Below are 144,179 nucleotides of genomic sequence, written 5' to 3'. Positions count from 1 at the left end.
GTTCCCTCTCCCTCCCATGCCCCCTGACCCTCCTCTTATCCCACACCCCCACTCCACAGGGAGAGTGATGGCTTCCAGGAGGGATTATCAAAATCTGTCAAGCCATTTGGAGGAGGGACTAGGCCCTTCCTCCTGCCTCTAGGCTTAGGGAATATCCCTTCATGGAGAATATGCTCCAAAAGTCCTTTCACGCACCAGGGATACATCCTGGTTCCACTGTCAGAGGTCCCTTAAGACTGCTCAGGCCTTCTATCTGAGACCCACATTCAGGGGGTCTGAGTCGGTCCAATGCTGGTTTCCCAGCTATTGGTCTGGGAGTCCATGAGCTCCCCTTTATTCATGTCAGCTGTCTCTGTGGGTTTCTGTAGCCTGGTCTTGACCCCTTTTTTTATAACTCCTTCCTCTCTGCAACTGGATTCCAAGAGTTCAGCTCAGTGCTTAGCTATGGCTGTCTGCTTCCATCAGCTACTAGATGAGGGCTCTATGATGGCATATAAATTAGTTATCAATCTCATCATCAGGGAAGGAATCTGCTGCTCAGATTATTAGTTGGGGTCATCATTGTAGGTCTTTGGACATTTCTCTTTCCCAGTTTTCTCTTCAAACCTTTAATGGCTTCCTCTATTATGGCATCTCTTTTCTTGCTCTTGTCTATTCATTACCCAACTCAATCTTCCTGGTCCCACATATTCTCCTATCCTCCCGTTCTCTTTCTCCTAACTCCCTCTCCACTCACTGCCCCCTCACTCTCAACATGCTCAGAAGATCTTGTTCCTTTCCTCTTCTGGGCTGGGGGATATGGCCCTCTGATTAAACCATGTGTACCTATAATTCCCATATAGCTATGGTGAGATTAGGAGGTAGAAACAAAGAAAGGCCTAAAAATTTTGGGTCAGCCACACTGGCATATGAAATGGCAAACACCATGAGACTTTATCTACAAGAAGATCGAAGGAAGGCAAGAACAAAACCATATGTTGTCTTCCAACTTTTACATGCACACTGTGATGTGAGTGCACTCACATTCATATGCATACATGTACAGGCTAAAGATGATATTTGTTGTAGTATTTTAGCATCTTACTCTCAGAAAAGTATGGTGATTAATATTTACTGGATAAAGTTCAATGCACTTTTGTATAAACAAGTGAATGAGTGTAAAACACATAATATATATTCTCAGGCTAGACTAATGAATCAAATATGGGAAAATTTCATATCTCATATGTACAATGGTTATATATCTTCTAAGGGAGCCAGTTATTCATGTCAGCAACCATTCAAGTAGAAACTCATAAATATTACTCAGGGATTCTGCAGAGAAAATCCTGGTATTAAGAGTAAGGGTACAATTTGGTTTTCCTTAATTATTATTTCAGCATATGAAATTAGATAGTTCCTTGAGTCCTTCTGCTAAATGTTAACTATCCTGTGACAATCAGGGCATTGTTGCCATGGAACTGGTTCCAGTGTCGTTGTCCTATCTCTTGGTGGCTTAGCCAAGTTAACTTCTCTGAGCCACAGCTCCATAGATTGAAGTTAGTGATAACTTTAAAGTACTGCTTTAAGTAGCCATTAACTGAGCACAACTACTAGAGTCCTCCTCGATCTACACTCCCCAAACTCTTGCTCTCATCTGTAAGTTTTGCAGTGTGCAGAAGTGATGGCATGCAGTGTAAGAAGGAGACCGCTGCTGAATCTCAAGACATGACCTCATGACCTCACAAGCTGCCTATGGCCCTTATCACTCTCATGACTTTAGACAAATCGCACAATGTTCAGTTTCTGGTGCTTCAATTTAAACAGAAAGGCCCTCAATTAAGAGTTTATTTGATTTTCCTGTATCTTAAACATTCTTGTTGTTTCGCCTTTATTTTGTAAATCCCTAAATACTCAGAGAAATGTTACCTGGAAAAACCTTCACAAGCCTGTCTGGTTTTCTGACTATTGTGTGCAGGGTGCTAGCATGTGGCTTGGTTGCAGGAGAATGTTCCTGTGTATTTTGAGCTTTGTGAAATGCAATAAGGCAAATGTAATTCATTTGCCATAATCAACCCATCTCATCAGCTATCCTTTTCAAGGCAGATCCCTTCCATAATAACTTCATTTCTTCCTAGAATTAGACCAAAAGTGAATACACTATAGCTATTAGGGTGATATTGCAATTTTTCAAAAGGGAATGATCCTAACATGAGCCTGGTTTCTTCCCTGCTGCTACACAGTAGGATCCTCTGCTTCCTTCTTTGAACTTTCCCTCCTAAGCCCTGAAAAACTCATTCTTTGCTAACCACAAGCTTCTCCCAACCATAGGGGAGGACAGCTTATTTTAACCTCCTGCCTGGACACTCTACAGTACATTGGCACATCTTCCTAAAATTCGATTAGTTCTTTGCATAAAAAGCCAGATACTTATCGTTGTATCTCTCGTCCCCACACCACTCCACCCCTGAATAATTTTCAATCCCAGTGATGTGAATGATGCTGTTCAGCATTAAAAAGGAGTGAGCTGCCAAATGGAGGTGAAGAGTAAGGGGTGGATAAAAAAGACTCCTTTGCCTCGAACTGGGAAATTAAATGACTTTCTCAGTTTGGGTTATAAAAGGAAGAAAAAATTTCACTCAACTGTGAAGGCAAAAGACTTGATTGATGGAGCTGTTATCCTTGGTTAGCTTTATAATGACTTCATTTGGGTGAGTTGATTTTAAGAAAAATTGATTCCAGAAATTTGCCTCTGCCACCATGCCCTCAGTGAAATCCAACCCTGCACATTCTACAGCACTGTCATCATTAACAACCAATGTTCAGCTTCTGATGAGTTTGTCCTCCAACTGCAGATGTGGTGGTAGATGCTGGCTGTGCTAACTTTGAAATGTTCATCCAGAATTCTCAATAAGAAATATATGCTCTTACCACCTACCATAACTCCAGAAACTTACAAGTTTGCTGCTCTGAGACAGAGTTCCTTATAGAAAATAATGTCCTTGACTCAAAGGGTCTCCTAGGACCAGTCCCATTGAGTCCTGGAACCAAAAGGATGGCAAATAATTGTGAGCTAGGTAAAATCAAAGAAAGATAGGAGCAATTTGGACTTCACCATCCAAGATGGTGTCTAAAGAAAAATACTAGTTTCAGAATCTAACATCAACTAGACCCCATTTGGGGGCATTTATAAGCATTTCATGCTTTTCAGCATCAAGTATGTCTATCAAAGAAGTTGCCATTAAGTTATTTTATATCACAAGGGATCTGAAGCTCAAAAAGTTGACATAAATTTTTCAAAGTGGCAAAGATATTTCAGATTTGAAACCTGAACTGAACTAGAAGTTTCTGCCCTTTTTATAGTATTTCCCTTGGAGATCAGAGTACTGTATCTGCCGTTCAGTCACCTGCCCTTTCTAAGTCTCTTCTCTAGCAATGAGGAATATCTCAAGAGGTGCACCAAAGAAAGAAAATTCCATGCCTATCTGGCATGAGAGAAATTGTCAACAATGACCTCTAAGAACAAAGGAAACATGGTTAAATCTGTTCTTCAGTCAGGATTGAAGAACTGCTTAGAATCATTCTGCTCCCATATTGGTGGTCTTGACTACTCATAGCTTCCAGGATAGATTTCAAGATTCTTGACTTAGCCCTCTGGAGCTGTCATCACTTTCCTTATTGTTTCCACTCTGCCTTCCTCTCTTAGTGACTTAGTCTTTAATATACCATCTAGTCAATCAGTAATTTCTATAACACAGTTTCTGAAGTACTTCAGACTTGCTTACCTTATCATTCCTGTTCTTCAGTCAACTCAGACTTTCTTTTAAAAGCCTACTTCAAAGTCTACTCTTCTGTAACGCATACCCTTGCTCAAGTTTAATTTAGAGAGTGCTGTTCTGTGTGCCCAAGGGGACCTGAGGTCCTCTCCCAGCATTACTATAATGGCTCACAGAGTTTCCCCTCACAGGTTTAGTGCTCACTAAGGACAGGGCCACATTAGATTTATTTCTATTCTCCACATCATCACACTAAACAAAGTAAAAGTAATCAGTGCATGATTTTGATTAGTAAATGATTTAAACAATGGCTACAAAAACAAAAAATAAATGATTTTTGTTTTTGAGAAGGCACAGAGTGGTTTTTCTATGTGTATAAATAACATTCTTTGCTTCTTGTTTCCATATCTTCTTATTGTCTTAAAGTTGATAGGATCATATCTAATGTCATTTTGTGATTATCTCTGCTGTATTAAAGTTTAGTATTAATGGCTTCAATTTTCACTAACAGAAGCCATGACAAACAACCCTAAGACCTTTTTATACTCTCACTTTTTATAGTTATCCATACTTTCAGTTTACCATGGAATGTACTGTTGGTGCCCTTAAAGATGGCTGCACTCCATCTTGGCACAAGGACAGAGAGTTCAAAACTGTCCTCAGCAAGTTATACGACCTAAAGATCAAAGGTGTGGCTACAGTAGGATGTTTGGCTGTCTTATTCTAAATAAAAACAGACCTGAATCTGAGGAGTGGCTATTCCTAACTCTCAAGGCTAGGAAACAAGAAGTTGAAGCTAAGATGTGATTACTGAACCCTTAGAATAAGTGGGGAAGAAAAGTCTGTTCTATAGCTAGCCTTTTTTATTTATTTATTTATTTTTTTTTTTTTTTTTTTTTTTTTTTTTTTTTGCATCCACACACCCCGACTCAGGTAATGACTTGGGCTGCTTTCCTGGTTCTAATTGCAGCCCCACAAAGATAGCTTCAGACAATGTACCCTTTAGGAAGTTTTATCTCATCCCCTTTAAAAATGTAAGTTCCTTAACCAAGTATAAATTCTGTTTTGCTTTAAAATACAGGGATATTAGGACTAAATTTCTTGTAAACCATAGCAATTATATAGAACCTGTTTGCTTATTTTTATTCTTTGTTTTATATCCTACTTCAAGTCAAACAATATTTACTACTGAAAATTTATGGCATAGACCAAAACACTCTACAGACTCAGTATATATCAATTTACAAATAAAAGTCCACCCCTGCGGAACATACCCAGTTTGGAGGTTGTCCTAGTTTGGTTTCTATTGCAGTGATAAACACCGTAACCAATGAATATATGGGGAGGAAAAAGTTTGTTTCATATTTAAAGGATCATAATTCATTATCACAGGAAATCAAGTAAGAAACTCAAGGCAAGAATCTAGAGGTGGGAACAGAAGCAGAGGGTATAGAAGAATGCTATGTATTGACTTGATCCATAGCTTACTCAACTATGTGCTTTTAATACAACCTATGGCCACCTTTCCAGGAACAGCACCACCCATCGTGGACTGGAGCCTCCAACATCAATCATTTAATCATGACAAATGCCCCAAAGTCTTGACCTGACAAGTATTATGGAAGAAATTCCTCAAAAAGGAGAGGGTCCTTCTCCCCAGGTGACTCAATTAGTTATTGAGTTGACAAAACCTAGCCAGAAAAGATTAACTTTAATTTTGCACAGAATAGAAATCACTTTCAAATAAGTACAGTACATACAAAGTGGATACTTATATTCATTAACTTGCCTTCTTCTTTGATAATGTATTCAACATAAGTACTTCTTTCATCTAAATATAAATGCTGACTTTCTCAGATTTGAAACCTATAAGACAAACATAAAATGCTTGTAGAATTAGAATCAACTCACTTCTGATGTTCTTAAATAATGGTACCATAAAGCTTATAGGCAGCTTCAGTAATCCCTAATCAACGTTTTCTAACACATTAGCAGTTGGTGTCTAGAGTCTGACATTTGCTGTAAATGAGTGCCTGACAGTTTTTGTTGTGAGTTTCAGCTGCTTTTGCCTAGCAGTTTGCTCCCTGTTGCCTTGGGGTAGGGAACTTTACTTTTCACTATTACAGGAATCTGTCTGGATTTAGCACTCCACCATGAATGAAAGTGGAAGAGAGGAAATATATTCACCAGTGGGCTGAAGTAGAGTAGTTCCTGGAAGACTTTGGTTACAGTCCAGTTTGCATTCTCATTCTATGCTACAAAGTGAAGTGAGCAAGCAAGCAAACAAGGAAGGAAGCAAGCAAGTAAGCAAGCAAGCATGCAGAACTTTCCAGATAAGTTAGTTTTCGGACTTTTATTTTACTTTTCAAAAGCATATGCTACAGTTGACAGGTGTAAGATTTTGTGGTCAAGTTGCTAAAGGCAACATCCACCTTGGGGTTAGGGCTTTTCAACTACTTTGGCCTTGTCCAGGCCATTCTGTTCCAGGTAGCAAGGTGAAGTCATTTTTGACAACAAGCAGCTCAAGCTGCACTTTCATTAAATAAATCAATATCTAATAATCGGTCTTTTCTAACTTTTTCTACTTCACAGAGCCACCCTTCATAGTGTCAATGCCAGTTTTCCAAAACTCTTCAAAGCTTCCCCTCAGGGTTCAAAGATGACCACCCTAAAGACTCCTTCATGATTGTTCCTATTTTTGTGATTGTGCAATACTTCCTCTCAGATATACCCATCAGTGTTCAAAAGCATATGGAATCTTCTCTTTTCCTCAGGACATTACCAAGACCACTAAGGCATGTGCTGTCTCCTTTATGGACTAATGATATACAGTCTGTGGCATGCATAACTAATACATAATGTATATTCAACTACATATTCCACACATGGGAACATGTCATTTATTTTCTATGCTTTCAAAGGGTTAGTGAAAACCTTGAGAATTATGGCTAAGAAAATGAGGCTGCTTGCATCTTTCCTCTATCCTACCATTAGGGATGCATTTTTCTCTTCTGGATCCTCTGCTTCTGGATCCCCTGCTTATTTGATATATCTGTTTGTCACAGTATCTGGCCAATGAGAACTGTACTAAAATTACCCTCACTGTGGAGAATAGCAAAACTTGTTGATTGAATCTGAGTTCACTGACTGTATTTCTGTTTAACTATCTCACTATTATTGTATATAAACCATACACATCGATACTGTATACTTTAGTCATATCTTACAGAGTAAGAACTTAATGAAATATTCCTGAGCTTACAAAACAGTCAGAAAGTGACAAGATGATAAGGATAGAAACAAGATTGTGGGCCTGCGACAGCTTATTCCAGATTCTATGGGGAAAAAATAAATCATCTATTGAGTTGAGTTAACACTGTCTTTTTTACATTTTGATGGAAAATTGTGGTTTTGTAACTATAGAAAAACAGAGATGGCATTTTTTTCATTTCACCGCTAAGATACCTGGTCTACTTTAGGTTGTTAAATATATTATATTCTCAATATTTTAATTTCTTTTCCTTTCAAGTAATTGGATTTTTATAATTTAGTTATTTTTCAATTTAATGTACATTCCAACCAGTTTTCCCTCCCATCCCTCCTTTTGCCCCCCTACCTTCTTCCCAGTCCATTCCTTCTCACAGGTAAAAGCTCCCATGAGGAGTCAACAAAGTCTGGCACAACAAGTTAAGGCAGGACCAAACCCCTCTCCTATGCATTAAGGCTGAACATGGCATCCTGTCATAAGGACTGGGCCCACATACAGAGGTCCCATGGAAGCTCCACAGCTGTTAGTCTGAAGTTTATGAGTTCCCATGAGCTTGGTTCAGCTGTCTTTGTAGATTTCTCCATAATGATCTTGACCTCTATTGCTCATATATTCCCTCCTCCCTCTCTTAAACTGGATTCTAGGAGCTCAGCCTGGTACTTGGTTGTCGATCTCTGCATCAATTACTGGATGAAGGCTCTATGATGATGGTTGGGGTATTCAGAAACAGAGGAAGGCCTGTTTGGGCATCCTCTCCACTATTGCTAGGAGTCTTAGCTGGTGCTATCCTTTGGATTCTTGGGAATTACCCTAGCACCAGGTTGGGAAAATGAACTCCAAATTATTCATACAAATTGTAACGTCAATAAGCCATAAAAAAAATCAGATAAAATATGCCATTCCTGAATCAGGTATGGGAGTACACATCTGTAATCCCAGCCCTTGAGCAGATAAACTATAGAGGCTCATCACACACAGAAGCAAGAGAGAACAGAACAAAAACCAAAACATTTAGAATCCCATGGATGTAAAAGTAACTTCTGAATTAACTAAGATTCGTATGCCTTGTATACATTTATTACACACTAATTTTCAGTCCTACTCTGTCAAATAATATGACCTACAAAGACTATGAAGAATCATCAAAGTTCTAACTTAAGTGTACAGACATAAATGTGTAACATTCAATAAATATTACATACAGTCTTCTCTTTTCTAAGTCTTATAAGTCTCTATATTTTTCTTATAAAAAGCTTTGAAAACAATTATTTATCCAACTAGTCACCAAGCATTAACCCAGTGCCATGTAGTGAATTTCATAGACGAATCCAACATGGCCTCTATGTTGAGATGGGAATATCAAAAAGCAAATGCTACATATCCATCCCACCAACCCAGATGGCTCTAGGAAGAAGAGGATTGTTTAGATGGCTCAAGCAAGCTTTTTACTAAAGGAGACCAAAAAAAAAAAAAAAAAAAAAAAAAAAAAAAACAGGCATTTAAAGATGGGTGAAAGTTAACAAAAGTTATGTGAATTTGATTGCACAGGGTAGCATTTGCAATGGCAAAACCCAAAAGCTATCAGTACACTCACAGCAGAATTAGTCTGCTATAGTCAAACACCTGAGTCAAGCTAACTTCATAAAGGACCTTATTCAGATTACAGTTCTGGAAGATGAGACCCTCGTAGCGGACAATAAAATTGTAACCAGGAAGAAGTTACAACTTCTAACAGGAAGCCAGATTGACGCTTGGGGTTGGGGGACAGCATCTTGAAGTATTTATAATAATTTTTCAGAAACTGACTGCAGTCTCAAATATTCAACCAGAAAACCTGAAACCTCTGGAATAAAGTATCTTCAAAATGAGCATAAGAAGTTATGCTTCTCCTGAGTTACATAAGTTAATTTGACTTAAAGCCACAGGAAGCAAACTCCATATCCATTGCCTTCTCATGCATTTTCTTTCTTGAAGTCTTATGTATTATGCTGGCATGATTTCACAGGTTGGAAATGCAGCCATGATATCTGAATTACTGCATTCTGATTTTAAGACATTTCATTTTAGGATAGAATGTTGATTCTGAGAGAAGATATGTGCTAGTGAAAGTTTCTCCAGCCCAGACATTAACTGTTAAACAGGTTGCTAGATTCACAGAGTCTGTTAAATTTTGGTGGTAAAAAGGCAAAGACTGGAAATTAGAAACAAGAGTCCAGGACCTGTAATGGTGTAACTTCCTTCCAAGAATTAATAACAAGAAGGAACACTACACTAATTTCTTACTCAAAGTCAGTAATCACTATTATTGTCTCCATTATAGAAATTAAAACAACAATAACCAAGTCTTGGGCTAGTAGTTAATACAGATTCATAACTAGTCACAATGCTGAAAACAAGTGACTGGTGAGTCTTCAGCCTTAAAGAAAAAAAAAAAAACATATTATCCCCTCTAAAATTCCAAGGACATTGAAGAAGGTGGGTCTAAAAGAATAATTCATCTTAGTGACAGGAGGAGGGCTTCAAAACACAGGATTTGTTTGTTTGTTTGTTTGGCATGACATTGTTTAAGCACCTATGAACTCACAACATCTGCCATTATCTATTTACGGTCTACACAAGCCTGAGCCAGTAAATAATCATACCTAGATTGGAGAGGCGCTTATGAGGCCTTGCCCAACCCACAGGAGAGCTAGCAGAGGCAAGGGAATCACTCATGCTCTAGCACATAGTTTTTCACCCATGCCTGTGTAAGGTACTCGGGTTATATGAGCAGGTCTGAAGGAACAATGAGAGCAAAGTTAATGAAAGTGGGATGGAGACTTGCTGGGATGAAAGCAGGCAGAAATTGGGGTAGGAGAAAGATAAGAGAGAGTAGAGGGAAAAGAGTGGAAAGAATGGATTACATTCATGTATAAAGTTGTCAAAGAATGAATTTAAAGAATGAAAGACTGCCACAGAGCCATAAGCCTTCTATAAGTCATAATAATCTTACCTGGATATGACATTATAATGTATCATATGTGGTTCAGTTAATTTCTTCCCCACTTTGACCCATGTAAAAAGGTCAGGAATCATATTACTCTTAATTCTGTTTTAAACATAATCACATTTGGGGCACAGAGCCTTAAGTACTTTGTCCCATTTCTGAAACAAGAATGCCATACCTTGCAGTAAAAGGGAAAAAAACGTTATCTTGTGATATGGCAATAACATTTGGGCTGGCTCCACTGTGTAACTTTTCTGTCCTAGGTACCATGAGGATCTCCAGGTATTCACCAGCAGGTGGGATCCTTCACAGTACTTCACAGATCCTTCACAGGTGGGATACTTCAGCTTTACTGTGTCTGATACCTTGGCTAGGAGAGCTGGAAAACTGAGTTCATCTGGTATTTTGACTAGAGTATCTCCACACAGCCTTTCTAGAATGATGACCTAACCAGTGTTCTGTTAGGTCTAGACTGTTAGGTCTAGAATGACCTAACCAGTGTTCCTCGGAACAGTGTACAAATTGTGGAATATTTACAACCCAGAAAATTACATATTCTATTGGACATACCAACTCATGCAAGAGAAAGCACAATCTCCATCCTGAACCCTCCAGAAACTCATAAGTAATGTTCCAACAGTGATTTAAATACAGGACTTTGACCACAAATTCCATTCCCTTGATAGGTTCTCTGAGGAGCCACACACATTTGTAGGTATGCAGAGCATTAAGAATGGTGAGGAAAGAGACTGTTTGGAAATCATAGCAAACATAGCATCACACATCCAAGGGCAGACTACATATTGATGGCCAGTTGTCTGGAACAATCATGGAAAACTACTCTTCCATATTTGTAGGTAAACTCTCCCATTTTTCAGTTATTGGCAAATGTTTCAAATTTTAATATATAGTTTATTACCTCTAGATCTCTAGTCTATGTCACACAATTTGAACTGTTTCATTTTTATATATATAGAGAGAAAGTGGGGTAACTATTTGCCACTTTTAGAACAAGAAGTGTTATCAGTATAGTCAATTAGTTCAACTTTGGAGGTAGGCTAATTTTATTTATTTATATAGTTAGTTAGCTAGTTAGTTTTAGTTTTTTGAGATGAGACAAGGTTTCTCTGTGTAACAACTCTGGTTTCCCTGAAACTCACTTGGTAGACCAGGCTAACCTCAAACATACAGAGATCTGCCTGCCTCAGCCTCCCAAGTGCTAGGATCCCACTGCACAGCTTAGGCTCAGATTTTAATACTAATTTTTATCACTGCCTGCCACTAAGTCACTTGATACCTCTGAGTCTGTTTCCTCAACCATAGGCTAACAATCATCATAATAAGCAACCTTATAAGACAAGTGTTAAGGACAACAATGAACAGTGGACATAAGTCTGGCAAAATTGATGGAACCTAATATGTGTTAAGTTAGCTGTACTTGCTATTTTGGATCAGCCAGTTCCACCAAGTAGAATTTGTAACAGTAGCACACCTTAAACCAGATAAGGCCCTTCACTTTTGGCTCTCTGATATCATCTTTTCAGAGTCCCAGTTACCTCATCTGCACAATAGAAATGAAAAGTTTAGTTCCACCTTCTATGCTGGGAGAATCAACCAACTCTATGCATAGAAGAGCTTCAGAAATTTCTGCCACTATTTAAGCACAAGCTATCATGGGCTAGGCTACTGGGCATTCTGATTAACCATCAGACATTAAAACCTGAAAAAACAAATATCACATCTACATGGAGGCTAGGCTGTCAATCAGAAAACAGAGTGACTGGAAGTCAGGGACTCTTACAAAGCTCCCCATTTTAAGTTGTTGACTGGATAGCACAGCACATGTAAAGAGTCATGACCTGTGTCATGACTAAAGGACCAGCACAGTGGCTACTAACTTGGGTGAATCATTGCTTAGATGACCTTGGGACTCCCATACAATGTCTTTGAAGTTTGCTTAAATTAATCTTGAATAACAAATAATCCTATCTCTTCATTCAATAATTGCTGGGAAGAGCAAGCAACTAAGCAATTTTATGTAAATTATCAGACAACACTGGCACACCTATTTAATGACTATTTGTTGAATATGGTTCTGTGTAATGGTAAAGCCAATCAAATTACTGAAGATTCTTCTTCAAATTCAGGGATAGGGCAGAGGGGTAGCACAAAGCTTGCCTACTATTCCCAAAGCCCTGGCTTTGTTCCCCAGCACCACAAAAACAATCAGAAATGCTAGCATACAGAAAGTGAAGTCAGGAAGCTCAGAAGTTCAAGACATCAGCTATTTAGAAATCTTGAAATCAGTGTGGGATATATCACACCCTGTCTCAAAAAGGAAACCACACACAAAACCCACAGATACACACTTATTATACACATGTGTGTGCTCATGTGAGTGAGCACACACGCACACACACACACACACACACACACACACACACACTTCATAAAAAATATGGACCAACTGCGAAGATTGTAACGATGCTACTTTACTGCTGTGCATGTTTTACTATAGTTTTGCAAGAACTAGATATCAGAAAGATATATCTAGACTGTCTACTTATATCTGTGTGTGGGCAGGAGGAAAACTTCTTGTGATTCTACAAGACTCTCCACTTGCTTCAAAACAGAAAATTTTAAAAAGAAAAATTAAGAGAAACACTGAATGCTAACCAAGCAGAGAAAGATACCAAGTTCAACAAAAAAACTAGGTCAAAAACCAAGACAAAGAGGACAGTCACTAGTCAAGAAGGCAAAGATGCAAGAAACAACAATCTATGGGCATTCAATACAGTTAAATGAAGTCCACATGGAATAAGCCATTACCATTTATAGCCTAAATACTTTTTGCCTCTTTCCTACTCTATTGTGAACAAATATCATAGAGCTAAGCCAGACCCAGCACAAAGAGATAAGCAGGCATATAGGGACATGTAACAAGAATGAGATGGTACACTGTGGAATTAATGGGTGAGAAGACAGAATAGTGTCCAGAAAAAACATTGCCAAATGTGGATGGGTCATTGCCATGTGTGTGGTTTTATGTTCACCCAGGGGCTTTCTCTGAGGCAGGCTTGAATAGAATATTTAGCTTTCTTGCAGAATAGTGATCATTTTCTTATTTATTCAATCTACAGAAAGGTTAATTATGCTTATGACTGTGGTTGGAAAACAATTCCTAGAAAATGCTTTGGTAACAACAGGTTGGCAGTATATGGAAACCATCTGCTTTCCACAAATGTTAAGGTAAACTTTCAAACTTATGGGGTTAGCAGTTACAGATTGTAGAGTAGTTTAATGGAATGAAAATACATGCTGTGTTGATGTCAACTTTCTGAATCTTCTTGACATCCAGCCTAAAAGATGAACCATGTTATAAGAAGAGTGGTCTCTGGGCATATCAAAACTTTAAGTCATCTTTGCTTTCACATGTTAAGGTTAACCGAACAAGAACATCACACAAGGGAATACAGTATTTGTATTGAATGTCATCTAAGTAAATTAAGCTGCTCTGGTTTGCTCTTGCCTTGACCTACTAATGGGAACAGGATCATAGAGAGAGGATTTGTTTCTTATAAAATTATTCAGTTTATTCTACAAAGGAACATAAAACTCTGCTCCCCTGACCCCATGGCGTGAGCTGCTCTCAGGGACTGCAATTGCCTTGTACCAGCTGCTTCATCATAGACCTATCCTCTCCTCTTCCCTGGACTGCAGGATCCTTATCTCCTCACCTCCTCTCTGAAGGGCAGAGAGAAATGGAAATGGCTGAAGTTCTCCAGGCTTAGCAAGTGCTGCAAGGGAGGCTAATCAATCACTTAAGAGTGTTTCTCAAAGAGACAAATTCTGTGAAAATCACCCAGCTGAAACTGAGAGGGAGCATTTGACATAGAGAGAAAATCAGAATTATGAATGGCAATGAGGAGTAGGCACAAATCATATTTGCTAATGGAAGTGAAAAATGTAATTAGTCCCTTGTGTTTCCAGCTTGCATAGAAACACCTTATTATGCTTAGGCTCTGGGTGGCTTATAGCTATTACATATTGAGGAATGGCCACTAAGATACCTGTGTCACATCCAGCTCAGATCCAGGGACAGACCTGATTGGGGCACTGAGGAATGAAGAAAACATAGACAAATGGAGACACAGACAAAATGCCGGAGTCAGGTGAACTGGACCCTCTGATGGAGAAACCACAGCACCCCAGAAGCTCAGCATGTTACTGCATATGGATGAATGAGGAGACAGGCTTTAGGACACAGAGATAAACAAGGAAGTAGGAGAGCAGTGTTTGGGCTGTAAATATCTGGGGGGAAATCTACAGTGTACATTTTCTAAACACACTACCAACCTCCACACATGGACCATAAGGGAAGGCTTTGCCATTTCCATCTGGTCCTGAAGCTAGGGTGGTTGACATGAACAAGCCAATTTCAGCCAATTTCACGTTAATGCTCTTTGAGCTTCACACACACACACACACACACACACACACACACACACACACACACACACAAGTTAGTTTTAGGTAAACCTAGAGCTATATGTGATTAACCCTTTGTACACAGCATCCTCATCTTACCTGATCACTCTTGATGCTTCTAGTGAAGCCTGGACACATAGGTAAACAACTACACTGTCCACCTAAGTTTATATGGATAATGGTCATATAGAGATGGTTATAAATAAGGGCTCAAAGAGGAAATTTTGTTCAAGTCAGAATCAGATTTATTTTAATAGAGACTACAGAGCATGGTTCTATATACTTGACTTTATGCTGAGCATTTAAAAGCATTAAATATTAGAGATCCTATAATTGAAAACTCAACAGATAATTGTACTATGTTTCTCAGAAGATTTCTGTAAAGAAGAAACAGCTATTTATATAGGTGCCATTTACCTGTCATTCCTTCCTTGTTAATCAAGTCAACTTTTGTTTATCCATTCTCACCATGGCTACATGATCAGATTAAAGCTCTATATCCCAGTGTAAGAGATTATTCTTGACCAATATGTAAACCAAATATTTCCTCTGTCAGAATCTAGTGAATGGTGAATCTTTGGAGAAGAGGCCTCTGAAAATGAAGATTGTTCACTCTGTAAAGACAAGACTGAAGTACACTTCTCAGGCTTGTGTCAGACAAATTAAAAAAAATCCTTAGATCTACTCCATCCATACAAGCATCATAAGAACAAATTCATAATATCTCAGAAAAGTCAAACTAGTTCCATAATGGGTCAATAATACAAGTCTATGAATTAGTTTAAAAAAAGCTTTTCTTTGATGACAGAATTATTATGTATATGTCATTGCTTTATCTTTACAATGTAGAAGTAATTCTGTATGCTGTAACACAATAATCAAATAAATAATAATCCTAGAGGCAATATTCTATGTACAGAGGCAAACAGGACTATACAAAAGAGGAGCCTTGCTTCAAATTATTTCAGTCTTAGATTATGCCATAGCAACCAGTCTTCTACTTACCACATCAAATATGGGATAACCCACCCCAGGAAAGAGGACATCACTTAAAAATACCATAAATTATCATACATAGTACCTGACAAATTGTGGTTCACACCAGGTACATCAAAACTAAGAGACAGATGACAGTTTTTATAGTCATCAGACAAGAAACCTATGGAACTCTGATTACTATGCTTTAAACAAGCAAACAATAAAAAATGTAAGCTAAGAATATACCTTGTATCCTCACAGAAGGGGGAAGGGACAAGTCCCCAAGAGCACATGGGAAGTAAGGAGGGGGCCAGTGAATGGAGAGAAAACTAAGTGAAAGAGAAGGGAAGGAGAGGAAAGCACGTGCGACTAGGAAGATTGAGTCAAGGTAGGAATAGAAGGTAGGAGAGAGAGAGAGGGGGGGGGGGGAAAGGAGATAGGGAGTAAGGGAGAGAGAGAGAAAACATAAAAGAGGGAGCCATTATTGGTTTGAAGAGAAAACTGAACCTAAAGAAAGGTCTAGAGACCTAAAAGACTGACTTCAACTAACAATTTGAGCAACAGATGAAAGGCTACCATAAATGTCTTTCCCTGATAATGAGATCAACAACTAAAGTATCCACAATCATGGAACCCTCATCTAGTACCTGTTGGAAACAGAAGCAAACACCTATAACTAAACACTGAGTTGAACTAGAATCCAGATGCAGAGAGAGATGACAAGACCAGGTTGTAGAAACACATAGAGACAGCTGACCTGAACAAGAGGAGCTAACAGGCCCCCCAGACTGATAGCTGGGAATCCAGCATTGGACTGACTCAGACTCCCTAAATATGGGTCTCAGCTAGAAGGACTGAGCAGTCTAAGGGATATCAAACAGTGGAAACAGGATGTATTCCTGGTACACAAAAGGACCTTGCAGACACATCCCCCATGGAGGGATATTCCCTTAACCTAGAGAATGAAGTCCTAGTCCCTACTTCAAATGACTTGACAGATTTATATGACCCCACCTGGATGGCATTGCCCTACATGTGGAATTGGGGTGAGAGAATGTGAGGGGAAGAGAAGGTGGTCAGGGTGCATGTGAGGGAGAAGAGAAGGTGAAAGGGAGGGAGGGACAGAGGGAGGAAAAGAGGGAGGGAGGGAGGATGAGAGGGAGAGGGGACTGGGATCCGCATGTAAAATAAAAACAGATAATTAAAAAAAATGTAAGCTAAATGATAGGACATTTAAAAATTAAATAAAATCTCTACAACTCAAAATGTACTAATCTACATGGCATCATCTACTCGTTATCTCAACACTTTGATGTAGGAAATTGATGCAGGCGCCTTGCTGTCAGTTCAAGGCCAACCTTGCCTAAATCTCAGAGACTAAATAACAGTAATTTGATAGGGAATAATAACAAACTAGTTCAATAGAAAGTATTCAAACTAAAAAACAAAAGGCACTATTTGTGTTGCTGGTTCTGGTACACTGGATTCTTCTGACACCGTTATGAGTTTATGTTGCAGAATATTCCTTTATGCTATGCGAAGACCTGTCACTGTGGTTGGTTTAATAAATGGCTGAATGACTATTAGGTATGCAGAAAGAGGATAGGCAGGACTTCTGGGGACAGAGAGGATTAGGAGTGGAAAAAAGGCATAGTTGTCAGCTGGATATAGAGAAAGCAGAACATGAAGGAGGAGAGATAAAAGCCATGAGACACATAATAGCACATATAGACATTGGTTAATTTACGTTGTAAGGGGTAGTTAGAAACAAACCTAATTAAGCTGAGCTTTCATAATGAATAATAAGTCTCTATGTCATGATTTGGGGTCTGGCCATCCAAAAAGTTGACTACAAGGTTTTATTAATACATGCAAGAAACTTTTAATCTAGACTACTAAATATTCTATTTAAAATTATATATTTAGTATCCTATTGCTTTCTCCCAAATGTTTTGCTATTTATGCCAAAGAATATAACACATCCATATTATATTTCACAAAATCAAGTTTTATTTTGAAAGGAAATATTTGCTTAGTTTTGTCTATGTACCTTCTTCCATTGTCTTCAATTTTACTATACATTTTTTTCTCTTCTTTATAATGGGGGAAAGATTTATTTGGCTCAGTTCAAAGTGGCAGTGGTATGCTATGCACTGCTGTTCTTTGCATTTGACTTGCTCTGGATTTCTGTCTCCATTTGCAGCAAAAATAAGCTTCTCACACTTGTCTGTGGGTGTGTGGATCCATTTTTAGAATGGAGTTAGACATTTTGCTGTTTAGGAAAGCAGCAGTTGTAGTTCTCCTCTAGTGTGTGTGCACTCACCAGCCAAGGGTAGCTGGCTAAATTTGCAGTAAACAGGCATGGATACCCTCTTACTGAATAGGCATTAAGTCCAAGAGGCAAGAGTGATTGTAGGAGTCAGAAGCCCAGGACATCTGCATCAAAATCTGTATGATGGAAAAGCTGCACCTGTGAAACCTTAACATTACAATTGCTTAAATTAAACCTGCTTCTGAACTCTGGTTGCTTTGAAAGTCTAGTTTAATAAGTTTTGGGGCATAAAGAATGCATCATGGTAGTTCTCATGACATTGGTGTTTTGTTGACTTTATTCTTCTCATCTATAAACCAATTTCTTAAGGTCTAGTATCCTGGCTAACAATCCTCTAGACACAGAAGTCCCTCCTTTTTTTGGTTCATATATATCCCACTGAATCTAATGGTCAGGCTTTCATCCTGGAGCCACCCCAGAGACTTTTAACAGGACTAGAATGAGAGGTGTATTGCACCTGCTTGGGCCTGGCCACATTGTTCCCCATAGCCACATGAAGGTACCCAATCATAGCCCCATCAAAAAACTGTGTTTTCAGGTGAGGCAATTCTCAAGAAAAGAGGGTTTAGATAAAAGCATGATGGAGATCTGAAATTTGACCTTAGAGTTCAGTAAACTTAGTGTCCCTAAGGTTAAGATTCATGGATTTCTATAGTCACTTCACCAAGTCTAGCTGTGTTATTTGACCTAAATATCCCTATATTCCATGCTTACTTCTCTTCTTCTATTAAATAAGTTATCCATCTGCTATTATAATCAAGTGGATGAAAACTATGAAGATGCTTAGAAATAGTCTGTACATAGTAGTAATTATTAATTATATTAATCCACATATCTAAGCCTTGAGATCATAGGCACAAAGAGGTTGTGGCTATGCTTTGGTCACATTCTTGAACTCACCAATGACCAATGTGGAGACTGTAACAAGTAGAAGAGATTGGAGCCCCACCGACATCTGTTAAACTCTGGGAGCTATGCATATGACTTGTCAAGGATGACATTGGGTCCTCAGAGAGATAAAGGCTCACTTTTATTTGTGCTTAGGGACAATCGTATGATAGTCATAACATTTTGTGCTGCACAGTGCTTTTATTTTTCAAGGGTTTCCCATCAATTACATCATTTTACTTTTAAATGTCCTTATGAGTCAGAAAAGACATTATCACCATCAGTTGTTGTTCTTATTATTGATTTTTTAAAAAAAATATTCTGCTTGTTATGAGCAAATATAGTCATCCCCATTTTTAAACTGTTTCAGATATATTTTTCAGTGAATCCCTGTGCCTAGCTTTCTCTGACACGAATGACTTTATCCAAATTGAAAATGACAAACTTCCTTGACAAATGCGCACCAAGATGGCTTAGGCAGAAAGCCACTCAAGAGCAAGATAGCTGAAAAATACTTTTTTTCTTTTTTCTTTTTTGCATGCAAACAAATGAATTACAAAATCCTCATTTCCTAATTCTAAACTTTTGCAGCAGTTAAAGTCATAAGGACGAAGGGCTCTGTGAACTAGCTAACTCTACAAGTTAGCATCTGTTCACATGGATCCCAAACAGCTGCCAAATGAACACGCCTGTCAGTGTAAACAGAACCATTGGAGGCCGGGCCTCATGGAATCTTGAAATCTGTGCCACTGCTGCAGCTGTGTGTAAATAAGTTCTTGCCTCCTTTTCTCATTACACAGATTCTGTGAGGGTGAAAGGGGAGAATTTGGGTAGAGTTTGAAGTCCCAAATTCTACCATGCAACCCTACCACCATCTCAATTTAGAAAGTCACATTCCCTCTCTGAGCCCAATTAGCTCTGCAGAGTTCAGAGGCAAATGAACTCTACAGACAACACAGATGGGCATGAACTGTACCCAAGTACATGGTTAATTTTCTGTATTCTTATTGCATAGTCTGAACAGTTTATACTCAAAGATTTTAAAATAACGCCAATATACGAAAAGACCTTTTATATCACCTGGTGTGTAGCAAAGATGTCAGCAATTATTATGAAAGAAAAATAAGCAATTATGTGTTTATATAACCTAAAGATGAAGATACATGGATAATATGTATAACTATATACATGCATACATATGACTAAGAGGATATTTCTTAAAACAAAAGGCAATGTATAATATACAGTATGACTGAAACATTATAAACTGTGTTATTTAGTTTTCTTGACTAAATCTCCATGATTTAAAATGAGAGACACTCTGTAAAGGGAAGAGATAGGACCATTCTCTCATGTCACATAGGTTAATTAAGGGTCATGTATGTAAACACCCAGTAATATAGCATGCATGCATTGTCTCTTTCTGACCATAATGAAAAGCAAAGTTCTCCTCCATTGAGAAAGCTCCTAGACAAGGCATTTTGGAAAACACAAAGAGTCTCCATCTGTTATGAGTCAGGTATTCCCACAATGCCAGCCCCAAATAACACACAGAGACACTGATTTGATACAATGCTGTTAGCCTGTTACTATCATTTCTTATTAGCTAGCACTGTCTTAATTATTAACCCATTTCTATTCATCTAAGTATTTCCGCATGGTCTCATCTTACCGGAGAGAGGCCCCGGCATTTTCTCTCTCAGTCCTCCAGTTTGAATCTCTCCCTACTACTTCCTCTCTCCTCCTACTCTTCTAGTCCCGCCTATCTTGCTTTCCTATTGGCCAACAGTGCTTTATTCATTAACCAATAAGAGAAACATATTTACAGAATGACATCCCCCATCATCCATCCAACACAGACTCAATGAACTTTTGCCAGGATGTAAAGGGAGAGGACAGCATACAGACAGCAGATCTTTTGAAGGCAAAGGACAAGGGAACTGATTACAAGAGGTAAAATTCTCAACTGCTAATAAAACATAGCAGTCTCATGTATTGAATACTAACATAACTAAGCAGCCCACACGTTGACAGTAGAGCTTTCCCAACAGCTCCACCTTTTCTAAGATGATCACCCTACACAGGCACAAAATCAAAGCAGAAAAGGCCCAGCCATTCACATGCTTAAGAGACAACACTGCTGAATGAGTTCAAGTGAATCTATTCCACAGAATAACACTGTTTTTTGAGAAGTCTGACTTCACCATCTGGCAACCCATTGAATGGTGGTGTTTCTTGGCAGGTCACTAAATACACAGACCTCAATTTTGCCACTGGTTGGGGAAGTCATAATCAAGTCAATCTTGCTCTTCCTTCCTTCTTCCTTCATTTCTTTCTTTCTTTCTCTTCTCTCTCTCCCTCCCTCTCTCTCTCCCCCTCTCTCTGTTTCTTTCTATCTTCCTTCCTTCTCTTGTTAATTTTTAATTGGCATAAAGACATGGGTTTTGTATGCCATTTTCATGGGCATGCATTATATGCCTTGTTCAGATCTCCCCCATTCCCTCACCTTTCCCAGGTGGTCTCTTTTCTACTATCCTGTCAGTTTTTGAAATGTTGATTCTGCTTATGAGAGAAAACATGATGCCTCCCTTTCTGAGTCAGGATTTTTTCATTTAATATGAAGACCACCAGTCTGATCAATTTCCGTGCAAGTAAGGTGATTTCACTCATCTTTATGACTGAATAAAACTCCATTGTGTACACATACCATATTTTCCTACTCTTTTTTCAACCAAGAGTAAGCGGTTGACGCGAGCTTGCTTTGCTGACACTTTCTGCCATGTGCTTTTAAGTGTTTATCATCAAGGCTGATTTTATCATCAGGCAATAACTATTTATGAAAGAAAATCCCCTGCATAATGATACCCTGTGGAAACAGAAATTGGAGCTTACTTACAAAAATCAAGTAGCAAAGCGATTTAGCTCTCGGTTTACTCCAGCCTGGGCTGTGCTTTGCATGTGAAATGAGCTCAGCTTCGAATGCAGCAGATTCTCCTTGTTTGGGTCGTGTTTCTAATCGAGGCACATATATTTTCCCTCGATTGCAGGAAAACAAATTGGCAGTAGCATATTGCTTTGATATTTCAACCGTTTGCTAGATTCCCATTCCTCCAAACTACCTTAAATGGAAGCATGGAGCATGAGTAAGGCACACCAGAAAACTCAGTATTTATGAGCCTATTTGAGCCTTATAAAGATTTGATCAGAAAATATGCCAATTGATACACGATAATGTTTTACAACTGCAGTTGTCTTGCTCTATAAAATATATTATGATTCTGAAGGGATTGCTACTTTGTCTTCAGACATTTCTATTTTACTGCCACCAAGTGGTGGAGATTAGAATTGCCAATCCTGTTGCTAATGTTTCAAGCAGTGAAAAGGAGGGTGATTTTAGTTTTAATGGTAAGATGCAAATAAGCAATGTGGAAGGAAGCTCCCTTTCCTGCCAGGTTCACCCTATCAGCTTCACCCACACACCTCTCTCCCACATGCAAAAGTCGTAGACACATACTTGCAAATACACCTGGACAGGCACATGCAAAGACAAAGTCCCCCTTGAATATATTAGGTTGTGATATGAATGATCATCTATATTATCAAGTGGGCATTCTGTCTTCGAATAAATATTCATTTTCTCTGGCTTTCAGCTTGGGTAAAAGATATTTTGTGTGTGTGTTTGTCTGTCCTTTTTGTCTGTTTGTTTTTGTTTTCGGGACAGCCTCATAGCCTGGGTTAGCGCCACACTCTAGATCCTCCTATCTCAGTTTACCAGTCTGTAAAGGGGGCAAACTGAAACAGTAATAGACCTCTTTGTTCTATAACTCTTGTCCATCTACTCCTTAGATGGCACGTCCAATATTTTAACAACACCGAATAGTATGAGCAAAACTATATTCTCAAAATATTTACACATTAAATGTGTAGCCGGGAAAACTCGAAATATGGCTATGCAGATGAGATTTAAGGAATTAAGCTGATGTGAAGCCAGCAGGCAGATTCTGGTCCATCGTAACTAGTGTTCTTTAAGACGGAAATGTTTGAACTAAGATACACTAGGCCCATGAGCACACAATGAGGAGATGGCTATCTGTGAGACAGAGAAACCCAAAGAGAAATCAAATATACCCGTGCCTTGAACTGGAACTTCCAGCCTCCATAACTGTAACAAAAGTCTTTATTTAAGCCACATAGTTTGTAAGCCTTATTAATATAATATAAACAAATGTCACAAGATATTATAAAGTTTTTATTTCGAATTAAGCAACTGCTGCCTTATTGGAGAGATTGTGACATGAAATTGTCTGACTCTCCAATGTAAAGAGACAAAACCTGAAGGAAATTGAAAACTAAGAGGTTCACTTTGTGTCTATATTCATTCGTGAATAAGAATATTTGTATTTATATAAAATATATCACATATTCACAGCTAGATGTATACATACAGAAATATACAAGCATATCCATATACAGCATGTATACACAGCAGACTTAAGAGTGAAGCCAAGTCAAGTTTAAATTCAGGCTTCATCACACACAAGCAGCATAGCATAGGTAAGATACCCACTTTTCTAAGATCAAGTGACTTTATGATAAAATAGAAAATAACCAATTGTGATGGTACAGTGAAGCCATGCATAAAGAATTAAAGGGTAACTTTTTTTATTTTACCTTTTTTTTTTGTTGTTGTTGTTGTTGTTCTTAGTCTATACTTGTGGCTCAGACCAGGGGAAGAAAGGTTGCCTCATCTCTTATCCATTTCTACCCACTGTGTTGTAATAGCCCCTCATGGGGAAAAGAAGTTAATGCTAATCGGTATATGTGGTGTGATGATTAATATTTACTGTGCATTTGACAGTATCTACAAGCACAATGCAGATTAACTTATGAGCATGTACAAGAGGGAGTTTCTAGTTTGGGTTATTTGAGGTGAAATGGCCAACCTTAAATGTGGTCTAGAGATCTGAACTGAATAAAAAAATAAAAATAATGGAGACCAGCATTCATATATGATTGCTGATGAAATGTGACCATTTGCTTCACATCTCTGTGGCCATGCCATCAAGTCTGCCGTGGTGGAAACAATCCTCAAACTGAGAGCCCAAATAAAACCTTGTTTCCTTCCTTAAGTTGTTTCTGTCAGGCATTCTGTCACATCAACACAAAAAGTAGCATGTACATTTGACAAATATCAGGCCCTACCCAAATGAGAGGACAATCGCACAATCTTAAAACATCCTCTTTTTGTATTATATTCTGCAGGTGCTTGCAACTCTGAGACAAGAAGCTCTTGGCTCCACACATATTTCAAAGTCTTCTCTAAAGTCTTGACCTCTCCCCCAGGCAATATCTTAGTTTTAGGGAGATCAGAGGATGCCAGACCTATTTTTATCAAAATTCTGATCTTTCATATTTGTTGAACAGGAACCAGGACATCAGTGGCATTGCAGACCAAAGTCCCACCTCTCCAGAGAACACAGAAATAACCTTGGCCGAGACTTACTGTCCTAGGGAGGAGTTTGGATTGTTAAGTAGAGCTCCTGCCTGGAAGATGCCAAGGGCACTAAGCACTGAAGAAAAAGAAACCTAGTCACATGTGCTGAGCACACAAAGAGAAGAGGTCTGTTCTACAGAAGCTGCGTGGGTCTCCATAGAAGCAATGGCCCCCATCCAACACAGCAATGCCGAGAGCCTTTTGATCAGTAATTGAAGTACTACAACAAATGGTTCACACTTCTGGAAAGCTAGTTCCTAGTAGGTGGGGATTCTAAATGGCCTGCAGTGCTCTGGACAGTCCATCCCAATGAAGAATGCCAGAAGTGTCTCAACTGAAATAAAAGGCCTTATCCAGTCACCAGAGACAAACATGCATTTTTTTAAAAAAAAATTTCCTTCTCTACCCACATCTTTAGAGGGTTTTCATACTGGGATCTCAGTTAGAATTAATGTATCTGAGATTAAAGATATTTTCTGTAATAAATCCCAATACATCCCACTGGGTATTCCTCTCATGTTCACCAACACATCACTGCTAAACTTTTGTGGATTTCCTTTTCTTCCCTTGGGTACATCATGGAAAACCACATGAGAATGGTACTATCTTGCCAGTCTCAGATGAGGGGGATCCAGAGGAGGATATGGGTTACTTGCCATGGATGCTGTTGTCTAGGGAGCTCAAAATATTAACCCCTTAGGAGAAGACCACATACCTGCCTACTGGATGATCCTCACAGCATGGAAGCAACACTGGGTATCATGCCAGTGCAGAAGGACATGCCATCATGTCCCTGTTGTATAACAATCACCTTCTGTCTAAATAAGTATTGCATTACTATTTACTGTATTTCACAGTTCCCTGAATATTTTCTGTTATCATACCTTAGTAATGTGTAGACTGGAGTGCCTGAGATCTAGCTTTTAGATAAACACTTATTTTTATACTACTTCAGTCTTAGTCCTATTCACATAAAACTACTGTCCTTCTTCTTCAACAACTCTTCTCCATCTCTGCAGGGGGGGGGGGCATTGTAAGGAGTAGGTTTTTCCTCCCACCGCTGGTCTTGTCCCGCCACTGCGACAGCCCCAATTAAGAGGCCAAGACTCTGTATTTGATATAATGCTGTTGTCCAGGTACTAGTTTTTTATCGGCTAGCTCTGTCTTAATTATTAACCCACTTCTGTTAATCTAAGTATCTCCATGTGGTTTCATCTTACTGGGGAATGGGGCCAGCGTCTGGTCTTCCCAGTCTCTCCATGTTGACTCCTCCTTACTACTTCCTCTTTCCTCCTTGTCTCCTAGTCCCGCCTGTCTTGCTTTTCTATTGGCCAACAGTGCTTTGTTCATTAACCAGTATGGGAAGCATATTTATAAAATGACATCTCCCATAAGGGGACCCTCTCCTGAACCCATTTCTCAATCATTACATGCCTATTTAGTTCAGTAGATACATGTAAATCCCAGGTTACAATCATACTAGAATCCCTCACTCCACTTCTTGTGAACTGTACCAACTATATTTCCTTTACACATATTGACAACTGACAGGTAAATGGATGGCATATACAGACAGACAGTTGAGAAATAGAGGGAAGCAGCCAAGCATAGGTCATGGGAATTGTTCTGTAACATGGGACTCTATTTCAATTGGATTATGCATATCCCATCTTCTAAACTTGCACTTGATGGTTAAACTCTTTTACCTGTCTATTCTCTGTACATATATCTCTTTACAAACAACTCAGTTAATAACGATATGCCCTACCAACACTGGGCTAACAGCATACGCTGAGAAGAGTGTAATAGGCTTTTTCTCCCTGAACACAAATCAAACTAGATAGTTTCCACTCCAATATATTCCCATTATATCCCAAAACAACCATCCTAACTGATTTTTGGTAAATAAACAGTATGGTAAAACTGAGTCCTCCTATGAACTTTAAAAAAAGACTCCCTCCCATGTGCCATCTTTATACCTAAGAACAATTGGGCATACATTTTATAATCAGATGAATTATGGGAAGGATTGCACTATATAAAATGATAATCTGACACAATTTATCAGCCAAACTCCTCTTGAACCCCTAAAAAAGAGTTTCAAATAATAAGGATCATCCCTCATGTGGCCCACTGTCAGACTTGGCAGTGTGTTTCTGGCCTGTACTAAAATTGCATTCTTTTACATAAACTTTTCTTGCTACTTTTGCAAAAGTCTTTATGTCAAACCTTTGAATAAGAGGCCAACAACTTTGAAACTCAAGCCAAGCCCCTACCATCAATAACAGGGAGGGGACGGGATAGAAGGGAGGGGAAGGGAGAGAGGTAGAGAAAAGGGGTAAGCATGTGAGCAAGAAATTCAAATATATGTAAAATTCTTGGCATACATCAGAATCTCAATTTTAGTTAAAATGTTGACCAACAACACCATTGTTGTTAATGGTGTCTTAAAAATAGAGAAACTGAGACTCAAGGTCACAAGACAATGAGTGCATAGAATTAGATTCCTAGCTTATCCCTTCTGACTCCAAAGTCCAGGAATGTTTGATTAAGTCACGTAAACTCTACATTTTACCACACTGAACATGAAAGTATTTTGAGGTAGTATAGCAAAATATCATACATCTGGGGCATATGCATATGAATGTGTGTTCACATTGCACATGTGTGCTTTATTCTGTAAGCAACATATTCTCTCTCACCGTGTTGTGGCAGAGTTGAATAATCATGGTTAAGGCAGGAAGCACACAGGTGTCAATTGTGTGTCAACAAAACCCACATCATATACAGTGCACACCAGTTTACACCCCTCTATAGATAATAGCAGGATGATTACAAAAATAAGTATCTTTCTTTCAATATGTGCTGTTGGTAGACAAACAGTAAACAATGGTTCCTTTATTTGAAAGTGGTAAAGGCAACAGATGGGAAAATTCCTATTAGCAGCCTATTAGAAATCTTACATGTCTCTGTTCTGTTTGCAAATACAAACTTGTTCTGAACATAGCAAATTTAATGCAAGTGGAGTATGGTAGACCAGGGGGCTCATTGTTATATACTTTGCTCTTTCTACTCATGTGGAAATCTGCTTTCCAGCCTATCTCTTTTGCAGTTAGGATGGTCAGATTCACTCTTCTAAGCACTGGATGGCAAGTAGAAACTGCATGTGTTTCTTACAAAACAAACCATTTTCTTTAAGTTGGGTAGCTTTCAATACATTTTTCTCTTTCCACAGATATCAAGGAAATAATAAACTTGCACCAGGTACTTGAACCAACACATCAAGGAAAATTGTCCTAGAGATATGTCTACATATTGTATTCACATACTCCTTTTTCTATTATATTCAGGGTGTGTGTGTGTGTGTGTGTGTGTGTGTGTGTGTGTGTGTGTGTGTATTTCGGAGGACAGCTTCTACAAGTCAGTTCCCTCCTTCTTTCCTGTGGATCTTAGGGATTAAACTAAGGTTATTCAACTGAGTGGCAAGTGCCTTTATCTGCTGAGCCATCTTACAGGCCTGAATTTTATTTCTGTACACACTGAGATGTAGGCAATATATGTAGCATATATTATTTGTTTTTTTATGACTAGCACTATAGAAAGATGATTTCACTCACATATGAAATGTGCACGTCTCTCTACCCTAATTAAACCAAAAAAAAATTTCTAATCTGATATTCAAGATCATCAACATCCTTCCCAATTCTGTCTTCTGCCATTATCCAGATGAAAGTAGAGTATTCCTTGATCATATCACAATTTTTGGCTTTGTCATTCCCTCTGCTTTGTATATTTACTCTCCACTTCAGGTCTGAAAATTATTACCTTTTACTAGAAGCTCATATACTAACTCAATAAAATCTCACCTTGTATCATTATTTTGAAGTACCTTTATTGTGTTCCAAATTTTATTATTTATTTCTTTTAACTACTTCTTACCTTATATCCAATACAGTATTTATTTTTAGTCATGTTTTATTTCTCCTGTCCCAGAAAGAAGAACTATACTTTAATTCATCATTGTATCATCAATGACTCACTATAATGCCTTAATATTATATTCACTACATGTTTGATAGATAGTTCTCTAACAGTAAGTTTCACCATAAAAATCGATTGAGCCCACTTAGAAGTGCTATCAAGAAGCATTCCTTCTCCAGACCTCTTTCTGTTCCTCCTATAGAAGGTTATGCTTATTGATGGAATGTAGGTGTTAAAAAGTCCCGAATATACATGCAGGTTTTTTTTTTTCTTCCAACTCTATAGTAGTATCAGGAAATATGTTCAGCTTCCCCACTTTTCTTCAAGTGTTCATGAATGATATAGGACACTGAAACTCCGGGCAGTGAAAAGGCATCACTGGCAGCAGCAGGACTCTCACAGGGATACAAGGTACACCTTGTGTTGTTCTTTTGCTATAATTATTGCCTATGAAATTCAAACATGAGACTCAGTGTTCACGCAGAGTTTATTGATAGAGGGGAGAGAAGGGGGGGTAGCTGGTGACCAACCAAAAGCAGGAGAGAGAGAAGAAAGAGAGCAAGGAAGAGAGAGAGAGAGAAAGAAAGAGCAAGAGCAAGAGAGAGACAGAGAGAGAAAGAGAAAGGGAGGAGGGAGAGAAAGAGACAGCAAAAGAGAGAGAGAGAAAGAGAGAGAGAGGCATGCACGCTTTAAAAGGGAAACTTATGCATGTGTAACTGAGTCCCCTGGCAGCTTGAGCAACCAGGTAAATCATGATATAGATAAGACTTGGCCATGAGCATAGCACCCATCATCAGGGGGCAGGATCAGCAGACTGCTGGTTCCCAACACCTAGACCTATGGTATACTCGATCCATGTTTACTTGCTCTTCCCAGGGATGTCAAGGAGATATCAAACAAAGAAGAGTCAGTCTAGCTGCCATCTTGTATACAGTGCTTAATTTCTCCCTGTCACTATTTCCTTCAGTGGGAACAATACTCCCTGCTCTAATGATGACTAATGTGTTGGTGAGTATGCAAAACATTCATTGGTTTAGTGTCTTTACTTGGTAAATGTTATACAGCAACAAATGTTGTTCTAAAAAATAATTAAACAGTAACTGCTATTAGCCACTATTGTTAGGTTACATTATTTACCACAAACGCCCAAGGACATGGCAGGACATGGCAGAGCCACATTTGAATACAAAGCTCCCAGCCTCTAACTCGATGCTCTTACTTGTTCTGGTTGCGGCCACTTTGAGGCCTCCAGCAACACCAATCCCTTCTCCAGAGCCTCCATTTTAAAACTGTCACCTCTGTGAGTATGTTTCAACATATGAAGTGATAGACTGGTATGTTCATTGTAAAGCACTATTTCTGATTAAATATTTTAAAGCTTAAAAGCAAGTACCTTTCCCAACACTCCAGAGCAGCCTTCTGCTGTGTGATTACTCTTGGAATTTTTTATTACCTTTCCCCTGACTCTTTTATTACACTCTGTAGTTTATCAACACAATACTCTGGGGAGGAAGTATAAGCTATTCACTTCAACAAACATGATTCTGAGTCATGGCTGTATCACTTACTGTTGGCAAGACCTCGGACAAGTTATTCAACCTCCTGCCAGGTTAATCTAACTCAAACTTTTCAACTTTAGAAGCCCTGTTCTGAGCAACAGTTTTGTTTATGATTCTGCACTGTGTATCTTCTGCTAATACAAAGGTGAGTTTGTTTAGGTATTCTCAATCCTGTGCTGTCCCCACTAATTTTTGCTCTAGTGGAGGCAAACAAGGAGTTTTAGGTTTGAAGTCTCTTTAATGGAAATGATATAAACTCATGAACTGTTTGGTGATTTTCTTGCCTATTGTCTGAGAAATGAAAAAAAAAAAAAACCACCAATGAATATCAGACTCAAGAATAAAGACAGCTGGGGCTGGAGAGATGGCTCAGACATTAAAGGCTAGGCTCACAACCAAAAATATAAGAATAAGAACAACTGATTCACAGAGAAGAGCAGATCTCAATCAGAAAAGGGCAGTTCTCATCTAAGTCCCCGACTTGCATTCTATGAGAACTTTTATTTGGTTAGAGTTTGCCCTAGTGGGTTGTTTACTACTATAATGAGGCATCTTGGCTAATCCATTCTGAGAACAACTTCCTTGTTGTTGGAAGCCTACCAAAGAAGAATAATCAGACACGGTATACAGTATATAGGCCAAGTCTTTATTATTGTTGACTAGGACTACACTCAGGTATTTGGGATCCAAATATAGCCCCAAACATTAGGGTTTTTCTTTTAATGTAAAAACTATATTCTTGTGTCTCACTAGCCAACTGAAAGAGAGGTTTTGTGCAAGTAAACAGTTTAATAGAAGCTAAGATAAGTAGTTGTTGAAGTGGGGGGGGGGGGCAACAAGCAGACAGTTTAACAGAAACCGCACTAAATTAGCTGGGGAATCTTGACCTCACATTCCTATTATAGAGGTGGGTAATTTTCCCTGGAATTCTCCAACAAGAATATCAAATTCTAGTCAAACCTAAAATATCCTTAGCAAGAATACAAGATGGAGGAACTTCTACATGGACTTGTCCTGTCACAATAACAGGGAATAAAATATGTTCTTTGTATTACTAAAATTTAAATGAAGTACTACATTAAAAAATGCCTTGTCCAGTAACCCACACAATGGAAACCTTGAATAAATAAAGTTTCTATCTAAAGACTTTGATTCATGTTTTACAGTGTTTACTTGTCAACATCATGTTATACTACAAATAATCTATTACGATCACTTTTCATGCATCTAGTGTGCATGTGTGATCATATGCTATGTGCCAGTAGTCTTCATAGAATGAGTAGTATGAATAGAACATAGAATTTATCATCAATAAAAGCAATTGAATACTAGGGTAGAAAGGACTATGCAGAAGGGAATAGAGGGGACAAGGCGGTAAGGGGAGCCCTGTTGAGGGTTACCCTTCTTGGACACCCCTTGGGAGAGGGAGTGAGAAGACACAGCATGAACTACTCAGGCACTGGGAACCAGTGAGTAGCAGAGCATGCTGCAGAGGCAGACTAGTTTTTAAGGAAGTTAGGTCCTGGCTTTATACCCCCTCCCAAGGTCCTATTGGCTCATGCGAATGACTCTGCTGTGTTGTCCTTTCCTCATTGGTGTCTGTGAGTTCAAGCCTGGTTGACACATTGAGTTTTGAGCAAGTCAGAGCTAGACAGTGAGAACATGTCTCTAATAATACTAGTGATTTCTATTTTAAAATAGTTTGAAGAGAGATAGACTAAGTAGCTGGACATAGTTAAAGGGGTTTAAAAACTGGAAATTTGCGAATCTGCACAATGGATTGCTTGCTGGGGAGTCTGAGATGGGTAATAAACAGCAGAAGCAGAAGGAAATCAGAATGTAATCATGTACAAGGATGAAATTGCCAAAGAACAGGTTTAATAGAAATAACTTTTTTGCCAAGCATTGATGGCACACACCTCTAATCCCAGTACTTGGGAGGTAGAGGCAGGCAGATCTCTGTGAGTTCAAAGCCAGGCTGGTCTACAGAGTGAATTCCAAGACAGGCTCCAAAGCCACAGAGAAATTCTGTCTTGAAAAACAAAACAAAACTGAACAAAAACAAACAACAACAAAAAAAATCCAAAAACAAAAAACAAAGAAACAAACGAAAAAAAGAAATAACTTTTTTTTAAAAAAAGCAGTAAAGCAGTAATTACAACATTTGTTTATGCTGTGGAATATTTGTTTAATGGTGCAAAGATGTGTTGCATTCTTTTATGTCGTATTTGTTTAACTCTATGAAGCTGTGTGACTTTGCCTGTCTGAAACACCTGATTGGTCTAACAAAGAGTTGAACAGCCAATAGCAAGGCAGGAGAAAAGATAGGCAGGGCTGGCAGGCAGAGAGAATAATTAGATGGAGAGAAAGAGGGGCCAGGAAGCAAGAGACATCAAGGATCAATAAAAGGGGGAGCAAGAAGAACAAGGAGAGGCTGACACCGGGGGGGGGGCGTCGCTAGCCACCCAGCCAGCCACAGAGTAAGAGTGAAAGCAAGATACACAGAAGAATGAGAAAAGTAAAAGCACAGAGGCAAAAGGTAGATGAGATAATTTTTTTTAAAAAAGCCAAGCTAAGGCCACAAACATTTTAAGAAAGAATAAGTCTCCATGTGTGTATTTATTCTGGAGCTGGGTGGTAGGCCCCCCAAAGAACAAAGAGCCAAAATAATAAAGAGTAATAAAACAACCAACAATGAAGAGTAGTTTCATTAAAATGCTAGTTTACTTGAGAGTAGACCAATTGACAAGAGAAACTGTGGCTCAGCTTCAACAGAATAAAGACTAGGTGAACTAGTCTTACAAGTTAGGAGCTGAGCAATGAGGAAGTTGTTGCTATTTCCTAGGCAAACAGAGTCTGCAAAGGCATGCAGGAATCCCTAGAGCCATGTGACTGCATGTGCAAGTAGTTGACTAGAAAGAGAAGTAACAAACCTAAAAGCTTATGGGTCAAACAAAAAGTCTGTAATAAAAAAAAAAAAAAAACCATTAAGGAGGCAAGTGTAATGGCAGCAACCTTGTGCATGTACCAAATGTTTTCCTAAGCATCTTTTACAACATTTTTATCCACATATTTATGTATGTAATTAGTATTATTCAAGAAGAAATAAGTTCATGGAAAAGCAAGGTGGTTTGTGTGCAGTAGTACCAGTATCATGTGAAGCACAAATCAGGCTCCTGGACTTGTTAAAGGTTGATTTGTGTGTCCCTGAATCTGTCAATAGAAGTGCTAACCTAACTTTCAGTGTCCCCCACTGTGACATTGTATAGATATAGGATAGCAACAGAAGAAAATATAAAGCTACATAGAGATAAAAGCCTAAGTCATGATCACTTTTATCCTTGTAAAAGTGAGAAATGTGGACTCATAATTACACAAGAAAAAATGTATCATGAACAGCAAGTGTATCTACAAGTCAAGAAATAAATGCCTCAGTGGCCAGCAAACTGCCAGTGGCTAGAAAAGAGGCTCTTTACACTCTGATGGAACCAGGCCTGACAAACTGCTGGCCTCCAGCATTCAGAAAGGACATATTTCTTTTTACTGAATTTACTCATTTTGTGGTACTTTAGTACTGTATATCCAAAGTGTTTGCATCTAGTCTGTATGCTACAGCCTCTTTTCAAAGCATTGGGAGCACTTACAGGAGGGAAAGGGGAAAGGGTTAACTACTCTAGGATCTCTTCTGGAAGCAGCCTGGAGCTCCTTTGTCTGGTAAGCTGAAGTGTCCTGAAGGAAAGAGAAAGAGAGAGGGGGGAAGGGGGAGGGAGATGGAAGAAGAGAAGTAAGGAGAGAGAGAACCAGGAAGGAAGAGAAGGGAGGAAGGAAGCAGGGAAGGAAGGAAGAAGGGAATGAAACATCAAAATCTAACTTTTGTTTGTAATACACCTTAGTATTGATGTCTTCTCTGTGGGTCAGGGACTTCCAAAATGCCTCATTTTTATAGATCTATGATTAAGCTGTTCAAAGAGCAGTTTTTATTACTTCCTGTTTATATGCTCATTCTACTTTGACTTACAGGGACCACAGGAAGCACTAGACCCCATCCTTCTCTCTGCACCTCTGGAGGTAAATGGAAAGTCTTGACATTTGGAGATGAGGGTCCTTTGGTTCTTTTTATTACAGCAATTCATCTTTCTTTGGAGGAAAGAAGGAGAGCTGACACTGGATGAAGACATTTCTGTAGAATCTTTCTCTGGTGACTCATAATCTAAAGCTGCTGAATCCAGGGAAGTTGGTTTTAACCACGGTATTTAATCTTGTGGAGACATTTACTGCAGTGGCTCTTGTTTGCCTTGTTTAATATAAACCACAGGAGAGGTGTTTCTTGGTTGTGTCATTTCATAAAGCAGAGTGAGAGATGAAAATCCCCAGTCCTGCTTTGGAATTGCTGTATATTCTACAATGCTATAGGAGATCTCAGCCTCAAAATACCATCAACCTGAACAGTAACACTAACAATTGTAAGGATAGCAACTGACATCCAGAGAGGAACTGTGGGGGAAGACTGATGACTCCTGGAGTCAAGCATACCTGGACTTATACAGTTCTGACTTCCCAGCTACACTCTCACATGCAAGATGTCTTTGCTAAACTCAGCTTCCCCTTCTTTAAAATGAAAGAACTAATAGTCTTTATAAAGTCTTATGACTACTACCAAGGAGTGTTAGTGGTAAAGCTCTTAGCACTATTTCTAGCACATGATAAATATGCACTATGTTATTTGCATTATTACAAATAAATGCATAGTCTACTGTAAGCCTATTAATAGTTTAGGGATATTTCCAAGGCACTAGCTTGCAATCCTAAAACAGTCATTTTTTCTCCAATTATAGATATTTAATGGCATGCTCATGTTCATGTGTACAGAAGTGGCAAGGCAGAACTTCCCTTGGGTCTGAAAAAAATATATCAAATTTGTTCTGACAACAACCAAGTTGGTTAAAGGGCCCAGTTGATCCTGCAAATGTCATTAGTTGGAATTGTAAAACCTATAATTCAAAGGACTTACTGCTCCTTCAAGCTTCACACCAGAATTTACAGTGGCACTAAAAATGCTATCTTAGTTATAGTTGCTGTTGTTGTGAAGAGACATCATAACTATTGCAAGTCTTATAAAGGAAAACATGTAATTGGAGTGGCTTACATTTTCAGAGTTTAGTCCATTATCACCATGGCAAGAAGCATGGCAGTATACAGGCAGACTTGGTGCTGGAGAAGGAGCTAAGAGTTCTACTTGATCTGCAGACAACAAGAAGTGAACTGTGTCCCATACTTAATGTAGCTTGAGCATAGGAGACCTCAAAGCCCACCCCACAGTGACACTCTTCCTCCAACAGGGTCACACCTGATTCAACAAGGCCACAAATCCTAATAATATCACTCTCTATAGGCCAAGCATTCAGACACATGAGTCTATGGGAGCCCTACCTATTCAAATTATCACACCATCCAATTGATTAACTGTGCCACACATCTGAACTCTAAAGAGAACCTGAAAATTCAAGACAAGCAATAGCAACTTCAGGCATAACTATTAATGGCCTATCTCAAAATATCTTCAGCAAAAGGGAAATTATTCCCACCTGTTTCTGATATCCCTAAATTCCATTTCTTGCCCAGCTGCACCCAGACTCTGTTCTGGCCTCTACTTTTTACTTGTTCCATTTTCAGCTTGGCTTCCCTCTGTTGACAGCTTTCTGCCAGAAAATGTTAATACACACATGCACCAAAACTCTCCATCCTCACTGCCTGGTAGTTCCAACACAGGTGAGGTATTTGGGTTCTAAAATATATTGATCAATAATCTGAGCTGTTTTAGAAAGATGTGCTGCTGAAGGAACAATTTAAGTGACAGCCCTACAAAGACTATCTAGAATGGAAAAAAAAAAAAAAAAAGAAAGCATCCCAAAGAATGTTTTGGATGGAAAAGTTATTCATGAGGCTAGAAAGTTATATTGCAACTCAAGTTTCAGGAGGTGTTCTATTCACTAGAGGTTTGTTTAAACAGAAACTGCTGAATTTAAGCCTGGAGTGAGAACGGAATATGCAAACCATGGGCCTCTGGGGCTGATGAGATCCTTGAGACATGAATAGAGGAGATGATCTATTAGAGCTGGACCTTGAGAAGGCTGGGCAGTCTAAAATGTGAAAACATGGTTGCAGATGAGAGGGAGTTGCCCTTCTATGTATTCTCCATGTCGTGATTGTGCCTGTATTTCCTGACTTCCACAGAGTGAGGTCCAGAAGTAAGGCCATCCTTCTCTGCCTGCAACTGGCAGCAGAGGCTGCATTAAAACTGCAAACACAGCAGAACCGGGGACTGAAGGCAGGTCCTTGTTTGAGCTGATACAATGATACCATTTTGGAGTCAATTTAAAGTGTCATCACCCACATTTACAGACTTTGAACATGTAACAGAGAACCTAGAAATCTGGGTCGGATGGAAAAGTTATTCAAGAGGAGGGATATACTGAGTAAATCTAACTCCACTGGATGTGCTAGCCACTAGAGCATATGTTCTCAATCTGTGAGTCTCGACCCCCTTTAGAGGTCAATCAACCCTTTCATGAGGGTCATATATAAGATAGCCTGCATATCAAATATTTACATTATGACTCAAAATTGCAGTTATGAAGTAGCAATGAAATAATTTTGTGGTTGGGGGAAATCACCACAATGTGAGGAACTATGTTAAAGGGTCACAACATTAGAAAGCTTGAGAACCACTTCTCCAGAGGTTTGTTAAAACACAAAGTACTGGCTTTAAGCTGGAGTCGAGAGAACTACCTTGAGAACAAACTATGCAAATCTTGGGTCTCTAAACCTGAAGAGATGTTTGAGACATGAGCAGAGAGTCCCTGTGATAGCTGAGCTCCTACACTTGCCTCTGTGGAATCTTGGTAATTTCACAATACTTTAATTACTTGTCTTTTAAAATAAAAGTAAAGTGTTTAGTTGGCAGTTGTGAATCATGCAATGTTTATCTGGTCCTAATAAAGGGTCTTGCTTATAGATTATTATTAGAATTTCATTTCTTTATTTATTTTGTTAACAGATCTCACATAGTCCAGACTTCAATGAAACAGGTCGCCTAGAATGACATTGGACTTCTGGTCTTCCTATTCTCTGAGTTCTTGGCTTTACCAACCTTGTTTATGCATTGTTGGGGATCGAACCCAGGTCTTCATGCCAGCGATTTAACACAAATCCTCATGCAGTCTAGGCTAGCACTCTATCAATTGAGCTGCCACATCTCCAAGTGTTCTAATCCTATTTAATGTCACCAATAGTTTTGTTTTGTTCCTTGTTTGCATCATTGTACAGCAGGAAACAATCCTGAAGCAAAAAAGTTTACCCAAAGCCATGCCTCCTGAAGTGTAAGTTAGTCTAAAGATTCCAACTTTGTACACGATTCAGAAAGCAAAAGAAAAACTAAGTGAAAGGACAGGACAGCATCAATCCAGAGGTGAGCAAGATGGGGTTCCGAAAAAGCTCAGGAACCTTCAGTACAGACTTCAAAACAGCAGTGCAGTAGTGAGCCCCTGTCAGCAGCCACACCCTGGGACACCTGGTCCTTCCCCACCCCCATATCTGGCTGCCACCAGCAGGGAGGAGAAATCTGGTTCCTGCCCAGTAACAACCTCTGTGCGTCCTTAGCAACCAGGCTGTAAGGCCCCTGCGGAGAACCAGGCCCTGTGATAGGCTGGATTCTGGAGCTCCTTGTTCACATTCTGCCTTGCCTTTTAGACAGAAGCACTCGCACCTCTGAACTTCCTGGGTAGGAAGCACCACTTTGGCGGTAAGATTGCCTACCCCTCTGGTCCCTCCTGGGGATGGTCTCAAGACTAATGGCCCACTAGTGGGCAAATAGGTAACCTGATAGTTTCAAATCCCAGTTTTGGACTAGCTTCAAAGAGCCAGCAGTCGGCTGCATCGGGTCGGTCTTTTTTGGGCTTTAGTGCTGTTCACATTAACTGAACTGGAATCTTGAGAAAAAACAGAACAGAACACTGGAAAGACCTCTACCCGGGTTCTCCTTGTCCCTCCAATCTGAAAGACCTTGGAGAGATACCATTTGGTCCTCGATTTCCCAATCTGTAAATTAGAATAAATTCTAGAGGCCTCTTGAATTCTCTGAAAAGAAGTGGTCAGCCACATTCACCTAGCAACACTCCTGCTTAAACACCCTGGGCTAATCTCAAGCAGCTTTTCAATTGTAGAGTCTGGTAGCTGTGGGTACAGACAAGAGTTAATGAATCAATTTTTCAAAGAACAGTGGTTCTTCAAACACTTTGTCATCTGCAGTCACCAAAGTCTCTGAGCATAACAGGAGCAGCAAACGGCAAAAGGGAGGATCAGAACTGGTCTCTGATTCAAGTGTTCTATTAAAGCCCAGATTTTTACTCTAACCTTAGGACAATTCCATCCAAAGCAGAAAGATGTAGTTGTCTAAGAATTCAGTATGTGTGCTTTGCAGTGTGCTTCTGGAATTGACAGCTCTTGCTACATATACCTCCTCCTTCCATGATAAAGCAAGGATGGTCATGGTTATTAAGAGTACCACACATCCTGGCTGGGGAGATGGCTTGACCTTTCAAACTGAGTTAACTTCCTGGGAAACACAATGTAGAAGCAGAAAACTATTGCATCAGCTTCTTCAGTACTACACACACATACACACACACACACACACACACACACACACACACACACACACGATGACAGTAATTTTTAAAATGTAAAAGATACTTTTATTGGGAGTGCCAAGTGAGGTATCCAGGTGATGGCCTTTTATCCAATCTTCCTAGGCCCTGAATATCCTATGAATTAATGAGAAGAAAGCATATTCATTATGTAACACAAGCTTTTCATAGTATAGAGGTTGCTAACTCACCCCCAATAAGAACTGAGACCTCTCAAAAAAAAAGTATTTGGGGTAAATTACTTATGTCAGAACTAGATAAGGAATAGTTGCAATAGAGCAACTGGATTATTTGAAGAGGTTTGAAGAGTTATTTCTATTTTAACAAGGTTTGTCAGACCTGTTTTAGTCTTGACTTCTCAAAGGACAAGGATGTTACATCCTTCATGTAAGAATTTAATCTTCTACTCTTAGGAAAAAAATCATGGAATGGAATAATCTTTCTGTTACTCCTGATGTTTTCAAGTATCTTTTATCTCAATTGCTATAGTGGAGTAGTCTATATAATACCTTCACAGTAATAATGCCATTAGGTCCTGATATTACTGTTGATGTTGTTGGTGGGAAATCAAGAAGGACCTATTTATTTTCCAACCTTAGGATCTGACAAGATTTGGAGAGGTACCATGTCTTCAGCTTGGAAGAGCCCCCATAGATCAGAGCCAATGCCAGAGATCATAGTAAAAATCATTGGAAGTAAACACTTTCGATACTTCGTGGAAAAGCCAAAGATGTAAGTTTCCTCTCTGAAAAATGACTGTGTTTCTTGGATAATAATGAAATTGTTTTTTTTTTAACTGAGAAATTTTAAAACTGCCATCTGTGCAAAATTAAGTCATTAAGATGTAAAAGTAGAAATAAAACAGTGTTGATAACTCCATGAACAATTTTTCTGATATTTTCATCTTTATAATTCCCCAATTCTCTTTAATTACTTGGGTTGATTCTCCAAATAGATGGGAAATGTGAGCATTATGACACTTATAAATATTAATGGACTATTGCTGCTTCTCCTAGTCAAGTTTGTAATCTACTACATGCAGTAATTTGGTGTTGGGAGGGAGACAGGGAGGCAGGCTATTAGTCAATTTGTTGTGAATTACAGGAGTGGGATTAATAATAAATCACAACTTGTAAAGTTTTCATTTACTCTTCTTGCATGTTGTTCCCTCTCTAAGCGAACTTTTTAGAGCATCTTCCTTCCCCAGCATGTCTTCCTTCCCTTCTCTCAATGACAGCTCATTTGAGGAGGGTCATTTAGACATCACTGAAGTTATCTAGGTATATGACAGAGAAGAGCATGTCAACCTCTTTCTTCTAGAGTTTTAGAGCTTTGCAAAAGAAAGGAATGCCAATTAGAACTATTGCCTTTGGGCAAGACAGTAGTTAGTCACCTTTCCCTCCAAAGATGACTTCTTTGGTTCTTTGCTTTTATTGCACCACTGAACATAGCTACAGGAAGTAATACTTATTCACCTCAAAAGACGATCACCAAAAGCATACTTAAAAATGAACATCTGGAGTCCAACTCAAGGCAAACTAAGTCAGAATCTTTAAATGTAGATCCCAAGACCAATGTTAAGAAAATGGATTAGCAATATCAATTGCTTTTGCTTCTCCACTGCTAGCTTTGTCACACCAGAGCAATTCCTGCATGTATGCTGTCAGGAGTAATGACTGAGTGGACTAAGAAGTGAGCAGCTCAGACTGGGGTCCATGATTTTGAGATCTCTGTAGAACAGTGAGCATGTCAGCATGTGAGGCTATGATTTTGTGATATCTGCAGAGCAGAGAGATGAGAGTTTAATCCTAATCCTGTTCCTTCCCGGTCTGCTGACATAGCAAAAGTGTGCTTTGCTAGAATCATCTTCTGAGGTTCAAAAATAAGTAGTTGTAACAAAAAGCCGGCTTATTGCTAAGGGAAAGTAGACCAACTGCCATCAGGTCCCCTAAGTCCCCAAATCCCTTAACTCAAGAGTTACAGAACCTGAAATGTTGTGCCTTTGAGTTGAACCAATTAGTAAAAATCTGTTTAAGAAGCTTAACTAAAATAACAAAGGAGACATCAGCAAAGGAAAACCTGAATTAAAGAAAAACACAAAAGAATAACGGAAAGAAGCAGAAGTACATTTTTAGTTGATATTTCCTGTAGGACTTTATTGAAGATGAAGCATCAAGTCAAACTTGAGGATCAAGTTATTACTCTGTAAATGTGTCAGGAACCACAGAATTTCTTTTTTCGCAGTAGTGGTGCTAGAGATCCAACACCTCAGTAAGCAGTATCCAGAGGAGTTCCCTCTAGAAGTGCCATAAAAAGGCTTTTCGTGTGTCCTGTCACTGATGCTTATGATTTGGCATTCAGACACATACTATGTGTCTTTTCCAGATCTGTACCTGTAATCCCCATTTCATATGGATGCCAAACAACTGGGTTATGGGCCTACTATATTCACACACACACACACACACACACACACACACACACACATGATCTACACTAAACTGATTTTCAAATGAAACCACATTCTGAGGTATAAGATTTGGGACTAAACCATAGTAATCTTGGTGGCAACACAATTTGCCCCATATTAACCAGCCATCTGTGCCACAAATAAGACAATGGAGGGCAGCTGCTATAATTAAGATCGCAACAGACATCTCCACTCCTCTTTCTTAAATTCAAATTGTATCGATGTTATTACATTAAAAGATATCAACACCTACTTAATATAATTACCTTTCACAAAGAAGTTCAAACTATGAGCTTTGAAGAATGAAGCAGATTTTCTATGGTTTATATTAGCATCACTTCCCTTTGAGAGTCCAACCAACCCTACAGAACCAACGCTTTGCCTCCGACTTTCTAGCAAACTGTTTGAAGCCTTGCTTTTAGGGTGTTTTGCGTGGACCAGCAGCATCCATATCACTTGGGAACACGAGCAGAGCCCAAGCTCCCTCAGCAGAAGACTAAGTCAGAATTGCCCTTTAGATGAATTCCCAAGTGACTCCTACACATTCTGGTGTGAGAACCCCCATTCTCCACTGTGGCCAGGAGGGTCTTTCTAAAAGTTGAACCTGCTGCACCAGGTAGTGCCCACAACAACCCTGAGCATCTTATGGCATTGAAACATCCTGTATTTGTGTCTGTCCCATTTAACTATGAAGTCCTATGTACAAAACTGTATCCTCGGCAGAAAGTACAAAGTCCTGTACAGGATGAAAGCTGAGTAAGTGTATTAGAATAACACAGTTGCCAAGAAAGGTAAAGATTTGAAAGACAATGTTTAGCAGCTTTAAAAGATTTCGGGCCTGAGATCCCAAGCTTTCAGATAGCATGCAGATGTTACTCAGGGTTCCTGAATGCCAGTCTTTGATAACCCATTGAAAGGAAGATATGCCTTTATCTCATTTCCAAAAAAAGAGTAGGTAAGAATGGGGAATGAAATGGGAATGAAATTCAGAGGCTTGTGAACAACCCCTGGACAAATTACAGACAGTCAAATATGTATCATTATGAGAACAAAACCTAAAGTGATGATCTCCATGGATTAGTTCATGTTGACAAAAAGCAGATTCAATTACGCAGTCCATCCCCTTACTGATGAGACTGTGCAGCCCAAATGAAGGGGATGAAAAAACGTGGTTTTGTCAATTCAGATGAATCATCCTTTCACAATGGTCTGACACAAGGCATATTATTGAGGCAGGTGATATCCTTCTATTCATTTGTTGTTGCTAGCAGCACAATCCCACAAACCAGACAAATCTGAGCAAAACTAGTTTAATTGGGCCCATTATTCTGGAGGTCCAAGGTTGAGGATTGTGTCTAATGATGGCAGAGTTTTAAAGTGCTGCAGACATGCATGGCAGTAAAAAGAGTTTATTATGTTTATTTCATCTGTTTTCTCCCATTCTTTTCAAACCCCAGGATTCTGTCACAGGGTTCTGTTCTAGAATTCTATTTAGTTCAAATCACCTCATAAGGTTCCCATTGGGGAAGGGAGGATTGAAAGGAGTAAAAGGAGGGGAAACTGTGGTTCATATGTAAGACAAATGAACAAAATGTTATTTAAAAATTTAAACTTAAATTTAAATTAAAACAAAAACTAATAATAAAAATTAAAAAGAATAGTTTGGTCATATTTTTACTACCATAGTATCTCACAATAAGGTTAAATTCCAACATGAGTTTTAGAAGGCTCAGACCATATTAAAACTATAGTACACAGCAAAATAATTACTTTTAGGTGATGGAATGATTAATACTCCTACCTCCTAAAGGCCAGAGATATTTTGTATGTGACACTTTGTAACATACAATCAAGGAAAACCAGGTATTCATTGTAGTAAAGATACAAGTAACAGAATCCTGAGGGTCCTTGGCAGGAAAATATGCTAACAACCAAATCAGCATGGTGCTTACCAAGTCTGCTCTTGATAAGTGTGCACAGTCATGGTTTCACAGATTAAATACTTAGGTTTTAGTCAGTGTGTTGTGCTGAGCATGCACTAAGACACCCAGAGAGATGTAATCAGTGCTCAGTGGAGGACTGTGTGTGATTCTAGTTACAAGGAAGCCCATCACAGTAAGGATGAAGGCAGCAGGTAATGTTACAAATGGTCCTTAGGCAGAGCTGTAAGGAGTGAAATGTGGCTGGAGTAGAACATTAAGAGAATCTAGGCCTCACCCTCCCTGAGAATTAGACACTGGAGAGGATGGAGGTGGGGGTAGGGGGAGAAGACCAGAGGGTGCAGGAATTTGATTGTCCAGTAAAACAAGATTGTTTCAAATTTAAATGTAAAAAATTTATAAAAAAGAGAATGTAGGTATTAAATTGATGAATACAAGTGTATATTCTAAGAAACCTCTTTCAATAAACTGAGTTGACCTCTATAATTTCTTCCAACATCAAAGTCAGTGACAGGTCAATTTGCTCTGTAGACAGTGTTATCAGTAGGACAGTATTAGACTCCAGGAAAAATGTCTGTAAAATTTTAAAGTGAAGAAATGTAAACACGTGTAACAGTTTATCTCGGTATGATAGATTCATATTTCTCTGGTATTTTCTCGCAGGACTTTCTTAGCGTACATACTTGTCACATAATTGTCACTTTTAATCCTTGGAAATCATTCACAACAATAAATTTTGTATGATTTTTCTCAAAGTTGTGAAACTACCAACAGATTCAGAAGTCCATGTGCTACATGACATATCTTCACCATCCTTTCCACAGATCTGAATGAGCTGGTAATGAGAACTGAGCCTTGGGGTTCAGCAGAACACATGAAATATCAGTGACAAGAGACACATATGAAGCAGTGACCACTCAGATAAGGACAGTACAATCAGAAAGAGGAAAGGACTGTGCGGATGGATACAAAGAGTATTCGGAGAAGCATTCTATGAGCAGGGAACATTTGTCTCCGTCTCAGGGGAAACACAGCCAGGGTTATACATGAAAAGTATCCCACGTTAGCTGGCAATACGTGGGCTAGAGCTTTCTGCCAGCAGCCACAATCCGGTTAGATTCTGTTTTAGTGAAAAAAACATGTTCTTCTGTTTCTTTCTCTGTTTCAGCAAAAGAGGTTGCAACTTTCCACAGGTCAAAGTTCAGGTATCAGATAACTGGCCTTCTTAGCAACTTCAACAAACATAAAGCCACTAAGTTGACAGCATAGGGCACAACAATAGCAAAAAAAAAAAAAAAGGTTTGAGATCAGAGAGGCCAGCAGAATCGAATCAGAATTAGACTGGGGGCTAGGTAACCCGTGGTGTGAACTCTGTTTTATGTAGGATGAGAAACCACTGGAAAATTGAGAACAGTAGATAATGTATCATGTTTACACTCTCCAAAACATGGTTCTAGCTGAGTGGTAGATGAACTGAGAGTAAAAAAGGAGAGAGAAAACATGTAGGGCAGTGTAATGATAATCTGGGAGAGAGAAATTATAGCTTCTAAATAAACCCTGAATAAACTTCATAATGTAAAATACCGACAGCAGCGTATGATATATGGATTGGGTTGAAATATTATAGGACTGAGAATAAGACTTAATGGTAGAGGGTTATGTATCATGTGCCTGACTCAGGGTTCAATTTTCAATACTGGAAAAGAAGGAAACATTAAGAGAGGAAGGGCATATGCAGGAGGATAAGCATTATACTAAAATGTACAGATGAGGGCTGGACAGATGGCTCAGGGATTAAGAGCTCTTGCTGTTTCTGCAGAGGAGTCAGGTCCCTGTAGGGTAGTTCACAACTGTCTGTCACTCCAGGGGATCTGGCACCCTTTGCTGACCTGACCAACACGGGCACCAGGCACACAGGTGGTACACATATATGCATTCGATTCAACCACTCATACACATGAACTAAAAATAAATAAACCTTTAAAAACAACTGAACATCAGAGCAGATACTGTTATGTTCATCAAAAGTACCAAATGATTACTATGCTAAAATCATCCTTATGCCTTTTATACAGCCTTGAGATGCTCCTTTGTCACCTGAAGAGGTTGTATTAGTTCATTTTCTCCTTGTTGTGACAAAGCACACAACAAGAAGCAACTTAAGGAAAGAAGGATTGCTTTGGTCCTGTTGGAAGGCTTGCAGTAGGAGTGCGAGGCAGCTGGTCCCACGGTACCCACAGTCAGGTACACAGAGCAGTGAAGGTGCTGCTCAGCTTGCTTTCACCTTGCTCATCTCATAACTACAGTCCAGACAGTTATGGTGGGTCCCTCCTCACTTCACCTAATCCTGAAAGTCTCATAGGCATAGCCAGCAGCTGTCTCCTAGGTGACTCTAGATCCTGCCAAGTTGACAATATTAACTGTCACCAAGGATTTTGTTGATTCCCTGTGTTTGGATCTGTGTTTATTTGTGGTATTATGAGAAACCCAAAGATACATAAGATATGGATGTTGTTAATTCATGCACATAGTATAAGGTACAACTATAAATCTTTATTTTATGCCATCCTTAGAATACCAAGGAAATTTGTACCTACTGATCCCAGATGTTGAGACTATATAGTAAAAGTTGTCATTTCATAACTTAAAATTCTATTTTTCAAAGAAGGATGGGAGGGAGGAAGGGAGAGAGGGAGGGAGGAAGGAAGAGAGGAAACTTTAAATGCCAAACACTATCTGAGATGCCTGTGACCTCACCCTTCACAAAATAACCCTCTTAATACATAGGGTTCCTTCCACATCATAAGAAAAATATGAGAAGTCTAGCTTCAAACCTTGAAAACAGACCCAGATAGGCGATTCACAAAAGAAGAAAAGAAGACCCAATATTACCAGGAAAATTCAGTCTGCAATATATTACAAGAAATTTATATGGCAATGAGATATTATTTTAACAAATCAAATTTGAAACATTTTAAAAATGAAAATATTCAGTGTTGACAAGCCTTGGAGAAAGTATGCTCTCATCAAACTTTTAAATGTCTATATACCTCAGTATATTCAAAACCTGAGGTCATATTCCCTCTTAGTTAGGGTTCTTATTCATGTAATAAAACCATAAGCATCTTGGGAAGGGAAGAATTTATTTCATCATACAATTTCCAGGTCATACTCCATTACTGAGAGAAGTCAATGCATGAACTCAAACAGGTCAGGAACCTGAAGCCAAGAGATGATGCAGAGGCGATGGAGGGGAGCTCTTCATGAACTGCTCAGCCTACATTTTTATAGGCTTCAGGACCTCCAGTCCAGGAGTGGCACTGTCAGCAGTGAGCTATGCCCTCCTACATCAATCATCAATAAAAAAGCACTACAGGTTTGTCCACAGGTTGATACAGTGTGGGGGGTGGGATTTGCTAAATGGCAGTTCCCTCTTCCAGATGATTCCCAGCTTGAATCAAGCTAACCAGGACAGATTCCCCAGCACTAGAAAATGATAGTATATGTACATGTACTCCTTCTGCAGCAGCAGAAGATTGAAGGTGGAAGTTCCTGTCCTCCTGGCCCCACAGTCAAATTGCCCCAAATAAACACACAGACACTATATGAATTATAAAACTGTTTGGCCAATGGCTTGGGCTTCTCATGCCTTTTTTCTTTTTCTTTTTTTTTTTTGGGGGGGGGGGTCAAGCAACTAAGCAACTGTTCATCAACAGCTATACAAGTAGGAATTCAAGAAAAATCCTGAACCATCCTGTACATGTACTGGAACTGTCTTCACTGTTGCCACTTGTAAGGTGGGATCCACTAGTGAATCTTCTTTCTTGTGGTGGAATAAGGGACATATTGGTGCCACTCACATTAAATTTATGGTTTGCCCAGAAGACTTTATGAGCAGTGAGAGGTTTTGTAGTAGGAGGGTCGTCAGTCATGCAGTGTAGCCAATGATGCCATTCAGGAGGCACCATGCTTTCATCCACATCCCAGAATGTGTTTTTGCCATTCATTTCCATGGTATAGATGACCCATTGGTGATGGCCAAAAAATTGCTTGTTGTCCTCATAGTATTTGTTTCCATATTTGTCATCTCCCACCAGGGTACCAAGCCTTAAATCATTTGCCGTGAAGAAAATATGTAGGAAGTCCCGCAGGCTGCCATGGCTGGTGACCTGATACAGTCTGTGCCTCAGGAACTCCACCAGCTCCATTTGTATCTGCCTGGCTTAGGCTTCTTATTGCCTAGCTCTTTCTTAATTATTAACCCATTCTTATTAATCTATGTATTGCCATGAGGCTGTGGCTTACCTGTAATCCGGCATGTCTTTCCTTCAGCAATCTAGCAACCCTTCTTGGCCCTATATGTCTTCCTCTCTCCCCAGCATTCTCCTTGTCTCCTATCCATATCTATCGATCTTCTTGCCTTTACTGGACAATCAGTATTTTATTCATCAACCAATAAGAGAAACATATATTCAGTAGGACAGTATCCATCAGAAGATGGCAGAGGGTCAGATTTTAGTACTGGGTAGCCAAGGCCATATTTCAGGCTGCCTGATGGCCACTGTGGCCAAGCTGCTGAGCTAGACAGTGGTGGCTATGCTCTACAAAGGCATCAACGTTTCTGGAAATTTCTACAGAAACATGTTAAAATACATTGCCTCTCTCTGAAAGGAAATGAACACCAAGCCTTCCCCAACTCTTCCCTAGACCCTTACTACTTCTGAGGTTAGAGCTACTTTTTCCCCATCCTGTGAAAGACAAGCTGCCTCACAAGAAAGTGAGGCCAAGGTACTTTAAATGTTTCAGTGGGATTCTCCCCCCCCCCATGACAAGAAGATTGTGTGACTGAAGTCTACTAGAAGTTTACTTACCTGGAACATCAGCATGTGAGGTCAGATGGAAGTGTTGGGTAGTGACTACTACTCTGGAGGAGAAACTGAATGAAAAGGACAAGACTCACTATTGGAAGATGCTAATAAGGCTACAGAAGTAGGCAGAAAAGAATAGAGAAGAAAATCAGCTAGTTCACCAAGGTCCTCATGACCACTGGACCCCTGGAGTGACTATGCCTCAAAAACCAAACCAAAACAAACAAGAAGAAACAGAGCACCCATATGTACTCTGGCTTACGTGTTTTATGGTTCTGTTTTATAGAAATAGTCAGTGCTGAACACAATGATCCAATTCATAGTCTTCTATAAACTGTAAGGCTGAACTCTAGGAGGAAACAGACTTTTACATTCACTCTCCACAAGTAGAAAGCTTTGGTTATGATGGGACTAATGATAGAGATACAGAATTAGACTGATAAAACTGCAGATACTGAGTCAGCACCTGCAAGGTGAGTACCAACATTAAAGCTGAAAAGAACGCATGAGGGATGGCACTGAAATTACGTGGAACGTTCTACCATCCAGGCCACCATAATGAAGGGAGTAGTCCTTAGTATGGAGACATGGGAAGCCTGAGCCCACTTACAGGGAAAACCGTATCCACTGCTAAAGCTACCCAGCAAAAGCAGAAGATGTAACAACTGCTGACAGAGTCCATCTGGGCAGTTTTTTAGGCAAGAGAATAGCATGAATCTAAGCACTGATGGAATGTGTTTCACAGAACAGAGTATTAAATTAATGAAATTTTTGTGGCAAAATAAATCTTAACAGTTTATGACGGGTGAAACTCTTGTGTGTTAACACAATGAGAAACTATTAAACATTTAAAATATTATAGAACTTAAAGCATTGGTGTGTAAGTTTACCCACAGTATATTGTCTATTTGAAATAAGAATATTAGGTCCACACGTTGCAAAACACTAGCACTTTTCTTGAGTTGGTTGATCCGTTTTCCTATAATAGTTCTTCCTCTTTTGCTTTCTCTTTTAACACTGACTTATAAGTAATTCTTTCATGAGGTCACTTTAACTTCCTTAAATAGGTATAATTTGAACCTCCCCTATGGATCCATATTTCTTTTTATATAATTTTGATTTTTTTTCAATTGTCATGCTACTAAAAGTTTATGTTTAAATGTGTACTTCTTCTAATTAATAAGATCTTCAAGATAATACACTCTGAATACAATGACTAGATTTAATGCATGTCTACACCATCAGAATAAGGAGGTAACAACACACACCCAAATGCATTGCAACCTTGGTAGCCAGCTCCCACATCTGCACCCAGGGTAGCAAAAAAAAAAAAAAAAAAAAGCCTTCTTAGACCATTGGACCATCGACAAACTTAGAAAATATATCTTATACATCTTCTCTATACCAGTGGCCTTTTAGAGAGCCTTCTCCAAGGCCACCTCCAGGGTAAGCAAAACAAAAATCCACAAATGCAGCAAGAGCCAGGACTTTTCTATTTGAGGGATAAGTAAGGAACACATACTTTTTAATGGCAACTTAAGAAAAAAGGAACATATACAAGCTTTCCTGATGGTAACCGTCTCTTTAACTTCATCTTGTATAGTCTCTATTTCTTGACAATCTCTTTATACAGTTACATCTCTTCATATACAGTTCCATGTCTCTTTTCACATACACATCTTTCTCCTGCATAGCCGTGCATCTCTTTTCACACAGTTACATCTCCCCTCTCAGGTACATCTATCTTCTACACAGCCACACATCTCTATACACAATTTCCACACGGTTACATTCTCCACACAGCCATATACTTCATATACTTCTGCCCTACATACACATCTCTCTTCTATATGCATCTTCTATATCTCTCTACCCACTCAGCTACATCTCTACCCACTTTTCTTTCTCTCTGCACATTCAGTTTCATCTCCCTTGGTGTGTGCACTTGTGCATACACACACACACACACACACACACACTCACACATCTCTCAAATCTCTTCTACTCCTTCCTTCCTACAAATCTCACACATCTGTCTCCATCACACATGTCCTCTCCTACCTCTCTCCTGCTTCCTCTCACAGTCAAACCTCTGGACAAACAGGAAATACATCCTCAGGGTCACACAGTACTTCTTCTTTTTTTTTTTTACATTTTCCTTCTTTTTCTTTCTTTTTTTTTAATTTTATATAACCAAGTCCATTTAAATGAAAACAAACATTTATAGACAATATTTGGGAATCTGGGCGTCGTTCCTTCCAAACTACTTCCTGCTGGTAAGGGGCGCTGTCATGGGGGATTCTAAGAAGATGCAGAAATCCTGGCTGTAGTCTGTAAGGCTGCTTTGTCCAGCTGTTTTGAATGTAGAATCACCTGGTACTCTGTTTCAGGGGGTCTGGCTTGATCAAACCACATTAGTCTGGAAGGAATCCACAGCTTTTCATTTTCTGTGGTTACAAAAATAGAAATCACTTTCCCCAGTAACTTGTCCTTGAACTTAAATTTTACAGCACTTCTTTAATAAACAATAAGAAACAAAGCCAAACTGATCGCACACTTTCTCTCAGGCTATGGAGTTTCCCTTGACTGTCTAGTGAGTAAAGTACACACATGGGTGCTCAGGGTTCTTGGGAAGAAGGTGAAATTAAATTCAGAACTTAAACAATAAACAGTTAGTTGGTTGAAACTTGAAGTTGGGGAGTATACATAGAATGACCATTGCTAAAAATGTTATGTCTACTAAAGTTGCTTCATGTTCTGACCTCAAATTAAGAATAAACACCTGAGAAATTGACCTTGTGTATTCATCTCCAAAAGCAAGCATATTTTCATCTCCAGGGGCAACCAGTTGCTTTTTGTTTGCCCTAAAGTCTAAAATTAGTTGTCTTTGTGACTGAGAATACTATCACTTTCCTATGTAAATCTGACAAATGAAAAATAGTCTAGTATTATTACTATTCATCAAAATTACACAAGATAATCAGAAATCATCTTCCTGACTATCCACAGCTATATGTGTGCCCAGTAGACAGAATATATAAATGGGATACACACAAGTAGTGGGAATAATACCGATAGCATTTTTAGTGGCACATGAGAAAAAGTATAGACAGATACAGTCATTTACAGTCATAACCCCACAGTCTTTTCCAAGTGGGGCTATTTAATGAGTGGAGATATTGAGATATCATCATTTACAATAAAGAACAACAAATCACAATAAAGAACAATTGCTGATTGGGTTAGTAACTGATTTTATACCATCTGTGATCATGCTAATTTCAGAAATCTGCTATGTTCACCAAAATACTATGGTACAAATAAGTTAAAGAAAATAAGCTTTTATTATTTTCATTAATGCCAGAACTTAATGTTATAAAGAATTGAGCTACTTTAGGATGTAATAGCTCGATCTCTGAGAAAGCACAAACACAGGCTGAATGGCTTGGTCTATAATCTTGGTTAAAAGATTGACTATATACCACTCTAGTTAGCTTTCACTAAAATTTGAATTAGTATTTTAAGGACCAGAGATTAAACCCCTATTTGACTATAGATATTTGAAATTTGTAGGTGTGAAATTGAGACATGCAGGCTTTGCAGCCATATGTGTCTGGGTTAATGTCATAAGTCTCTACTAACTACAAAGGTAGTTTTGTGCATAATATTTACACATTATGATTTGGGCATGGGTACAGGAGTAAAAAATAATATGATTTTAACATCTTCCAGAAAATTAAATCATTGCTCATATTCTTGTAGCTTAAAAAAAGAAAAAATTAAAAACCTGACATATTTTCACAATAAAAATTTCAACATATTTTATCACAGAATTATTCTTCAGTTATTGAGTGGCATTAGGAAATATTTCAGGTGTATTCCTTTCCCAATTGCTATTTTACATTTAACATCTTTCTAAAAAAGAAGACCCTGATTGTGCTGGTATTTTATGACTTTAAATAAGAACATATTGCTAAAATTGTAATTAGATCACCAGTCCCTGAGGTGTCACTGTCCAGACTGTCTACTCCAGAGGATAGTTGGCACATGGTTGGAAATTGGAGGCATTGGTTGGCTGCCAAGTCTGGCAGACCTTTAGGATGCATCAGGTGACCTTTTGCTCAGCCCCTTGGGTCCTTTATTTGGGATTTTATGTTATCCAAATAAATGTTAGATCTGGTGAGGTGGAGTTACAGAGGATGTCCATCAGGTACCCTCTCTCCATCACCAGCTCAAAGTGATGCTGCCACTCACCTGTAGCGTTTCTCTCTAACCCCACTACTCTGACTTCTGCAGTGGGTATCCGTAAAAGATCTTGTTGCAGCAAGTTTCCAGTGTGAAAGAGGGAACAGTTGGACAGCACCCCCTCATTCACTGGTCACTTAGTAGCACTGTAATTGTTCCTCATTATTCTAGTCCAGGATGCCACTGAGCCCTTCACAGTACCTCTAAGGATGAGAAGCTGAGGTCAGAAGCACATGTGGCCAGACTAACTACTGGGCTTCTAAGATACTACTGTTGGTGTGTTTTACCCTTTCTTTTAAAATGGCAAACTTCTATTTTCAGTAAAGTAGGTAGTTATCACACTGCCTCAAAGTAAGAACTGTGAGTTTGTGAACAACAAAACAAGAAGTGTGTTTTGAAGAATTGTTTGTGCTAAGCAGAGACATATGTCATTTCTCAGCTGGAGAGTCTACCTCGTGTTAGTTTTTAAAGTGTTATCTTTGTATCTTTTTAAGACAGTTTTTAGTTGAAACAGACCTAACAGGTTATTTTTGGTTTCATATCTACTATGGTTGTTTTAAAAGACAGGCAGACACATTGCAAAATTTCTTGGGCATTTCTGTCCTGAGTCTGCCAAGAGAAGGATTTTATAGGTATGTAAAGCAAGGATGACACAGTTTCTTTGCCTTCATCTAGGGGTGTTATGTCTGCTCCACAGCCTTCAAAGTCTTCACTTTTTGCTTTGGTGTTTTGTTCCTTTATCTTCTGATCCCCACACAATCCAAGACATCCATGTTTTCTCTGTGACTCTACTGCCTACAGTATGTGAAGCTGTACATTCCAGTAGATAGTTTAAATTAGAGTCTACCATTAAACAGCCAGGTAGTCATTGAAAATCTCTGAACCTTGAAAGTGAGAAGAAAATTTGCCTTTTATGGAATTTATTTGAGGAAAAAATAAACTAAGATATGGGAAGACGTATAGGGTAAGCATCATGAAAGCAAACCATCAATAATATAATTATTTTACTAGTTGTCACAGGCCATAGTTATGACTCTCTCCTCTGAACACCAAATAATATTAATTATTTGTAATGCTCACTAGACATGTATTTGTCAGGTAGATATATTTGTAAGTTACATGCTAATTTCTCTGGGCATTTCAGAGACCTATATCTGCACTAACATAAAAGCACATATCCTTTGTCTACCACCCAGTGAATTTTAACAAACATCATATAGCCATGCAGCAAATGTCCTGTTCAAGAATGGGATGATACCAGTATCCCCAAAATTCCCAAACACTCCATCCTGTATTGCTTATTAATCCCCTCAGGTAACTGTTATTCTGACTTACAGAATCAAGTCTAGATCAGTTCTAAACTCTAAAACTCTAAACTTTATAGCTTATTATTTTAATGAACATTTAAGGACCTTGAATAAAGAAACCAATATCTGTTTTTTCTCACTACAAGAACAATTTGTCAAATATGGAGTTTACCAGTACAGCAAAGGCAATGTCCTTGATGAACCCCACTGCTTTCTCTACATCTCCATGAGGGATACTGAGGACTGCCAGAAGAGACCATCCACACTCATAAAATGATGTTACAAAAGTACATGTTCTCCATCTCACCTGGCTGGTTACATGTCCTCATTCCCAAACCAGCTACCAGGTCTCATTTCCGCTCTTCATACCATATAATTCAAATGCTTTCTCCTTAATTTAGACTTCCTATTACATACTTTAAAGTGAGATCTAATAAACTGCCTTGTTATCAGAGCTGTTATCAGTTATCATCCCATTGTCACGAAACATACAAATTTGAATGCACATGTTCCTGGTTGCATCTTTCCTGGTTTCTTTCCTGCACTGGGTCTTTATGACATACATCTTATTTTATCAGATTCACTGCATTTCTTCAGTGACATCTCCTTCACATTAGTGTTGCATGTGTGAATTTTGCCATCTTTAAATGCAACAGTAGGAAAGAGTTGTCTGAAAACTCAGATTATGTGCCTTTTGCCAACCTCAAGTATATAGGCTTCTTCACACTATTCTTTGCACATTCAGTCTGTGATTCCTCATTTCTGTCTTCCCATTACTCACTTCATTCTAGTGTCCACTTCAACTAGCTTATTGAACCACACACACACAAGCACACCTTGGTGAGATTCCTGACAGTGTCCATATGGCTAAACTAAAGCCACTTTGCAGAACACGCAGGCATTTGAACATGTCTGAACCTCTTTCTGGAAACACCCTCTCTCTTTTGCTGCTGCATCTATGCTCCTTGGTCCTCACTGACTCCCCAGGAATTTATTTCTACTCACCTTTTAGGAATCTTCTCCATTCTTTTACATAGATGCCAATCTGAGTTATTACTAAACTTTCTTGTTCATTTCATGCACCATTACAAAAAAAAAAAAAGATAAATGTAAACTATGCCCATATATTCAAAGGACTGACCATAGCTTAACTAGAATCAGATCAATAAATACTGGAGTATCTGTTTCATGTTCATATGTAAGTCATATTTTAAAGCAAATCTTCTTCATCATTAATAACAACTGTGGTTTATAGAATGCTTTTCTGACCCTAGACATAACTAGTATGAAATTAATTATTTCTGATGATGATAAGCAATATTTTCTCATGGAGAAAACAGAAAATAACATATATGAGAGAATGTCACTTCATAGAGATAAATAACAACCCAGGTTTCTTACCCAGAGATAGTGGGTAACTCTGGCAGACTTTTTAGACTTACTATGCTTTCATATTGTGTGCATACATTTTTCATAGTTGAAATGGTTATTTTCGTTTATTTTTATAATCGGACATTTGTGTCACTTTTCTTCTACCATCTGGGCCCTGGTTATCAGAGCTAAACCATATTGCCAGCTCTCAATTTATTTGTAAAGAAAATTTCTACATAAAAAGTGATTCCTTGTTATTTTATTCATAAATTCTTCCTTATTAAACAAGGCTTATTTTTGTTTATTAGTTATATTTAAGTCATTCCTATAATTTTTATTATTTTATTCTGATTAACACTAAAAAGAACAGAAGGACCATTGAGAGTAAAACAAGTCTCTGGGTAAAACACCTGAGGAGAAAGACACAGCAGGCAGGCCTGGGCTTGGCAATGCATTCTGACTTTCTTCCTTTTCTAGGTGCAAAGGCTAGAAGTATCATTTGATTTATAAGTTATGAATGTGATAATTGTTAGTGTTCAGTTTTGACTCTGTTTATGTCTTATAGTAAGTGTTCTGGAGTACATAGACAGATTATTCAGAAGTTGTATAGAGAAAGATAGTCTGAGAAGACAGATAGTAAGTAGCATGGGTTCTCTCTGGTGCATGGTGCTTAGACAGACAGCCATGTTTACCACTACATCCCACAGGGCTGTGACTGCTGTTCACGCTTCCAGACTAACACCTTCTGCTTCTCATGCCAACGTTGTGCATGATGAGTGTTCCTTATGACTGACAAGGTGCAAACTCTCTTCACAGAAAGCAGAATGAGAAGTTGAAGACAGAAGAACCTCAAACCACACTCCAGAAACCCAGGGTTGATTATGCAAGGCAGGTGAGCAGAGAGCTTACAGGACCCACCATCCCTTCTGATCAGCAAATCACTGCTAACCCAGCTGATGAGGAAGAAAGCAAGCACTCAAGCAGCAGCCAGAAACCACAGAATAATCAAAAGTTCCTAACAGGAGTACCCAAAAACAGAATCCTGGATGGCAGGGTGAGTAACAAGAAATAGCCAAGCTTTTCTCGGTAATTCATTTTGGAAAATATGCAGAAAAACAAATCCACACAAACATATACACTTAGAAATTAGTACATTTTTATATAATAGAAATTACAAATGATCTTTTTCAACTTAAAATAAATGTCAAGGGATATTATTGTCTACAATGAACTGACTTGGTCAACATAACTTGCTAATGGTAAACTCACTGATACTTGCTAATCAATTCAGTAAATAAGTGTCACTAGCCATGTGTCTCAATGTAGTTTCTATTACTGTGATAAATACCATGATCAAGAGCAGCTTAGGGAGGGGAAGAAGGTTTACTTTATCTTACAGTTTATAATCCATGTAAATGGAGGTTTGTCTCCTTCCAGCCAGTTCCCGAATAAAACACTCAGGGGCTTAATATTAATTATAATTGTTTGGTCAGTGGCTGGGGTGTATTACTGCTAACTCTCACAATTAAATTAACCCATTTTTACTAACTATGTATCACTACCTGGCCATGGCTCACTGGTAGTTCTTGCATCTTACCCCTTGAAAGACTACATGGTGTCTCCCTGATTCTGCTTTCTTTCTCTCTATATCTGCCTGGCTCTATACTGCCTGGCCATTGGCAAAATCAGCTTTATTTGTCCACCAGTAAAAGAAACACATATTCACAACTTAAAGAAGGACATCTCACATCAAATCCATCATGAAGAAAATCAGGGCTAGAACTAAAGGCAAGAATCTTGTGTCTGAAACTGAAGCAATGACTGATGATGAGTATGGCTTACTGGCCATCTCTGTCGCTTGCTTGCTCAGTCTACTTTATTATATAACCCAGGATCACCTGAACAAGCTAGTACTGCCTAAAAATAGGCAGGGGCATTCCTACATCAATCATCAACCGACCAAATGCATCACAGACTTGCCTACAGGCTGATCAGAAGAGAGAATCTTCTCAACTCAAGTTCCCTCTTCCCAAATGAATCTAACATTTGTAACATTGACAAGAATCTAACCAGCACACCATGTAAGGTTCCAGTCTGTTGGAAAAGGAAAGTCTGTCTGCTTTCACATTACCAGAAGGGATTATTAATTTTCAAAATCCCATGCAACCATGTCTAATTATAAAGAAAACTCCCAAACTGTTTTGATGGAAACACGTATCAGTGGACTCTGCTAGTAACTATCCAAACAATCCATAAAAGCTGTCTTGAGAAGGATAAACCTAAATGATTAGTAATTTGAAACTAGAAGCCAAGTATAGCACCAATTGAAAGCTGGATCCAAATCAAGACAAAACTAATGATTCATTGATAACAAAGTGCCATTTCCAAAAATTACTGAAATTTCAATTAAATGAATACATAGAGTGGGCGTTTTGCAATGCTGCCAAACATTAAGTGACAGCCAGATATTTTAGTAGAATACTGATTAAAGTCTACATAAAACTCAAACAGAAATATTTTTAGCTTATAATTTTAATAGGCCTTTAAAAACCACTGGGATGCAAACTAGACTTTATCCATATGAGGAAATGAATGCCTATGGCTTCTGGTCTTCTGTGCATAAAAACCAGACAAAAGACTGTATTTTGGAGTGCTTGACAGCCACCAGTGGCCTTCAGAATGCTATCTGAAGGTCCCAGCTGAGCACTGAAGTCTTTTTATGAAAGTAACTTGGCCTATAAGTTAGTGGTACAGCTGAGTCTGAAACCCAGACCTTCTGGCCTACATTTAACACATTCCGTTTCCTTTCTAATAATGAGTCCTTGAAGTTATATTCTACTTGGAGCAAAAAAAAAAAAAACTGAATTAAAAAAACTAAAACAATATTGTATAAACATCTAAAAGTCTATGAGTTTCTCTCTGATTTTGATTTTGGCATTGATTTGTTTCTTCTATTTTGTCACTCCCAAGAACGACTTTCGTTATGAACAACTTGGTTATGAATGATTTTATTATGAACAGGTGTTTTCAGATATATCTTATTATGTTGCGTTTTTGGTGTTGCATTACCTGATGCAGGTGCCATGTTGTTTCTGAGACTATGATAGAAGGCAATCTGAGACTCCAAAGTTGAAATGACTCACAAGTATGCAGGCAAGATGTATAACCCATTCCTGCCACTTCTGTTTTCTGATCCCCCTGCTCCTTTTCTTCCTCTTTCCTCCCCCTCCTTCTGCTCCTCCTCTATCCTTCTCCTCCTCCACCTCTTCTAGACAAGATCCAGGATGTCCCAAACTTTCTATGTAGCTGAGGACTACTGTCAACCTCTTGTCCTCCTGTCTTTCTCTTTTGAGTGTTCAGATTACAGGCACATACCTCCATGCCTGGTGTATGTAGTGCTGAGGATGGAACTCCGGCCATGTACATGCTAGATAAACACTACAGTAATTGAGCTTCTGCTTTACTTAAATTTTAATTTATTTCCCTAATCATAAAGTATTACACGGTTGCAAAACAACAAAATATAAACAATTAGAAAATAAACCTAAAATAGAAAACTAGGGACTTTCATTTTCTTCTACCCTGTATATGTTGATATAGAGTGAGAAACAATACGTGTGTATCCTTTGCTCTTCTGCTCAATTAGTTCTTCCATTAGCATGAAAAAAAAGTTTGTCCTATTCCATAACTTAAAGAGCTCTTTACTCACATTTAAAGCTAGCAGCCATGATTTGCCTTGTGTCAAGCACTAGTTTAAGCTCTTTGCATATATTAACTAATTTCTACCCAAAATCACCCAGTAATGCAAGAAACACTTAATCTTTAGTTCATGAAGAAAACTGACAGATGAGGTCAATTGCTTTGCCAGTATGAGGCTGAGAAGTGTCAATCTGATGATTCAAGCTCAGATTCTAGGCCCTGTTGTTACCAAATTGAGTCCACTCCTTTGCATGAATATAAACAAAGCCCTTGGAGTACATAAACTAATTTTAATCTCTATGTTCACTGCCTATGTTCAGCTCCTCATTGCTGATATAGAATAGGCATTTACCATAACTACCTGGAAGAAGTTTGCTATATCTGCAGTTCAGCTTATGGACTCTACTGATTTGGAGTCTTTGCTGATTCTGTAATACTGAACGGAAATGACAAATCATGGGTTTGTAAGAGGCTTAGTGTGGGACACCAGTTACCAAATACAGGAAGGCCTCCTGGGAGGTGTGGGGACTGACTAATTGGTTCTGTCTGCCAGGCAGGCATGTAATGCTGGCTTGCCAGATGGCAGCCACAGTTGCCTGGTACAGAAACCCTCATTACCACCTTGACTAAGTGGTAAATGGAATCCTGCTGTAGTTATAGAAGCTCACCAATCAAAACAACTTCTAGATCTTTATCACTCACACACAGATAAAAATAGGCCTGGGATGCAGCCCACAATCTGGATAGATTAATTTGCTTCAAAGGAGAAGGTACTGTAAAAAAGACTGATACCATGTGAAGGGAGGGCAAGCAAACATCAAATAACAGATGATGGTCAAACGATGTCCTTATATGAGAACATAACACATTATACACTTAAGAATAGCAAGATATCTAGAAATCAGCAGGGCAAGGCTTAGCCTCACACAGCAATGAGGCTCAGAGATATTGAAGGACTTGTCTAAGGTCTCCTAAGATAAGAATTGTGCTATTATATAACTAATCATTTTATTCTTCTAGATAAACCTGTAAAAATGTTACAAACACACAAGGCGTAGTTTCTCAGAAACATTAGTTCTCATTTCGCTGCTAAATTTTTTTCTTAAAGAATGTGTGACTAACATAAGACAGTAACATGATTTTAAAATATGAATTAGAGTGCTTATAGCATCTGGCAGCATGAAAATAAATGTGTGAGTGCTTTCATTTTAATAGCTATCACAGCCAATTTGTAACCTACTCCTCAAAGCCCTGTTGCATAGTTGGCATTCGACTATATGGTAGAACCCTATGATTTGGCCTTCATTGTAGAGATGAATAGACAGACATAGGGGGACTTCTAACATGTGTATTTGCAGGTCAATGCTCATTCCTCATGTTCAAAGTTCATATCCCTCTGACCTTATTCCAAATAGTCTCTGTTGCACCCCTCCAGTTGTACCAGGAAGAAACCTAGACAGGCTTTCCTCTGCTCATTCTATAACTCTGATGTCCAACCAGTCACCAAGTCCAGGGTATTTTTCCCATCCATGCTGTCTTTCTTTCGATTCTTCTGTTATTAATCTAGCTGTATTACTATAGAGATTTTAATGACCTTCATAACACTGGATTTTTTGTTTGTAAACTCCCCTCTTTGTCCTGGCCAACTATTACAAGAAATGTTGCCATGTAAGACCAAATATCTGAGTGGCTTATGACAATTACCATGTGCACTCACATCTACAGGTGTGAACTAAGTTCAGCCTTAATTAATCCCAGCTGGAATTGAATGGGCTGTCTCCAAATTGTAATTTGTTTCAGATATTATTTCTCTTATAGTTTGTCTTTATTGTGTTTTCATTATTGTGATATGCTTTTGTTATTATAGTATATAATGTGTATTATATAATATATATGTATTCTTTTATATTTATGTGTATATATATACATGCAAATAACATCAATTAATTTTTTAATGAATTCCCTGAAATTGAAAGAGTCAAGGAGAGATACATGTGAGAATTTGGAGGGAAGAAAGGGAAAGGGCAAATGATATATTATAACCTCAAAACAAAACATAAAAAAATAGTAAAAAGCTTTAAAGGATATATGTATGTATATATATATATATACATATATATATATATATATATGAGAGGAATGCTAATAAAATTGTGTGTGTGTGTGTGTGTGTGTGTGTGTGTGTGTGTGTGTGTGTGTGATAGCTTTTAGGAAGAACTTATAAAAACTATCAGCTTTAGCCTCTACTTCCAACATTTAAATTTTATTTGTAATCCTTATTGCCCTGTTATAAAATTCACCCATTTCTCTCTACTTTTGTTCCTTTCACTAAAATAAAATTCCACCCCATAAATAGAATTCTCTTATCCTTCCACGATTTTCTTATGCTATTCATTTTTAAAATTATTTCCTTTTGGGGCACTTCATATATGACCTACATCATTCTGACCCATCTCACTCTCCCTCAAATTTTATCCATGTCTCCTCCTCCTCCCAAGTTCATGATCTCTTCCATAATTAAACGCTCTCACCATAGTCTCAAAAACCAACATAGGAACAACCCTAATCAAGAAAAGTGCTACAAAAGAACTTTTAATAATCTTTAAATCTTTTAAGAAAGAGATTTAGGAAGATACTAAGAAATAAAAATATGTCCTATCTTTATGGGCTGCTAGAATTAATATTGTGAAAATGATCATTCTATCAAAATAAATTTATACTATCAATGCAATCTCAACTAATTTCCCCACAAAATTCTTCACAAAAATAGAAAGCATATCCTAAAATTCATCCAAAACTACAAAAGACCCAGGACAGCCAAATCAATTCTAAGTAAAAAGAGGAATTCTAGGGGTACCAGAAGTCAACATTTCAGGACATATTAAAAAGCTAAAGAATAGAAACAGCAGGGTATCGACATTTTAAAACAAAAAGGACAGACAAATGAACAAAATGGAAGACTCAAACATAAGTGCATGTAACCACAGCTAATTGATATTTGACACAAATGAAAAAGAGAGCATCTTCAATAAGTGGTACTGGAAAAATTCAACATCCATATATAGATGAATGAAATTATACATACATACACACACACACAAACACACACACACACACACACACACACACACACACACACACATATATATATATATATATATATATATATATATATATATATATACATAAGCTCCATTTAGCTTACAACATTTCTAATTACCCCCAAGAAAAATTAAGTGTGTGTGAAATTCTTGTACTTTATTTTTAAAAATTCTTACAGACAAATGTCACAAAACTAGGATTGACTGACATTATTGCAGACTCTTTTGTCATCCTAAAGCAGGATTTTGTGATTGCCCTTGGACAAAATACAGACTATAACAAGTCCTAAAGGGAAATCATGGCATCCCTCTGGTCTTCCCCTGTAGCTTTATCTTTTGCCTGTTAAATTAGATTCGAAAAGATCTCTCCTTCTTGCTAATACTCTTTATTAGCTAGTACTCCTTTAACATTTTATATATTCACTTTCCCTTTTCTGTCTTCTTCCCTTCCCCTCCCTACCCACTTGTTAGCCTATCAAATCTAACTTCTTTTTCAAGAGTAGACAAAGGTGGCATTGCCTGTTGACCTGGACTCCTAGATCCATGCTAGGTGGATCTACGAACTGTTCTAGTAGTGCTTTTTCAACACTATATTGTACTACTGTCACAGTTCCTTACTGTACACCTCACTCTTCGCAAGTTATAAAAGCAATGGCTGCTTCTACTCTGACTGCAAGTTATGAAAGCAATGGCTATATCTACTCTGATTGAAAGTTATGAAAGCAATGGCTGTTTCTACTCTGATCATTCTAGGGCCTATCACAGTGTCAGGAAGAGACTAAAGAAACCATATATATGTGTGTGTGTGTGTGTGTGTGTGTGTGTGTGTGTGTGTGTGTATAGAGAGAGATGTGATATATATACATATACACATACAGACACACATATGAATATGTGTGTGTGTGTTCTACAAACCTCTGCTTTATAGCTGTAAAAAGGAAGCTGATACCAACTACCCCATAAAGTTGATATAAGAGTAAAATTTACTTATATAAATGTTCATATGGTGCCTTGTTCAGAGCATATCACATTAACAAATAACTCTTCCTTATGTGATTATTCTGTACCTGATATTCTTGTCCACTCTGGAGAGCCTCTTGATTTTCCCTTAAAATAACTCATAATTACAAAGCACCTGTAGGTTTTTGTCATGTTGGTGGTTCTTTGCCACCAAAATCAGTTGACTGAAAACAGTAAGTTGCCACAGTCTCTTTGATAGTATGTCCTATTGCCTTGCAGGAAAACTATTAAAGTGTCTGCATGTTTACCAAGATTTAGTTGAAATAAAATATGGGCCCAGACTATAAGCTGATGAGTGCAAAAAGCTTCAAGTGAATAGTTGCTTTTTCTAAAAGAGAAGACATAATCTCTTTGTACATTGTGAAGATCTGTCTTTGACAAGGTACCTTCTAATTGATTCAATAAAGATATGAATGACAAATATCTAGGCAGGAAAAGAATGGGCAGGGTTTTTGAGGAGAGAGAAAGAAAATAAATCTAGGTGCTTGGATTATGACAGCAAGATGCAGCAATGTGGTAGAGGAGAGGTAACTAAGACATGTGGCAAAATATAGATTAATAAAAGCAGGTTAATTAAGTTATAGGAGCAAGTTTGGAAAAAGAATAAACTAAAGGCCAAGCTTTCATAATTAACATTAAGTCTTATGTCATTATTGGGGAGATGGTGGTCTAACAATGGAAAGCCCCACTGCATTTGAGAAAACTTGCTACATTTGGCACCTAATGTCTGGCATGTAAATCCACATAGGCACTGAAAAAGGTGAAAATAAAATTCTGAACATGGAGTCAGAAACATCCTCTTGGCAACCTGGAACTCTCAAGCAGGCACAGTCCTTGCATCTTACAGCAGTCTGACCCCTTTAACGCAACTGAATCATTGAGCAGCCTGCACGCTACTGGTACAGTAGACTAAGTAAAAACAGCATGGGCCCAGAAACTTTCCAGAGCTGGGAAAGATAGACAAGTTTCCAGGCCAGGGCTCATGGACATGGACTCAGCTTGCACCTACCAGTGCTGAGGTGGAGCCAATGACATGTGCTAAGTGGAATTGTATTTTGGATGGTGTGACAGTTTCAAGTTTGACTCCTGTGTTCCAAAAATCACTGCAGATATACACAAAACAAACAAACAAATAAAAAGAAAACAAAAGAGCCAGGTTCAGGCCAAGAAAACCTCTGAACAAATGAACAGATAAAATATGCTTACAAATGTGCTTAGGTGCTGAAGAAGAAAAACAGGAAAGGGTATAGGCAGTCATAAAAAAGAGTTTAAAAATAGTAAAATCGTTAAAGAGAGAGGATGGATAGATAGAAAGAGAGAGAGAGAAAAAGGAAGGAAGGAAGGAAAGAAGAAAACAAATAAGTCACATAAGGATGGGATGGGAAATAATACAGGGCACTTATATCCTGTATTTTGTTTTGTTAACTTTAACTATTTGAATGCTAAAGAGTAAAGGACAAATGCTGCTGAGAGACATGCGATTACAGAAAAAAAATTGCTATATTAAACCAAACAATATATCCCTGTGCTCATCACTGCAATGTGTGAACTAACCAGGACAATGCAGAAGAGCTCACTCTGGTGGTGAGGACAGGGGAGAACTGACAGATTGATCAACACTGCAACTACCCAGGCCCAGAACCAGAGTAATGTCTTGGCCAACCCCAACCTCCACCCCATCTTCGATCTGCTGGAACACTGTGAAGGAACTGGTCCCTGCTGATCCAAAGCTGCAGGGTTTCCATAACAGAAGGAAATAGCAGGATAACCAAGAAGAACTCCAGCAAGGGCCCAGAATTACTAATATATCAGAAACAGAGGCCTCAAACCAGACCGATGATTCTCTGCAATGAACACTTGCAAGTAAAGATATATGGATAAAAGTATTTACTGTGTTTCTCATTGTGTCACACTGCTACTTTCATGATGAGATTGAATATTTCCTTCTTTTTTTCTTTCTCTTAAATTGTATTATATTTTATTTGTGGTGGTTTACAGGGGCAGAGGGTGGATATGAAGGGATGGCAAAACGAATGAGCTAGAGATATATGATTTGAAAGACAGGAATAAAAAGAATGGGAAAAATTTTAAGTGTCTTAACTTCAGAATGGAAGTCAAGAAATGTCAAGTCAAGAAACCTCTCTTTGGAAGAGAGGTTTTGCATTTCCACAGGAAACAAAAAGCTATGGGCTTATTCAAAAATTAATAAAAATCAGATTTGGTTAGAAGAAACCTCCTCAAAATCTTGGCTACAGACATGAACAAAAGAAAGAGAAAAACTACAAGGCAGGTGACAAGAGTTGATTCCTTGACATAGAAACAACTCAAAGAATGGATGAGACATAAATCTTGTTGGTTACAGAGACCTTATGACTTATTATATTACATGTCATCCTTTCATATAGTATACATACACATTTATATTGCAGCTTGGTTATATAGTCAAAACAGACTTATAAAGTGATGGATGCCTTTTACCTACTCAAAGATAAAATAAAATAATTATCTTTAGCAGATTTGTGAACACCTCAATTCCGTACTTAGGTTAATATAGATATATATGTTACCTTTGAAAGTTTTTGTATTCTCAGAAATCACGGAACAGACACTAAGAAGACAGTAGCCCAGGTTGTGCAGCCTCTTAAAATGTCTCTAGTGCATGTTCCTCAAAATTCTACAACCAATGCAACTTCAAAGCTGCTAAGTGAGATTGTCCCGCCTTTCAAACCACACCAGCCAGGACTTCAGATAAACTCTACACATTCCCATCATACAGTGGCTAAAGAAAAAATAATAATAATACACCTAGATCTCCAAGGACTGGACCATTATTCCAATTTTCTCAGGGTCTCCTAAAGGTGCTGTCACTGCCAGACAACAGGAAGCAGCCTAGAGAACATGATGCCTGCACTCCTAATAGGTCATTTGGGGAATTACAAATGTTTGTCATTCTTCCTTGTCATGATCAGGAAAAAAAAAAAAAACTAAGCAAATGAGATTAAATTCAGTGGTATTATTCTGGAAAGAAAAAAAAAAGAGATAGGATATAGAAATGATAAGATAAAAGGGTAGATTATTGAATCTATTTTTAAACTAAAAAGCAACTACTAATTTCAAATATTTTATATTGGTATGAATTTCTGTATATTGATACAAATTTATGGTTATTTTTTCTAATATGATATATATATATACATATATACATTTATATATTTCTCCTCTTGTTTGAGGTATTGTATACCTATGCACTTCATTTAAAAATGCAATGTCAAGTTCTAATCCTTAAAGGCTATTATTACAAACTGTTTAGGATAATTAAGAAATATAGCCAGTAGTTACTCATCTATAACAATCAAACTTATATTTATGTTAGATAAGTTTTCAAGGTTGAACAAAGATGTATTTTAAATAAATAGTCTTCAAACTCTTCAGAGACTTACAGAATGTGGAACTTAAAATGTAATAATAACATAAGGATTTAATGACAGTGAGACACATCTGCTCCTGGAAGCACCAATTTACTTCAAAAAAGTATGATAGACATTTTAGAACCTTCAAATGTAGTTTTTTTTCCATTGAGACAAAGTTAGCCACTGGCCAAAGAAATTGCTATTGTTTTGACTATTGAAAGTATGCTATCCAAATTGGACAAGCAGAACACAAATGAACATTGTTGAAGGTCACTGTCCAAATTTGCCAAGACAAGGTAAAACAGTCCTTCAGAAATTCCTGCATAATAAAAAGGTATGTAAAATATTCTAGACCTATAGGTTGAAGATAGATGCCCCAATGTTGCAGAGGAACTTTGTGTGCCTACCCAGGCAGCCAAATGTCTCTATCATTTCTATAGTTTTGGAAGTCATTTGCTCTGAAGTTCCTGTTTACTCAGGTAATATTATTCTTCTTAGGTCTTTGATGGGGTTGAAGACTAAATAGTTGTACCATTTTTTTATTAATAAATTCAAAACAGAACTTAAAAATATGTAAAATGCATAAAGGTTGAGAGACATAAAGGCTTAAGTTGTTTATCTAACAAAATGTTTTGTTTTTATATTTATTATTTTTTCTTATTTTACATATTGATCCCAGCCTCTCCCTCTCTCCCTCCCAAATCTGTCAAGCCCCTCCCATCCCACCTCCCCCTGACTCCACAGGGAGGGTGATGCCTTCCAGGATGGATCATCAAAATCTATCAAGTCATTTGGAGGGACGATGCCCTCCCTCCTGCCTCTAGGCTAAAGGAGTATCCCTCCATGGGAAATGTGCTTCCCAAAGTCCTTTTGTGCACCAGGGATACATCCTAGTTCCACTGTTAGAGGTCCCTTAGACTGCCCAGGCCTTCTAACTGTGACCCATGTTCAGGGGGTCTGAGTTGGTCCAATGCGGGTTTCTCAGCTATCAGTCTGGTGGTCCTTTGTTCAGGTCAGCTGTCTCTGTGGGTTTCTATAGCCTGGTATTGACCCCTTTTCTTATCACTCCTCTCTGTCTGCAACTGGATTCCATGAGTTTGGCTCTGTGTTTAGCTGTGTGTGTCTGCTTCTGTTTCCATCAGCTACTAGATGTGAGCTCTATGATGGCATATAAGTTAGTTATCAATCTCATTATCAGGGAAGGACATTTAAGATAGCCTTTCCACTGTTGCTCAGATTGTTAATTGGGGCCAACATTATAGGTCTCTGGACATTTCTCTAGAGTCAGTTTTCTCTTCAAACCTACAATGCTCCCTCTATAATGGTATCTCTTTTTATTTGCTCTCGTCTATTCGCCCCCCAAATGAATCTTCCTAGTCCTACATGTTCTCCTCTCCTCCATTCTCTTTCTCCTAACTCCTTCTCCACTCACTGCCCCCCAAGAAACTTAGGTTCAAGAAACTAGCCACCAAAACACCAAATAACCCCATTAAAAAGTTGGATACAGAACTGAATAGATAATTCTCAATAGAGGAATCCTTAGCCATCAGAGAAATGCAAGTCAAAACAACTCTTGGATACCATCTTAATTCTGTCAGAATGGCTAAAATTATAAGCACCAATGACAGCTAATGCTGGAGGATGTGGAGAAAGGGGAACATTCCTCCACTTCTGGTGGGAACGCAAACATGTACAGCCATTTTTGAGATCAGTATGGCTGTTCTTTGGAAAATGAAAATCAGTCTACCACAGGACCTGGCAATTCCACTCTTAGGCATATACCCAAATCTATGCAACAAAGATATCTGTTCAACTACATTCATAGAAGCATTATTTGTAATAGCAAGAACCTGAAAGCCCCTCAACTGAAGAATGGATAAAGAAGATATGGCACATTTACACAATGGAATGCTACTCAGCAGAAAAAAAAATGGAATCTTGAAATTTGCAGGCAAATGGATAGAACTTGAATAAACCCACCCTAAGTGAGGTAACCCAGTCACAAAACAAGAGAGGTATGTACTCACTCATATATGGAATTTAGACATACAGCAAAGGATCACCAGCCTATAATTTATACCGCCAGAGAAACTAGGATACAAGGAGGAACCTAAGAGATTCTAACAAAATATTTTAAGGTCTAAAAAGATATTTTTAGGTTGGTAATACAACTTATAATAAGAAGTATTAAAACTTTGGATTCACCATGATAGGATAGATAGTAAAAAACTGTCTCCAAATTTGCCAAATACAGAGGAACTGGACATTGTGAATGTAATTCTCTCCAAACAATTGATCTTATTGCATATAGTTTTAATGTGTTAGAGTTAAGACCTTTGCTTTTTATTTACACCAAAAGAGGGAAATGTTATGGGATAATCTTTTTGTAAACTGTGAAGATGAAGAAGTCTCTCTGCCATTGCACCTTCTGACTGGTTTAATAAAGATCTGGATGTGCAAAACCTAGGAAGGAGAAGATAAGTAAGATTTCCATGGAGAGAGAGGATGAGGAGAAGGAATTTAGGTGCATGGATTATGCCAGCAAAACATGGAGCAAGTTTGACATACAGTACAGAGGAGAGGTAACCAATCCACATGGCAAGATATAGATCAGGTTTGTTAAGTTATAAAAGCTAATTTTAGAAAAGCCTAAGCTAAAGGCCAAGCTTTCATAATAATTATTATATCTTCATGTCCTTATTGGGGATCTGGCAGTTGCATAAAGGAAAGTCTGACTGCATTTGAGAAAGCTTAGTACACTGTCCCATTTAGGACATGTGAAAAAATACCCACTTTAATCAAAAGATTAAAGGGCATTGAAGGGAAAACACAAGGCCAAAATTGTGAAGTTTCTTGGCATCATCAAGGTGGGACGACACAAATAGGTTACTGGTTAAGTTGAAGAATTTCCCCCAAACTGGCACAAAAGGATTGCTGCTGAGCATCTGAAACCAGTACTAGCTAGTCAATAATTTAAAGTATGACAATTACAAAAAGGCAGCATCCAGTTAGATTATGGAATGTGTTTTGCAAGCAAGTCATTTTATGTTCCCATGATCTAGCTATCCCTAGGCAGATCAATATTCCCCAGTCAGTAAGGCCCTGTCAGCTAACTTGATAAACCATCATAAAATACAGAAAAAGTTTAAAGCATCAATAATTCACCATATTCTATTGCATGATAAGATGGTGCTTTAACCTTGACCTTAAACCCATTATTATGTTGTTATAAATTTAAAAATATTTTTGAAGGGTAACATTTTTAGTTTCTTTCATTCTTGGCAAAATTCATAATTGTCTTTACCACCCTTTATGAGCTTACTAATTAAAATATCCTACAAAGACTCCTATATCTGATGAGAACACATACTTTTTGGCTACAAACACATTATGTTCTATCTATTTTCTTGTGTGTGTTAACATTTTGTTCACATGTGTTAGTTGTCTATTGCTGAAAGTCTTCACTGGGAATTCAGTAACTGGGTGACTACATGGGCTGAAGATCATTGAGAACTGGAATTGCTGAAAGAATATGTTTAGTTTACTAATATTCTTCCTCTTTGTTTTCTTTTTTTCTTCCCCATTATGTTCTTTGCTTACATTTGTCTTTATTTCTTTAAGATTTCCCATGATGCAAATGTCTACTGTAGCTCTGTACCAACTGGAGACCAGTCTCTTTCCTATATACACTGTCTTCCCAGAAGAAAGTCTAGAGACTGGTCCTTGGAACATATAACAAAGGACAGCTCTGGACAACCTAAGGTGTGTATCCTGAATATTGGCCTGTTTTCTATAGCTGTGTGGGTGATGAACATTAGTCATTGACTGAGTATTTTCATGTGGAATACTAATTAGAAAGTCTGATGATGATCTGACAGATGTCATAATCTCCATACTCAGCAGTTTTGCAGGAATCTTCCCTGTGGACTTTACTGACAAACCTACAAACCTCAACTCCCTTCACTCCAAATTTCCCAGAAAGGCTTCTGCAGTCCCAGTTAACCAAATCTGATTCAGCATCCATCTTTGTTTCACAGCACTAAGCTTGTCAATCTGACAACTCTTTAAAATTTATTGCTCTAAAATTTTATTCAAGACAAAATGTTTTATGTTCATTGTGGAAGACAGTGAATGGTATTAAACAGCCTATGTATGTCCTCTCAGATGATTTGTTTCTTTCATTCCTAAGGAACAAATCCCAAGCCCCATAAACTAATGAAACTACCATCTTGTCTTATCCTATGCCAGCCCTGTAGATGCAATCAGTGACACCTGCCCCAGTAAATTCTGCTTCCTCCTCAAGCCTTTAACTGTCTTGTTCCAGAGCTCTCCTCAGACTTCTGTCCTTTGTTGTGTTAGGAAATTGTCCAAAGGCCAAGTATAATGACAAGAGAAGATTCTTTTCTACTCACTTTGGTCCGTAAAGAACTCAAGTCATATCCACTGAACTCCAGTCTGTGGGACAAACTTCTGAAAGAGATGAAGACTCTGGATCCTGTCTCTTCAGGGTTTCTCTTCCAGTTACAGCTGAGCAACCTCTTCCAAAGGCTTGAAATCCCTCTGCAGTTACCAACAGTCAAGCTCCTCTGCCAAAGATTTTCCAGAAGGGATTCTCCTGAAATGGTATGTCCATCATGTGATCTGAGGTGTGGGTTCCTTTTGTGTCTCTGCCTTTAAATCCAACAGGGTAATTAAGAAGTTAAGGAGTTAGTTTCATCTTTGACTATGGACTTTCCTGAAGATCCCTAAGCTTATTCATATACATGGCAGAAGTTTTCATCAGAAAACACCAGAATAGGAGATAAAGTTAGGGATATCAGCTCTGTTCAGTTTCTCTTTAAAGCTTTAAAGAGCTTTATTATCTCAAATATCACTGTTCTAAATATATGAACCTTGTACTGATTTAAGACAATGGGCTTCCTTGTGTCCAATGGTGAGCTGACTTGGTCTGCAAGCCTCAAGGTAAGAATAAAGGGCTTGACTAAGAGGTCTTATAGATTGTGACATTTTCTCAGAGGTCAGAAGTGAAATACAATTTAAAATATAATTTATCACTACCAATGTGAAAACTTGGGCCCAAGGAATTAATGCCAAACCTAGAGCTGATACATAAGTTTACCAATGATAAGACCATAGTGGCTTTTGATATAGCCTACATTTGGGCATTAAGCCCATACTCACTTGTGTCTGATTGCACTATGATTCAAATATAGACAAGTCACAGATCTACAGGAAATTATCTTGAAATGGAAGTGATAGCAGTGAGAAAACCATGAGTGAGTATCATTGACAGCAAGGTCTTAGATAAAGCAGACCTCACAAAGGGAGGCCAGGGTGCTTACCCAAATCCCAGCAGCTGCAACTCTGTGACATGTGACTGTTCTATTCAATGTTCTTGATGCCTCAATGACCTTGTCTAGGAAAACCAGCATAGAATTGACCAGACCCCCCAAATGTAGGTGTTAGTTAAGAGAATGGTCAATCTATGGGGCCTCTAGTAATGGATCAGTAATTATCCCTAGTATACAAATGGACTTTGGGAGCCCATTTCACAAAAAGGGATACTCTCTCAGCCTAGACACATGAGGGAGGGCATAGACCCTGCACCAAATGATGACAGACTTAAAAGACTCCCCATGGAAGGCCTCACCCTCCCTGGGGAGCAGAAAGGGGATGGGCTAGGGTTTGGTAGGGGTGATCAGGGAGGATGGAAGGGTGAGGGAACTGTGACATGTAAAACATGACAACTTGTTTCAATTTTTTTAAAAAAAAATTCTTGGGCATCATATGTGATTTAATGATATGACAAATGAAAAATACTGATATTGTATCTAGCTCTTAGGTGCTCAAATATTTTCTCTCCTATAATCTATTGTAATTGAAACTTTCCTATTCTTGTGAGAATTATTTAGCAGTATGTTGACAAACACATGGCATAAGCTACTTGAAACTACCTGATTCATATGAGATTCCCTAACTCTATGGCTGTTCCTCTGGTTTTCTGGAGGTTCTGATATCCAGAGCATCTGGATGGCCTTTGTCTTAGCAATGAAATACAGTGACCATTTTTCAATCCCTTACTACATTGGGGAGCAATCTTGGCTTTTTTCCCCTAGCTCAAGAAAATCTTGCCTCAAGAATATACGAATTCAAGTACACATCATATATAATAACCATTCCTGAGTAATGAGAGGTAAAAGAGGCTAAATACTATGTTATTCAGCAATAACAACCTGGAGTCCTCAGTGGTTTAAAGTAAAACAAGTGTCATGTTTTCCAACATGGTCTGATGCAATCTAGTCTGGCATCTGAAGTCACATGTGTAGCTAAAGATTGTAGATGGAAGCTTCTTTCCTGTCAGCAGCTCCCAAATAAACATATTATATTATATTAATTATAAATGGTCAGCCAATATCCCAGGCTTGTCATTAGCTAGCTCTAACACTTAAATTAAGCCATAGTTCTCGCCTATTCTTTACCATGCGGCTTGATACAGCATGCCCATCTTGCTTCTCTCTGCCTTCTTCTTCCTGTCATTCTTAGTTTGGCTTTCCTGCCTAACTTTATTCTGTTCAGCTATTAGTGAGTCAGTGTGACAAATCTTCACAGGGTACAAAGGATTATTCCACAGCAGAAGATGACCTTGAGTTTCTGATTCTCCTGCCTCCATCTTACAATAGTTATAATATAGGCATTTACCATATGCCTCGTTTTACTTGACATTGGGGATCAAATCCAGAAACTATGTGCCATCAGGCACTTTATCAATGGTGTTGCATTCTCAAATCCTGATAGTTGTTAGTTTTTAAATCCACATTACATTAATGGGCACTAATGTTGTTTGACCCATCCTGATGAAACAGCTGTGTAGGAATACTTTTGCTTGTGATACTGGATAGGCAAAAGGAAGACTTCCAAGGCCCTTATGCTAGAATCTTAATCCTTAACTCCAAAGTAATTCTTTTTATGTCTTTTCACAGTACCTTAGCAAGAACGTGCCACATGGCTTTCCCACGATTCTGTAAACTTCATCACCCCTGACACTTTGTTAATAAAGAAAATGTTTATGTGACCTCAGATATATAGATATATGAAATGGGTATACAAATAAATCATTTACTGATAATGAATCACAGAGAAAGTTTCAAAAATAATTCTTTGACATACACACATACATAGAATTTTAATATTTATAAAAGATGTTATAAATGAGATGTGCTCATTTATTTAATTATTTACTTCTAGATTTACTTATGTGTATGCATATTTTGCCTGAATGTATGTATGTAAGTCATACCTGTTGTCCATGGAGGTCAAAAATAAGCATCAGATGCCCAAGAACTGGAGTTCCAGATAGTTGTAAACCATCATGTGTATGCTCAGGACTAAATTCATTGGTATGGTACATATGTATCTTAGTAGGGTAGGATGATTTACTGCTTCCCTCCTGTGATGACTTACATGGCACCCTCTCAGAGTATGAGAGCGAGACTGCAGGAAGGAGGCTTTTCATTGGATCCAGCAAGTCCTATGTTTGAAGTGTGCAGTGTCTTCAGTAATAGGGACTTGCTTTCAACCCATGAGAAGCAACTGAGAACAACAGAAATAGGCTATACTGTTCAGGAAGTCACACAGACTACTCTGATCAACAAACTCAAACTGAGGGAGGTTTTACATGCTTCATTCTAGAATTTTTGCTTTGGATAGTCTATGGCTCCTGTGGGAAACACTGACAAAGTGGCATGACTTCTTTTAAGTTGTATATATACACATGTATTTATACATACTATAATTTTATGTAAATTTAAAATAATACCATTCTTTAGACTTTGTCAAGAATCCTTAGTCTTATTTGTAAAGAAGTAATTTTTGGGCTCAGGAGGCAAAGCACTTGCCATACAAGAAAGACATGAAAAATGGTTGTTTGGAGTTCTAGCATTCTACTGGTAATCCCAACCTATGGGAGAGGAGGACAAGATCCCTGGAGCAAGCCAATTAGCTTGACTAGTCAAATCAGCATGCTGTGGGTTCCAATGAGAGACTCTGCCTCAATATATAAGGCAATGCATAACCAAGGAAGACACCCAACAACAGCTTCTACCTTCCAAAATCATGTCCCCATACATATAAAAATGTGTACATACATGTACAACACCTGCATTCATAAACACAACAAAGATTTCAGTCTCAGCTGAATATTTGTTACTGTACAATATAGAACACCTTCAACATTTTTCAGATGTCGATTATCAAAATTGATCAATACTTTCATTTTTTAATTGTCAGTGCTAAGTATATCTCATCACACACACACAAAAAATCTGTAGTTCAAAATAGCAGAAGTCTGTTTAATGCTATTTCTGAAGCTGAAAATACTATCCTATTCCCAAGTCAAACTACACTGAATGCATGTTTATGAAACTCAAATTATGAACTCAAATAACAACTTTTTTAAACCAAACATTTGAATAAAATATATTCCAAAAATACACTAATTGGACAAAATATACTGAGGAATAATTGTATTCAAAATATCAAAAGTCTTCATTTTCTGTAATTTAGTTCACTGTATTTCTTTATGGGCAGAAAGCTCAAAAGTAAGAACATACAGTAAGAACCCTGCAACCTGAAATTACCAACACACAGTGGTTTATAGTCCAAGGAACACCAAGGCAAGGTGTTCAAGATAGGGTTCACTAGCATTGTATAATGTGATGCAAGTTCAGTGTAAGTACATAGGATGTGTGCTCGGACCAGGGCTACAGTGAAATAAACACTGTATGAGAATGGCCAACACTGTTTTATATGTTGGGTTTTAAATGAATATGGTTATTGCATGTTCAAAAAAAAACTTCAGTGTATTATAAGGTTGCTGTCAAGAATTTAAATAGTTGGGCTATACCCAACCACCATGTAACAATGAGGAGATACCATTTTGTTATTTGTCCAGATAAGATCATTTAGACCAAACCACTAATAATTATGGGCCTGGATTGCTTTAAATATGATTTTTAAAAACTATCAATTGTAAACATTTTCCTAGTATACTGGCTCTAACAGGCAACTTTCCCTTACATGTAAATTAAGTAAAGATTTTCTATTTAATTTTTAGGTGAATTATGGAGAACTACTTTGGTTTTTAAAAGGGGCACATTCAGATAAATTTCAGAAAAATGGAACTGCTGTATACAGTAATCCAAAGAAATCTCCAAGTCAAAGCCAACACGGAGAAAGGTATTATTTTCCTTTTCTTAGGTATATCTCAGGCTATATTGCTGCAGTGAATTAAAATACTGTTACTGGCTGGTTTTGAAAGTTCAGAGTTTAAGATGAAAGATGCTTAAGCTTTGGTTTTCAGATGTAACTTTTTTATTCTTACATGGGGAAAAATAGAAAAGTACCTTGTAACCTCTCCTATAACAACATTTTTTTTTCTCATGAAGGCTCCAGTCTCATGACCTAAGGCTCTAGATTTTGAATTTGTGAAACATTTTGTCCATTTACCTAGACTTTTACAATGTTCATGATAGTGGAGGCATATTCACTAGAATAACATACTCAGTTCACAAACACTTGGTTTGTTTGTATATTCTGTGTGTGTGTGTGTGTGTGTGTGTGTGTCTCTCTCTCTCTCTCTCTCTCTCTCTCTCTCTCTCTCTCTCTCTCTTTCTCTCTCCCTTTGTCCTCCTTTCCCCTCTCCCTCCTCATACCCTCTCCCTCTCTCTTCTCTCTCCCCCTCAGCATAGAAAGTAATTCGCATTAATTTCATGTATTTATTACTGACAAAATGGCTGTTTTTGTGTTTATGTTTGAAAAAGAAAAATCTCATTACAAAATAACAAAGAATCATGTATGGTCTAGAACTCATCTATAAAGTATGAGCCTGAACGTACGTGATTAGGGAAGCCCTATATTATCAGAATTATCAAAATCAGTAAAATTTCTGCCTAATCATAAGCAAAAGAAATGACAGAAGTGTATGTGAGAGATATATTAGACATGAAGTAGAATTAAGTGTGATATTCTCTGTGCTTCCCAAGAACAGGGAGGGAGTTCAGATGTCAGGAACATGGGTTTCATTGCCAAAAGCCTGGCTTCATTGTCTTTACCACAGATAATTTATTCACCTCTTCTGTGCTTACAGTGCCCACTGAAAACAGAGATGCAAATAAACTTCCTTTCATTGATTTTTTATTCTTAATAAGGTCAAACATCAGTAAACATGTCTTCCTTTTTCTGGATATCTTTTATCTTAGATTTAAAAGTGTGTATGTGTGTGCTTGCATGTGTGTGTGTGTGTGTGTGCATACGTATATGAGCATATTTATACTTGTGTGAATATAGGTTAGGAAACTAAAAGGCATAATGAAAGAGAACTAAAAAATAGAAGAAAAGAAAGAACAATGAAAGCAAGATTTGGAGCCCACTTTTGGAGAAGGAAAGGAATGAGTGAGAGGTATGCATAGGATAATGGGACATGAAGAAGAGGGTGATTGAGAGCAAAGTATAATGAGATGTGTTTGTGAAACTGTCCTATTGAAATGCTTGGTATTGTATTCTGACACAAAAAAATAATTTTATAAATAAGTAACAGAGGCAGGAGGATAACTCTGTTCCATGTAAGCCTTTCCTAACAGCAAGTTCAAGGCATGCTCAGGGATGAAGTGGCATTGTATTATAAAACACCCGAAAGTAAAATAAAATAAAATAAATGGGCAAGTACAAAGTTCTTTAGAACAGTGCCTTGTACATATTTTGATTGTTTGTTTGTTTGTTTCTCTTTTCCATTTTGAAATAGGACTACTTTATAGTCAGGTACTGTAGCACTGGGGACCCAGCCTAGACCCAGGCAGTAGAGTTGATTCTGTTCTAGAAACTCCCACAAGAGTTGTCACCAGGAAAATCAGGGTTTACCCTTTGGGTTCTTAGTCTCATTAATAAAATAATTTATGAAAGAACTCAGAAGAACTCTCAAAGACAATTTTATTAGAAATAAAACACAAGACAGGCAAGTTGTAAATCTTGGAAGCTGCCCCACCAGGCAAGGGAGATGAAGAGGAAGAGAGGGAGTCATGACACTGTGACATCTGAGCAAAGAGGTCAGACATATGGCAGACAGGCAGCTGCATGACTGTGGGAGTGGGGATTTAGAGAAAAAACAATGAACACCAAAGGGTTGTGGAAGTCATACTTAGAAAAGAAATAAAAAGAAGGAAGTCAAGTTAAATGCTTTCCCGAGTAACACACAGCAGTGGAAAGACTTAATGAAATTACATGGCTTTGTCTCAGCAAGTGACTGCACCAGGGGGTGGGGTGGAAAAGCACATTGTCTCACTTCTTTAGCTTATTGTGAACTTGATTTCTTTGGGGTGGTCCCTTGACCAGTACATTCCACATAGCACCTCCCCAGTCAGCAAGGACCAAAGCTCCATGAATCTAGAACCTTAGCAACTGGTGTGGAAAGAAGGGAGGGAGGAAAACTTGTAATTCAAATCAGAAACTCAGATATCTGACTGGAAGAATCTACACACCACTGAAAGGAACCATGTACATGTGGATATGATGTGTGGATGCCTCAGCTTCTGTCTGAGCAGGTGGCACTTCACTTCATGGGTGTAAATCAGTTTGAACTTCACAGTGTGGTTATAATGGATCAGGTGGAAGAAATGAATTTGTATATAAAGGGTTCATGAAACAAATCAACATAACATTTTAGTGCCCAGCTACTGCTACCATTCACCTATTATTTCAAGAAGAAATAACCAGACATGACTGTCTTGATAATTATATATTCACATTTCAGACTTTAAGTAAATATTATTCACAAACATTAGGTCTTCCAGACATAAAGAAGAAGGTTAGAAAGCATGCAATACATCTGCCCAGTAGAGGATTTCCTGTGTAAATTTCCCAATACAACATGGCAGCATCTGTTTGGCTTTGCTTGTGGCAATCAGCAGTTTGGAAAGCTATTTGCAATTAACAGAATAACAAACAGGAAGATTAAGTAGGTCAAGAACATCATTTACTATTTGTTTCTTTTTCCTCTCAAATGAGAAAAGAGAGCTAGAAGACACTTTAGGTGCCGAGATTTATGTGAGAACCCAGCTGGGTTGTGTCTCCTGAGAAGAAAACCTATAGTTCGTTTCTCTAAAAATGGGGTATGTCAATCTATTAAAATTGCACATGAAGCCCATTTTCAGGTTATTAAGATTTAGGTGAATCACAGGGAATAGCTGAACTGAGAAGCACAACATGAAAACACAGAGACTTTTAGCATGCCATCTTTTTCATAGTCTTTTATTTATCTCTCTGTGCAGCACACCACCTCAAGGTCCTGCCTTACTGTCTGAAGTGAACAAGAGCTTGCTGGATATTTTGAAGATGGCACTAAGAACATGCCAAGGCAAATTCAACATAGAAAACCTCAACCTAAGCCTTCGCAAAGAAGATCAGTCCTTCTCTGGCTGCCTTCCCCTGCCCAAGGTAACTAAAATTAGATTTCAGATTTGTCAAGGGTCAACAGAACTACTGCAGAACATTGAGTCTATATTAGCAACAGGCACAACTATAGTTTGTGTTCTCCCTGTGGATTAAATTACTCAAATGTTTTGTTAGTGCTTTGTGTGTGTGTGTGTATGTGTGTGTGTGTGTGTGTGTGTGTGTGTGTGTGTGGTTAAGAAGAGACAAACAAAATAGATGAGAGGGTTTTTTTCTTAATGTGCAGAATTGGTCCAGCAATTATTTACATTGTGCTACATCATTTAATGATAATAATAGAAAATATAATAATATCAATGGAAACAATTGCTTTTCAAGGCCAAATTCATTTCTCACATCCTCTCTCAGCTTCTACTGGGGCCAGCATGTGGCATCTCATGCCTTGGGAAGACCATATTTTAGGATTGATGTAATTTATTGTGGATAGAGCTCAGCATGCTGATTTGAGACAGTAATTACCAGTGCAGATGTGTTTCATGGAAGAGGACCCAGAGCCATATTAATTCATGAAGCTTCCCTAGCCAAATAAACTGATGTCTCAAAGCTACATTGGAAAGAGTTGGAATGATGATTGCTGCTATTACTATAACTGCATTGATAATAGCACAGCTTCACACTCCTTAATTTTACTAGGAGCTAATCACTGTGTTAAATTCTTAACTGACATCATTTCTCACATAATATCAACAAAGTTGCCTCTTTACACAACATCATGAAATATAGGTAGGTGTTGTTGCTGTCCTTTCATAAGTGAAATAAATTCTGAAGTTTGAAAAAGGCAATTGAATTAATTCCTGGCCACAAGTACCAAGGGGGCAGAGTCAAGATTCTAATCTTAGAAAATGCTGGAAATTTGTGAGCCAAGGGACTCAATCAATAGGCAATGTTCAGAGGTTTTTACTGATAACACTACACAAAAGATAGAAATTACAGCATTAGGGAAAGGTTGGAAAGTATATGGGTCTATCAGACACATCACCACATATCTTTCATTCTGGGTATGCAAGGGTTAAAACTGAGGGCTTCAGATTAGTTCCTGATGTTTACTAAGAAAAGCAAAGATACAATACAGTACAGGTGAGTTCTTATTCCCAAACAAAAACTACCTTTCTCTGGGACTCCGTTTATGCAGCTGGCATCCAATGCAAGGCTTATGCTAATATCTGTGTGTGCCTGTACCTGTGTACATGTGTACTGTATACACAAACATGTTTTAGTAGAAAAATAATGATGCAGGGCAGTCTGAACCTCATGACTTGCCTGTTTTGTGTTCATGAAAAGAATAAGAATAGACCAAGAAACAGCAGTTCTTTGTTAGATTGGAAACCATGTAATGCCACTGGCAAAGCCTAGTGTTCTCAGATGTTATGCATAGACTATTACACAAATAACTTGAAAATTAAAATACATTTGCTTAATCTCTTTTGGTCTCAGATTTTCATCTGGAAAACTTCAGTTCCAAGTAGCACCTAGTTTAACTATTATGAAGATTAAATGAGACTAAGTATTTGAAAGTATTTGTGTACAACCCGATATACAAGGTCCAAATAAATTTTATTACACACACACACACACACACACACACACACACACACACACGCACACACTAGTTTCCTGAGGTCTTTGTCCTGTAGCCAGATGATACAACATTAAACACTGGTTATCATAGACTCTTTAAGTGTTCTTGTCTACAGCTGGACTGAAATCTTAACTTTGTGGTTCAGATCCAAGGAAACAGGGTATATTTTCCTTAAAGCTAGTCTGTCTTTCATGAGCCATCTGGCATCTCTTAAGACATCTGGAACTTACTCAAAGAATAATACAGTTCTGGGAGGCATGTTAAATAGAGTTTCCTCAGAATGTGAAGCAAATTAAGGCCCAAGGGATATTTGATACAGGAAGCAACAGGGTGCAGCCACACCACAACTTCCTTGTTCCTGGATCCTCAGTTGAGAGCAGACTATAAAGACTAGAAGCATTGAAAATTTGAAACTATACATCTTAACTTTCTTAAAAGTGTAGAAAAGAGAACCATGAACCTTCTTAGGTAGTCCATGACAGCTATGCACTGCCTCTTACCAGAAAAACAAGCATTAACTAAGGATAAAGTGGGAATAAAAACACCAAAAACTCTCAATTCAAAGGGTTTGCAGACCACCTACAAAACTAAACATTGTCAAATATAATCTTCAGATCTTGTCACCCACATCAATTGAATTTTTGAGCCATCACAAGAAAATAGTATGGAAAAAATTTAATATCAGTCAACTTTATCTATGAACCCCTCATCTTGTCTTGCACATCTTTGCTACAATGATGACTTAATAAGACTGCAAAATTAATGTGGATCCTCTGTTTTTCTTTATTAACTGATCCACTGTCTTAGTTACTCTGCTTGTAGAAGTGATAAAAAAAAATACCCTAGCAAAATCAAGGAAAGACGGGCTGATTTTGGCTCACAGTTAGAGGGTACAGACCATAATGACAGGTAAGTTACAGCAACAAGAGCTTGAGGTAGCCAGTTATACTGCACCCATCATCATCCATGGTCAAGAAGTAGAGAATCATGTGAAAGCTTGTCCTCAGCTCACTTTCTTTTATAGATTCAAGGATCCCACTCAGACAATTGTGCTACTCACAATGATGAGGTCTTCCCACCTCATTTAATCTACTGAAGATAATCTCTCAGTTATCCTTTGAGAACCATCCCTCTGGATACTCTAGATCTCGTCATGTTGACAATTAGCTATCACATTCATCAGAACTGTACAAACTCCGAGCTTGAGCTTGTAGCCTCAGTTCAACACTTTAAAGAACTTCTAAAATTCCTCTTTGCATTTTTGCTAGGATGTTAGATTCCCCAGCCACTTTCTACAGTTTCTCAGTCATACTTTTCATATTTCATTCTTTCTGTATCTCTGGGCTAAAACAGTCCAAAAATTTCTACTATGTCTGCATTGTTCTCTACCTTCAATGCAACAGCCATATTTCTGACCAGTATTATTTAACTGACTTTCACTTTTGAATACATTAATCACTGTGTGTTCTAGGTACCAACCCCAATTATTTCAATTTCCTGGTTTACCAGGAAGTTAAGGAAAGACAAATGCCATCAAAATTCTGTGACAAAGGTAGGGATAGCCATTACTAGAACATAAAACTAGACACCAATGTAACTTATGTAAAAGTGGTCCCAAAAGCATCTGTAAATATGCTTGGTCAGCATGTACATTTGACACAGAACAGAATAAGGACTGAGAGAGAAAATGACCATTGAAAAGAATAATTTCAAGTCAACTATAGAATAAAAAGTATGATCCTGTGTATGAAGAATCTTTCCAAAGAGTTTATATTTTATTCTGTGAAACCATTGTAACCACCAAAGCATTTTAAATGTGCAAATAACATGATCACATTTGAGCTTTCAGAGGGACATTTTAATATAATTTGGAGAATTTTTCAAACAAGCAAACCTGAAAAGAGAGCCTTGTAGGAAGCTTCACAAGTACTACAGAAAGCAATGATGCTGCTTCAAGTGAGACACTAACAGGAAGCATAGAGACACTAGGATAGACAAAGAAGACAAAGAAGGCTTTAGTGTGTCATTGAATGTGGACCAAAATTAGCTCCAAATTCACCAACTTGTTGGATGACAATGCTATTTACCAAGATAAGAAACTAAACAAGAGTAATATGAAGGAGTTCATTAAGGGCTGATGGACTGAGTTTTGAACTTGTTTGTCTGGGTAGTAAGACTGAAATTGCATGACGATTTGAGAACCTTCAAGATGGATTGGACATCATGGGAGCAGTTTAGACCACCCCAGAACATAGAGGAAAACTGAGACAGCAAGCAGATTGAAGAAGGCACTCTATAAGAAGTGGTAGCCAAGAGAAGCCAATAAAAAAGATTAAATATGATCAAAGGAAATATGGGAGCATCAAGAAAGAAATGAAAGAGAGTTTGGAAGTACAGAGTATGGCCATTCAGTTCCATGCTGCAATAGACTAAATCTGTTAACTGGAAACCCATAGAGATTCCTTGTTACTGGTGATAATGGTTGAGTCAAGTAATAGTGTAAAACAAAATTCATGGGGAAAAAAAATCATGATGGAACCTGTGGCAACGTACCAACTTTCAAGAGACATTGTTAACATAATGTCTTTGTCAATGCTAAATATTATAGTTTATTGACTTACTTTAAAAAAAATTATTTACTACTAATTGAAACCATTTCCTCATTGAGAGAAGAAGAATAAACACTTCTTACTAAGGATGATCAGCATGAATATTTATTATTTGAAATATCTTAATGATAATCCTGAGTAACACTGTCTTAATTAATTTTTCTGGTACATATTTCCATTGCTTCTTATAACTGTCAGTTTTTGCATCCATCAATCAGTCTGTGTCTAGGTACTATGATGTACTCTTTTTAATCTGCTATTCATTTAAGCCTACAACAAAACTGGATATTTCCAGAATGATCTATTTTCAGAATAGACTTTCAATATAGGTGTCCAAAAACACATGAGTATGCTCTAATCACGAGGATAATCAGTTCTTACTTATTAAATAAAAATGACAAAACATGTGATCGGTTTCTATATCTCTTTGCTTTTTTGCTAACCCCTCCCCACACACATCCCACTAGCATTCATCTTTTACTTGGATCCTTTATTTTCCAAGACTGCTAAGCAACAATTGTAAGAAAATAAATAATTAAAGGACCATCTCACCCTGGAAAAGACACTATCTCACAAGGAAGCTCAGAAAGCAATAGGTTTGCTGTCCTGCCAGGAAAAGGCATAAAACTATAGCAAAATAGGCAACAACAAAATACCATTCAAAGTAGCACTGGATTTTTTTTCTTTTATTATTTATATCTTCTTGCGAGCATTCTCCTTGACTTCTTATGCTTTTGGTAAACTCTGTTTTGTTTGTTGTTTTTTAATGTTTCAAAATTATCTGTTTTTAATTTCTTCCACAATTCCCTCTGAGTCTAAGTTCTCTACCCCTAGAAAGTAGAGGGCAAGTTTGAAAACCTCAGAAAGACTAGTAAAGATGAGCATTTGGCCTCTGCTTGCTTGTTTGCCTACTATGTGCTGAGAATGTTCCCAAGACCTTGTCTGAACTAAGAAAATATTACAGAGTTAATCCCTTGACACTGTTTTAAAATGTAGATTCCATTATTGTTTGGCTGAGCTTATACTAACAGATTCGTAGACAATTGCTATCCAAAAGAAGATAGCACTCGATGTTGAGCTACCCAGGGAGGACACTTTGTGGTATAGGACAAAAATGGGAAGGTGGACAAGAACCTGTTACTGTTTCTTGTGGAATGAATGAGCAAATCAAGGTAGGCAAGCTCAAGATTAGCTAGTTTGAATAACTCCATTGAACCCTGGAAATTTGGAGGCTGTCCCTGGTTTCCTGGTCCCTTGTCCCAGGATGAAAAGTCCAAAGAGTGATGGAGTCCTGGGAGTATTTCTAAGGGCTTTTGTCTAATTAGATTGCTCACATTCAGCTGAGCTTTCTACTCTCTATGGTAATTAGCTAAGCTAAGAAGGGCAAGATTGTAATGGTTAGTGTTAATTGTAAATTTGATAGAATCTACAGTTTGGGAGATGGGCTTTTTGCCAGGTCCCCTAAGATTATCATGGTTCTGTTAATTGGTGAAGGAAGATCTTCCTTAACTGTAGGTGAGACCCCTCCCTGGACTGGGGATTCCAGACTACAGAAAATACAGGAGAGCAAGCTAAGCACTAGTGTGTGTTTCTCACTCTTTGCTCTGTGACGACGGATGCAATCTGACCAGCTGTCTTGCAGCCACCATGATGGACTAAAGCTTGACCTGTTGGTTTAAACCCCTTATCCATTAAATTGCTTTTGTCAGACTAATTTCTCAGAACAACTAGAAAAGAAACTAGGACAATGGCATTAACTATGAATGCAACAACTTGTCTTTATAAACTGAAGTACATGATACAAAATGTCTTACAATTTATCAACATGAAGAAAGACAGATCCTTTCTAGGCCTTAAGTACTCATGAGCTGACAAAAATGTAAGATCAATAATAGAAAACCTAGTTGCTTCTGAAAAATTGCACCTGTCTTTCAACTAAATAGAAGTTTGTTACCCATAAGCACTGAGCTGAAAAGGCTTGTGCTGAAGGATTCCTCGATGAGAGAATCTGCTCCTGAGCAATAGCTCCTTGTCAAAATCATATGGGCTATAATAGTGAGAAGAAACCCAAACATGTGTTCCATTTTACTAAAGTTTCAACTCCTTTCTAATTTCTAGGTCAGAGCTATATGTGGCAAGCATGGATTGTATCTAACCTTGACCCTGCTGGAAACATTGCTTAACCACCAAGATTTGGGTTATCAAGGTGAAATAAAGTAAGTTGAATTTTGAGGGTTGTGCCCCACCAAAACAAAAATGTGGTAAGGCCCGAACTCTCAATATGATGATTCTGGGACTGAGGTCTTGGAAGGTCATATTTAGATGTAGCTGGACCACCCTGATAGAAGTAGTATCTTTCCAAGAAAATAAGACGCAAAAACTTCCTTCTGCTCTCTACCATAGAAACACACAGTAAGAAGGTCAGGACTACCTCCAAGCCAAAACTATACCTTTTTGTCATTTCAGAATGATGAGAAAAAGATAATGTCTGATGTTAAACACATTGGCCACTATGCTGTGCTATTTGTGGAACTATGAAATCTCCTTATCCCTATTGTCTTCTAATAGGATGCCAAACACAGAGATTTGCTTTTAGAGAACAAGTTTCCTGTGGGAACCAATCAATTCCAATTGCTTGATAGCTAGGCTAAAGAATGTTTTATTGAGATCAAAGGGATTTGGCAAAATGGCCCAGTTGGTAAAGGCCTTTACTGCCAAGCCTGATGTCCTGATGTCCACCCCTCATAGAGGGAAAGACTCCAACATGGTAGAATGAAAGAGCCTGCTCTCAAAAGTTACCATCTGACTTCCACGCTTGCATGCACATATACACTAAGTAAATGTATTTTTTTAAATATTTAAGACAAAAAGTTCTCAGAAGTCATAGAAAAACAAATCAAGAAACCACTCCTTTCAGCCCATAGGTACTACCATGGCCTTTACTTGTCATTCCTCCTGAAACAGCTAAATAATAGGACAAAACAGATGTAATATATTTGCAGAGGTTGAAGATCAAGTATTGTCATCAAACAATGATTATTAAGAGAGAAAAGCAATGAGATTGGTTTAACTTGTTGCAAAGGAATGAGGAAAGCCAATAGGCTAGAATCTTCAAATAGTTTGAATAAGGTACAGTAGGAGGTTAGGAAGAGCAAGGAAGATATAGCATACCTTACTAAGAGTATAGGACATATGACCTCAAGAATGTCCTCTGGAGATGTTAAAGAGTTGTCTTCAAGGTTATTTTATAGGTACTGGCTTATGTATGAAATTAGGAAACTGCTCAACAGCACTGAAAAGGAAAACACAGAAAACCTCTTAGCTTAGGCCTCACACAGTTTGTGTGGGCTATACTAATTACAGTATTTGGAATTCTAACCCTCACTCCTTCCCCTTTACCTGCTTTCCTTTTGTTTTCTCTATGGGCCTCCCAATTTATTTTAAATTTTTCACATAAATGTATGTTCTACACTGAGCATAAAACTCCCTTAACCTTCAATAAGTGAAATAACATTGATTTAACATTCATTGCCATATTGTGCTAAATAGTAAACTACAGTACCATAACACAAGTAGATTCTTTATTCTATATCCCAAATGTCTAAAGCAGTAGATATTACGATGATGTATGCTATGTTCGTGAACTGAACTAGGAGACAAGTTATCTCAAAATAGTTCATTGTCAAACTGAACAGTGCCTTTTCCAACCATCTCCACAAAAATCAGGTTCATGGTACTAAATGTTCCAATAGCACCTAGTTACTTTATTTCCTAGCACTCTTTAAAGTCTTGGCTTTATGTGTGTGTTTTCTTAATTGATGTCTATAAAGTAATCACCCTGTAACAGGAAACAGCTGTTTTCCTCATGCTAAATGGTCACAGCATCTGACCTATAATGGGCTCAATGTAGGTACATAGTGCCTATGCAATGAGCTTGATGATTCATTGACTTAAAAATCATTTGCCAAGAACCAGCAGTATACCATTATTCTGGACACGGTGAGTACAGCTATGAGAAAAACAAAGCCCCTTCCTCATGAAGGTATATTCTAGTTGCAATGAGAAATCAATTTAAAGTATATGATATAGCCAAGTGGTGGTGGCACACATCTTTAATTCTAGCACTTGGGAGGCAGGTGCAGGCAGATCTCTATAAGTTCTGGTCTACAGAGTAAGTTCTAGGACAGCCAGGAATTCAGAGTAGCCCTTTATCAATAGATGGATGGATAGATAGATAGATAGATAGATAGATAGATAGATAGATAGATAGCACAAGGTCATAGGAGCAATAAGGAAACAAAGTAGGTGAAGGTTTTGCGAAGAGCAGTGAATTAAGTAAATGAGTTTGAGTCCAACCCTGTAGATGAATTTGCACATGTGCATTTCCTTAGAGATGTTTATACCACAAACAAAGCAGAAAAACAAGTTAAGTATGACTAGAAACCAAAAGGAGATTCTCAAAATGGCTCTAGTATAAAGGAAAAAAATCAAGCACCAAGATTCATATTATACATAGGACACAGTAAAGCCTCCACTGATATTTTTGATTAATGACTAATTCAGAACCAGTGTTGCAGGGATTGGGAATATAAGAGCATATACTTGCTTTTTTTTTTTGACCTTAGATATTCTAGGATTTCAAAACCATGAGAGTGAAAGAAAAATGTGATTATAAGAGATAAACCTATTTCATCTTTAAACAGTCATTGGCTAAAGAGTCTTCTGTGAATTAAACCTAGTCTATTATGAGCTTTGTATGCAAACCTACATCCTTAAGAGATTAAAGATGCAATTTAAACACACATTTTAGAAGCTGAATGCTCAAATCATTATCTTAGTACATATTGTCCATTAATCTGTGTTCAATTGGAAAGCCATTTGGAATGTGGCTGTCTGCTAATTAGCAGGATTCTAGTGCTGAGCTGCTTCCTGATTAAATGTCCTTTAGAATCAATAAAACATCAGGAGGGATTGTGGTGATGTGGGATTAGCCCCATCTAGCCAAATAAAATGAGTTGTGCTCCCTTTTTAAACTACCATGTTGCAAGAGCTGACAAGAGGGGCAATTTTGCTAACCCTGAAACAAAAAAATGTTGTTGCTGCTGTTGCTTCTTAAATAAAAATGTTAAGCTCTGATATTTCATTTTCATTTTCCCATTTTCCTCACAATTAGCAGACACATTGGTGAATGACTGCCAGGATAAGGCGATTGTAAGGAAGACTTGATTATGATTTCTAATCTCCTCTCTGGATCACCCTTACATAAAACGAGCTTAGGTTGTGTTGGATGGAAATTATATCCCTCTTCTTGGCCAGAAAGATGGAAGTCAGAATTCACATTTAATGTTTCTATGTGACTTTTTAATAAATGGTAATTAAGGAGGGCAGAGCAAGAACAGGAGGCAATCTAATACTCTAAAATTATATTGGCAAAATTAAATGCTTCAAACCAGTTTAGAATGCACGTGCATAAGCCAAATTGTGTTGGTGGAGAAGATAAATAATGAAGCTGCTATGGGGGCTTTCTAAATAGCGAGTAGAGCAATTGACATAGCCACAAGTAGGACTTACTATACACATCTGGACCATTATTGAAAACAGAGTTAGGTTGGAAAGGACATTTTGCTAATCCTGGGAACAAGCAGAGGATTTTATGAGATAAAGGAATCATGAGGTATCTTATTCTGAAATTGCTGGTTAAAGAGAAAAGGAAAAATGTTACACAAAGAACTATTAGAGATATGCTATTTTCTGTCCATTGGCTCAGTGTTAGACAGCAAACCCAGCTTACCATTGGACATTCTAATGATGATGACAATGCAAATAAAGTTGGTAAGTTTATATAGAACATTTGTAGAATTTAAACATTCCAAGCAAATATCAAGCATTCTATTAAATATTAACATTTCAAATTCCCACAGCCACTATTCTATTTTTCAAATGAGGAAATGGAGATATTGAGAGCTCAAACCCTATATGTCCCTGATAGATAAATTCATCAGGAAGACTGAGTTGATGCAGATTCCCCAGTTCTTGTCTTAGGCCATAAGGACCATACTGTAGCCACTTTCCTGCAAGTCCTACATTTATGAGAAGCTTGTGTGTGGCTGGATAAACAGGGTGCTGGAGTTCATCTTTGGCTTTGGTACTGGACACAGTTTGGAATGTGAAGAGTCAGTCTAGAAGAATTTCCCTTTCATGGCACCTAAACCTTGAATTTCCATCCCAGGATCTGTGGTTCTTTTTCATGGCAGCCTATTGTAATCTATGTGTGCTTCAATAACACAGCCTCATGAGCCACAGATACCATTTTCTCACATTCTGGAGACTGGAAATCCAGTTTTCTCACTGGAACCTCACATGATAGAAAGGATAAAGGGTCTGTTACAAGAAAATTAGTTTAGTTCCTGAGGATTTTGCTCCATGACCTAACCCTTTCAAAGGTTCTACCCACTAATATATCATGCATGAAGATTTCAATCAAGGGAGACATGAATACGTGAGGAAACTTTTGCACCTTGCTCACTAGATATCTCCTCTGACAGGCATATTTCGCCCCCTTCAATTAGAGTTAAGAATTCCAGGATTCTGAGGGGAATATTGAACATCTCAAATCTAGATATACCATTTCTACCTGGCAGTTTGGACAGAATTGGCTCCTCTGTTCCCTCCTGGCTAAGTGTAGTCAGATCCGCAGTAGTTAACCTGATGAGTAATGAGAAACAGAAGCAGCCCAGTAATACTGGAAGTATAAACCTTGCAAATCTAGCTTACCACTAGCTTACCACACCCTGGTGCTAAGATCAAAGTGAACAGATTGGGGGTTGAAGAAAAGGTGGACATCTTTTTGAATATATGACTCTTTCCGAGAAACATGCTTCCTAAAGCTAGCTCCATTGAGATTAAAAGGGTGTTCTATAAAATAGCCCATGTTTTGATTTTATTTATTTATTTATTTATTTATTTTTTGCAGTGTTGAGGGTTACTTTCTTTCTAAGTATCAAAGGCTATTATATAAAAAGGCATCTGCTTTGCAGCCCCTAAATAACTGGGAAAGAAATAAGACAAAACCCACTGAAGTTACTAAAATGTGTAGGCACTCCATTGATGTGTCAGAATCAAAAATGAATTGTCACCAGTGAAAATCTAGTGGAATGTGGGAGAATCAGCAAGCGTCCTGCCCAAGGCTTTCTAAGAAGCTCACCAGGCATTGCTGCCTTCCTCTTAGTTGAGAGACCACAGACAAGTCTTCCACCACTGAAAACATGAAGTGGTATTGCTGACAGTGCTATCCCCCCATCCTACCAGAGGACAGATGTGTGGATGGTTTCCCACATACCATGTATCTGTACCTATTCAGAGAGCACATTTCTGAAACAATAGAGTAAAGAGTTGGGCTGAGCAAGGTTGAAGGTGGAAAGCCTGAGTTTAGTGTTTGCATCTGGCAGTGCCATCCCTGAAAGTTATGTTGTGTCAATTAGCACAGAGACAGATGGTAGTTGTACGCACTAAGGAGAGTGTGGATTATGACATAGGATACCAGTATCTTGCACGCAGCAAGTATGGTGAGGGTATCCCATGTGCAACTTTGAAAGAAGAATCTGAGATGCCAAGAATCCACAGGAGTTGTCATCTGCCCCATGTCTCTGGGCCTACGGGAATAGTGAGCAGGACCATGAAAACTGGAAAAGTGTGTATGTTTGCTTACTCTATGTGTGGACAAACTCTCATTTGTCAGTGAATAAAAAAACATATACACCTATAAAGCCTGTTTTAAAAGAGTACTATTAACCTAAAATTTAAAACTCTAAAATAAGCACCATAGAATATGGGAAAGGAAGTATAATCCTATGGGCTCCAAGTTTCAATAACACTTTGAACATATTTCTGCTCTAAAAACTAAAAAATTTTGATAAATTTTTGTGGTTCTTTCAAAGATGCCAAAGCTATGTGTCCTGTTGATATGAATTAGAAAGTAATAAAGAGATAAGTATAGTGAGACAAACCAATGATAAAAGCGAAGTTTAAAAAGCACTGAAGGTGATTGGGTAAAATCACGAAAAATTTGGGAAGTATGGGTGATTTCAAGGAACCCTCAACTTTTCAAGGAAAATTGAAGTCACTGGGAATCAATAAAAATAAGTAAATAAACAAAAGGAACACAGGAGAAAAATCTAATGTGTTATTTCAAACTTAAGGGACTTCTTCAGAATCTTCCCAAAAGTAACTAGGTGAGAAAGATAGAGAATATTAGAGGTAAGACTAGAATAGAGACTCAACCTAAAGTGAGTTGGCATCAATGGAAATACAAAATACAGAAATAAAATAAAACCCAAAGTCCTCACTATAGTAACCCATTGTTTTCTTCATATAACAAAAGACTCTGAAGCTCTCTGCTGTATCTTTAAAATGTATTTTAAAATGTATTTAGCAGAAAGCATCGGAGACTTCATCAGCCTGGCCTCTAATGAGATCCTCTATGCCCGAGTCACAACCTGATAGATGGCATTATGGCAGAAATACATGCAAAAGGAGAGATTGTGTGGCAGGAATGAAAGCCATTGAGTTGGAAGAACATTGTTCTTTGCTATTTTGCAACAACTAATTGTAAGGCAACTTACCAGAATCCTTTGAGAACTACATTATTCTTTCTCAAGGGTAACATTCCTGGCACCTAATAACTTTCTTTTAAACTCTGCACGTTGTTCAGATTTTACCACCTCAATATTGTCATACGGCAAAACAAAGGTATTAGGTGACCCACACAAGCCATACCCAAAGGATAACACTGACTAAAGAAACTTTACAGAGCTTGTAAGAAAGAGCCCTGTGTATTCAAATTGAAAGAACGCTCTATGACCTAAGCTAAATTTAGAAAAAAATATACTCATGTGTTTGTGGATTACAATGACAATTTTTATTATAAAGACAAAAAAAAATTGTCAAAGTTATTTACTGAAAAATAAAATAAAGGGAAAAATTAGTTGTTAAGGTATAAAAATCAGACTAACCTCTGGTTTCTACAATACTAAATATTAGTAAGCACTGAAAAGATGCCCATAATTTCAAAGTGGAAAACATAGATGTGAAACCAAGTTGAATGACCTAACCCCTTGTGAATCTGAAGTCAATTGAAAAGGGTGTATTATTGACTGATTCTGTTAACCTGTGTCTCAGGGTAGTAGTTTACATGTCTTACATAATGCTTGTCTCCTTGAGAGGAAATGATGAAGAAAAGGTACCAAGAACATTCTCTGAAATCTATGTTAGGTTGAAAATACAGATGAATTTGGAACTTGTTGGTGTTTCAGAGTGTCATATCGCACATGCTGGTCTGTCAATTGCTATGTATCTGAAGAACACCTTGAACTCCTGATGATTTGTCCCTACCTCCCAAGTTTTGTCATCACAAGTACCCAACACTATGCTCCCTAGAAACTAAAGTCAGGATTCCATGCCTGCTAAGCAAACACTATACCCGCTTAGCTACACCCACAGCCTGGAATTGGAATGTGAAACCAAGTCTTCCTTGTTCTAGAATCAGGGTCACAGTCTTTGTCCCATAGCTGGACGGTGAAAACTTGGCACATACTTTTGTTTGCAGTTACTAGTACATTATTACAGTGGGGCCTATTCTTACATTTGCATTGAATGGATCTTTGAAGGTCTAAAAATGTAAGAGATATAGAAATGGGAAATATTTAGTAAATTAAACTTCAATGTATTGATCACACATGTCCTATATGAATTTTTGCTTGTTTGTTTGTTTGTGTTTCAAGACAGGATTTTTCTGTATTGCTTTGGAGCCTGTCCTGGAACTAGCTCTGCAGACCAGGCTGACCTCAAACTCACAGAGATCTGCCTGTCTCTGTCTCACGAGTGCTGAGATTAAATGTGTGTGCCACCAATCCCCAGCTTCTATATGATGTTTTATTTTAGACAATGCTCAAGTTGGATACTTAGGATTATTTGCCACATTTTCCTCCCTTTACTGTCAGGGTATAATAAAGGAAAAGTGTAAGGAGTACAGGTTTTTCCTCCCGCCGCTGTCTTGTCCCGCCGCCGCCACGCCAGCCCCAAATAACGCACAGAGACTCTGTATTTGATATTATGCTGTTGGCCAGGTGTTAGTTTCTTATCGGCTAGCTCTGTCTTAATTATTAACCCATTTCTATGTATTTCCACATGGTCTTACCAAGAGTGGAGGAATGGCGGTTCTGTTCTCTCCAGGCTCTCCATCCTGACTCTCCTTACTACTTCCTATTTCCTCCTTGTCTCGTAGTCCCTCCTATCTAGCTTTTCTATTGGCCAACAGTGCTTTATTCATTAAACCAGTATGAGAAACATATACATAATGGCATCTCCCATCATCTCCTCTTTTCTGTCTAAATAAAAGGGTTTCAACCTTAACATAGTAAAATATATCACATAACAGTTATCAAATAAGAATCACAGTTAACACTATTTAGTCCATTAACATTTAGCAAGATTTAAGAAAGTATTTCATCATCTATTTTATCTTTGTGAGTCTAAAGTCCTATATGTAACTTTAACTAAGGAAAACTATAACCATAACTATTTGTCTTCAAGTCCTTTAAAGACCATAGAAGGATAATATAAACTCTAGAAATGATAGAGACAACTCATTGTCTGGTCACCCGAAGTTTTTTTGTAATCTTCCATCTTTAGCCCATAGGCCATAGTGTGTCTAGCAGACTCTTTAGCAAAGCAGGAAACTTTAAATTGTCTTTTTGTATTGGCAGTTTATCAGTCACTTTTTTCTGTGTCCTGTAGACTGTCTGGCAGACTCTTTCATGAAGTAGGAACTCTATATCTAAAGAAAAGACTTTGGTGCAGGGAATTGGGTGCCCAAGATTTACAGTAAGAGGACATAGGCCACCAGTCTCAGACTGTAAATGGATAGAAGTTTTGTTGCTAGCTCACACATCAGAAGACCAACCGAGATGGAGAGGAAGTTGGCAAAACTGTGTCTTAGGTTTTCTCATATAATTTTATTCTCTTCAATTAGAAATGATGTGTTAACTATGAAACCAGTTTGTTTTGTTTATACATCATAAACCTTTTCCTATACACGGGTCACATGTCAGAATCATTCTTTGATCAGCATGTGTATTCTGACAGGAGATTTGAACATGTGGCCTCCAGAGGTACGTGAAGAAAGAGATAAGGCATGATGTGAAATAACGCAACCAGAAAGCCAGATGACTGTATCAGAGGCCTAGGATGGTAAAGAAAAGCTGGAGGAAAGGAAGCTCTCATGGTGTAATAATAATACAAGCATCAGGTATTAGCTATGATCTGGAAACAGATTGCAGTGGATTTATATTTTAATTTTCTTTATTGCTTCTAATTTTAGATACTGTTAGATATACCTAAAGTAATTTCTGTTTCCTGCACCCCTTTCAGCATTGTTGCCAAGCAGTAAAACTCAGCTTTGCTGTGCATGCTTCCAAGGTAATGGGAGCATTACAACTCATCACTTAGACCCTATCTCTTTTTCTTACACAGGTGGCAGAATTTTGTTAAGTGGCTCAGCAGGGCTTCTTCTGATTTGTTGGGTGATTTGCCTGTAGGTAAGTATTGTTCTTTCTTGTCCTTCAGCAAACCTAGTTGGGTTTTTATCTCATTCTTCCAAAAATTATTCAATGAAGAAAATATAAAACTATTCTTTTAGGTTAATTATATGATTGAAGGTGTAATTCTTCAAGCTCCATATTTAACTTTCTGTGGTAACCCTTTGGTATGAATCTAGCACATTTTACCAGAAAGTTGGTATTATTTGACTTAAATATCAGATGGAATTTCTTCAATCTAGCAATCCTTAATGTTAGCATCTATTTGACTTCTAAATTACCAAATATCATATATAAATATAGATATCAGATAGACATATATGTATATATGTGTGTATATGTATCTTTTTATATATGCAGCAACTTTTATAAATGTCCTAAAATTAGAAGCAAGGAAAAGATCCTTGAGGGATCATTTAACTAAACTCTAGTACAACTGGCTGATTAAGTTGTGCAGTTTTAAAACAACACAACTGGGCTGCTACACAATGCTTTCCATGACATTTTATTAAGTGAGATTTTAAAGATGAATATGGCAAAATATTTAGCAATTAGCAAGTTTAAATATGACAGGTGAAAATACATGCATTTATATTAATCTGTTGCTATGATTTCTCTACTTAAACATCCCCTGAGTACTGTGAATCACAGTGCAAGGCACCCAGTGTGTATGGTGGGGTGTGCTTCAGGATGAATATATCAGTCTATATCCAAGTAAGTGGGGGAAGCATGTAAATAGGTACAGGGCATTAGTAATGTAAGAATTAGAGGCTGAAAAAGTTGAAAAAAAGTATGAAGAAAGCATTTATGATCCTGACCTCTATAAAAAATTCTTACATTCTTGAGACTTAAAAGTAGAAAAGATTTAAAAAAGGAGTGAAGGGTTAAAACAGTAGAAAAGGTTTCAGTTATAGTTCTGAAGAGTGTAAATATTAAATATAAGTATCATAATACCTCTGTAGTCTCTAGGGAAGGGTCTCTGGTTTCCCCTTCCAGCTTCTAGTAGGCCTAAGCCTCCCTTAGCCTGTTACATATGACCCTGTTGTCTGGCCACATCTTCCTTTGCCTTCTTCTGTTTCTTCTGTGTCTCTATATCCAAAGACCTCTTCCTTGCTCTAATAAAGATCTAATTTTTATCAACCTGATTATATCTATAAATACCTTTTCCAGATAAGACAAATTCATAGGCACCAGTGCATAAGGGGTGAAGATATAAATGGGGAAGAGAGATACAATTAAATATTTTGCTTTGATGAAGTCCAGACTTTAGTGACTAAGAAATGTTTCCAAACCTTTGGGCTGGAGAAAGCATACTACAGGTTGGCATACTACATCAGACATCTAGAAGGCAGTATTACACACCTGTTCCAGGGTCTCTAAGGAAAAATCGTTGATCTAGAGAAAGCATTCCCTAGGACATACTGTGAAACTAGGTCTTAAGCGCCACATATTTTTGGAAGTGAATGTGCTTGTGTTAAACAGAATACCATGCTATAATGATGAGACCACAAAATGGGTGTCATATGCCCATGGGGTTTCAAATTACTCCTGTTGAGAATGATGGACAACATAATAGCTGAGCTCTTCCTCAGCACTAGATAGATGCTCGCAGCATTCTCACAGGTCACCACTCTGACCAGATTTCCTTAACTATTAAGGTCACAGTCCATTTGTGTTGGTGCACATCCAAACAGCCTCAGTTTCATTATGGCTTTTGTAGGCCCTGTCTCAAAATAGTCACATCCCCAAGCTATCTGGCATTAGAGTACCACTACACAAATGCTATAGAAACACAACCATCCTTTATTATATGGCACAGATGAAGCACTGATTTATAGCTGAGTAATACCTTAGATTCGAATATTTCTTAATGCACTCTGACTTATTTTATCATCTTTAAGATGGATATCTAGAAAGAGTGAGAATAAGAGAGTGCATGTGCCAGGGAGATAGTTTCTATTAGGTGTGTAAAGTGACTTAATCTGACAAACCAAAGAGATTATTAGCCACTGTAGAGCAGCCAGGTGGACAGGATAGTATTGCCATTGTTGCATTGTATTATGGACTCATGCTTACTGAACATTAATGTGATGGACCTTTTCTATTTCTAGATCATTGGATCTGTGATGAAGTTTGATGTCTAGCCTAGAACTGAAAAAGATGGTAGTTAAGATATTGTTAGAGGCTTAGATTGACTAAAACAAGCTTGGAGTTGGAACTGGATATCAACCCTACCTAACCATGGCCTGATGGTTTGGTAGTTGAGTGGTGCTACAAAGCAAAATGTAGTTTCTATCTCCAAAAGGGGGAAGAGAGGTAAGAATCTCCAGGCAATGAGTGAGGGCTTGAAGCTAAACAGATGAAAGTTAGCATCAACGCTAAGACTCAGCCAGGAGAAATTTTAACTCTTAGTGTTTCTCCTCCATTTGTCTTGTGTTACACGAACTCTCTCCTTGAAGCCATTGTTGAATACAATGAGCACTGCTGCCAAGGCTTTTGTCTTCTATGTAATTTTCCAAGTGCCTTTTCCCCCAGGTATTTACATGAATTGCACCTTTGCTTTTTGTCTACTAATTAGTTTACTTAATTGTGACTTCTTAGGAGGCCTTGGGTATATTCTCTAGTGACTCCCATGGTTCTTACCTGTGAATTTGGGTCTAGCCATGTTATGATTTGTATCAGGACTTGTGTGTCTGATTCCTGGAATGCACACTGCATGAGAAGAAACCTTGTCTTGTTCACTGTTGTTGAGTCCTTCCCAAGACAATGCCAGCTTCTGATAATCACTTGACTAGTGGGTCCACCATGAAAGATAAATGAGTCAGAAGCAGACTTAAAAAGACCTCTGGTGTTAGCAGACAACTTAAAATTACATTTCTTAGTTCATCTGTCAAACAGAGATAATTTACACCATGCAGAATTATTCTTTAGATTATGTGGGAAATGCCTGCCATTGATAAACATTTGATAAATGTTACTTTGCTCATTGCACAAGCTTCATTCATTAAAACCCATAAATCCAGAAGCTTTTACTTCAGTCAAATGCCCTCAATTTTGTTCCATTTTAGAATCACATAGAGAATACTTTGTAAAACTATTGTACAGTAGGCTTACAAATCCTGCTCCTGCTCACTCTTGGAAACTTGTAGAAGCCAGTGGTGTTTATCTCCTCCAGTGCAAACCTTCCACTGGCTGACTAGACAGATGGTTCTCATTTACCCTTCCTGCTGTGTTAGAGAGAAGAAGAAAAAGAGATCTCTAGTACAGGTAGTTCAAACAATATTTACATGTGCAAGTGATTACCTTTGTATATGCCATCAGATATGACAAAGGAAAAGGTAAACATAGAAGAAACCAAGTAGACTTTTCATATATTCTCAGAAAACCCGAAAAGGCTCAAACATCAAAAAAGAAAAGCTAGACAAAGTCTAGGTTCTAGGTTTTATTCTAAAAAGTGCCATGCATTAACTGGTGCCCAGGAAAATGCTTGGCATGTTGTCTGGTAAATCCTTTCCTGTGGGGCAATGAGGTTTACCTAAAGTTAAACATCTTCCCTTGTTGAGTATTTTACATACAGGATTTTAGCCTCACAGGAAATGCAAGTTCCTGGAATTTCACAAATGAAGGAAATGGTCCAAACTTCACAATTGGCAGAAGAAAAATACCAGGTTTAGTGTTTAGAACTGTCTTACTGTAAGTCAATATTCCTGCCTGTATGCCATACACAGGTGCTAGAGTCCCTTTATCTGTCCATCTCTGCTTCATACAGAGTAAGCTGGACATTTCCTCTTATAGTAAAGAGCAAATTCTTTGCTTTCACAAATGTGGTACAGTCAGTAGAGCTCAGTGTATGATTTCATGGGTTCCCATGGTCACTTAAATTCTCAACAGTTTAATTTAGATTTGCCTCAAAGGGACTACTATCACAATCTTCAATGAGCAACTCTAAAAAAAAAAATGTATGGCTTATAGTTGAGAGGCTCAGAGACTATTATCATCATGGTGGGACATGGCAGCATGCAGATAGGCAGACATGGTGCTTGAGAAGGAGCTAAGAGTTCTGTTTTTTTTTCTTTTTTATTTTTTCTTTCTTTGAAGTTTACATCTTGATCTGCAGGCAACAGGAAGTGAACTGAGATTCTGTGCATGGCCTGAGTATATATGAGACCTCAAAGCCCACTCCCACAGTGACACACTTCCTCCAACAAGGCTCTACCTACTCTAACAAAGCCACTCCTAATTGTGTCACTCCCTATAAGCTTATGGGGGGGGGCAATTACATTCAAACTACCACAGCATCAGGTGAAGTTTATTATATGGCACCTGGGTATGTTATGAGAGATAAAGAAATACAGAGACAAATCTGTTAGCATTCAGGCATCTATACTGGCCTGTCCTTGTGGTTATGACAGGATATGTATGCTCTCAGCTGTAGCCACTAAGAGCACCACCTGGGCACATTCATTACACTCCCTTTTAAAATGGCCCTGCCCAACTTCCCTCTTCCCCTCTCTGCTTCTCAGCCTGTCTCTCTGTCTCCCCTCTTCCCTCCCTCTTTCCCCATTCACTTTCCCTCAGTATAAAACCCCTCCATCAAAGCTCTGTCATGTGGCATCTTTCTCTCACAGGCCACTTTTTAAAAATTACAACAATATCCCTGTTTTCAGAGGTTTGGAAAAGGAATTGGAGAGCGGAACTACACATGCAGTGGCTTTGTTTTCCAAACTTCATGTAAAAGTGCATAGTCATTCAGCTATGAGCATGCACTGAGGACTATTCTCATGCTGGGTGCTGAAGCATCAAGAAAGTATGAAATTGCATTGTTGCATTGTCTTCTCACCAACAATTTGAAGAAGAGCTGGGGAGATGGTTCAGTTGGTAAAGTGCTTGTTGTATAAACATGAGCACCTAACACCTATGTAAAAAATAAATAAATGAATAAAAGTCGGGCCCAGCAGAGCATGGCATGGCTATATCAGGGCTGGGAGTGCAGAGATAAGAAGCACTCTAAAACTTGCAGTTAGTCTAGCTAATTGGTGAGCTCTAGATTCTGTGAGATACCCTGTCTCAAAAGCATAAGATGGAGAGTAACTCAGGAAGATGCCTCTGGCCACCACACTCACATTGACTCATGTTCATAGTGCAGCAAACATACACACACAAACAAGTAAAGCCATGTGTGCTATACATATGTTAACAAATGCATAAAAAAAGAAATAGAATGAGATAGTTCATAATGATCCCAAGAAGGGAATTAAGCCTGTTGTGGAAATTTAGGAAACATTCTTCACTACTTTTTAACCAATTATTGAACACTTATTATGTTCTAGGTAATTCCATTTAAGCCTAACTGTTACCCAGTTACCCAAGGTTTCCTCCCTCTCTCATAGAGGCACAGAGAAGTGGAGTAGATAGCTCAAGTGATGGATCTGATAAAGAATTTATCAGGATTTAAAGTCAAGGCTTCTAGCCTCAGAACTGATATTATTACCCACTGAATTATATTGCCTCCTTCCAAATTTGTTTATTTTTACTCATTTTCTATTAGAAATAATGAGACCCAACTGAGAACTTACGTATGTTTGTTAGTGACCTACTTAAATTTCAGTATGTGATAGTCACAGGGATTTCGAGTCTGTAAGTTCTGCCTTGGGTTGGGGAAGACTGAGCAGAAGACTGGTTGTTCTGCATCTAAAGCAAGTTGTCTTCATCCATGAAGGCATGTCTTCATTCATGAAGGCAGCAGCCTACAGCCTGGCAATGGGAGGTGCCCAAACATCTGATGGGAAAGGGTGTGCAGCATTTGTGTCCTAAGAAACAGAGTTGCAGAAAGAGGTTGTCTGCCTCACTAAGCTGCATAGGCCTTTCTGGTTCAGGGCCTTCCATGGGTTATACCCTGGCTGATCCACACCTCTGCCTCGAGGGCACTGTTGCCATGCCTTTGTGTTTGAGAAACTATTTAATAACACTCTCTCCCCTATTTTGAAATCCACAAGGTAGAAACCTGTCCTTTTATCCACCAAGTGTCCCCATTGCTTAACACAATGCAAAACACCCAGCACAGCCAGAGTACCCTTGACTCATGTGTATGTATGTACTAAATATGTATACCAAATTCAACCAAATTTTCTCTCTTTCTCTTTTCTTGTTTAGGAAAGAATGAAAAGGAAACCCCAGAGGACTTGGTTGAAATCCTTGAGAGACCCCAAAGCAAAACTAAACATGTGGTATGCAGCTGCGCATGTAGAGCTCCTGGGAGGGCCTAGAGGACCCTGACTCCATCCTCCCACCTCTTGCTCTGCTGGAAGCCTACCCTACTTTATGGGTCCTTTATTTCCACCCTATGCCTTGGTGTAAGAATGCCTTTAGCACCTGCTTCACATAGAAAAGGGAAGCAGATTAACTCCTAGAGTATGGTTGAACTCCCATTCTCATTAGTATGTGGAGGCCTCTGACCCTTGCTCAGTGATGGGCATGCCATGTGCCCAACACAATTTTTCTTGTAGCATGTGTACAGGTGAGCTCACAAAGCTTGTGACTACCAACTGTTATCAGACTAAAGGGTCATCAGGAGACCATTTTAACATCTGAACTCCAGCTTCCAGAACCTGAGGTCAAACTTTCCACCAAGGAATCACATTTTAAAACATAACAAGTTCTCTGATTTAAAAAGAAAAGCAACAAAGAAGAAAAAGAATATCTAGCAAATGGTTAAAAAAAAATCCATCTTAATATTCTCAGCATTTAGCCAGGAGAATTGCAGAACTGAAAAGCAGCATGAATTTTTCTATTGTTGTTGTTTTGAAAGGTCCAGATTAGAATACAATTCATGTTAAAATGATGTGAGGCCCCTTCATGCAATTCACACATGGAAATATTTTAGAAAACAGTATCCATTTTGGCAAGCATCTTGCCATGCAAAAAACAATCACAAATGCTTTTCTCCTTGAGTGTTAAGTCTGTTGTGAATACGATTATAAAAAATACATTTTGCTCTTTTATTTTGCCTCCTGTTGAAGGGTTCTTTTTTGCATTTCTGTAATAATTGACTCTTCTTGAATCCTTGTATAAGCAGTCTTTATTGCCCCCTTTTTAAAAAGGAGATGAAGCAGGGGATTAATAAAACAACTTTGTTATGATACCAGAAGAATAATTCACTCATTCATTCATTCATTCATTCATTCATTCATTCATGACCTTGAGGATATATCCATAGCTATCTCTATGGCAATAGATACTTATGCAAGTACTCAGTGATAAGTGCCTGAAAAGGCAAAGAGGTAACAAAGAATAAACTCCTGCCTATCCTGGGCTGTAAGGGAAGGCAGTACAAGAAGAAGGATATGAGAATTGTTTTGCAAGTTGTATAGGAGCCCTATCATTCTAGGCATAAGCTTCCAAAAGGGCTTCTGTAACTAATGAAATAAAATTATAAAGAGATAAAAACAAAAGGCACCTCCAGTTGTGAGACTTTATGTGCCTGGAGAAAACTATGCCCATGTACAACTGAAAGGGATAAGTGGAGAATTAAGCGAAAAGAACATTAATGTCCCTTGGGCCAAGCAAGGAATTTAGAACAGAAAAGTGATATAGGGTATGTTAGTTACTTGCTCCTTTACTGAGCCTAATTTGGATTCACAGAAGTCTCTACTCTCTACTTGCCCTGTCTTTAACAGTGAGGAAGTATCCAAAGAAATTAAATAAATAAAAGAGAACACTTTTGATAAAAACATCTGTGGTTTTTCTAAAGCTTCCACCATTTCTAAAGTTGCACAAAGCTCTAAAGAAAAGCATAAGAATCATTATTTTGTTTTTCTACATGAAAATATTCTTTGTCCCAAAATGAATTTTATCAAAATGGAATTATTTTATATTCATCCTGAAAATTTACCAGTTGCCTGTCAACTGTGTCAGTGCAATTTCACACAGTGATCTAGTATTTCAAACAAAAAATTCTTCACATTCCCTGGGAGCAACCTCATCCATTTCTGTTCGCCAACTCAGAGACAAGCTTGTTACCACCGCTGTTCTGCAGGATTCTGGGGTGTTCACCACTTACACATGACAAGTTCTACATTAGGGGAAAACTGCAAAGCTTCAGATAGTTAAAGGTTAAAAGACTACAGATGGTACAAATCAGAGGTATTGTTTTATGGTTGGTTATGAACATTTTATATTGCAATGAACAGAACCAACTCTACTAGCTTAAATAACTGGAGAAAAGGAAATTTTACTGTGTTAACTATGGACAGAAGTGTAATGTGAACTAAACCAAGGAGTCAAACATGGGCAAGTTTTCTTCTTCTCTTTACTGTGAGCTTCATGATCCTTGCCCCTCTCTCCTGGACAATAGGTACACTACCTGTTTTGTATTGGATGCCCAGCCTCAACACACTCATTAAAAAAAAAGTTTCTTCCTATAGCCATGTGGACTGGATAGGCAAGAAGCTAATCAGGCCACAGACATTTACCCCTTCTACACAAGGAAGCTGTCAGGATGGATGCCTTACTTGTCACCATAGGGACTCAATTGCCTATTTCATCATAAAAGCACTTTTTTTTTCTGTAATGAGCATGAGACTAGAATATTGAACTGAGCTAAGCATCAACTCTATGCCCTGCTTACAGTTTTGAGTCTTGTGCAAAGTCTGCCCTATCTTATAAGTTTTTCCTCATTTCTGAGCTTCTGTTTCCTTTGTTAAAGTCAGAAAGAAGCTTAGGCATTCTTTAACCTCAGCCCACAGGCCAAAGGCAACATTATTATTGTGGCAGTCACTCATTCACCACAAGCCACTAAGGAGACAGTAACTTTTTCCAGAAGCACATTCCATGGAGATTCCTCTGGTGCCCTTAGAGAAGGACATCAGATCTGCCAGCCAGGTCCTAAGTTCTATGCCTATTTCAAAGAAGAAAACTGGACAAAAAGTAATGATGTCATCTTTCCCAAAGAGAGAAAACTCACCATGGTCGCGCTCAGCGAAAACTTGGCAGTTAGAGCCTTGTGCTGCCCAATATGTGAGACGATTCCTTGTTTACCAAAGGCAGACCTTGCAATAAATCTTTCTACTTGTGTGGCCTCATCTTTGGCCAAGAGTCTGGAGAAGTTCTTAGTGGTGAATGTGTGCCAGTGAGATGCTTATGTTGTTTTGGTAGAAAACTCCAGAAGGGAATCTGTGGCCAGAAAAACATAACGCTATGACTTCAGACCCACAAGATCCTGTGAAGTCCTTTAAGAATAGGCCAGCCTCCCTGCCTGTTTTGAGTCCAGCCATGGAAAAGGAGGCTGAACAACCTGAGCTGTGGATAGACAGGTTCAGGAAGCTGGAGAGCGCCCTCTACACTTGTGACCTGAGCAACACAGGTAAAGTACAAATTCCAAAACCCACTAGCCTCTCTGTGTTCTAGCCTACACATGAATGTCTGGCTTGTTTTCATTTCATAATTAAATTGTACTGTTTATCTAGAAAACAGGTGCCTGGCACAATAAGAAAACACAAAGATAAGTCAAAGGATTCCACACGAGGTGACTGAAAATGGAATTGTCTTTCTTACTCCCCCCCCCAAACTCTTTCACCAGTCTGACAAATGCTTCAATTGTGAAATTCCCCTAACACTCTTCTGCTTCCAAGACAAACTCCAAACTACTTAGCAAGTCAAAATCTGGTGCCTATCAACCTGAGCTGTCTTTTCTACCATCTTCTATTTTTTTTTTTTTTTTAGCATTCCTCACACAGTCGTAATAGGTCGTTGCCTTTGCTCAGGCATGCCTTAGTTTCCCATTTGTCTGGGTCTTCTCTCTGCCTGCTCTGCTCCACATTATTACTGATGCAGGAATCCAGTCACTGTTCTCTGGGGCTTAAAATGGATCTAGGTCAGACTTCATCTGGCTTTGCCAGCTTCTTCAATAGCTTCTACCATATTTGATATCATGTATTTTTTACTTGAAAGTTCATTGCCTTCTCACTAGTATACTGTATTTTTCTACTGCTTAAAACTAACATAATTTTTAACAGATTTTTTTAATTTGGAGAAAATGAATGATTTCATGTGTGTAAGTAACTAAATTCAACATGCAAGGCTACACGTGTTCTTAGATTGTGCCATGTGGGCTTTCAGAGACAGGAGAATCCTTTTGTGGGATCAGCTAGGGTTTTATTAATGTTAAAATTATCACTAAAGGATGAGTACAAGCATGTCCTGTAGAAGCACTCATATGAAAATGGTGATATCTTCATTTCCTTTGTGTTCAGTCTTTCTGCTTTGACTTTCCAATACAATTTTAGACCTCATGAAATACAATAGCATAATATGACAATATTTTAATAATTATATGAAAAGAAAGAATAAAAAGGAATTTAGAAAGAACTAAAAACTTTACATACAATATTAAGCTAGCTGAATAGTGAAATACTCATTAAAGCTGTGTTAATGGTCCCAGAACTATATTAGTGGCTAGACCAGGAAGAAAACCAGAAAGAATGAGGCATGGTCTCTGGCCTCAAAGGACAGACTTTTAGGTAAGGGGCAGATACTTACAGTAGTTAACAGCATTAAAAAGGAAAGGTAAATAGATAATACATAACAACCTTTATGATTTAAGGAAGAATTAGGAATTAAGTTGTCCAAAGGAAAGACATGAGATTCTCAGTTACTATTAAATAGGTGGGTTGGAGGAAGGTGTTGGGGGGAGAGGGGAAACTGTGGTTGGCATGTGAAATGAATAAAAAAAAATTAAATTAAAAAATACTTCCTAAATAAATAAATGTGGTAAGGAGTTCTAATATACTATGTCTTTCAAATAATCTGAAAAGAAGGAATTCTGGATGATTTCCTAATAAAATGTTATAAATATTTGAAATAAATATGCCAATGCCGATTAAGTTATATAAAGTTGATTTTTAGCAGAACATCACATGATGCTACATAAATATATATCAATTGAAATTGCTAATATAAAAAGGAAAAAGACAAGATATGAAAGGAAACCTAGCATATAGTGTGAGTTGAAGTACCAGAGACAGTACTGGAGAGACAGAGCTGGACCTGAAACTTGATTCAAGGTGATATTAACAAGTTATTCTACGTTGAAACCATCTTCTGCAAATGTTAGGAGTTCCACTGACTCATGACACAGAAAAGAATGAACAAGACAGACCTGGAAGTTTACAGTAGGTCATTAGATGCATAGTAAAGTTGAGACTCTACTGGAAGCGAGGAGGATGCTTCCTCCTTTAATAGAATCCATCAAAAGTTCAACCAAAGAAGGTCATCAGGAAAGCTGAGATGTATCGTTTATAGAAGATTTCTCTGGAGCAGATTGGAGATTAAAAGGTTATTGAAGTAACCCTGGACCTAGTAATACACTTGGTGAAAAGAAAAGGCATTCCTAAATAAAACATCAAGTCATGATAATGGATGCTAGATCCTAAACTTAGTTGCTAAGAAACTCCCCAAAGATTTGGACCTTTCTCATAGGAATGAAATGGTCTAAGGGAAAAATGTAGTTTTGTTGACTTTAGGGACAGATTCTGATGGCTTTGCAATGCCTTTTTCATGCCCCCTTCACTGTTTATGCCTGTTTTCTCCGTTTCTATGAAGTTTGCTAGTTGCTCAACAGCCAAAGAATGCATCCGCCAGATCTGGGAACATCTACAACTGTCTTTAATGGGAAAGAGGATTAACTAAGGTCACGCTGTTGGTTCATTAGCCATTTTCATAGACCATGAAGGCCTTTTCTAGATGTAGAGCTGACAACACCTGCTCTGCCCACAGATGACTCACTTTGTTTATTATGTGCAAGGAGCTAAGTAGGCCAGTGCATTCCCTATCCAGAATCCAGGCAGACCATCCATCATAGAATCAGTGTTTCTGGGAACCTAGTGAGCTTATTCTCTAATGGGGCTTGTGAAGAAAATAGCCTTGAAGAGAAGGACCAAGGAACAACAAGTATTCTAAAGAAAGAATAAATGGTATACTAAGAATTCACTCAGTGAACCAAAGTCTAAATAGAAAATAAAAAGCCAAGGGGGCAAAATGCCTTAAAGGACATTCTTTCCATGGGCCTGGATATTTCATGCTTTTCATCTCTAAATTTTCATATTGGCCAGAAGCTGAAGGGGTAGTGCCCTTCTTTGCAGAGGAATAACTCAAGCTCAAAGTGATAACATAGTGGTCAATAGGAATTTAATCCATAGTTCAAACATAGGTGGTCTTGATGTCTCCCTACAGCTAATACCCAAGACATATGAGAAGGAGAATGACATTTTTCCCAGACTCCATCAGTTAATTCTACCCATTATTAAGACTGCTCAGAACCACCTGCCTAAAAATAATGCCTCCCACAATGAAGTGGCTCTTCCTACATCAATGAACCATCCAGAAAATTCCAAAGACATGCCCATGGGCTAACTTGATCTAGTTAATTCCTAAGAGTCTTCCAAGATGATCCTAGATCGTGTCAAGATGAAAGTTAAAACTAACCAGGACACAAGGGTTGCATCTTTAACCTTTAACAACATTGGAAAGCTTTTCTGGAGGGCAGATTTCAGAATTCAAAGAACACAAGTAACAGATAATACAACCCACATTTAAACTTTTACCTTCATTTCATGTGATATAGTAGTTAATTTTGAACACTCTCAAGCAAGTGATTGAACAAAAATATTCATTATTGTATTTATTGTTCTACTTTGGTTAATTTTTTCCCATAACTTATCTTCCTCGTGGCTTGGAGAACTTCCATTGGCAACAGAAGTATTTCTCTGTGTTCTAAGAGCAGCACCTAACACATTTAAGCTTCCAATTAAGGCTTATGAACCAGTTAGTGATCATTAACAACACTGTGATCCAACACGTACAGTCCTCTCTGCAACTATCACCACCCAGCCTTCATGCAGAAAGCATGCTGACATTGTTATCATTGAGGCATATGACATATGGGTCGCAGGATGCTTGCTGCCCCTCCACATTTCTATCACACAGGTTAGCTGGAGAAAGTCACAGGAAATGTGTGTCAGGACAGAGCAGTTTAACACCTACATATTTTGGAACATCCATAGGTCCTTTGATAAGAAAAAAGAATATTTGGGAACATTTTAACACACACTCCACTTCTTTGAAAAGTGGCGCTTAAATGTCTGGATATAAAGAATAAGGTTAAATTTTTTAGAACATATGTGTGGTGTTACTGGATCCATCTGCTCTAATCTACCCCAAAGTCACTTCCTAAGAGCTATAAGCAGTACCAAGACTCTAAACCAAGTGGATTTTAAGAAATTTGAAGTCCTAAAACATTAATTAGCTTTTAGCATCTACCCACAACTTGTTCAAGCTAACATGTATCTTTGCTCAATTCTCCAAAAAAAGAAAAAAAACTTGATTTACCAATGTCATTATGTCATTACAGGAGTTCTGGAGAAGGAGAGAGCCAGACGCCTCATCCACAACTACAATCTCATATACAACCTGTCCTTGAGTCCTCAGAGAATTGACCAGGCCTTGAAGAGATTCCGTTCTGGAGAAAATGTTATCTTGGAGCCAGCACTGCGGTACCTAAAGGAACTGTGAGGTCAAACATACACTGTGAGAGCACATGCTTCTTTCCTCTCCCCTTTACCTGGATTTGAGCTTCTCCTCAGTCTGAGTGCTGGGGTAGAGGCTTTGTTTAAGCTGAGACAGATGTATCTGTTCTAGATACTTTTAACTTGGACTTAGCTATGATGAAGAGCTGTTCAGGTTTCTCTTCTAATGTAACAAGAGTCCAATACTTAAAGCTCCTGTTCTTATAGTGTTTATTATCCATGTGCTTGGTATTTTTTCTACATTGTTGTTTTTGTAGACAACATGAGTTAATGTGTCAAAAAGCATACAGAATGCATGATGCAGAGTATACCTAAATAGGAGTTTCCATTGGCTTTGGCTTTGAAATAGGGTCTAAATATATAGTCCAGAATGGCCTTAAATTTGTAAGCTTACTGCCTCTGATTTCTGAGAGCTTCAATAAATAATTTCCCATTAGGTAAATAGGTCCATATGTCAGTCACTATTCTAGGAAGGATGTCCACTATAAGAAAAATAAAAGTATTGACACTGAACAGGAAGGATGATAATTTCAAGTTAGTGTTTTCTATATAAATCCAATATCTTCTCCAGGGCAATGTGAAAAATGTCTCCAGGGATAATTCCCAGACTCTCTGAAAGAAGTTTCAAGGAAGGATGCCAAGGATTGGGCTGCAGGACATGCTGTGGTCTCTCAGGGCAAGAAAGCCTGATAAAGTTTCCACCAACCACAGAGTTCTGTCTTGAACATATTCTCTGGCTCCTCCCTTTCTTAGTACAACAGAGATAGCCATAGGTTCAGTGAAGACTTCAGAGATAAGATATCCCCAGGACCATCACCAATATAATCACTAATCCACTGATCTGGATGCTGGCCTTGAATGTGATAGGGAGTAAGATGAATAAGTTAGGTTGTGTCAGGGAACAATAAAAAAAAATGACCACTGAGCATGCCATACTTTTCATTTTCTAGTGAGGTTTCTTATGAACAAACTATCAAGAAAAAAAAGTTCATAGATACCATTAAAATAAACTCTTTAGTCTTTACCAACTTAATTTCTGGAACTCCTAGACCTGCCTTATTAGTTAACAGAGTAAAAACAGAAATAGCTTCCTCACTCTGAGGGTTTTCGGTCTAATGGTTCAATATAACTACTAAGTATTGGGGAGGTGACACTTCACTTCCCCAATTTTGATATTTCAGTAATATGTCTCACAGGTCCACTCACAGATAAGCAAATAGTCTTAGAAAAGTAAAGAGTGCACCAGGAACTCTGAACCCTAATAGACCCTTTATCTCTGGGCAGGTGGACAGGAGAGGCAGCAGGGGTAGAGCTCTAAACCTGATTTGAGAGTGGATTAATAAACTAAATCATAATCCTCAACAGCGAGAGTTTTTCCTTGCCCAGTATTTTCTATCCCCATCCAATAGAGTTCTTGATCTGATGTAAATGGATGAGGTTCATTTTACACTGACTGCTATGCAATCGGAGTTCCCCGAACTTTGTGGCTTCAAGTAGAGTGTAACCAGTACTTCCATAGTATTGGCTGAAAAATACTTCTTCATGGAGGAAAACCATGGCCAAATCATAACCCACAGTTTCCACCATCACCATTCAGATTACACCAAAAATAGAAGAGGAACAGGCTCTATGAACAGCTAAAAGCCATTCAATACACAGTATACTTGGCAGTAGCTTAATCTCCCTGAACTTAAGTTTCTTTATCTACAAGAAGAAAGTAATTTAGACTTCCTTGTAAGAGTGTGATAAACACTGGAAGCAATGCCATTTTTGCAGCTCTTTGCATGGAGGAAATATAAACTCTCAGAAAATCTTTAAAAAAAAAAAAAAGATGAACAAATGGTCTTTGTGGAGTAAAAGAGGGGAGTTGGGCCATTAACATACCAGAACAAATTTTGATATACATTTTGTTCTTCTAGTTCCAAACAATTGCTTTTGAATCATCACCTGCCTAGAGTTCTTCATTATTTTACCCCACAAGCTGTGTGTATCTGTCTATGTGCATCTGTGTGTGTGTGTGTGTGTGTGTGTGTGTGTGTGTGTGTGTGTGTTTAAAACAAATGGATACATGTAGTGTGGGAGGAGGGAGAGAAGGTGGATTTGTGAAGTCCTACAGGGAGGAAAAGGGGTAAATATGATCATAATATATTGTATGAAATTCTCCAAGAATTAATAGAATGTATGTTATTTAAAAGAACAATAAGACAGGCTTTATTTAGAACTATCATGGTGGCATAGGGACTACTTCAAGGGAATTGTACCCTAGAGGAGAGACATTGGGCTCAACTCCAATATACCAAGAGGAAATAAGAATTTACAGACAAAGATTTAAAAAAAAAAAAAAAAAAGGCAGAGGAATGAATACATGTAAAAGAGGCATCAGAGATGGTGATGGTGGTTCTGACTAAAATTACCTGATATGATTCCAGGAAAAGTCAGGCCATATGCCCATAGAATGGTTAGAGTTCTGGCAAGAAAGGAATGCTGTGTGTGTGTGTGTGTGTGTGTGTGTGTGTGTGTGTGTGTCTGTCTGTCTGTCTATCTGTCTTTCTGAGTGTGTATGTGTTATGTGTATATATTCATTACTTTTGTCTGAGTGAAAATTAAAGACACAAAATTTAACTTCAGAAAGAAGCATATTTTTCATGGTAACAATGTGACATTACAGGTTATATGAAGTCTGTTATGAAGGCAACAACTGGACTAAGTATCAATAGGCTATGATGTCATTATACTTAAGAATGTCATTGTGACCTCTGTTGTTTTCTGTTATTCTCAGATAGTAGTATATTCCCTGTGTGTCACTGTGGAATTCTAATAAATATGAAGAAGTACAGCCTAGTGCCTGTTGATTAATAAGTTCCTGCAGTAGAACCTTCCTGAGTGGCTGACAGTAGGCAATAAGCTTCTTAGAGACAATCCAATGTGTGTGTGTGTGTGTGTGTGTGTGTGTGTGTGTGTGTGTGTGTGTGTGTGTTTCCATCCTAACTTTCCAAAAACTGCAAGTTTTAAAGGTGGAAAAGTAGAAGTTAGAGGTATTATCCGACCATGGGAAGTCTTTCTCATACCATACAGCCTTGAGCAATTCACTATCTACCAGAATAACATCAATGAATTCATATTAAATGAGATACTGCATCAATAGCTCAGCACTATATCTTCCACACAACAGAGGATAAAAAAAGGATGTACTTTATTTTTATACAGCATTTCTATTTGCCTTCAAGCAACAGGCCTAATCATTAGTCTTTTCCAGATATTCCAACTAGCAGTTGGCTCATTCACAGAGGTCCTTCCTGGTCAGCAGAAACTGTATTTTATATTATTCTCCTGCTTGTAATTGCTCTTCTTTGTACCAAAAATAGGTTGGCATTACTATATCCTATCCTACAGTTGAGAAAGTTAAGCTCAAGGTATTACTGTAGTCACATAAGTTCTAACAGCCCTAGTAAGAATAGTTTAGCCAGAACTGGAAAATTGTTGTGTAAACACCATGTCTGGCAATACCATGCAAGCCACACAGACAGCAAACAACCTGCAGAACACTTCAGTATGAATGACCCTAGTCTCCAGCAAGCCTGGCAGGCAGCAAATCCAAGCTGGAGCAGAGCCTTTCATCTTTGTCACCATCCCAAAGCCCAAGTAGACCTTCACCAAGTAGACCACTGACAAGCAACCTACTGAATGAAGCTCACACATGAACATTAGCGAACTCTAGCTGCTTCCTCTGAGCTCCATCACCCCTCTGAACCAGAAAAAAAAAGGGCATTCTCCAGCCACCTGGGGGTAGTGTGTTCACAGAAACAAAAGCCTAACAGAAGCAACAGCACAGTCCAGTTTGGCAAGTGCTCTCTAACTCTTCTGAGGGATTCCCAAAGATCATTAAGAGCAACAGTAAGGGTGATATTCTAACTGGGATCCAAAAATTGATAGCTTTGGTTCTGTCTGAATATCTGTGAGGCTTTGGAAACAAGAGCATGCCTTTCTTCTCCCCCTCCCCCTGCTCACTCCCTGTTTTCATGAACCTTTCAGCTACAGTCCCAATGCTCCTTAGCAACAAAGGCATATTCCCAGAGTTGGGTGCCTCTGGAATGCCAGCTTTATCCTCATTAGCATTGAGGGGCCTCATCTGCCTGCACAGTTGGCCAGGGACTGTGCAAAAGGCAAAGTGGTTTGGGGGAGGCCCAGCCTTTGCCATGGCTTGTTGGAAAGTAGAAAGCCGCCACAAAAGTTTCCAAACAAAAGGCATCAATATTATTTGTGGAACCATCAGGCTTCCTCGGATGCAATATGGCTCTGGCTTAGCCACATGCTCCCTCCCCAGGTTCTTAGCAAAGATTCCAGGCCTTCCCACAACATATCTTGGCATTGGACCTGTACATCACAGTGTTTCCCTCCTCCCTCTCTTCTCTTGTGTGGCTCTTCAGACTCAGTTTTTCCAAATTGGACAATGGGTAGACTCCTACTGGTAGTGGGGTTGGCCACAGGAGAGCAGTTGACAAAGGGTAAATGGTCAGATGGTAGGACAATCACTAGCAGATGGTACTTCCAGGAATGGAGTCCAGACAAATTCGCAGGCAGATTGAGCTCTGAAAAAGGGCATGGGAGATTTATCTTGTAAAGAGTAGTTGGCACTTGGTACCAAGCCCTAAAGCATACACACTGATATCCCACAGTGTTTTCTGTTCTTACTCAAGGGAGGTTAATACTAGATTCTGCCTCTTTAGAACTCCAAAGTATTGGCTAGCTAGCCAGTCCCCAGAAGATTATAACCAAAACTCACTTTCTGCATTTTCACAGAGCCAGCTCTAAGGAGAAATTCCTTGAGCTTGACCAACTTCTGAGTTGTGGCTCTTTACTACTTACCCTTGGACAAGTCCAATTTGTTCTTCCAAAAGCCATCTCTATCCACACTGTGGACACACAGAATGAAGACTGATGTCTGGCTAACCTGTGCCTGCCCTTTATTGACAGAAGACAAGAAAGAGGGGGAGGTGAAAAGGGAAATGGGGGTCTTGCTTCTCTTCTACAGTTCAGGAGGGTCAAAATGTGAAGGGAGCTAGAGAAACCCTTATATAAAAATAAGTGTATTAGATTAAAAGGGGACCTTTTTTAATTTTCAGTTTTTTTTTTTTTTTGAGAGTTTTATACCTGGATACTATATTGATATCCTTTCCACACTTCTCCCTTTCCTCTCTAATTATTCTTATGCCCCCATCCCTTTCAAATTCATGACCTCTATTATTATTAAGTAGGCATACATACAAACACACACACACACACACACACACACACACACACTACACACACACAAAACCTACTGATTCAGTTTAGTGTTGCTTTTTTTATGAAAATATTTTTAATTTAAATTTGAAATACGCTTATTTTACATTTCAATCACAGTTCCCTTACCAACCCTTCCTTCCCTGCCCCCACCAACCCCCATTCCATCCCCTTTCTGTTCCCTAGGGAGAGTGAGGCCTTCCATGGGGGATCCTCAAAGTCTTTTATATCATTTGGAACAGGGCCTGGGCCCTCAGCCATGTGTCTAGGATGAGCGAGTATCTCTGTGGATGGGATGGGCTCCCAAAGTCCATTCATATACTAGAGATAGATACTGAATCACTACCAGAGGTCCCATAGACTGCCCAGTCATCCTAATTGACACCCACATTCTGGGTCAGTCCTATGCTGGTTTCCTCGATATCAGGCTGGGGTTCATGAGCCCCCCCCCGCTGTTCTGGTCAGCTGTTATTGTGGGTTTCTCCAATCTGGTCTTGACCCCTTTTACTCATCATTCTTCCCTCTCTGCAACTGGATTCCAGGACATCAGCTCAGTGTTTAACTGTAGGTGTCTGCTTCTCCTTCCATCAGCTACTGGATGAAGGCTATAGGATGGCATATAAGGTAGTCATCAATCTCATTATCAGGAAAGGGCACTTAAGGTAGCCTCTCCACTATTGGTTAGATTGTTAATTGGGGCCATCCTTATAGATCTATGGGCATTTCCCTAGTGCTAGATTTCTCTTTAAACCTATAATAGCTCCCTCTATTATGGTATCTCTTTCCTTGCGATCCTATATCCTTCCCCTGCCTCAATCTTCCTGCTCCTCATGTCCTCCCCTCCTTTTCTCCCCTTCTCTTTCTCCTAACTCCATCTCCCCTCCCCCATGCTCCCAATTTGCTCCTGAGACCTCGTCCCTTTTCCCTTCCAAGGGAATTAAATAAGGGTCCCCCTTATTTAATATCCTTTCTGGCATTGTGGGTTGTAGGCAAAAGTGATTTACAATCAAAATCCCACCACAATTCTTCACAGACCTTGAAAGATCAATACTCAACTTTTTATGGAAAAACAAAAGATCCAAGGTAGCCAAAACAACCCTATACAATGAAAGAACTTTCTCTTTAGAGCTATAGTCCTGAAAACAGCTTAGTATTGGCGCAAAAATAGACAGGAAGACCAATGGAATCGAATTGAAAACACTGATATCAACCCACAAACCTAGGAACACCTGATTTTTGACAAAGAAGCTAAAATTATACAATGGAAGAAAGAAAGCATCTTCAACAAACGGTGCTGGCATAACTGGATGTTGGTGTGTAGAAGAATGCAGATGGATGCATATCTATCACCATGTACAAAACGTATGTCCAAATGGATCAAAGACCTCAATATAAATCCAGCCACACTGAACCTCTTAGAAGAGAAAGTGGAAGGTACCCTTGAATGAATTGGTACAGGAGACCACTTCCTGAACATAACACCAGTAGCACAGACAACTGAGATGAACAATTAATAAATAGGACCTCTCCTGAAACTGAAAAGCTTTTGTAAGGCAAAAGACACAGACAAACAGAAGCCTACCTCTGACAGAGGGCTGATTTACAAAATATACAAAGAACTCAAGAAACTAGTTACTAAAACACCAAATAATCCAATTTAAAACTAGGGTACAGAACTAAATAGAGAATTCTCAATAGAGAAATCTAAAATGGCTGAAAAACACTTAAGAAAGTGCTCAACATCCTTAGCCATCAGGAAAGGCAAATGAAAACAACTCTGAGATATCATTTTACTCCTGTCAGTGTGACTAAAATAAAAAACACCAAAGACAGTTTATGCTGGAGAAAGGGCAACTCTCCTGCATTGCTGGTGGGAATGCAAACTTGTACAGCCACTTTGGAAATCAGTATGGTGGTTCCTCAGAAAAATAAGAATCAGTCTACCACAAGGTCCAGCATTAGCACTCTTAGGCATATACCCAATAGATGCACATTCACACAACAAGGACATCTGTTCAACTGTGTTCATAGAAGTATTATTTGTCATAGCCAGAACCTGGAAACAACCTAAATGCCCCTCAACCAAAGAATGGATGAAGAAAATGTGGTACATGTACACAATGGAGTACTACTCAGCAGAAAAGAAAAAAAAAAAAAAACATGGAATCTTACAATTTGTAGACAAATTGATGGAACTAGAAGAAACCAAAAGACAAACATGGTATGTACTCACTCATATATGGATTTTAGACATAGAGCAAAGTTTATTATTGCTTCTTCCTCGTGTACTTAGGGCTGACCACTTGGATTGGATAAGCTATCAGGAAGCTTATTTCTTGAAAAAAGCTTATTCTCCCTCTCTCAGCAGCCACTGACTGCTTATAGCTCTTCATCAAGTGGTGAACCCTGTAAACTCACCCATTCCTGTAGATGGGCATGAAAAGTTTCTCCATGGTAAGCATCTCCATGGATGCAGCAATCCAAATCGGACCAAATCAAACCAAATTAGAAAAAGCCCCTAGTTTTTCTCTGGGGGCAATTTAAATACCCTGTGGGAGTAGTCTTGAGCATCTCTGGGGAAGGGTCATCATTTGGTGGGCTTTCTGAGATGCAGCAGGGTTTGGAGAGAGATGGGGGTGGGGGAATTTAGTGGAACTTTCACCATAACATTCAGACTCTTTGGGTATATGGATGCCAGGGGCTGGGGCAATGTTTTCGTCATAACAGGGCATGGTCATTATTCAGGTCTTATTTGAGCAACCATATCATATGTTGATGTTTTGTTGGTGCAGCTTCTCTTCCATGTCTAGAAGATACTGTCCTTTTTAAATGTTTGCTTTTATTCATTTTTTTATGTCCGGATGGCCTGTCTATTGAAGAAAGTAGGGGTATTGAAACAACTTACTCTTAATGGATTGGGATTAATCTACATGTTAAATCAACTAGTATATTTTTATAAAATTCAGTGCACCAGAATTTGGTACATATACCTTTAGGCAGTGACATCTTCATAGTTAAGTATTCTTTTGATCAAGATGAAGTGGCTCTCCTTATCTTCTCTGATTAGTTTTAGTTTGCAGTCTATTTTGTTATATGTTAGGATAGCAATGCCTGCATGTTTCCTGGTTCCATTTGATTGGAGTACTTTTGCCCATGCTTTTATTCTAAGGCCATGTATATCTTTAAAACTAGGATATATTTGTCATAGAAAACAAATAGATGGAGTCTTTTCTTGTTCCATTTAGTTATCCTGTATCTTTTGATTAGAGAATTAAGACCCATCATTCCTGGTACTGGACACTTAGCCAACTACCCATGGCTTGTAAAGTCATAGATCTTATAAGAGAACCTGTAACTACCACTTTAATAAATCAGCATAATTTCCAACTATGTTCTAAATGCATATCCCAATACTCAGAGAAAAGTGTAACTAGTCCTTGGCTGAGTCACATTTCTGGTTGAAGAAATTTCTTTTTGAAACAGACAGTGACCATTAAAGAAATCCACAACCAATAATAATGCAGACTTGTGGAGCTCAATCACAGTGGATACATCTATAGCACAACTACCACACTTAAGGCCCAGGGATCATTGGAGAAGAGTAAACAGAAGGAATGTAAAAGCCATAAGATCCGTGAGTTTATTGTGAGATTATATCTCCTAAGAATATCAGAGTTACATCCCGAAGGTTGTACCAACATGGGTGCCTAAATATGAGCTAACAAGAACAGCAACAATATCATGCTCATGTGACTAGAGGAAAGCCCAGAAGGCTTCAACCCTATTCAAAGAACTATAAGCAAGTAAGGCATACTGCAAGGATGGATGTTCTTACCTAGGAAAGAGTTAACCTATTATTTACCCAATATCAAATTGTCAGCTGTGAAAACATACAAGTATTATTACAGAGACTGATAAAGTAGTTTTTATGAATATGTGTATTGTGTCAACTATTGATGAAAAATGAGACTATGAAGTTTAAAAAGAGCAAAGGGAGGAGGGAGGATTTGGAGGGAGGAAAAGGAGGAAATGATATAATTGTATTATAATCTCAAAAATAAATGAATTAGTTTTAAAAGATTTGTGTTTGATGTTTTTATTTGTGTATGTGTATCTATGTCTGTGTCATCTATGTGAATGTATACTGTGTGCACAAGTCTGTGGAGATCAAAAGAGGGTCTCAGATTCTCTGGAGCTATAGATAGTCATGACCTGTCCAGTGTGGGCCCTCTGAAGGAAGAGTTGAAATGTTTAACCACTGAGATATCTTCCAAGTCCTTTGATATGCCTTCTTTAACTAAATACTGCCGTTGGGAGATTTAAGCAGAAATATGTTGTTTCAGTTGTCCCAAACTGAGGGATGGCAGGGCTAGTTCTTTCTGAGGCTTGGAAGGGGTTCGCTCTATATCACTTCCTTAGTTCTGCCTAGTGGGCTGACATTCTTTGGCATTCCTTGAATTTTAGGAGCATGACCTTTTGTCTCTGACTTTATTTTACCATGATATTTTCCTTGTCTTTGTGTCCATCTTTATGTCCAAACACCCCCCTTTTATAAGTACACTGTTACATTAAATAAATGGCTACAGGTTAGGACCACAGAAATTCTTTTATGCTGCACATGACCGAGATTATAACAAGAGCATAATTGATTGTGCAGGTGAGATAAACTTTTTCTTAGACTTATCCTGGAATATCTCCATTGAAATGGATTAGTGGGCATTTCCTAAGGAAGAAAGCACTTACTTATAGTCAGCTGAAATGCTGCATTGGATTTTGACTTTCAAAAGAAAAAGAAAAGTATGTTTTTAAAAAAAAAAAAAAGACCAGATAGTGCTAGTGAAGTTGTGGTTTTGGAAGAGGTTCTACAAACTTTAATTTACCAAACCAGCATAATCCCTAACATCAGTCTATGAACACTTGTTCTCATATCCATAGATAAGTGTAGCCTTTATCCTTATCAAGGAAACTTCTCTTTGTAACAGACTTAGACCTCTACAATCACAACCAATCAAAATGCAGCTGAGCTCGGTAGACTAGATACATTCACAAAACACTCCCACTCCTAGGGTTCAGTGAACACTGCAGAAAAGGAGGTAGAAAGAGTGTAAGAGCCAGAGGATCAGGAAGTTTTCTGTGAGGTTGTATCCCCTTGTAACATCAGAAGTTACACCCATGAAGTTTCACCTATATGACTACCAAAAAGTGAGCTGAACAAGGGTGACACAAATGGGCATGTGAAGTGGATAAGAAAAGCCCATGAGGCCTCAACACTATGCAAAGAACTATGTATAGGCAACTGAGGGATGTTGGAAGCAGGACCTCCCCAGGGAAGAGCACACCAATTGTTTGTTCTGTGACAAATGATAAGGCCTGAAAACTTACATACATGTAACATTATATGACTGATCAGGTTACATTTAGGAATATTAGGAATATATATATATATATATATATATATATATATATATATATATATCCATCCATGAATTTGAAGGAGAGCAAGGAGGGTTATATAGGAGAGCTTGGAGGGAGGAAAAAGAAAGGAGAAGTGCAGTAATTATATTAATCTCATAAATAAATAAATAAATAAATAAAATATATTCTCTCCCTTCTGATGTCTGTCAAGACACACTGCCCACTTTTCCTAGCACACATAAACACTCTCGGTTGGGTATCTTCCTCTATGCCTCCATACTGAATTATAGAATCTGTTTTTCATTGTGAGTACTATTTTTCAGAGAGTACTCACTTGGCATGCTAATAGATCCTGGTGAATGGGATTTGTCCTCAGACATTTACAAACCTGATAATGGAAATTCATGTCCTCCTAAGAATACTGACAACAGCTGATGGTGTGGCCCTTGACTGCATTGGTGAGTAGTTCCACTGGAATCTCTAATGCCCTAGCCCCAAAAGGTAAAAAATTCTGGGTCCCTCTTAGCAATATTATACTACTTTTCAGAATAACTATTATCCAAAGTTTATTTCCTTTCCCTGGGGGAGTGGTACTTTCTTCCCTCATTGATATTGGAATTGGCCTGAGACTCATGACTTTCTCCTTAGAGAGAGAAATATCAACTCCATTTTGCTTAACTCAACCTCATACTATCAGTAAAGTACATCTCATTATCTAAGGCACAGTACAATTAAAAATGAAATCAAGCAAACAAAAAAAATCTCAACTTTTACTTTACTCTGAATATAGTCAGCTGAAGTAGTTTTTATTTATTTTCAAATAACACCTTAACCAACCCTGAGAACTATGCAAAGCACTATTAATGGTCATGTTCCAATATCCCTAGCCTTCATATATATATATATATGTATATATATATATACACACACACACACACACATATATATACACACACACACACACACACACACACATATATATATATATACACACACACACACACACACACACACACACACTTGTGCTAAGATGTCAAGGTCCAAAATAGTGCTGAGCCTTGGGTGATACTAAATAAGCACTGTTGAGTAAATGAAATAAGTATCACAAAGGTAGTATAATCTAAACAGCTGATGTTACTACCAAATGAAACTGCTGTCTGCTTGGGGACATCCTGTTGAAATCAAAACCTTGTTGGGTTTGTCCACTCCTGCCTCATCTACCACTGTTAGTCCATATTCACATCCATGGGTTGGAACACATGTCTGCTTCCTAAAGAGTTGATAAATATTTGTAGATGCTTTTATTCATATCATCATATGTTGCTATGTTTTCTCCTTTCTTTGAGTGGTTGAACTTCTGTTTACCTGCAATGTATAAATCATATGCCTCTTGTTTTTACAACACTGTCTATAACCCAGACTTTGATCTCCATTTTTAACCTTCTATGTGTAGAGCATGGTGCAAACCAACCTACCTTGCTTTCCATTTCCATTTCCCATCAGGGTTGGCCTTGGTTAACAAGAGCTGCCTTTTACACATCATTGTCCCTCTGACCTCTGACTCTTTATTTAAGCATCTAGAAAGAAGAATGAAATAATGGAAAGGCTAGGATGAAAGAGACTTTGCTCTTTAAGATCAGGCATATGGGGGGGGTAGAAGTAGTTGTGGAGAGATGAGCTCTGTTTAAACCTAAAGAAAATGTGCTAACAATCATAACTGTTGCATGAATGAAGCTGACTACAAATACAATTAGGAGCTTACTATCCCCAGAAGCAGATGTCTGAAAAACTATCTGTAATGGGAAAGACAGGTGGTTGCTTCTAAACATTAGATATTATAGATTAGAGACTATTTCATGGTAAAGAATATGAGTGATTGCTAAGTCCTGGCCACCTTAACACAAAGGCAGAAAAGGGGAGAAGAACTCCAATGTCAACGGTTCTCAATCCTCCCTGTGCTATGACCCTTCAATACAGTTCCTCATGCTCTGGTGACCCCCAACCATAAAATTATTTCATTGCTACATCACAACTATAATTTTGCTACTGTTATGAATCATAATGCAAATACTTTTTTTCTTTTTAAAATCACTTTATTAGTAGTAGTATATGTATAGACATTTCCCCTGCATGTATGTCTGAGTACTATGCATGCCTAGTGCCCACAGCAGTCAGAAGAAGGTGTCAAGTTCTCTGGAACCCGAGTTAAAGAAGGTCAGTGAGCCTCCATGTGGGTGCTGGGAATCATGCCAGGACCTCTGAAAGAGCAGCCAGTGCTCTTAACCACTGAGCCATCTCTCCAGCCCGTCTGGAGAGTGTCCTGTGTGGGAGTGTCCTGGACTTTTTCCATCTCTCTTCCTGCTACCACCAGCGGTAGTGGGTCAGGGCTCGTTTGGCCTCTGCCATCTTGTGCATGTTATCCTTCCTCTTGATGACAGGACCCCTGTTATGAAAAGCCTCCAGCTGCTCACTTGACAGTTTCTCTGGCAACAGTGTCCCGCCGCGGCTTATTCTCTCAACACTCTGTGATCATCCACTTCATGGCCAGGAAGCGGTGCCATCGGTCAGTTAGAGGTACAGGAACCTGGTAGAAATGCCCCCCTTTGAGGATAGGCACCAAAACGATGATAGGCTCACAGTTTTTCAAGGCCTGGTGGAAAATCCTGTAGGGGTTCCTCTGCAGAGGCAGCTTGGTACTTTTCAAACTGCTTCCTCTTCACAGCTTCCAGGGTCTGGGCCATGAGGGATCGGGCCAGTATTTTGTTGCCTCCTTTCATCATCATGTTGGTAAATCTGCTGATGTTAGGATCTGTAAAGACAGAAGTTGTTTCCGTCGCTGCAGCGGCTTTGCCGAGCTGCGTTTTCTTGAGCTCCTGGAGTTCATATTTCTCCTCTTCTGTGAGTTCCTCCACAGGCTTGCGGTAATATTCCTTGTCAATCATGGGATCCCTGAATTTAGGAGCATAGCGGCTACACCTCACCTGTGTTACTCCTGGAAGGTTGCAGACTGCAAGCTTCAGTCCCAGGTCTGCTGCAAGGACCTCAGAGGACTGCCCGCAGGTGCCTGAGTGATAGGTTACGGATGAGAAACCAACAGTTTACTGGAGACTAGGTTTTATGTCAGGGTTTCCCTTCAAGGAAGAAGCAAGAAATTACTCCCGTCCTTCTCCCATTTTCTGACCCATTCTGGCATGCCTGATGGAGGCAGCTTTCAACTCTCACAGGCCCATAATGCAAATATTTAATATGCAAGATATCAGGTATGTGGCCCCCCTGAAAGGGGCCATGACCCACAGGTTGAGAATCAGTGCTCTAGACTATGATGCTCTTTTATGGCACCCATAAAAACACAACAAAATCTTTCCCCGGTGACTTGAGGTTCGGAAGACCTCATTTAAATGGGGTTTTGCTATTTGTCAGTTAAATCCCAAGCAAAGCCCAGTACACAATGAGAGATTCCAAAGCCTAAGATTTCATGTTGCATCCTGAAAGGAGAGATTTGAGTTTGTTGTGCCCCATGTATCCCTGAAAGATAGGTTTCTGACCAGATGATATGTAGATTTCTAACCTCAGCTTCCTTCCCTATAATTCTTTTTCTATTTCTACAAAATTTTTTTGTTGTCATCCTCCTTATATACAGTAGTTCTATTATACCCTATTACCCAGCTTCCTAGGTCAGGCAAAACTCGACAGGCAGAATGCAAGGAATATTGGTCCCATATAACATTTAGCGCCTGAGCTTTGTTTCCTGTTAATTCATCAACTCCCTGAATTTATGGGTGAGAGAAAGGCACTTAAGATTGGATACATGTTGTGAGCCTATGAAGTGCAATAATTTCTGTTTTGTAAATGACATAGTGAGGCTCAGAACAAACAAACAAGCAGACCAGCCACGAATTGCATACAGAGGCTCACAGCTGTGGAACATGTGGTTACTCCCAGCCTGAGTTACTCTGGAGTGATCAGTAACGGCTTAAAGGTATCTTCCATCTGATACCTCTTCTTTCTGTGGATGGAAAAGAGGAGCTCATACTGTATATTTCCCATTCCACTCTTTAATAACTCTTTGCCAACTGCCTATTGTTTACCAGGCATCAGTGAAAGTTTAAGTGGGTTTCCACAGGTCTGTTCAGATTTCTTTTGTAGTGCTCTTTCCAAAACATGGATATCTTGGGCATTTAACCTATCCTGACCTTCATTTGGAATTAGCCTGTTGGTAACTTTACCCTCTGGTACTAAGGGAGTGAAAATATATGTGTCCATTCTCGTTACTTCTCTCCGAGCACACTTATAGACCACCTCACTCTAACAGATCACCCAGCCAAGACCACAATTTTCCTCAACATTTTTGGACTCCCAATGAGACTTTAGTAACTAGCTCCTATCCAAATAACTTAGCATTTTTTTTAATCTAAGGTCATCACAAATGCTACAGGCATACCTTGTAAATGTTTCAGAAGGAAGCCCTTGTCACTATTGTCCATCTATCTGTCCATCTGTTCATTCATCAGTATAGAAAACAATCTGTTTCATGCTGGGATCCTTTCACATGGTAACAAGTAAGACAGAGCTTCCGGGCTTTGGTGAAGATGGGCACTGACCTTGTTGAGTGTTAACAGTGTGTTATATTAATGGCATGTGAAAGAATGCCAGGATGATCAACTATCATGCAGGGCCACAGTGCTCAGCATGGTAACCAGAGCATGGTTGCTGTCAGAGAAGGTTTCCTAGACAATGACTGAACCAAAGCTAGACAAAGGAAAGTAATTGGCCAGAGTGAGTTAAATGAGGCCCATGGATAGAAGAGAATATTCTCTGCAGAGTAAGATGAGTGAAATGTCTGAGTCAGGAATCCACTCTCTACTCTAGAAACTGGATTGTTTGTAAACATAAATAATGACCCAGGTGAAAGATAAGGATACAAAGCTAGGGGAAGTAGGGTCAGCCCCAACAAATTCTGAATATTCTCTAAATATGCCACATAAAGGACATAAGGGTATCATGTGGCTCGATTAATGCTTTGATTGTCTCTTGAGGTAACAGATCTGATATGCAAAAACAAAGGAAAGCTGATTCCAAGCAATTTGAATGACCTGGAGAAACCAATATCATCGAATTTTATATTGTTCATCTAGAAAGGCAGTTTTAAAGTGCCTGCTTTGCACAACTACCATAGAGGTTGGATATATGACATGCAAAGTTACACACACAATGGCTATTGCTAATCAGGTCTCCTAATGTTGGCTATGTGTTTTTCAATGCTCATGTTTTATAACAACTCAGTCACAAAGAGTAGTGTTTTTCATAGGAAGAGCATGAAGGATAATTCCAACAGCAGAAATAGCTTCAAGGGAATGGTTGACACACACCAAGTAAATAATTTATGTGTTTGGACCATTTTTAAAAGCTCCATTATTATTCCTTCTCTCCGTTTCACAGAGACACTCATAGTCACAGTGCATTAGTTAATTTCGTGGCCCCATTGTGAATCTAGCAATATTTCATCCTCTCAATACAAAATAGTCACTCCAAATGTTTCCAACTTCACAAATAAATAATTCCTGTCAGAAAATGGAGTTTTTCCATCTGCCCAACCCATTTTCCATCTGTTCCTATGAGCTCATAGCAGGACAGAGCTAGGTCATGAGGCCCTGTTGATTAGACCTGATGTAGGGAGACGGGTTCTCCCAGATGGATTTCACATTAGTAATAAAGATTGTCCACTGTTATTAGTTACTGTGTAATGAGAGTGGATGGAAAACCACTTGCTACACAGAAGAAAAGATGAAAGAGTCACATTGACTTAGATTCCACATGAACTTGACAACCTTGTAGACCATTTTCCTATAGCATGTGCATCATTACTCCATTTCAGCAAACCAACAAATACATGAGATACTCACTTGACAGAAGAAAAGACTGAGGATTTGAATAGATTCACACAATTTGTACACCAGAGAGTAAGACTGTTTGCCAAACACAGACCCTTTCTAGAACACCAACTATTCAAGTGTTTTTTGAAAGGGAACCACTGACCTAAAAATTATGATTTTGTATCCTTGGATAAATGTGTCATGGTAGACTATCATGTGAATAAGGGCAATTCCTTGTCAAATCCTGACACTTCCCTGGAGCTAAAAGGGGGTATAGAATCACTTTTGGTGAGATCATAATATTGGTAGAAAAAGAGTAGATTCTGAACTGGGAAAATTGGGCTTATGTTCTGGGTTCCCAATGTATTCTCTTAATCGCAAGGGCAAATTCCTTCACTGTTTGAGATCTGCTTCAACTGGACTGTGCTATTTAAGATTATATTGATTTTGGAAGAAACCTTCCCAAGATCTAGGAAGGCTGACTGTTAAAATACTATCCTGACAGACAAGTTGTACCCATTAGTGCAATAGTGGCATGACTGTTATGGGGATAACAATCTATTTTCTGATTAGATCTGAAGTCTGCTCTCCAGCAAGGAACTCAATCCTGGAAATGCTGGGGAAGTCATTGCCTCTAGGAAGGACCCTACTATTGTCATTTTGAGTGGTAATATCATCAAACTACTTTCTAAATATTTATGTTTATAACCATATCTGTAAATTTCTTGATGTTGGTGAAGAAACTTCATTTGTAGTAGGCAACAATCAGTATAGGGAAACATTGTTCTGGGAATAAGAGATTTAAGTGTTCAGACATAAACTGTATAGTTATATTAGCATCCTCTACCACAAGCTCAGAGAACATCATAGAGGAGGAAGAGGAAAGAAGCATCATGGAATGCTACCTTCTGAAGAAAACATAGGTGTTTGGAATACATGAAAGCAATAGATACTCTTGCATTTCTTACTTAATGACCAGAGCTCAAGAAGAGGTGAGATCCAAGTGATGTAGTCATCAGACTCAAAATCTCATGACCAGTCGCAGCTAAATCTAGCATAGAGGAACAGGTGTACAATACAACAGAATAATTAACAACACTAGCCTAAGAGGTAGAAGAGCTGGGCCTGGACCAAACTTGCCAGGTTCTTTGTGATATTTGATCAGTGATTAAAAAAACATAGAGCCATATGATGTCACATGCTAATACTGAAATATCTTTAAGACACATCAATACCTGAAGACCTGAAACAACTTGTTCATTCTCTCAGGCAAAAATTCTCTCCTCTCCCTTCTTCCTCCTTCTCTCCTAGACTTCTATGTATACGTGTGTGAATTAAATAATGGTGAGAAAAAGTACTTAGCAAATATCAACTGTTTGCAATATTAGATGGTATCAAACAGGTATATGTAAACTGTAAACTGTCATTCATAACTAAGACATCAGACTTTGGAGCCAGAGAACTTTGATTCAAATCCCACCTCTGCAAATTACTTTGTGACCTTAGAGAAGCCATTTAATGTCACCGAGCCTCAGTTTCCTCACAATCAGGAAGGTGATATCACCTCGTCATAATGATGTTTTGAGAATTTAATGCATTCAAATTCATAAAGTGCATATAGACCGGCATCTGGCTAGAAGCAAGTCTTGTGCATTGTACCTGCTCTCATTGTAACTAACCACATGTGGCCCTTGCAGTTCTTCCTAGTGAAGTAAACCAAATTCACGTTGCCAAGAAAGGGTCAAGTTTATCCTCGCAGACAGTGTGCAGATTGCCCTCTTGCCAAACTTGAATTTAAGGACTCAAAGCCAACACCTCCCTCTGCTGCCCAGAACTGAAACAACACCATTGCCTCCAACAGCTTTATTAAAATTCTGTCCTTTGTGCCCTGCCAGTTTTGCCTCCTGAATATGTGCTTCCTAGACTGATGAAATTGCTCCAATGCACTAAGATCATCAGCAATGCATTTCTCTAAGCAGCTGACTCATGATTTTTTTTTCAACATCAACAAAAAAAAAATACTACCCTTCTAGGCCAGAGTTGGAATTTGAATAGATGCCTTCACTTCACTCACATCAGGAAGGCTCAGGAGGCTCAGTAACAGAGTGTCCTCTTTGCACTGGCAAAAAGCTAGAGTTGAAACACTAAAACCGAATGTTCCTGTCTTGGGGAGTTAAGAGAGAGAGCCAAAGGGAAGGAGGAGGAGAGGAGAGACACAGAGAGTGGAATAGAATGAGAGGAGGTTCATTTGTGTCCAGGACTCCGTCTGAGAAGCTCTTCTCAGATTCAGAGGTAGGCAAACAGCCTTTCTACCCAGGTGGGCCCCATAGACTGAGTAAAATTGCTCCATTTCCTGAGAAAGGAAGTAGAGTTCATTGAAAGCTTATGACACCAGAGTACAGGAGTAAAGGAAGTTAGGCAGGGTAAGATGATGCCGGAGTACATGCGTGAAGTGGGGTAGGCAGGGTAAGCACTCAGGTTCCTCAGCAACTGTGACTGAACTAAATACGGATTGCACATTCAAGGCAGAGAGTGGAAAGAACTTTGAAGGTACCCACACAAAGCAATAATAAATGTTCAGGGTAATGGGTATACTATTTCTTGATTCAGTCACTATACAATTATGTAGTTAAATTTTTTTAAAATTGTTTCTTACCCAGATAGATGATAGATAGATAGATAGATAGATAGATAGATAGATGATATACAATTATTGTGTCTATCAAAAAATTCTAAGATCACTTCTTACTGTGCCATCAGACATTTTGGAAGTAACCTCTTATTCCATCCTCACAAGACAGTAAGCTAAACTTCCCATGCTAGAAACAGAAGGAAATAGTGAGACTTTAGAATTTCAAGAATAGTTTGCTCACAGATCTCACTGAAGTTTTTATACTTATGTCCTTGTTCTACTCTAGTCATGTGATACCTTGGTCACAATCACCAAAGTGATAATTTAGTTGTGACTATTGAAAAACTGTACCAAAATATAAGTCTCTCTCTCTCTCTCTCTCTCTCTCTCTCTCTCTCTCTCTCTCTCTCTGTCTTCAGGTACATTTCATTGGTTTAATCCCTGAAAAATTCCATACCTTCACACTAAACACACACACACACACACACACACACAGAGAGAGAGAGAGAGAGAGAGAGAGAGAGAGAGAGAGAGAGAGAGAGAGACTACCCTTTTCTGAGTTCAAAATTTTTCATGGGGTATATGTAAAGTCACTTGTGTCTCTGTGACAATCATCAATTGAAAACTATTCTTAGCCTCAACAATTTCAAAGTAAAGTTGAAATTGGTAAAGAAACTTTACTCTGTATTTCTTCTTATACTGTACCTTTTAAATGGGCTTGAATTTGTTTTAAGATTTATTTAAAAGTACTCAAACATTTAATGTTCCACCTAAAATATCTAATTTACAAACCAGATAATAGATATCAATGGATAGAGTAAGATTCTGCACTCACCCATAACAGGAGTCATGGACTTAGACCGTGCTATAGGGTATGCAGAGACATTATGGCATCCAACCCCAAAGAGAATTATGGTGCAGGAGAGTGACAGCAATGAACTCACATCATGGCAGCCAGGAAGCAAAAAGGAGTAATGGCTGTGCTATGCATTCCGCCATTTTCTCTTTTCTCCTCCAGCTTAGGGAATTTTACCAGCATGCCCACACTGGCATTTTTGCTCACCCTCTCAGGAAACATGCTCATTTACAGCAAGTGCCTTATAAATGTTTTAGGAAATTCTTTGATCTAATCAAATGGGCAATCAAGGTTAACTATCACACACTCATTTAACTCAGGCAGTCATCTCTTGAAGTATAATCTTCCCCATTTCATTTAAATATGAGGGACTGGAAAGTTGACTCAGCTGCTGAAAGTGTTCTTGAAAAGGACATAAGTTCCAAGTACCCATGACAGACAGCTTACACCCACTGCAGCTCTGAGGGCTCCAACACCATCTTCTTGCCTCCACATACCCACACTCACACCATTTACATACACGCAGGGTTAAACTTGTTTTACACAAATAAATAAAAGATGAAACTTGGACAGGTCATTTAACATAACCAAAGTGATAAATAAGCAGTCACTGGAAGAATAAGGATGTGAACTTAGTCTTGTAGCCAAACCCTGGGCCAGTAACAGAAGACTTCCCTTCATCTTGGAAATTAAAGGTCCTGAAAGAAATATATTCCAAATGTCGTGAAAGCGGTGTGTAAACAGAATGTGAGTGTGCATTAGGAATGGATGAACAGGACTGACACATACTTAAAATAAGATGTATTAGACTGGAAAATTCAACAATGGTTCTCTTCATACTATGGATGTTGAGAACCCAATAGTTGCACATTCTCGTTGGCTGGATGCCTCAGCAGTCTGTCTGGCACTGAAGGCCTAGAGGCTTCGTAAAGAGCCACTTGTCCTCCATTCGCATTAGAAGCCCAAAGAAGCTGGGTTCTGATTTCAGAAACTGAATGCCACAGCAGTGGGAGCAGCAACAGTGGTACAGGAAGAGGGTACATGAACTTGCAAATAGATGGATGAACTTTCTAGCAACATGAAGGCAAATGGGCAAAAGGGGAAAGAAATCATTTTTCTTTTTACATGGCTGCCATCTGAAGTTAGAACATGCATTTTTTAATGAGTCTTCTCACTTCAAATAACCTTATCAAGAAAATTCCTCACAAGTATGCCTACCAACCTATTAGTTGAGTCCATATCCAGTAAAGTTGACAGATAAGATTAACCATCACAAGTCCACTTCTTGTCAGCTTTACACTCAGTCTTGCCTCCTTACATCATCTTTAATTTCCAAATGAAAATAATAACTGTCTCATAATTTGATCCAACATGTTATAGCTATCCCATACAAAACTGCAAACTCACCATTTTCCCCTAGGATGGGCAGCAAAGTCCCTTAAAGAATGCTTTTAGTCTTTAGGTATCCAATAACTTAAATATGATAGTATAGACACACTACTGACATTATCTTATTACTGATATTATATTACATGAAAAGAAACAAGGAAAGAATACACAAATACCTCCTTAATATATGTATAGATGTGTACAAACTTGTTCTTAACAGAATGGGGTGGAAACTCTCATGGCAATTGCAGGCCTAATTTCTGTAACATGTGGTCTTGGCTAGTATTGACAATTGCCTTCCTCTACTCTCTTCTGAGTTTCCTCCATCCTCAGCAAGCCCCTCAGCACATGTTGGGTTTTTTTCCCTCAGAGGAGTGACCTAAACTTCCTTGCTTAAGTATTTGGGCCATTTAGCATCCCATCTGGATTAGGTTGTTGTTGTAGTTTCCCATTGACCTTAATCACAGGACATGGTAACACCAAAACATGCTATTGCGGTTAAATAAGGATCAGGATAAACAAATAGGCCGAATAGATGTTTATTTAGGGAGAAATAACTTACAACCTAGACAGATGAACACCAGGAAATTCCACCCGATGCTCTCCTGTCCAAGTCATGCCAGCAAGAGAGCTTTTCCCGGCTCTCCGACCTCCTTCCTCAGGTCACTTCTGCCCATGGCTCCACCCCCCAATGGGCGTGGTCAGTGCCACAGAAGGACTATCTCACTACAACATGCCGTAAAGGATTTACTGAACACTTGAAGAACTTCCTTTCCTTACCTCCACTGTGGAGAAGCAGTGCCATTTCTACCCAAATAGTCTGGATCAATTACCACTCCCAGCACTACTATTTCTTTCTTAACCTGTTGAATCAAGGTTGTGGGGAGCCCAAAATGGCCAGGGGGAGTCTGAGTTTCCAGCTCAATGGAATCTCTGATGTGACCTTCTAGCACAAGCACTTCCCCTTTGGAAATAAACTTCTGGCCAGCACAGCATAAGGTTGTGGGAATAGAAAGCAACTTTTTTATTTCTAATGGGTCTAGGAATAATGGGGAGTGATATTACTATTTTACTTCCTGATTCCTGGACCTGTGAATCCTGGCCACAGAAGAAACAGTGTCATACATTGGATGTTGACTTGGAGCTCATAAAGCCTTTTAGAGAAACCCCAATTGAATCCTTCAAGCTATTACCACCTAATTGGCACTGTAACTGCTTCTTTAAAAGGCAGTTCCACTGTTCTCTCAAGCCAGTTACTTCGGGGTGGTAGGAAACATAGAAAGACCAGTGGATTCCATAAGTATGAACTCACTGCCACACTACTTTGGCTATGAAGTGAACTCCTCTGTCAGAAGTGATACTCTCTGGAATATCAATGTAGTCTACATACCACCAAGTTCCTGGCTTGACCATACCAGGGAATTTTACCACACAAGGGACTATGATGTTGGCATATTTGACATTCAGCAGAAGCTGTATCTAGGTCAGCTTTGGTGAATGGAAGTCCATGGTGTGGAACCAAGCATAACTTCCTTTTCTGCCTCTATGGCTATTTATTTATAGACCCATTGGACAATGACAGGGATTGGAAAAGAGGCTGACTACCAGCTCCAGAAAGTCAACTCCATATACTTGATAATTGAAATCCTCCTCCTGATGAGGATTTCCATGGGATACAAGTATCTCTGTATCCTTGCCCATTTGGAGATATTTATTTATGTACTTAATGCTTTCACAAATATCTTTTTTTTAAATCAATTTTCTAATTATGTTCTTTGCAAGACACTAATCATCCAGCCAAAATAGAGACTACCATCCATTAATTAGTATATAGTTACGTGTATGGGCATTCATGCCTTCTCTGCCCACTACCATGAATTCTCTGTTGTGATGGACTATATCCTGCCTGCTTGGATTACAAGAAAAAAAAAAATCAACCCTTTCTCCCTTAAGTTGCTTTTGCCAAGGCATTTTGTCATAGCACTGAGAAAGCATCAACATGGGGTGGTAGGGAAAAGCAGCAAGATGTGATCACACATGTTTGGGAGGGTGTGCCAGAGAAACTGCATCGCAATTGAGGATCATCTTGATTGGCAGGCAGGATTTGAAAAAGTAGAGAAGAATGAAAGAAGGGTTGCAAATTGCTAGAGGAAGGCTGGGTAATAGGAAGGGGCTCTGTGCATACAGACAGCTCTCCTGAGTGGAGGGAGGGTATGGCCACTTCGTGTTGCTACTGGTTACATAGTGTTTTGCAAGAAATGTGTTCCTTGTCTTAATGAATGAGATTTGATTTGCTGTAATTCCCCCTAACAATTAAAGTCGATTTTTCTTATAAATATCGGGGTTCTTGCACTCGTTCTGCTGAGAGAGAAGTCAAGCAAGCTACAACACAAAAGTAAGTTCTATGAAGAGAGTAAGCAGAGCTTCAGCAATTCAGACACAATCGTGGCACACCGAGGATTGAGTTGAGAACTGGGGGCTGCATGAGTGCTGCTCCCCAGACAAAGGAATCTAGTCTTGAGTTGGAGAACAGCTTGTGCGAAGCCCAGACAGGGGACAGACAAGGCACAGTTTGTTTGGGAGGCTGCAGGTGTTAAGTACTGCAGAAGACAAGCGAGCAGGTGAGAATTGCTAGCATGGAAAGCCAGGGGCCTACCAGAGGTCAGGGGCTGATGAGCCTGTATGGTGTTAAAGTGAGGATGTGGTAGGGTGCTCTGGCCCTAAGCAAGCATGGGCTGGCTTCCCACTGCAGTCAGCAAATCAATTACGCCCTCCACCGACTTTCGCCTGGTGTATTTAGAACGCGTGGTGTTCTCCTGCCAAACATCTGCTCTCGCTATTAAGCATGCCATGGTAACCATTGCACTCAGTGCGTCAGCGCCACCAGGATTGGTAATAATCACAAGTGTCAAAACCGAGAAAGAATGGGGAAGGAAAGCTGTGCAAAAATCCAGCGGCAAGATGATTGGACTGGAGCACCAGTCTGCAGCTCGCCAGCTGCGCCTTCTGCTGCCCTGCTGGGGGCAGGGGAGCTGATATGGCTCTGGCCTTCTTTTGCCCCTTCTGTTGATCCCTCTCCCTGTATTATTCATTCATCCCCTGCTTTCCCCGACATTGGAAAATATGCCCGGCCTTGCCAGCGCAACATATGTGCCCCTGCGCCATTGTGTATGATGAATAAAACCCGCCAAGAGCTCACCAGACCTAGGGGCCTTTGGGTGCAGACCCAGCATTGACACAGGCAGGCAGTGGCGTGTCCTGGCGGGAGGCCACAGGAAGACACAAACCAGGCTTGGGCTTTCAGCATGACTACTTCAGAGCCTGGAGACCTTGACAAATCTCTTAGGCTCTCTGAGCTCAGCTTTTGCCCCTTTTTGCAAAACCAGGAGTTTTAGGAGCACTTATCAACTACAGACGCTTGGTTGCTGAAAGGGAACCGGCTGCCTTTCATGAGAGCCCACCATAGCCCTTCGGGATCCGCTATGTGATTTCCTTTTTAATTGTGCTTTCAAAAATAGAGATAAATAAAATTGCTAGGCACTATGCCCAACTCTTTATTCAAATGATTAGATCTCCACAGCCACAGTCAGGAAATGCCGTTGATACTGTTTCACATGATGACTAGGTTTAGGAGACTGTTAAAGGTTAAGTGGCTTGACGATTCCTAAGGTGGTGGTATTAGTAGGCACAGGCTGAGCTGGGAACGCAATGTCAGTCCAGCTTGCTGCTTCAGCCACACTGCTGGCTCTCATGCCTTGTTCTCTGCTACTGAGAAGGAAATACTATTTATAGGCAGCAGTGGCTCTACAGGAGCCATAAAGTGAAGTTATTTCCTCTTCCAAACAAAAAACCCTCAGAAAGGCAGAGCCAGCTCCCACTGCCCCAAATCTGTCTTCGTTCTGAAAAGCCAGTGCCAGACCCCTGGGCAGGTACCTTCTTCTCCAATTATTTCCCACGCCCCCTCCCCCACTCTTCCCCCAGTAGTGAATGCCTCTCTCAAAATGGGCTCAAACCTGTGTTGTGGGATTCCTGAATGGGACTTAGGGCCTCCCTTTAAGCGAGTCAGCACATTTAGAGGTTCACAGATAGGCAGGCTGGCAAGGTTGGTGCCACCATCTGGAGCACGCCCATTTGGATGGCTTCTGACAATCCCTGGGTACTGTTTCCAGCAAGGCTCGGTAACGTGGGTTCCAGCGCCCTCAAGTGGGCAGGAAGAGAAATCTATGAAGAGGACACTGGGAGGACTAGAGAGAATTCTCATTGTCTCCATTAACAAAGCAAGATAAGCATAAAAAGCACCCCCTCCCCTGCCCTGCAGCACAGCTAGTGTTTGAATTTCTTCCCACCTTGGAGCGAAATGGGTGATCACCCTGCTGACATCCCGAAGCAAGCAGGAACTCCCTGCCCCTGCTGCCATTTATTGTGCCAATCAATGAAAATGCTTCTGTCACTTAACCCCGTGCCCTGGCGCTGGTGAATCCCCACTGACAGCCCACTCCAGACCCAAAGGGCTTCCAGTTCTTCCAGCTGTGCTGAAGATAAGAAGGAAGCAAGTGTGAACACCCAGGGCCAAGATTCTCACTACTGAGATACTTCCGCCCACCTCTGCCTCATAGAATCTGGAAACTGAGAACAAGAACATATACCTGAGGCTGTACGGGTAGCCCAAGGCCAGAAAGCAACTTGAGTCACCTCAGGGCTGGACGGATTCATAAGTGCATAAGGTGGCCCCATACTCTTGTTTAAGCAAAATGGTCTGGGAGGGTTTTTTCTTGAAAAACTCACTGGGAGCCATTGGGCAAGATACTTTAAGAGTGTCCTTCAGTGAGTGCTAACATAAAATTGTCACCAGGTGCATTCTAACTGAATCCAAATCCTGTTGAGAATGTTGAACTTTTATACCATAGCTGGAAAGCATCCCAATAATTGTCCAGCACCTACCATCCCCCATACACTTGGTATTGACACCATGGCTTTCTTGCTTTATGGTGACAGGCCAGTCTTCAGCATACCAAGATCGGGCAAACCATGGAGTTACTTCTGCTGTCATCACTTTCTCAGAAGAACCAAGGGATCTTATAGGTAGGAAACACTCTGAAGCTGTAGCTGACTTAACCCTCATACCCAGGGTTATATGACAATAGCTCATACACGGATTAAACATCTTCAATGGTTTAAAACCCATTCTAAGCATGCTGTTGAACTGCCGAGGTGCGGCCATGATTGGAGTACCCGAATCCACATGCTCATCACTAAGAAAAGATAGAATTACTGTCGAAGTAATCTTAATCTGCAGTCTCCCTAGTCAGGCCATTCATACCCACCTGATGTCACTGTTGATGGAGCCATATGAACTCTGTGACACCACACCATGATGATAGTAAACTAGGATGCCAGTGCCTCTGCTGAGACTCCCCATGAAGGAGGTCCTAGATTCATCAAGGCTATGAAGCCTCTCTCCTGTTCAGGCTGCAGCTGTCCCCATTCTCCTCCCTGGAAACCTATCTCCTATAAGCACTCCAGCAGCTGGCCTTTTCTAGAAGGATCCAGTTGCTTATAATGAGAGGAAGGAGACCAAGAACTGATAAAATAGGTGAAGTATGGGTCAACAAGCAGATAGGAGACAAGAAATGGAGACCAGTATCAGGGAAGGGGGGTGAGAATGAAAAAGACACAATGTCATAACAATCCTAAGTGTTTCATTTGTTTTAATTAAGATAAATCCATCTTATGCTTGGTAACTTGGAACTATTCATGGAACAAAATGGACAGGCACCACAAACTTTCTATTGAGAGTTGAAGTATACCTTTCAAGTAAGCAATTTCTATTTCACCTCTGTCACCTTTAACACTGTTATTGTTACATGGACATCCAATGTGGAATGGCTTGCACACCTTTCATATCCTATTTGTTCAAGTTTAAAAAAAAAAAAAGAATAAAGATCGTGTACAAGAAACTAAGATAACACAACCCAGGAATTTATTAAGTGTTCAAGACAGACCTGACTGGGCTGGTGGCTTGCCCAGTACCATAGCATGTCATATATTGAATATATTGTAGATTTTTGAAAATTGACTTTTTGTATATTGAATATTTTATTCATTTTGCCTCCTTCAAGAAAACAAAATGACTGAATTATAAATGTATAGAAATACTTTACAATTTAATTTAAAAGATTGCCATTCATTGCTTAAAATAACACAATCCCACTATGTCTACACCCAGTGCAGATCTTCTCTTCTCACATGATGGAAATGCAAATGCTTTATCCAAGACTTAGACAAAGGAGGCAGGCACTTTACTTACTGTTTCCATTGCACTCACACTCAGATCCCAGATGTCCCAGCATTGCTCACAGATACATACTCTGAGACTTCAAACACAAAGCAAGAGTCATCTGCATGAGGCAGATAACAAGACAGGTCAGGCAAGCAGAGGCTGTGTTCTCAGCCTACCCAGATGCCCTGGGTCACAGTACCCCTTCTCCTGCTGTTTGAGGGCAAGCCAGCTTATAGGTTGCATTCTTGTTTAATGAATAGGCTGGCTTTTAAAACACCATCTTCTTTCACCCTTCAGACTCCTACTCAGCTGAGCGCTGTAAAACACAGCCTCATTGGGTGGAAACAGCTCCTTTCTGAAAAGGACGTGTGTATATCTGTGTAAGCTTCCTTTGAGAGGTTTTCGCAAACTTCTTGTGATTGATTACATGGCTGGCACATCACATCCATGCCTGACTTTGTGGTGCCTCCAGCCAGAGCTTTCTTTTCTGGTTAACTCGGCTCATTCCTAAAACTCATGTAGGCTTTTGAGTTTGTGTTTCTCAACCCAAACCATAAACTGCATCTTCTCAAAGGCTAGCTGGTTCAGAGATGGAAGCCATGTCATACTTCAAGGGAAGAGTAAAAGGGGGAAGGTTTTGATTGATGTGTGGAACAATTCCACCCAAAGACCTAAGGTTTCCGAAATCTACATATCTTGAGACATAAATGCTACGACAATGCACAATAAAAAATAAAACATTCAAAGGTGTCCGTTTTAGTGAAATGGATGGAAATGTATGTATTGTACCTTGTTCTGTATGATCTGAACTCAGATAAACTGACTGATAGGTGAAGACAGTGAGAGAGCCTGCATCTTCTATTGCCACTCACCTTCTGGTAAAGATGTTTCTACTAAAGATGTTCATCCCATTTAGACTCTTGATCAGCAGCATCCGATTTGTTTCCACTAGAAACAATGATGCCTACTAGAATATACCTAGCAGTTTCATTACATTTCCAGCTAATGTGTTAAGTTCCATATGGCATTTGGCAAAAGCAGTGTAATAAAACAAGAAAAAAATCAGCTTTGGAGTTAAGTTGATCTGTTCCTAGTTCTGACACTAACAACTACACATCTCCTTGATCTTTGGTTTCTACATCTGCAAACCAGAAACAGTAAAAGTAAGAAATATCTACAGCATGGGGCTATGATGATAATTCAGTTACATGAGAGCAATAAACAAGTTTAGACTGTCTTGAATAGATCAAGTTTTTGCATATGCATTTCCAGAAATGTATATACGCAAGGAATGTTCAGGCCTGTGGAGTGAGGTGAGCTGAGGCTTTTTTCCTTTCTTTCTTCCTTTATTTCCCTCTTTCTTTCTCTCTTTCTTTTTTTCTTTCTTCCTTATTTTCTGGTTTGTTTTTTTGTTTGTTTGTTTTGACAGCATTTCCTGTATTGCAAGCTGGCTTTGAACTTGGCATGTAATTAAGGGTGACCTTAGTTTCACCAACTTAGCTACATTGCTCCAAATAGAATGATTTTTTAAAACTATGAAACCTAGTTTCATGGATCTTACCAGTTCTTATTTACTGGAGTTATTTGCCCGCTGAAAAGAAAAACAGTTATGTTGATAAACAGAATGGCTGGAAAGAATTGGAATGCACTGTTTGCAGTTAGTTAAGTGGTTTATTTAACACGCTGCAGTCAAATGGCATGGGGTTCTAAACTCAAAAACATTTGGTGACCAACTTGGATGCCCTTGTGTTTGGGGCACAGATGTCAAGAAATGTCATCTTGGTGAATTTTTCTTTTAATAAGTATATAATGTCCTTGCCTTTCTCCTTTGATTAGTTTCAGTTCAAAGTATACTAAAGTGGCTATACCAACTTATTTCTTAGGTCCATTTACTTGGAATATCTTTTTCCAACACTTTACCCTGAGGTAATGTCTATTCTTGGTATTGAGGTATGTTCCTTGGATGCAGCAGAATGATGGATCCTGTTTACTTAACCATTTTGTTAATCTGTGTCTTTTTATTAGAGAATCAAGACCATTGATATTGAGAGATAACAATAACCAGGCATTGATGATTCCTGTTACTTTGCTGTTGGTACTTGTGCTGGTACCGGTGGTGGAGTGTTCTCTCTCTCTCTCTCTCTCTCTCTCTCTCTCTCTCTCTCTCTCTCTCTGTGTGTGTGTGTGTGTGTGTGTGTGTGTGTGTGTGTGTGTGTGTGCCTTATTTTAATTTTGCTTGTGTGAGATTATTTCCTATGTCCCATGGGTGTAGTTAACTTCCTTGGGTTGCAGTTTTCTGTAAGGAGTACAGATTTTTTCTGCCCACCACCGAGTTTTGTCCTGCCGCCACGCCAGCCCCAAATAATACACAGAGACTCTGTATATGACATAATTCTTTTGGCCAGTTACTAGTTTCTTATTGGCTAGCTCTGTGTTAATTATTAACCCATTTCTATGTATTTCCACGTGGTCTTACCAGCGAGAGGCGGCTAGTGGTTCTAGTCTCTCCAGACTCTCCATGTTGACCCCTCCTTTCTACTTCCTCTTTCCTCCTTGTCTCCTAGTCCCTCCTATCTTCCTTTCCTATTGGCCAACATGGCTTTATTCATTAACCAGTATGAGAAACATATACAGAATGACATTTCCTTCTAGCATCTTATGTAAGGCTGAATTTATACATGGACATTCTTTAAATTTGATTTGGAATATCTTATTGTTATGAGTAGTTTTTTCCTGCTGACCTGGGCCCAGAGCCGCGCCAGCCCCAAATAACACACAGAGACTCTGTATTTGATATAATGCTGTTGGCCAGGTACTAATTTCTTATCGGCTAGCTCTGTCTTAATGATTAACCCATTTCTATTAATCTAAGTATTTCCACGTGGAGAGGGCCGGCGTTCTGCTCTCTCTAGTCTCTCCATCTTGGATCTCCTCCCTACTATTTTCGGAATCCTTCTTGTCTTCCTTTCTGATGCAAGTGGTGTTGCCAGGAGCAGTTGTGCCTCATTGTCAAGAAAAACCCTAAACCATTTTAAAAACCATTTTAAATTCTGTAGGTCTTTGAAAGGTTTGAAGAATGCCTATTCCTCTCAAATACATCTCTGTATATCTAGAAAATCTTACTCGCCTAACTGAAGTTTTGACTATTATAGGTAACTATAATCTGTACTAAATTATACATTACATTTTTAAATGAGCCATATAAACACAATACCTAAACAAGAGGAGAAATATACATATCACAAAATTGACCTTAAATTTGTATCAATAAATGAAAATTCATTCCAAAGAAAAGTCTTCATATCTATATAACTCCCTTTTTACCTTTAAAAGGATTGGTTGTGGTCATTAACCATTTTTAACCAAGCGCACTTAAATGAAAACAAACATTTATAAACAATATTTGGGAATTTGGGCATCATTCTTTCCAAACTGCTTCCTGCTGGTAGGATCCTAAGAAAACGCAGAAATCCTGGCTGTAGTGGTCTGCAAGGCTGCCTTGTCCCAGGGACAATGCTTCAGGGGGTCTTGCTTGATCAAACCATGTTATTCAGGAAGGAATACATAGCTTTTTATTTTCCGTGGAAACACAAATAGAAATCCTTCTCCCCAGTATACTGTCCTTAGACTTAAATTTTGAAGTCAAAGCATTTTTAAAATATATAAATTGGATGATCCAGCAGCATTTCTTTTAACAGCCAGTTATGTTGAGATATTTGGTTGCTAAACATTTACTTCCTACAGGATCCCATGGAGCAATCATGGTCCCATTTCAGCAAGAAGTATTCCTAAGATAACAATGTCCCCTTTTCCCACTCTTGAAATTTAGGAATAATATTCATCTTCTTAGGGCTGGTTTTAGTTACTTAGGGATGGGTATGGAAGGTGATGCTTAGACGCCAGTTGGGAAAGGTATGGTTTAGAATGGGTATAGGTAGATTACCCTGTCTTCTTGTGAATTATTAGTATTATACAGTGAGTGAGATATTAGTATTATACAGCTTACATTGTTATATATTCTTATTTGTGGTAACCTATGTAAAATTAAGTTTATATTCCTTTCCTGGAATAATTGTATATTATATTTTGTCATATTGTATAAAATCTTTCCACTTACGATGTTTTATTCACATTATCCTTACCATATTCTATGTATGTATACTTTTACTTATGTTCAAGACATTTTGTATATTGATACAATTTAGGATATTTTTATCATGCTGTCCTTTATGGTTCTACCTCTGGTCTAAACATTTCTACTCTACCTCTGTTTTAGGTATTTACATGTATATATATGAACATAGTTATATTGTTTAGGTATTTGTCCCTCCTTTACTCAAGGAAGTTACAAACAGTATTTTAGGTAAGTTCCACGTTTCCTATACCTAGGAGATTAGTCAGACATAGATGCTTAATCTTCAATCACTTCATAGACATGCAGAACATGGCATTTAAATATTTTAATACTAGTACTCTGTTGACACTCTTGCTCCTGACAGCACCATGCACTTTCCAGAAAATATGTTGGACACTGTTGTTGCTCCTTCTGGAGTCCATCCTCGCTTCGGCTAATGGCATCTTGGGCAAAGAACTGCCCCCACTTGACCACTGATTTGGGCATGCGGTCCTATGTGCTTGCAGAAGACAAGCATAGAAGACTGCTAAACCTTGCCAAGTCAGAGTAAGAGAGCCTTTTTACCTCCCTGCCTTTCTTGTGGTCTTTCAAGTACTCTTGGCCTTAGCCCTAACTGGCTGTACCAACGTTGCTGTGAGACCTAGGGTGACTGTCCAGGCAGCCTGCAATTCCCGCCTACCCTAGTATCGTTATTTTCCTTCTCAGGTCTTTGATGAAGTAACATTCTTTCCAGATCCATGTTCCACCCTCATCTCCCTTGCTGGGAGCGCACCCAAAGTTCTTTCCAGGTGCTGTAGTGTAAACTGAATTTCTCTTTGCTCCCAACCCCTTTCTGCAACCTAGAAATTACCCCCCATTCTACTGACACCTCCTTTTTTTTCCTTTTATGAGACAATTATCTATCCCAAAACCATGTTTTTTTTTTAAGACAAAACAGCCATTTATGTTCTCCCACAGTTGCTATGCACCCTAAATACTGACAGTATCCAGCTGAATGTACTTTATGAGCTAGTGTGCTTTTACAAGTTTAGTCAAATAGTGCTAGAGTAGGACTACGGCTCTCTTCATGAGTCATAGGCTCCTTCCCCTGGCCTCTCTCCATGTGGTAACTTGGAGGCTTAAATGTAGAACTTCATTCACCATTGTATCGGGAATAGGATTCTAGTGTTGTAGGAGCCAGGTGGAAGTTACAGTCGTCTCATGAAGCCCCTTCATACCTCACCAAGTGCTGCTTCAGTCCCTTCTTCTTCTCTAGCACCCATTTCCAGTTTCCAGAGAAGGCAGGACAGACTCACTTGACTGTAGATAACTCGCAGGTTGAAACATTTTTTTTTTTTTTTTTTTTTTTTTTTTAGAATTATGTTTCATCTACCAAGCTTTTTTCAAAGACAGGTTAAAATCGCCATCATTCCGATGCCCAGCCTTTGTCAAGGACAGTCAAGTTGGAATTAGTTTGCATTTAGAAAGCCAGTATACTATATCCCACCAATGTGAGGCCTCTTGTGCCTTGAAAATTGCTCAGCTATTAAAATCAGTTTGGGTTGAAAGATGAACCTTAGGCAGACATTTAAACATTGCAAAGTCAATCTTCTCTATCTGAAATCTGTATGCATACAAAGAAGCTCAGCTTTGTACCATCTGACCTAAAATATACTCTGTGTGTCTCATTTAGCAGCATAAGATGATGTTGAGTTTAGATGGAGCATTATCTGCCTCCAACAGACCCATGAAATGGCTTTATAGAGTTTCTTTTCTTTTATTACAAGAGAACTTAAAGCTTACAGTAAGAACAGGCAACATACATATATTTTCACCAATCGGCCATTTGTTTGAGTGCTTTCTCTCCCTCTCCTTTCATGTGTGTAGATAGAATATATATATATATATATATATATATATATATATGAATTCATATATTCTCATAATATGAGAATAAAGTTGTAAAAATCATGCTGAGTGCCCCTTTACCAACAAATGCTTCAGAAAATGTGTTTGATTTCAGTTCTTCAAGAATTTTGGACAATGAGTTCTAGTAATAATTTACTCACCTGGATGAGTAAATTATGTATTTCCCATCAAGATTAATTTGTACTGTCCAAAAAGTCTTGCATATATGGCCTTCCACTAGAGCAAGATTTACTTACTAGGCACTATACTCTTAGAAAAAGTTGATTCATAGTTTCTCAGTGGCTAACAAATGCCAATAGCTCTTCAGATGGGGGGTGTGTGAAACTTCATGCCCTAATATCCTCTCCTTGCTGGGATTTTGTTGCCTTAGGCTTGCCCATGTCTTGAGCATGCTCACAATTGGTATGAGTTCATGTCTATAGTTGCCCTGCTGTAACCAAAAGATACTATCCTTATCATCCTCGGCCTCTGGTTCTTACATTCTTTCTATGCCTTCTTCTTCAATGATCCCTGAGCTTTGGAGGAGATGGTTCAATATATATGTTCCATTTAGGGCTGAACATCATTGTGTCTTTTGTTCTCTGAACCTTGGCCAGCTGAAGGTCTCTGTGTGGATCACCATCTACTGCAAACATAAGCTTCTCATATGAGGGCTGAGAGATACCTTGATCTATGGGTATTCTAATAAGCTATTAGGTGTTGACTTAATATTGTGTTCATTTAATAAAATAATAGTAACATGTTCTCCCTTAGGCCTATCGCTTGTCTACCCATGGGTTCTCTGCTTTATAATGATGCAGGCATTTTTTTTAGAAGTATACTAGGAATTCAATTAAAAGCTGTTAATTGTGCTCCTATTATAAGGCCCCTACTACACTATTGGTTATGTCTTTGAGGAAATCACTGTAGGTTGCAGGGTTCACAACTGAATATGATTGGTGATTAATTTTCTCCTTCAATAGGTTGCATATCACCTTCCTGTAGGGATTAGGGTTTTACTGCCTGCCGCTGATCTTGTCCCGCCACTGTGACAGCCCCAATTAACACACTGAGACTCTGTACTTGATATAATTCTGTTGGCCAGTTACTTGTTTCTCATCTGCTAGCTCTGTCATAAGTATTAACCCATTTCTATTAATCTCCACGCAGTCTTACATGGTCTTCTTACCGTGGAAAGGGGCCAGCGTCTCGTCTCCCTAGTCTCTCCATCTTGACTCCTCCTTCCTACTTCCTCTTTCCTCCTTGTCTCCTAGTCCCTCCTATCTTCCTTTCCTATTGGCCAACAGTGCTTTATTCATTAACCAGTATGAGAAACATATACAGAATGACATCTCCCATTATCTCCTCTTTCCTGTCTAAAATAAAAAGAAGGGTTTTAACCTTAACATAGCAAAATATATAACACAACAGTTATCAAGTAAGAATCACAGTTAACAATATTTAGTCCATTAACATTTAGCAAGACTTAAGAAAATATTCCACCATCTATTATATCTTTGTGTCTAAAGTCTAAGAAACATCTTTAATCCTAACTAAGGAAAACTATAACCATAACTATCTGTCTTCAACTCCATCAAAGACCACAAAAGGATTAATATATAAACTCTAGAAATGACAGAGACAACTTACTGCCTGGTCACCCAAAGTTCTTTTGTAATCTTCCATCTTCAGCCCATAGGCCATAGTGTGTCTGGCAGACTCTTCAGCAAAGCAGGAAACTTTAAACTGTCTTCTTGTATTGGCAGTTTGTCAATCACTTTCCTCTGTGTCCTGCAGACTGTCTGGCAGACTCTTCCATGAAGCAGGAATTCTATAGCAATGTCCATCTTGAATAAGCAATCACTTTTCTGTGGGTCCTGCATGTCCAGTTTATACAGCATAACATCAAACAGTCCAGACAAAGAGAAGTATCTTGTCCAAATGGCTAGTCTTGCCATATTGAAAGCAAACTCCATAACACGTTTCTTCAAGGTCCATCTTCCTTTCTGAGGCAGGTGGCATTGCCAGGAGCAGTTATGTCTCACTATCAAGAAAAACCCTAAACCATTTTAAATGCCATATTCTGTAGGTCTTTGAAAGGTTTGAAGAATTCCTATCTATCTCAAATACATCTCTATATATCTAGAAAACCTAACTCACCTAGCTATAAGTTTTTATTATTATAGGTAACTATCTAAAATCTGTACTAAATTATACTTTACATTTCTAAATGAGCTATATAAACACAATACCTAAACAAAAGAAGAAATATGCATATCACAAAATTGACCTTAAATTTGTATCAATATGTGAAAATCCAATCCAAAGCAAAGTAATCAATAAATGAAAATCCATTCCAAAACAAAGTATTCATATCTATACCATAATTCATATCTATACCATAATTCCCTTTTTACCTTTAAAAAGAGATTAGTCGTGGTCATTAACCATTTATAACCAAGCCCAGTTAAATGAAAACAAACATTTATAAACAATATTTGGGAATTTGGGCGTCATTCTTTACAAACTACTTCCTGTTGATAGGGGTTGCTGTCATGGGGGAATCCTAAGAAGATGAAAAAATTCTGGCTGCAGTCTGCAAGGCTCCTTTGTTCAAGCTGCTTTGAATGTTGGATCACTAGGAACTCTGTTTCAGGGGGTCTGGCTTGATCAAACCATATTAGTCTGGAAGGAATCCACA

At 38.7% G+C, this 144,179-nt stretch overlaps 1 protein-coding gene and 1 pseudogene across 1 annotated transcript; one reads left to right on the top strand and one right to left on the bottom strand.

The window, feature by feature from the left end:
• The first annotated feature begins 39,037 nt into the window (after positions 1-39,037).
• Positions 39,038-107,714, top strand: CUNH1orf87 (chromosome unknown C1orf87 homolog). Its single transcript, XM_051188004.1, has 11 exons — positions 39,038-39,166; positions 55,452-55,689; positions 69,487-69,627; positions 70,225-70,488; positions 74,978-75,099; positions 78,186-78,351; positions 84,673-84,770; positions 94,084-94,148; positions 100,302-100,375; positions 103,302-103,509; positions 107,554-107,714. The coding sequence occupies exons 1-11, from the start codon at positions 39,060-39,062 to the stop codon at positions 107,712-107,714; spliced, it is 1,644 nt and encodes a 547-aa protein (XP_051043961.1). The 5' UTR covers positions 39,038-39,059.
• Positions 107,715-120,787: 13,073 nt separating this feature from the next.
• LOC127224810 (28S ribosomal protein S7, mitochondrial-like) lies at positions 120,788-122,689 on the bottom strand (annotated as a pseudogene).
• Positions 122,690-144,179: the final 21,490 nt, after the last annotated feature.

The sequence above is a fragment of the Phodopus roborovskii genome, unplaced genomic scaffold (assembly GCF_943737965.1).
Source record: "Phodopus roborovskii unplaced genomic scaffold, PHOROB, whole genome shotgun sequence".
NCBI lineage: Eukaryota > Metazoa > Chordata > Mammalia > Rodentia > Cricetidae > Phodopus > Phodopus roborovskii.
Note: the sequence above shows the minus strand (reverse complement) of the source record. Positions and strands in the feature narration are given on the sequence as shown.

Coding starts and splice junctions, on each gene's coding strand:
- CUNH1orf87 (XM_051188004.1), top strand. CDS start 39,060: ATGTCTTCAGCTTGGAAGAGCCCCCATAGATCAGAGCCAATGCCAGAG. Junction 94,149..100,301: donor GTTGGGTGATTTGCCTGTAG/GTAAGTATTGTT, acceptor TTTCTTGTTTAG/GAAAGAATGAAAAGGAAACC. Junction 103,510..107,553: donor TTGTGACCTGAGCAACACAG/GTAAAGTACAAA, acceptor ATGTCATTACAG/GAGTTCTGGAGAAGGAGAGA.